Raw genomic sequence first — 122,066 nt, forward strand, 5'->3', positions numbered from 1 at the left:
ACTTAGATAACATTAATAAATTAATTAATTATATCAATTGTAACATAAGTACAAATACCAATTAAGAAATATAAACATGAGTCACAAAGATAATATCCGATATGGATACTTACCATATGCTTAGATTTTTTAAATAATGGATAATATATAATAAAAACAAACATAATAAATATGTGATCCCAAAATGGTTCATAAATTCTCTACGTAGAAAGAGATAAAGAATGTAATGAAACTAAAGTCATTGACAAATTTACATACCATGAAAACCATAATAATATAAAGTGTAATTCTCAGACTCCCACTAACCGAATACATCAAAAGACTTAACCACATCCATATGAGTTAAATGATTTTGAAAAACTCCAACAAATAAGCTTTTAGTTAGTGGGTCTGCTAACATATTTTTTGCAGCAGTATGCTCAATCCGAGTTTGATAATCCAATATTTTCTCTCTAACAAACAGAAATTTTATATTAAAATGCTTTGAGCGAGTAGAACTTCTATTGTTTTGAGATAAATGGACTGCAACAGTGTTGTCACAATATATCACAAGTGGCCTAGAAATACTTTCAATAATTTGAAAGTCAGAAATCAAATTTTTAAGCCACACAGCTTGACAAGTAGTTTCATAACAAACAACATATTATGCCTCCATAGTGGAAGTAGCTGTAAGAGTTTGTTTAACACTCTTTCAAGAAATGGCTCCTTCTGCCATCATAAAAATAAAGTGCCAAAGCCAGAAGTAGACTTTCGGTTGTCGGGACAACCAGCAAAATCAAAATCAGAATAACTAATGACATGGAGAAGTTGATCAGATTGTGTATTATAAAACTAGTAACTAGTTTAGTTTTGTTTATCCAAAAAATGAAAAAAATTAATATTTTAATTTCTCTCTAAAGTTTTAAAATGGTTGTCTATATTATTGTTAGTTTTAAAATTATTATCTACAAAATTAGATAATATATTAAACATATTCCGTTAAAACTTATCATAAAATAAATGTTTTTTAAGTTCCGAGTTCTTTGTTTTTAATTTTCTTTGCAAGTGAACCTTATTTCTCTGCATGTAAAATTTAACTTTAAAAAATGAAGTTGTGCAAGTTCATAATTTTGTTGATATGTTTGGTTTATAAATCAAGTCTTTTAAATAAATTAAAACTTTTTTAATTCCTTTCCATCTTCTAAAAGATATTTTGGTAAAATATAGTATTTAGAGGTACATGACTTTATTTTAAGCTACTTAATTTCATTTTAGTTTTACAAGAAATGTTGTGACAAATGTGAATTAAACTTTAGCTTAAATATCTGGATGTGTATAAAGAAAAATAAAATAATATATTATTTGAATATGTGTTGAAATGTTTGAGCGCTTAAACTATGAAATTATAATTATTTAAATTGATATGGGAAAGTGTGCTTTTCGAGTTGGGTCGAATGAGATTGAGAATGAAAAAAAGATTGTTTTGGTTGAGGAATTGCTTATTTTTATTTATCTTTAAGGTTGATTTTAAGATATATTTTTCGTATGTATTTGTGTTGATTGAATGGTTACTTATAGTAAAATATTTATTGGACAATAATTTGAAAGTTAAAATCTTATAAGTTTTCAATTCAATTAGATGTCACGAGTTGGTTTTAAGAAACTTTAGAAAATTGATATTTTAACAAATGGTGACAATCCTTTGTCCTTTTTCCAATTAAAGTGAAAAACTTAAAAAAACATAAAAATTAAAAATTAAAACTTCAGTATCTTAGTGTTAAAAAAAAAAAATCTTTCAAGTTTGTCCAAAATATTTTTATCAAACTATAATTTTTGTCCCTATAAATCATTTTCAACACTCTTATAACACAACTCTCTCTATACACATACATTAAGATTAAGGTAATGATGATTTATTTTGTTTACAATATATGTTAAAACGGTGTGTGTTGTAAAGTTTTTCGAGAAGAAGAGATATAAAGGAAAATTTGACATTAATAAATGGTGAATAAAAAATATTATGTAAAATCTAAAACTTAAAAAAATAGAATTATAAGATTATAAATAATTTTATTATATATTATTTATTTTACTTATTTCTAATAACTGTGAAATTTTTTACTAACCTTAAAATTTTATCACAAGTGTCAATGTTTGATCATATATTCGTAGTTTCTCTTTGTTATCTTAAAACAACAATTTTTACAATCATTTGTCTATGTTTTCCTCTCCCATAAAGATGACAAATTAACATACAAATTCCAAAATAAAATAAAGTAAAACCATTGGTAAGTTAATTTTTATTTAACTAATTCATCAAAATAATAATTCATTTGGTTTATTTTTTTAGTGAATATATAAGCGTATACACTAATACTATACTATGCTGTTAAAAAACACACTAATATTATTACGAATGTTAATGTCATAATTTAATAAAAAACTATTATTAATTCACATGTCTTTAACATTAATTATCTTAATAGTAATCATATAGAGAGAGATGGATGTGTGAGTACGTGTGTGTTTTTTGTATGAATTAAGTAATGGAGAATTTGAATTAGATTCCAAAAATATATTTTTGTCCTGTCCGAATGTTCCTATCATTTTTCCTTAGCCCATTTGAGCCCGAATAGAATATGTTTGAGGTATACGAAGGAGATTGCTGAGGGAAAAAGGCACAGTATATATATTTTCATTTATATTACCACAAAAAAAAAAGTCAATTTAGGATTTTTATAGAATGAATTAACAATTTGATAGCTTATATCTACAAATTATATTTATTCATTTTTATAACCCCATATGTAGGGGTGGTAAAATGGACTGGATCCAACCAGTCAGCCCGTTAACCCGTGTTAAAAAGGATTGGTTGGGTTAAAGATTTCAACCCGTCAGCCCGTTTTAGCTCGTCCCGTGTAGCCTGTCAACTTGACGGGCCAAAGTACGGGTCAGTCTTGTCCCGTTGGTGCATTTAAAAAAAATTATATAAAATAAAAGTAATTAAAAATATTAATTTTTTATATTATATTTTTAAATATGTAAATACATAATAGTATTATAATTTAAATCATTAACACCTACAAATTAAGTTTCAATTATTAGTTATAATTGAATAATTTAATATATAAATTTAATAATTATTTTAATTTATCTAATTAAAAACATTAACTAATCAATTAAGAAATTTAAATAGATTTTAATTGATTAAAAATCTTATTCTTTCTTTAATTTTTCTTAAAAAATACACAATCTAAAATTTTGAACAACTTTTAAAATTGGAAAATAAATTTTTGACAACTAAATTTTAAGATATTTCTTGTACAACTTGAGATGAGATCTTTTAAATAACTTTTCATTTTCCATTTCTTTATATTTAAAAGTCCCACTTTTATTAGAAATAAGACAATTTCATAATATATAATATGATGTAAATCTCACCTTACAAGTCAGTTTTGTAAGGTTGAATTAAGCTTCAAACTCAATTGTAACACTATATTTCAAAATTAATTAAAAGACATACCTTTGAGCTTGTAAATGGCATTTTTAACAACTCTCGCAACCACTGCAACACATCCTTACTTTTAGCTCAACGATTTGAAAAGAATAAGTATCTCACATGTCAATTTCAGTTTGCATCTCACTTCTTTCCTAACTATATTGCTCATACTTCATATTTTGATTCTTTCATAAACCTAAACTTCTCTAAAATTCAAGTAAATAAATGAATTTGAATAGCTATTTTTGTTAAGTAATTATGAGTTACAACTTTTAAAGCAAGGACATCAAAACATTATCGACAAGTTCAAGAAAAAAAAAAAACTGGTATAGGAACAAAATTCTGATGGTTATTTTCATATATTCTCACATACATTAATATGAAAAGTGACTTTTTTCATTCTTTTACTTCGTGTCTGACAAGATTATTTAATCTGTCGTTTAATAAATTATATTATTACTCTCTTTTTTTCTTTACCTTCAATTTTTTTAATCAAAAGGAGATGTTCATGTATGACATACATATCGCTTTCTCTCGTAAAGATTCATTTTTGCAACCAAACTCTTATTAAACTTAATAATATTGAACACCCAGATGCAAAAAAAAAACCTCAATTTCACTATTGTTTCATTATATTTATCCGATAACATCCTATGATCATGTCCAAAAAAAAAGAAAAATGATCGATGAGAAAGATCGAAACAACTAACATGAAACATCCTTTGGAAAAACAAAAAACAAAGTAATTAATGTTGAAAGTGAACCTGTAAGGAAAGTGATCTACCCTTCTTTGGCATGTTGAAGTTTTTGCAAACGTCTTTTTTGTGACGACGATGATGATGATGATGATGATCTTGAAGGTGGTGATAGATGAAAAAGCGATATATAAACGAAGAGATATCAAATCTAAAAGCTTTGTCTAGCAAGGAAGCCATGGTAGATAAAAGGAATAAAAGAAGAACAACTAAGGAAGAAAAACCAACAATGGTAGGAATATATTCCTTTTGGGCACTTACATGTCTTAAAACTCATAACGTCACATTATTCCCTAACTTTTCTAACTCTTAGTCACAAAAGCATGGGCATCAATATTTTGGGAGAGCCTTGTTGTCGTGACAACTCTTGATGCATTCAGTGTAGTTATCGCGTGAATTGTTTCGAATTTTTTTTCATAACATTATTGTAATTTTTTTACAAAAATATCAAAATTAACAAGATGTGTATGTATAACACAACTCCATTATGAAAAAAATTGTGTATATATGGTACGATTGCGACAACTTTAGACTTGTTAAAGTAAACTCGAACTAGTCCTACACTATTTTTATGTAAGAGAAGTTTTGTAAGTTAAATCTAACTTTGATTACACTTAATCTCATTTTATTATTATATAGGGATGATACGATTTTATTATATGAATGATAATGATATTTTGATCCACTTTTAACCCACCACTTCAATTACCCTTAGATCATCACATACAACATTAAAAAAAATAAAAATAAATAATTGAAGAGTTGATTAAAATGGAGTAATGAATTAAAAATTGGTCAAAATATCATTATCTTTAGACAAATCACATCATACTTATTATGAGATCATGCACAACTACAATCAAATCACATTACACTAAAGTTCGCTCAACTTTACACAATTTTAATTATAAAAAAAAAAGTAACAAAATGGAATGATGTATAACCAAAGTCATGTTTGACTCACATGAAAATAGTGTAGGATCACCGTGATTTTATTTTGAAGTTATGTTATGTATGCATGATTTTTTTCGTAAACAAATTATATCATTTAAACATGACTTACCTAAAACTTATCAATTTGAATTATGAAAAAAATTACACAAATATAATAAAGAAACTTTCTTTGGAATATGTTGACAAACTAATTATGTTATATTTATATGGCTACGGGACTTATATATGTGTAATATTTGGACTATTAATTATTGACTTTGGAGGAGTGATACTAAAAATATGTCCAGAAATGTTACGTTGTTTTTCAAAACTAAAATCGATATAATCTTTTTTGAAATCATCAGTCATAAGAAATAAGTCAATTGTTTTATGGAGTGAAAATAATATGATAACAAATACATTCATGCTGATATTCATTTCTGATCTTGCATTTTAGAGTGTTTAAAGAAATTTACACGCTATAATATTTTGTGTGTAGAACCTGTCCTAGTTGTATATTTTAAAAGTAACCAATTATTATATATCAAAATATAAGATATTGATAGTTTGACATCACATTTTTTTACTATCATTTGATATTATCCCTCACTACTATTCATTTTTTATTTCTAAAAATATAAAAATTATTTTTTGTTAAAAATGTTTTATCCTTATAAAACTTGTCAAGTAGTCATGTAGTGTTAAAAGAACCTTTTTTTCCTAAAATATAACCATGCAAAGATATATCCAAAACTCTATGAACTTATGATGGTATAATTTGTTTTGCAATTTTTGTACAATAACTTATTAATTACTTTTTAAATAAAATCATAAAATTCTAATTTTTATACGTTTGTTTAATCTGCTTATTTAAATAAACATTTTTTCTTTTTATTTTAAGAAATAAAACATATTTGCTTCTTAAATAATTATATTCAAGAATCCATATTTTTGGTTGTAAATCTTGTATATATATTGAATAAGAATTTATAATTTAAAATTTATACTTAACGAGATTTAACCTAACAATTAGTGGACCTAATTACTAGAAAAAAAATAACGAAAAGATGTTTTTGTTTTTTGTTTTTGGATTCGATGTTGTTGGTTAAGAACGTTTTCTTCTCTTCTTTATGTGTTATGCATACATACTCATTATAATGTACTTAGCGTGACGTGTCGCGACGCAAAGGGGCTACCATCATCAACGTATATAATTGTACCGCAAGAAATTTATGATCTAACGATTGCCACATAAGCATTTATCTAAACAAAAGAGTCTCTCTGGTTGTTTGGTGTTGTTTTTTTATTGAGTATTAAAAGTATACTGTGTTAGTATTTTAAATATTTTTAAAGATATTTTAAAATGTTAAAATTAATAATAATCAGTATATTATGAAGATACAATAAAGAAACATCACAAAAAATTCAGCAAAAATCTAAATTCAAATAAACCAGACAAGTTAATTCAATTCATTTATAATACTATTAATTCAATATTAGGGTGATTGATCGATAATTCTATTATTTAATTCATAGATGTGAACATTAAGTGGTTGATTTGAATTAATTGCTTGGAATCCATCTTGTATCTTGAATAAGTAATTAAAACCAGCTTTAACTAGTGTCTTATATATATATATATATATATATATATATATATATATATATATATATATATATATATATATATATATATATATATATATATATATATATATATATATATATATATATATATATATATATATATATATATATATATATATATATTCACTCCAACTTGAAAAATAATAATTCAAGTTAATTATGACAACTCAGCAGTTAAAGTTAAGTAAAAAAAATGGACGAATACTGTTAAAGACCATATTCTAAATTTTCAGAAATATTAATCCATCTTCATAATACTTAACAAATTTCGTGTACGTTTAAACTAAAAATAATTCACAAATGTAAATTAGTTTCCATTACATAAAAATAGGTGGGTGCTTAAGAAACATTTAGAATGAAAACCTTCAACTTTTATTACACACAAAATTTGATTATAAACTTTGAAAGATCTTTCCAAAATTTGACCAACAAATTTGACGTGAAATTTTGTCATTTAGTAACACTTTTTGGTGACCTACACTCTTGATGACTATATACATAGGTTGTTCAAAAACAAAATGTTGCTAAATCAATAGAAACTACACACATGGTGTTGCTCTCAAAAGCTTAAGTAACAGATGTCATTCAATTGCTCATTTCTCATTTCTAATTGGATCATTTTTTTTTTCTTATAGATTTGGTCATTCATTTATGAAAATAGGGACCACACACAACACATTTTCATAAGTGAAATATGGTTTTCAAAATAAAAATTTAATTCTATGATTTTTATATACTAAAAAAAGATAAAATTTGATAATTAAAAGTAAGAGATTTTTCATAATATATAATTATTCTGATATCAGGATATGGTCAATTATTCCTCATTTTTTATCTCTCATTTCTAGTCAAGATTTAAAGGTAATGAACAAGTTAACCATACATCTATGAATGAAAATAAAAAGAAATATTTAAATCATTTTAAACTTCGACTTCCAATTAATATAAAATGATTAAATATGATCGAACCAATAACAAATGAAACAACTGGAAAAGTATTGTATCAGCTCATTCAATGATATATTCATCAACTCAAAATGTTAACATTAATTTTTCCATACATTCCTACTTTTCTAAACTTTTAAACAGTACGTAACAAATTCAATAATTAAAATCTCAATTTATCATTGTCTTGCAATTGGATTTTTTAGATGGATATGACTATTATAATTCAATCCAGATGAATTGGAATGAAGGTATTTTACCTTTTCTCACCATAATAAAATTGTGTCATTTTTCAACTTGATTTCACTCGAACATACGTGAATCAAGTTGGTCCACTTTATTAAATCAATTTCAACGAGTAAAGTAGAAGTAAATGAAATATAGGATAATTACAAAAAGTACTAAGAAATTGTTTTGAAAAACATTTATCATCATGAGACAAAAGTTCATATGGTGTTAATGGAGGGAAATTAAAAGTTCAGAATAACTTTAAAAGGTTTAAATTCACTATTTTTATATAGTTTTATAACTATGCAATAATTATAATTAATAAGGTATATTTAAGAAACCCTATTTTGTTTTCCTTCTTACTTCACATATTCACTATCATTCTACTATAATTAATAAGGTACGTATATAATAATTGTTTTTAAGTTTGTAAATATAACTCGTCACCACTACTATGGATGGAAACATTAGATGCTTTTGGCTTAGACAGCTCTTTAGCTTTGGCAGAATGAATTGGTAACAAGAATAGTATATTTATGAAAGTGGTAATAATGTCAATAATTAACACTTGTTAGTTTGACAAATATATTAATATATTATGTTTAATTATATATTAATGGTAAATCACAATTATTTTATTTTAAAAAAATAAAAAACAAAATTCACAGTTAAAATTTGTGTGTAGCTAAAAAACTCACAATTACAAAGCTTTTATTTGAGAAACATTTGAGGACAAAGTTCCTCGAGATTGTATGAAAATAACAAAATTAATATAGTCAGGAATATAATTATTCATAATATACCACTAAAAATTATTATATTATATGAGATTATTTTTACAAATTTGTTAAAATAATTTACAAGAAAAAACATTTTTCTGTCATAAGAATCTTAATTGACAGGTAATTCTTTTTTGCATAATTATCTCCTAACAAATTATAAAATTTACAAGTATTTTTTACAAAATTTATTGAGAAAAATGTTTTATACAAAATATTTTGTAAAAGAATTGGTAACAATTTTTTACATATTTTATTTTATAACAATTTATAAGTAATTTTTACGAAAAAAAATTAAAATAAAATTGACAAAAAATATGAAGTTTTTTAGTAATGATATATGATAAAAAAAATAAAATTGGAGAAGAAATAGAAGAAAAATATATGTTATTTAAAAAAAAAATGAGTGAAATAAATAATAAATACATCATATTATAATATCCATGTGTCAATTTTTAGTTGCTTTTTACTCTATTGTTTAAAAAAAGTATTTATTACTTTTTTGGACGGTATATACTGTAGAAAATTATTTAATATTTTAAAATTTATTATTTACAAGTTCCCTCTCAAATCATGGCTAAAGTGATAATATAATATGATGAAACCCACAATTTTTTTTTTTTACTTTTTTGTTCTTTATTCTTCTTTAGTGAAATATTCTACATTATTCCCTCCTGATTTATTAAAATCAAATATGATGTAAGTGAAGGTATCTCCTTATAACAACGGAATTCCCTTATTCTACGTATTTTATATTTCTATTCTATTTGTAACTATATATAAATTATAAATAAATAAATAAAATTATCCAAATATTACAATTAGTTATACATATGCAAAACATATAATATATCACATAACACTTGCATATTTTAATAACACAAGATATAAATTACTCGCTATTTTTAATACAGGGCAGTCATTAATATTAATTTCGTTTCTTGAAAATTTATGAAAACACTAAATGTATCTTTTTCATTAGTTTGAAATAATAACAATATAGTCTTTTAAATAAGACTTTTGATACTATCAATTCACATTTTTTTTATTTAATTGTTGTGCTGTTTTATTTTTTATAGAGATTTTTTTTTTTTGTAGATTTTTCATATATTATAATTTCCTCATTTTTCTATCTAAGTTAATTGTGATTTTATTTCACTTGTGGTACAAAAGTTAGACGGGGATCCTCTTTCTCCTTTACATTTTTGTTTTGTTAAGAAGGCTTTAAGTAGGGGTATTTCAAAGTTTATATATAAAAAGTTTATGTTTTTCATGATTGATCTTCAGGATACATTTTTCTTCTAATACTTTTTTGTATTGTTGATATATTTGTTTTTTGTAAAGGAGATACTAGAACACTAGCATTTTGAAATATTTCTTGCAAGAGTACAACACATTCTCTTGTGAATGGGTGAGTCTTACTAAAAGTCACTTTTAAAATGTTGATATTTTTGCTTCTTTTGTTAGACATCTCAAAAACATTCTCTCTTGTAATAAATGATTTGTTCCTTTTAGATATTTGGGTGTGCCAATTTTTGTGGAGACTTCCAAGGTGCGTTTTTTTTCAAGGTTGATAATATCGGTAATAAGTTTGCTTTTTGGAGAGGAAAGTTGCTTAATATGATGGAAATAATTCAACTAGTAATTCAGTCATTGTTGGCTTATTGTCTTATACCTTCCAGGTTTACAAAATACATATTAAGCTCATGCTTGATGTGGAACAATGATTCGAAATTTTGTTTGAACTGTAAATAAACAAAAGCATAGACCTGTCACTGTTAAATGATTCATCTTGTGTGGTTCTAAGTTCAATGGTGGTTTGCAGGTTACTAATATTTAGTTGGAGAATAGAGCCTACATGCTCCAACTTTAGCTATTTGTTTGTCCCAAAGAAAAGCCTAAACAATTCTACATAATGGTTTCCAAAAATATAATCATGGTTGGCTTAATAACTCATAATTTCACACTCCTTGATTTAAACAAAAGGCTAAAGAGAATGCAATCACAATACTTACTTGAAAACCGAAGACAATTATTCAAGACACGAGTGTAATTCATATTCATAGCTAGAAAATCCATTGAGAGACTTTGTGTTGATCCCTAGCTTTGAATATGAAGTACACTTGTATCTTTTAATATGAGAGAGAGGAACTATGAGAGAGAGGAACTATTAGAGAGAACTATCATATAGAAGTTAGAGAACTTTAGAAAAGTGGTTTGTTGAGAAATTATGTGTTTTAAAATAATGAAACTCTTTTATAACGACTAGCGCGCATGTGTGTTCACATTTTTTAATTTTCATAGAAATTTGAGTTAATATCAATAAGAAATATATAATTAATTTTTAAAATAGTTGTTAAATGTAAAATTAGAAAAATAAATTATGTACACAAAATAAGTTTTTAAAATAATAGTTAAAGAGAAAAGAAGTTGTTAGAATAACGGTTAAAAATAAATTATTTATAAAATAATTAATTTTTGAAACAATTAAAGGTAAAACTGAAATAACAAATATAAACACAAAAGAGGTATCTCTTTATATATTGTTATACATTATATTTCTACTAAAACCTTTAAATATTAAAATAATAAAATCTTATTATTTTTAAACCATTATCACTATCACTTCTATCAAACCATTCTTTATGGTTTTACATTAAATGTTTTTATTTTAGTAGTATTATGCTATTACAATAAGATGTTATAATTCACATTAAGTTCATATGTTTAGAATAATCAATGATTAAATCTCTATGTTTATAGTTCAATTAGTTATTCTATCTTAATTTAGGTTTTAACAGCGTGTTTAATAACATAATACTTACAAATATACAATCAATCAATTATCAAGTAATTAAGAATGATAATAGAATAGAGTAATCGAAAATAAATATATCGAATAACAGAAAAGATTAATAATGAATGTTTTTAACCTTAAGAATTTATCTTCCTTTTTATTCTGTTCCGTCTCTTCAACAAAATTAATTTTAACATGTCGAAAGTCTTCTATTATAATTTTTTCAAAACGCGCAAAGCTTGTTAGGTTGATTTTGTATTTCAAGTAACTAACTCTGATAATAACTGTAACTAATTTTATTGATATATTATTTTATGTTCATCAAATTTTACTTATCTTGAAAATTATAAACCAAATATTATCTTTTTCATATTTATATTTATATATAAAATATTAATTTTTTAAACAGATAATAATAAAAAATTAAGTACTTATCTTTTATAAAATTATTTAATAAATATGTAATTATTTTAAAAGATACTAATAAAAATATTAATAGAAAACAAAAATAAACATAATAAAAAATATGATAATATCAATTATAAAAATATTATTATACCCACGAAATTAAGTTAAAGAATCCATGTCGTGAAAGAGTTATTATAAGTAGAATTTAACACTCACAATACTTGGTGATTCAATCCCATGCCACCTTTTATATATTCTTTAAAATAATTATTATACAAGTGAGTAAATTTGTTATACATATGAATTTGTAATTGAATACTAATGTAAAACTATTTAATACTGAATATAACAATAATTTATAATTTAAAACTATGTTCTTAATTTTAATTAAATTAATATTATAATTAAAAATGTATAATTTATAGTATAAAGTTACTGTTTCAAAAGATATACATGAAAGAAAGTATTGCTAGTTATTATGATGATTGGTTAGGCTTAGAGGTGACGGCAAAGACGGAAAGATACAAAAACCCCAAAATGTCCTTGGGCTATACTTTATACAAATTACGCACTATTGCAAGTTTACCCCAAAATAAAGTTGACCAAAAAAAAAAAAACTCAAAAGATAGGGAAAAAAAAAATTCATCTAGACATTAATGTAGAGGATACAGATTTATCTATGTTGCTTCCTTCATCGTCATCTTCCCCCATCTTGTTAGGGTTTGTAGAGTTTGCACTTTGTCTTCAAATTTTCTCGCTCATCGTTCTCACCTCCGGCCATCTATAGAACATCGATTTTTTACTTTTTTTTATCGATATTCCATTTTATTAACCCCAATTTTCCATGTATTGAACCGTACAATAGAAAATCGCAATTCCTCCAAGATTTCGTAAAGGTAACTCCTGATAGGATGTGGTCTTCTGTTTCCTGTAAGGATTAGAGCTAATCACTACAGAATCGCTTGATTATAGTAAAATTGACTAAGTTTTTATTTATTTATTATTAATTATTAATTATTAATTTTTGATTGGTGTCTATTTATTTAATATTTGTAAATAATATTATTGCAGTGAGTTTATAATGATGTTTGTTTTGTTCTGTTATGCATCTGTATTGTTAAGTTCAGGTAATGGCAGCCATATTTTGTGAGGTTCTTTTGAACATATTTTACAGGATCTTTTAGGTTATATCTGGGATCCTGTCAGTGATTACTGATTTTTATTTTTTTTAATTTATCTCATGATCTGGCTGTTGAAATGTAATGAACTAGGGATTTGGTTCTGAGAAAGAGTAAATATAAACATTAAAAGAGGGATAAGTGAGAAAGAGATCAAGAATGCTTGTTGTCACGTGCATTTAGATGATGAACACTCCTACAATAAGCTTGGTTCCTCATTTATCAATTATTATTTATTATTCGATTCAACAAGAATATTAACAAAAAAGAAAATATTGAAGTTTCAATATGCCTTTGGTTTCAGATCTACCATTCTGTTGGACGAATGCCAATAGCGTTATTGAAAATAGTTAGAGTTTTAGCCTGAGATGAGCGAGGATAACAATTTTTAATAAATAGAAAATAAAGTATTGAAAATGAAGATATGTTGCATGATGATTCCTTATCTGAGCTGACTCTATTTGTTTATTGTGACTTATTTCAGATTGATGTATTTTAACAATTTATGAAGTTACCGGCACCTTGAATCAGCTTCCGTTGATGTGATTTCCTGCTACTTTGCAGCGGAAGTTCAGAGAACCCACAAACTCTACGTCTTTCACTTCATAAGTACTATTCTTATCAAAGTAAGTTTAACAAAATCCAAAGTAGATTTTTTTTTGTGCTGGCGTGGGTGTGCAGATTATGGTTATATGCTGACTCCTTAGTTCGTGCAGGGAAGACAAACCAGGGACATTATTTCTTATTGCCTTTTGTGCATGAGGTTATGATGGGGACTGAGCTTATGAGAATATGTGTTAAAGAAGACAATGATGATTTTCCATCAGTTCCGCCAGGTTTTGAGTCATATACATCTTTCTCTCTGAAGAGGGTAGAAAACAATGGAAAACAAGATGATAAAAACATGATCAGTTGTTCAGCCTCTACAAGTGCTTCTGAATCACCATCAACTCTGGTGGAAAATGATGCTCAAGTTCGTGAAACTGCAAAGGTTCCTAGATCTCTTCGACGAAGACCATGGATTAATTATGGACAATACGAGAACCATTCAGAAGAAGACTCTGACTGTGAGCGGCTTGATCAAGTCAGTCCCAAATTGGTTCATTTTTTTGTCTAGATTTTGAATACAAAACACAACTTTTTTAAATTTCTTAGTGCACTGAATTCTGGTTGGTATCTTACATACGAATGTCAATGCAGACTTTGTCCTCTAGGGCCTGTCTTCCTCGGGGAGTCATCCGTGGATGTCCAGATTGCAGTAATTGCCAAAAGGTCTATATATAAAACATACATGATTTATTTCTGTCGGAAATTATTTTTGTCCTCATTATTGATGAATTGCTCTAGTTCGACTCCATTCTCATCTATTAATGTCGTTTGTTTTATTATTGTCATTATTTTAATAACTAAATATATACATACATCGATTTTTTGAAAGATGAATTTATTAAGAGAAAAGTAGTAATAATGGCGTTTGTATTGCCAAGTTTTATGAATTGGGGTGGTCCTTTACTGAATGTTAAAATAGAAATGGCTTGGTCTACCTGCTCATCATTGAGCTCAGCAATGAACTTGAGTTGGTAATTTATATATTATAGGAGTTAATTTATCATAAATTGGTGCTATTGGGCATCTCTCTTGCGTGATGAGTAATTGACAATTGAAGTTTCTGACAGGTTGTTGCCAGATGGCGACCTGAAGATGCTCGTAGGCCAAATATTGAGGATGCTCCTGTTTTCTACCCCACTGAAGAGGTCTTGTGCAGTTCCTGTGGCACATTTGAATTCACTTCTGTCCATTCGCCTGTTCTGTTTAGTTCTGTCAGTTTGCTTTATGAGGAAATCATACCTCTGACTTTTCATTTTTATCCAGGAGTTTCAAGATACTTTGAAATATATATCAAGCATTCGCTCCAGGGCTGAGCCATACGGAATTTGCCGCATTGTTCCACCTTCTTCTTGGAAACCCCCCTGTCCTCTCAAGGAAAAGAGTAAATGGGAGGCTTCTAAATTTTCTACACGTGTACAGCGGATTGACAAACTTCAGAATCGTGATTCAATGAGAAAAATGTCAAGGGTTCAAAGTAATATGAAGAGGAAAAGGAGAAGATGCACAAGAATGGGGGTGGATAATGGCACTAGAAGAGGACCCAATACAGGATTTTGTGAAGTGGAAAGGTTTGGGTTTGAACCTGGTCCAGAATTTACCTTGGAAACATTTCAGAGATATGCAGAAGATTTTAAGCTCCAATACTTCAGAAAAAATGAGAATGTATCTCATTTGGGTGCTAATACAACAATTTTAAATGGTACCTCAGAGCCTTCAGTGGAGAGCATTGAAGGTGAATATTGGCGGATGGTCGAGCGTCCCACCGAAGAAATTGAGGTCACATTCTGTAGAATCTTAATAATTTGCTTCTGTACGAAACTATTATCTATTTGTTGCCCTTATTATATGCTGCGCCATTTACATTTAATTTTCTATCACTTCCAGGTGCTTTATGGAGCTGATCTGGAAACTGGGATTTTTGGGAGTGGTTTCCCTAGTAAATCTAGTCAGCTAGGTTCTGCTTCACATGAACAATACATAAAGTCTGGCTGGAATTTAAATAACTTTGCAAGGCTTCCTGGATCTCTGCTCTCTTATGAGAGCAGTGATATATCTGGTGTTTTAGTACCATGGTTGTACATTGGAATGTGCTTTTCTTCCTTTTGTTGGGTAAGGACTGCATATTTTCCTTATTTTCTAGCATGTATTTCATTCAATTAATCACAATTTGTGTTTACAGTGCTTGAGACCAAAGAAAAAGATTGAAAAAAATACGTTATTTCTCATTGATTTAACTGTACAAAAGGATACGTGGATAATGGAATATATATACATATATGTGTGTCTGGACACTTATATAGAAACAAGAAGCTAAAAGTAAGAAAAGAATTGAGCTAAATCTAGGTATTTGATTCAATTTACATAATTGTTAGGGATCCATTGCACAGTATGGGAGTTGAGTTCCTCATTGGTAGTATCAGATTCTAGTGTGAGGTTCATAAGGCCTTGGGCTTCCCAGCTACCATAGATAGCTTTTATGGTGTGGTTTTCCCAAGGTTCTTATGAATTGGTATGAGAGTTTTCCACCGTGTTAGTTGCACAGGTTTGCCTTGGATTAGTAAAAGGGATAGTTCATAGACAGTCCTCATGGGAGCTTAGGCTGCGATGTGTGATGAGATGTTAGTTTCCAATTGTAAGGTATGGGACTTGAACCCACATTGGGACTTGAATCCCACATTGGATGTATGAGATTGTAGTGTGAGATTTATAAGGTCTCTGTCTCTCCAACTACTGCTCCTAGCTTTTTTTGGTGTGGTTCTTGTCAAAATAATGTACAGTAAATATCTCCAAAGTAGGCTCTTTACGTAATACAAATAAAGTCTGATATAAATAGAATTAAAGTCAACTAAATCAAATCTGTATCAAATATCCTGGAATGTATCTGTAATCTATGTAGTCTATTGACAATAGCTGTCAGTTACATACTTATGTGTTTTTTGTGTCTTTGAATGCTCTTTGAGGATGGAAAGGATGTGCATTTGTGTGAGAGTAAGGGGAAACATAGCATAGGTGACATCTTTTTGCTCTGATTTGTTTGTTAAACCACAATAACAGGACTATTTTTGTGTTGAGTGGCAATTTGTTGATGTTGTGTGAGTGTTTATGTGTGGCAGAGTGAGTCCTTAGTTGGCATAGGATCCGTAGTTTGTAACAACTTCATATTTTCTCTATGGTTTAATTGTGAATGCAGCATGTGGAAGACCACCATTTATATTCATTGAACTACATGCATTGGGGAGCTCCAAAATTGTGGTATGGAGTCCCTGGAAAAGATGCCTGCAAATTGGAAGAGGCTATGAGAAAGCATTTACCAGAACTTTTTGAAGAACAGCCCGACTTGCTTCATAAGCTGGTGCGTAAAAGTTTTGCTATTACTTGGCAAACGGCATTTGATCTTGTTTGTTTTATCTGCTTCAGAGGTGGCAAAAAAATCAAAATTATGTTGTCATTTGGTGGGGTTCCATATTTTACATCTTCATTTTACCCAGCTGTCCATATTTTTACTATTAGGCAGTAAATAATTATGTTGGATGATGTTGTTTATTTCTTTGGACGTATATTTATCTGCTCCTTGCATTTCTGACTTGTTGCAGGTCACTCAGCTTTCTCCTTCTATCCTTAAGTCTAAAGGAGTACCAGTTTATAGGTGTGTCCAAAACCCTGGGGACTTTGTTCTGACATTTCCTCGAGCCTACCACTCTGGGTTCAATTGCGGTTTCAACTGTGCTGAGGCTGTTAATGTAGCTCCTGTTGACTGGCTGCCCCATGGGCATATTGCTATAGAGTTGTACCAGGAACAGGGGCGCAAGACTTCTATATCACATGATAAGCTGTTACTTGGGGCTGCAAGGGAGGCAGTTCGAGCTCAATGGGAGCTTAATTTGCTAAAGAAGAATACTTTGGATAATCTACGATGGAAGGATGTCTGTGGAAAGGATGGCTTTTTGGCCAAAGCACTTAAGGTATATTATGCTTCTTCCTAGTAGGAGTGGATGATATTTATGATACTTTGTTGGCTACTCAATCAGTGCATGCACTCTATTTGGCTATTTCATTGATTAGTTTCCATTTTCTAAAATAGTGGTTTCACATATAAATGATACTTTTTTTGTATGATTCATGTGGTTAAGTCGTCTTATCAGTTTCAAGTTTAAAATTATTACATTGAGCATTGTAAATCACCAATATGATATGTTTGAAATTATTTTTACATTACATTTGAATCATGCCATTAGATACAAATTATGAATTACGATAAAAAATCAGCTTGACAATTCACAATTTGAGTTTTGATCTGAAAACCTCCTCACCATGAGTGCTTTTGGATTTTGTCTGTTCATCCCTTTCTCCTACCCCACCTTGGCTTTTTTTTTCTTCTGTATTATGTTAGTTGATTGTGGAGAGTCTGTAAACTGATAGCCTAAAGTGCTAGATTGAATTTAAATGTTTTTGATTAAGTTTATTTTTAGAGGTAGAAAGAGATTTCCATACAGATGAACAAGGATTGTTATCCAAAAATGCAATAAAAAGAAAAGGAAAAATCAAAATTCAATGATTCCTTTGTCATTAACTAGTTATCCTAGAAGTTTCGTTTATTTGAACATTCACTCTCATCGATGTTATGCACCCCTTTACTCAAGATGCTTTTAAACTTGAAGTCTAAATAATGCATAGGCCTTCTTTATTTTTTTGTGAGATTCAACTTTATTATAGAAAAATGGGGGTTGCCAAGGATCAAGCTCCTGAACACCTGAACTTTTGTTCTATTTGATTGACATTTTAGGATCTTGTTTTAATAGGAACGATTTTACGGTAGAGCAATTGTTATCTGTCAATTACAATTTCAAAAAGTAATTGAAATTCATTCTTCTAATTAATAAGTGTTCTCCTTCCCCTGTCCCCGCCCTGCCAAGAAAAAAACTAAAATATTAAAGATATTAATCAAAGTGAAATGCAAATTCTATAAAATTACATCACCACGAGTACCTTCTATTTAATTTTAATAATCTCTTTTCCTATGTTACTTGTGATCTAGATGCGTGTTGAGATGGAACGAGCAAGAAGAGAATTTCTCTGCAGTTCTTTACAGGCATTAAAAATGGAGAGTACCTTTGATGCTACTGATGAAAGGGAATGCAACATATGCTTTTTTGATTTACACCTATCTGCAGCTGGCTGTCGCTGTTCCCCAGATAGATATGCTTGCTTGGATCATGCAAAGCAGCTTTGTTCATGCTCTTGGGAATCCAGATTTTTCCTCTTTCGGTATGATGTTGGTGAACTAAATATTCTGGTGGAGGCATTGGAAGGAAAATTAAGTGCAATCTACAGATGGGCAAAATCAGATCTTGGGCTGGCGCTATCATCTTATGTTTCATCAGGCAAGGAAACAATACTTAAAGAATTGAAATCTCATTCATCCAGTTTGTCTCATTCTTCCAGGGCCACTTTGAATAAAGAGATGGCTTTGCATCCACCAAATAAATATATTGATGATTCTCAATTGGTTGACGTCCCAATAGAGAATCAAGCAAATAGCAAAGATCAGAGCTATTTTCAACAGAGAAAATCAGCTGAAGCTATTTCATTTTCATGTTCAACGAAGGACTTGCTAACATTTAACAGCTCAAAACCTACATCTGATATTCCTAATCATAAGATCTGTGTTAGTAAGGAAGAATCTGTTATTTGCAGCACAAAGATGAAAACACCTGGTTGTCAATTGTCTCAGGAGGATACATCGTATGCTTTATCTACTCTATCTCAACAAGGAGGTGAGAAAAGATCACTTTACAGGCATAACAACGTTATACTTCTTAGTGACGATGACGAAGACGAAAAGATGTCTGATTCAAATAGAAGGAAGGAACTTTCTTCTATGCTTGTAGGTCCTGGAGATAAGTCAAGCCCATTTAACAATATAGAAAGTACAAACTTGACCATTTCTGTGACAGATACTGCTGTGATGGGTGAAAGGGATGCTATTACATTACCCCATGAAAATATGAGTTCTAATTCAATTCAGTCTTTGCATGTGAAACAAGAGTGTCATGAATACACAGGAACAGTTCTAGCCTCTACCCCACTAGATCTCTCTTGTCATATTGGTCTTACAAGTGCACAATGTACTAAAAATATTTCAGCTCCTTCAAAAGTAGAAGCAAGTGATCATTGTTTGGAAAGTTTGGAGATTTCTCCTCTGAACCTACAACTTTCTGGCACTAAGGTTAAGACTGAAGATAATCACGAAAAGTTTGGAGGATGTTCCACTTCTAATGTAGCAGACAATGCGAGAGCTGTTAATGGGAACTTTTCTTGCGGTCCAAACAATTTCCGCCAGAAAGGTCCTCGGATAGCGAAGGTTGTCCGGCGCATCAACTGCAATGTTGAACCATTAGAATTTGGGGTTGTGCTTTCTGGAAAGTCTTGGTGTAGCAGTCAGGCTATATTTCCAAAGGGTATGTATGCTTGGTTGTAATGAATTGCAACTTCTATGCCACTGTTATATTGAGTCTGTAAGATGTGTATTTATGCAAACTAAATTGATGCAGGATTTAGAAGCCGAGTTAGATACATAAATGTCTCAGATCCATCCAGTATGTGTTACTATATTTCAGAAATACTTGATGCTGGACGTGGTTGGCCTCTATTTATGGTACTTTCACCTCTTTCTCAAATTGCTATCTTTTGTCATGCAATTTGACCATATATATATATATATATATATATATATATATATATATATATATATATATATATATATATATATATATAATTATGTCTAGGAAGGTATTTCACATATCTGATGTAAATTTGATGTACTTATAATTTAAATCCTTTGTTGCTAATATCTTGCTGAGTTTTACCCCTTATTAAGTTGGCAAAAGTTTGATGGAAGATTCCTAGATCCTTTGCACTTCTGGAATGTTGTAGCCTTTAGAGCCACGCATGTTTGTTTTTCGAAAGTTGCTCCTTTTAACGTGTAATGTTGTGAGAATTGATAGCCCTTTTATCCTATTAATTTGATTACCGATTATTCTGGCTTCTGGGCATCTAATTTTAAGAATGGAGTCATGAAAAAAAATGCAAACAAGGTGTTTGGCATTATGGGGTAATCTTTAATGGAAGCAATCATGTGTTTAACCTAATAAGCAACTTATTTCCTTATCAAGTTAGATCAAAATGCATATTTCAAAAACGTTTTAGGTGTTGGTTGGATTTCGTTAAAATTTTCGTTGGATATCGAAATAGGTTGGTATGAGTAATTAGTTGACTCTAACTGGGAAGAGCTGTTGTGTGAAATAACGAAAATCTTGTTTTACTCCTCAGGTTTCCTTGGAAAGTTGTCCAAGTGAGGTCTTCATCCATATGTCAGCTGCAAGATGCTGGGAGCTCGTCAGAGAGAAAGTGAATCAAGAAATTGCAAAGCAACATAAGCTGGGAAGAAAGGGCCTTCCTCCTTTACAGCCCCCTGGTAGCCTTGATGGCTTAGAAATGTTTGGGTTTTCTTCACCAGCAATAGTGCAGGTAATTTTACTGATAAAACACTTGAAAGAAAAAAAAAATAAAAAGGTTAAATGAATTGATCGTATCATAGAAGCATAAGCAAAAGTGAACTTATGCTTTTCAGCTTTTGGATAAGTTAAGTATGGCAGTTGATTTTTGCCTATTTATATGAGAAGCTCAAATATTTTATTATTTTATTTTCTTCTCGTATTAGTGTATATAATATTTTTTAATCCAAATAGGGCCTAAAACCCATATATGATTCCAAGGACTTCATTTATGTATAACATGAGCTGAAACTCGTCACCTTCCACAGACTAATATGTAAATTATGGGCATAACAAATTTTATAGCTTCTTTTAGATGGACATGATAGTGATTCAGGATTGAACTATATACATATGAAGTAGGCATTTATGTTAAAGAAATCACAAAAAGCGTTTTCATGAAAATGCAACTAAGCATTTTTCTAACAAGTTTCCTGATTTATTGATACGCAAACCTAGCACTCTCTTAGCTAGTCTCTTTACATTAGGGCTAATGGAACTCTTAACGAACATTTCATCTCCTTTGGTTACAGTAACAATCTTGTCACATGTTTTACATCTGGAATTTAAAAGTAGTCTTATTCTTAAAAGTCATGTTTTAGGGATATATTAAGCTTCTTTCTGGTTATCCATCCGTATAGTTATCATCTGTAATGCACATTTGATTTTGTTTTCCTTGGGCATAATTTTGAATTTGATAACTATAAGATAAAGATACCTACTTTCTTTGAACAGGCTATTGAGGCGCTGGATCGAAGTCGAGTGTGTAGTGAATATTGGGACTCACGGCCGTACTCACGTCCTTTAGGACAGATTTCACAACCATGCCAAAGCAGTGTTAGTGGTGGCATTGGTCAAGGTGTTCTTTTGAACAAAAACATTCCCGTTGAAGTTGTTGCAGTATTAAGGAGCCTATGTAAAAAGGCTAATGCAGAAGAATTGAACTCGTTGTACAGCATTCTTAGTGAAAGTAGGCCCCAGGCTGACAGGAGCCAAATTGCGCAATTTCTTAAAGAAGAGATTCAAAAATCACAACCACCCTAGGTAATTCATTATTTGGACGGAATTGTTCATACGCCTAACCTTCTCACGTGTATATTGTAGTTCCTCCCAGGTTGCACATGCAATTTCTTGCAACCTTAATCTTTTGATTTTTTTTCCCATCTGAATGGAGGTTATAGAGAAAGAGAAAGAAAAAAACGAAAATAAAATTAGAAAAAGTGTGGGTGGGGGAAGCCTATTTCCCTTCAAAATTTTGCTCTTGTGGCAGCTGGGAGATGTGGAAAGTTATCGAGTGCCACTGTGGCTGTCTCATCTGAAACTCTGAAGGGCCAGGCTACCAGGCCTCTATAATTGATTTTGATTCATATGTTGTACACGCAGTTTTAAACTACATGTAGGTTTCATGTTTAGATTTCATTAATTATTTTAGAAAATAGCTTTTTACTCGTATTAAGCTGTTTTCTCCAAAAAAGTACATATCTTATAAAAGGGCTTTTTTTTATTCCACAGTTCATAAAAGTTTATTATCGCCTAGAATGTAGATGATTTCAAAAGTTGAGAATGATAATTTCCTTAACAAAATTATTTTTTGCTTAGTTAATGTAATTTATTGAAGTAATATAATTAGCCAGATTGTCTTTAAATCGATTAAGAATTAGCACAAATGGAAAACATTAAAAAAATTATCTTCTAGTTACTTTGTAAAATAACCTTTACAGCTTATTCAAACAAATGGGCTTTATCTGTTTTTATTTATTTTAGGATTGGTTGCATTTTTTATTTCAATTTTTATGTAAATTTGTTATCTTTTTTGTTAAACAATTATTTAGTGTGTTTGGCTTCTACATTTTTTATTTACTTCAGTGATAACTAAGGTGAATAACAACCTGGGAGCTTATTATGGGTTTAAATTGAGTTGGGTTGAAAAAAATTTAATTTTTTTAAAAGTAGGATGAAGTAAATTTGGTTCACTTAATCTATGGGTTAAACAAATTTGAGTCGAGTTGAAGGTTGATTGATCCATTTAAACAACCAACTTTCTTTTACAATTTTTTATTTTTTTATAATTATTTATTACTTTTAATTATAATTTATTTTTTAAATATTAGAATGTTACTCAATAATATTTAAATAGTTTAAATTTGTTTGTCAAATTATATACGTTGATATTTTAGTATTTAATTATTATTTTTATAATAATATTTTAAAAACTAGACAAACATTTTGATTCTATTATTATAAAAGATAAATTAAGGCAATTCATTCTCATCCTGTTGTAATAAATATAATAAATTATAAAAAAAAAATTGTAAGTGAGTTCACCTATTAGTTCACCCGTTCATGGTAAATCGAACTAGGTTGAAAATTTTTTGACTCATCAAAAAATGAATCGAATTAAATTGATCTTTTTTTAGTTCAATTTATAGTGAACTAATTTGTAGAAGTCGGATCGACTCAATTTTACACCCCTATGATGTATCATGAACCAATTTTACAGATCGTTGATCAAATATAACCTGTGGCATAAGATTGATCTTATTATTCACATAATGTGGGGGTGTAAAAATTAAAAGCTGTGTTGACAACATAAAATATTTCCTTTGGGATAAGATTGATCTTGCTACTCAAATTTGTGATCACTGGTGTACAACTTGCAGTGATGCTCCATCGTAGTTTTCACCTCTCTTCACTTCATTTTTCAAAATCTAAAGATAAAACTTTTTAATTGTTTTGAAAGATACTTCTCATTTTAATGATTAATTTTCTTCAAATTTTGTAGTCTAATTGAGTAACTAATTTTCACCATTATAATTAGGAATGTCAAAATTCGTACCTACAGATACCTGTGGATAAAACTCATAATGGGTAAGAAATAATTATTATAAATAAATACCCTCAAATAATAAGTACGCGTATTTTTAATACCCGCATGTTAACAGGACGGGTATGAGTATTATAGTATCCGTACTCATGGATACATGTACTCGCATACTCTAATTTAAATTTAAAAAAATAAAAAAAACATGATTAAAATATTAACATATTGATTTTGAATGAGTTATTTTTTTATCAATTAATTTTTAAAAAAATCATTTTTTTTGTAAACTGTCATTCAACACTATCTAAATAAGTTATTTGGACTTTGTTTAAAATTTATGAATGTTATGTATTCTATTTTATTTGAATTTATAATTAAAATATGTTGTTAAATATTTTCTTTTATTTTTTTGTAAATACTCGTGGGTATATGTGGATATCCGTGAATATTAAAAAATTATATAAATACTTGTATAATGAAGATCTAATGAATATATGAGTACAAATACGAGATAAATATTTATCTAATAAATAAAATACGAGAAAGCTACTATTCGTTACATCCTAATTATAGCTCAACCCTTCTTTATTTAACGATATTTGCAACATGTACTCCAAAAATAGTTGCTGTAAATGTAGTAATAAATACAAAGGGGCTGGAATATTATGTGCGAATAAAAAAATTTCTCAGAAAGATATTATTGTAACTTCTTTCTTATTGTTATCAGTTTGACTCTAAGTCGGTAATATCAAAGCAACATGACGTTTACTCCTACAGTTGATTTGATATTTTATTAAGATGGAACAAGCATGTGTAATATGTTTTTATATAATTTCCTATCAAGTGGTCTATTAATAATAGAAGGGATATTGGAAAGAAAAAAATCAATGGAAGGGAAAATGAAGTATGAATGACTGGCTAATGTTTATTTTCATATTTTGAAATGAATACAAAATGAGAATTTAGAGATACACACAACAATTGCTAATAATAACTCTTTTATTATTACACCTTTAAATTAGTTCTCAACAAAATTAATTTACAAAGAAAGTATATTAAATTTTATAATTTTATTGCGATTTGACGTATTGGTCTTTATTAATAAAAGAATTGATGCATTCTATAAGGATTCTTTTACAAAGAATTATCATATTAGGAAATCAAACTGTAACTTTGAACTCATACCTATTATTATTGGATCGAATGTTTATAAGTACGCAAAAAATTTAAACTAATGGTTAATTCACAAATATTTCTACTTAAAAGTATACTAACTCAAACACTATTATTAAATTATGACATTACACAATTATGTTACACTATAGAACAATTGATACACTCTATATTCTATATTAGGTACTTAATAAATCAACAACCGATTAGTTTTTAGACCATTGTGATACAAAATTACAATTAAAAAAGCATTAATGCTTTAAAGGTGGATCTTTAGTTATTCAAGTCAGTTGTTTAATCAACATCACATGACACAAGATTAAGATCAAGAAACATTGATGTTTTAGAGGTGGATCTCCTCTCATTTAAGTCAATTGCTTAAACAACCTACAAAAATTCTTGAGAGAGAAAATGTTTTAGATGACACATGTTTAAAGTTAAGTTTATGTTGCATACTTCCATTAAGTTAAGATACCTTGGTATTTTCTTGACCACTAACCAATGAGAATCTAAGGATTATTTGCATACACTAATCAATATTGTTCATCACAAAATCAAGTTGTGATACGATATTGTAGAACATTGAAGTTTCCCAACTACAAAAATTTGTACAAAGTAGAATCAAACATAAGTTAAATCCTCCTTTACAATTATTCACCACAGTAGAAGAGATTGAACTACCTTTAGTCATATTAGTTTTCTATAGTAAGTCTTATGTATACATATTCTAAACAATAATAATATATTTGTTCAGAAGATGTTTGATTTTGATACCCATAAAATAATATAATAAATCAAGATGTTTGAGAGAAAAATTGATATTTAATTAATCAATAAGGGATTGCACCAATTGAGAAAAGCTCCCTATAACAATAATATCATCAACTTATGCATGTAAGTGGAGAATATGTTCCTTAGTTTTGTAATAAATAAAAAAATGGAAGGATCACATTTACTTGTTTTGAAGCCAAAGTTTACCACTCATGTAGAGCTTGTTTTAAAGCATGCAAAATTTGTTTTGTTTACACATTAAGGGTTTATCATTTTATTTTAAAAAAATGTGATTTTTGTATATATATGGTTTCATCAAGAATATCATTTAAGAATGTATTATTGATATTTAACAATAAAAGATTTCACTTATTGGTGATAGTATGTGTGAGTGGTTTTACATTAAAGTCAACCATGTTAGTGTTGAAAATCTTTTACTATCCATCTAGGTTTATATTTCTTCAAATATCTATTCACATTTTCTTTTTCTCTATAAACTCACTGCACCTAAGAAATATTCAAATTGTTTTATTCAAAACATTACATTCATCTTTCATAACAAAATACCATTTTAGATTAGTTTAGATTTCCTCTACATTCTTAGGATCATAATAAGATATAGATGGAGAAATTCTATGCTTACTAAAGATAAGTTTATATTTGATTTTCACAGTTTACATGTTTTGAGATAGAGAAACAAACTCAAAACCTAAATCAAAAGATGACATAGAGTTTCGAAAAGTAGATGACTTTAATATGATGGACCATTCTAATATCGAGAAAGAAGAAAAATGATTGATCTATTAAAGTTATGTATAGTGATTTGAGAATCATTAAAAGAATATGCGATGACTAAGGAATAAATAGTTCAGTAGTTGTTAAAAGAAAAATATTTATGTTTAAAGAATTGTAGATTCATTAAAAACATTTTTAAAGACATTTATAGAATTTCTCAAGATTAAAATAACATAAAAATGTACATTCATGATATTTAAGCTCATTTTGTACAACCATTCTAATGAAGGGTCATAAATAATGTCAAACAAGTAAAATAAAAGTTTGTGATTATCCAATAGAATAAGCAAATATACAATTTCTATTTCACATTCATCTTGAGCGAGAAATTATAGTGAAAATGAAGAATGTAACACCTAATGTCCAAATCCACGCACACAATCTAATCATTCATGATATATTTCCGCAACTACTTAAAATTCTGGATAAAACCAAATATAGGATAAAATCACGAAAAAAAAAAGATAAATACCAAAATAAAATTGATACAAATTTAGAAACCGAAAAAATAATTAACTTTTTATTTTCCAAGGTCGGGAGTTGCTAAACAGCATTATTACCCTTCCCTGTTCATTATATTTAACAGATTCATTCACTACATTAAACAAACTATTCACAAAAAAGCAAATAATCAATACACCATTCTTATTATATAGTCTTTCGAAATTCATTAATTAACCAAATCAATTACATTTTAATTACCATCAATGTACATTTAAAGAAACACAATAATTTACTTCAAAAAATAAAAAAGAGAGTGTAACCAGCATCTTTCATTAAGTAATTTTAAAAGCTTACTCCAACCATTCATTCATTGGTTGTCCAAAACTGGTCCAATCATTACCTAAATATATAAATATATATATACCTCTTAAACTTATTTGAGTGGTTGACATTATGAAATAAAATAATGAAACAATTAATAAATAATAATAATAATAATAATTAAGAAAATGATAATGTTTGTTTGTACTATGGCAGGTAGGGGCCCACGATAATCCCGGAAAGTGGTGTTGCGACCGCTTATCTGGTAATTCTTATCCACAACGAATCGGCCCGCAACGCAATTGAGTGAGCCCATATCTTTTTCTCTCTCTTTATTTTTCTCTCTTTCTCTCTCTGCCCCTTATTCTGGTGGGCACATTCACTCGTCCTTCAACCTCCATTTCCCACACCCAAACCCAAACCCTTCTATCCACTCACCATGCCTCTTCCAATTTTCCCCACACCCACTCTCATCATTCCCATAATCACCGACCTCGCCGTCTTTATCACTCCCCTCTGGATTGCAGTCATCGTCGGCGTTATCCTGGGCTGGGCCTGGAAGCCCAAATGGGCTTTCGACCCAAAACACGCTCTGCAAAAGCTTCGACCCCCTCGCTCCCCCAATCCCGCATTCACCTACCCCGCCACCACTACCACCGCCGCCGCCGGTGAGAAACGCGCCACCGGGAATGCGGTCGTGACGGAACACGATTTGCTGCACTTGTGGAAGTTGGTTGAGGAGAAAGACGGAGGCCCCGCGTGGAATCAGATGATGGACCGTTCTACCCCCACCATGAGCTACCAGGCGTGGCGTAGGGATCCTGAGGTACATAGGCCTTACCGTTTTGAACTTGTTAATTGATTGATTGATTGATTGATTCAACGGTGTGATGATTGAGGGTGCGTGTGTGGCAGAGTGGACCGCCGCAGTACCGGAGCAGGACGGTGTTCGAGGACGCGAGTCCCGAGTTGGTGAGGGATTTCTTTTGGGACGACGAGTTTCGGTTGAAGTGGGATGACATGCTTATACATGCTTCCACTATACAAGAGTGTGCTCTCACTGGAGCCATGATGGTGCATTGGGTGCGCAAGGTTAGCTTCTTCTACTCTCTCTCTCTCTCTTAGTAATGATACCGAGAGAAGTGCTTGCTGAAGTTGTTTGTTGATGATGTTGTGCAATTGTGGCTACAGTTTCCCTTTTTTTGCAGTGACAGAGAGTATATCATAGGGAGGCGAATTTGGGACGCTGGCCAAATTTACTACTGTGTCACTAAGGTTCCTTCCTATTATTATTATTAATTTCAAATTAAAATGCCTTTTTTTGTTCTAATTAATTGCGAATGAAATGCTTCTCATTAGTGTGCTTGGTAATTTTTCATAAGCCTCTTCCTTTCTAATATTTTTAAATATTTATTAGGGAAGAAAATAAAAATGAAGAAATAAATAAGTAAACTTCTCTCTAAACTAAAATTAAATTAAATTCTGGAACAGATTCACCTACTGGCTGTTTCGTAGAAGTTTTTGTTCTAATTTGTAGAAGCTCTTAGGGAATGTTTGATGAGTTTCTTCGTAAATACTTCTAGAAGAGGAAATAAGAAGAAAAAAGTGAAATTAGTTTCTCCCTTCCTGATTTGTTGTTCTCTAAATTTTTATTTCTATCTTGAGCTTAAGTTAGTTTTAGCCTATGGAGGAGTTCATTCCGTTCTTTTCGTATTAGTTTTTCACTCTAAAAGTGGTTATGGAGAATTTTGTCCAAACGATTATTCTAATGTATTGTGTATAAACCAATTTTATCCATTGAAGAACCTTTTTTCTTTTATGATAGTTTGTGAAGAAGTTTATCCAATTAGTGCTTACTTTTAGTGTTCGCTTATGTCCATTATGAAATTAAGGTTGTACTTAGATCATGTACGGATTCATTTGGCTTGTCTTTTTTTGTTGAGTCCGTCTTTGATGCTAATTTGTTTATTTGGTTTGGCTCGTGTGTGAAGAGTTATAGAGCTATGGTTGGTTTGTGTACAATGCATCGAGCTGTCTTGGACTTACTTGATTGAGTCTTTTTGGAAGTATTAATCAAATTTAGCTTATGGGAATTAAATAAGCTGTTTTCAATTTGAAACAGTGTTTGTTTGGTAATTATAATAGTTTTCAGTTTTTCAGGAACCATCTTTTTTCTGGTTTGTGATATTGACTTGTGGCTTGTTTTTCTTCTTCAGGGAGTACCTTGCCCCTCCATGCCAAAGCATAACAAACCTAAACGAGTTGATTTATATTATTCAAGCTGGTGTATTCGTCCAGGTAGCAGGCAGTTTAGAGCTTGATTCTTGAAAGTAGTCTTTATTTAACTGACATTTCACTTGTTTAGAAATTATTATCATTTCGTGTTTGTGCATATCAAAACTATAAGCTGTGATTTTAGGAAAGATTACAAATATGTAGTTTGGAGACTGGGAGTGGAAGTTTTTCCTTATCTATCTTAATATTTTTTATAACGAAATCTGTGAAGGCTTTCAGATATTTTATTTGGAATGGTTCTCGTCTTCAGAGAAGTAGTATAGTTCTACTTGTGAACCCTAATGCTCACTTTCAACCTTTGACACATGGTTTACCTTTTTCTATCTTGGTGATTTTGTCGACCGCTGAGCATTATTTCACCTTAACTTGATTACTCAATGTCATTGAACTCTGTTAAAAAAATTACAACATATGTGAAACCATTTAGAGCAAACATTATTTTAATTGTTTCTCAGTATTTTCTGAGGTCTTCCATTCCTTTTAATTGTGACCATTTTATTGCACTTTTCTCCATGGAGCCTCTTTTATGTCTTCTTTAATGACCAAAGTACCAAACCTCCTTAGGTTAGTTTGGCATCCTATAAACTTTCTCTCGTTTACACTCATATAATTTGATTTCTCTTGTATTTCATTCTTCTGGTTATGCAATCAGCATCCCATTCTCTGCTGCATATAGCATTTTTCTCTCTTGACACTTCACTCACTAAATTTTTCTACCATGCATCATGTTGGTCTTATAGATGTTTTAGCATTTTGCTATGTTAGTCTCAAACTATACTAAACGTAAATTGTGTTCCATGTTCTGTCTACTCCTGCTTGAACTCATTTTTTGAGTTTACTCCTTCCTCATAAAAATTCTCTTAGAATTTGAAATCCAACTGGGGTTGGATTGAACTGGTTTTGGTTCATAATAGGATGGAACATGACCATAATCTTTTTATTTTCCTTTAAGTAGATTTTTATCAACGGAATGCCAAAGAGATCTTTAACGGGTTTTTGTTCTATGTTTTGCTTATTGGTCTTAGTCTGAAAACATTAAATACACCCTATTAAAGGCTATAAATTACTTAAATAAATATCAAACGACTATTGGATTTTTTATGTAATAAATACTTTTCTTTGAGTAAGAAGTTTTTATTCTTGACTTCTCATCATGTGCCAATAGGAACATAACATCATACAAAAAAACCATGTATAAATTTTGTATTATGTTCATTAATAGTTGTTCTATAGACAATAGATACTTATGTTCATCTGTTGCTTATCTGGATCCAGTCAAATCAAGGAAAGATGGCCAGCTGACTTCATGTGAAATATTATTGTTTCATCACGAAGATATGGGCATACCCTGGGAAATCGCTAAGCTTGGAGTTCGACAGGGTATGTGGGGAGCTGTGAAGAAGTTTGATCCTGGACTACGAACATATGAGAAAGAAAGGGCTTCTGGTGTACCATTATCTCCCTGTGCTCGTGCTGCTAACATCAACACTAAAATCAGTATGGACTACCTTAGTTCTCTGGAAAACTCGACCACCGATTTGTTAGAGACTGAAAATGAAGATTCTTCTGACAAACCAGTTGGGAGGAACATACCTAAGCTTCTAATTGTTGGTGGAGCCATTGCTCTTGCCTGCACCCTTGATCAAGGACTACTAACTAAGGCAGTTATATTTGGAGTAGCCCGAAGGTTTGCGAAAATGGGAAGGAGGTTGTGACATATTATGCTTTTGTCTTTCAGAAATGGCCATCCAATTTCCTCTTGCAGTGGAATTAGAAGTTGAGATGTTACTTCTTGCGTTGGAGCTACTACTGTTTATTGTGGATCTAGTTGGCAGCCACGGTTCAAGAGGATGGTATTATTCTTTCTTCATTTGTTTGATCTTCGAGGCAGCTTTTAACTGGAAATACGAAATAGGAACATTGTATCTTTATATCATTAAAGATTCTGGAGCTGCAGGAATAACATCATATCCAGGTTTTTCTTCAGTTCATGTCCTTTTATTGTTTGCCTTGGCCGTATGATTGTATATCTCATCTTTTTCTAGCGCTTGGTTTTGAAAAATACAGTGATCAAGGTATGGTAGCTTTCAAAATTATATTGCATGAATGTTTATTCTGCCTGACAAGTCTCTGTAGATAAAACGAGAAAACCAGTTGATGAATTCAAGTAACACTTTGCTCCAAACATGGTTTACTCGTAATAATTAATAGACTTTTTTAATATTACATGCTATGTTAATAATGTGCTTGCATAATTTTACAAGAAATGAGAGTTAGGTAAATTTTTAAATTAACATCAAAATATCATATATGACTTGGATTATAAAATATTAAGTTTAATAAACAGTCACGTGCAAATTTTGTACGTGTTTTCTGTTTTGGAAAGTTGTTCTTGAATAAATAAAACTAAAACAATAAAGTTTAAATCAGTCTTCTATTATTGATTGTGATTAGATTTTTGCTTCTCCAAAATTGTGGATTACTAGTGACCCAACTGGTTCACAATTTTCAGTTTAATTGGCCGTTTTTATTTATGGTTAATATAAATTTAATCTCGAAGAAAGTTGAACTAGGTGGCGTTAGAGATGAAAATTTTCATATACATGATGTTATGCTCGAATTTTATGTTGTATCATTTCCTCAGGATATTGTTTGGTATAATTGAATTTGAGTTGTATTTTCATTTCCAACTATCATAATTGAAATTGATCCAAATTAATAAATCTTATGTTTGGGTTGTGTACAAAAATAGTGAAATTATAATTCTGAGTTGAATGGTTATCGGAGTTAAACTGTAAATTGAAAAGAGAGCTTAAAATATTATGTCGTTTGCTATAAATAATTGAAAAAAAAAAACATCTTAAAATGATTAAAATTTAGAGATGTTTATTAGATCGAAATTGTCATTTTACAATGATATTTCAATCGAAAGAAAATGACCAGAAATACAAGTACTTTGAATCCATTAAAAATGTTAAAGATGAAAATTTGAAAAAAAAAAAGAAAAGCGGAGGGATTAGTTGGTAGAGAAAGGTGGCATCTTAAATAATTATAAACCTAAAATACCATTCATCATATTCAATTTAATTCGACTCATGTAACATAGTGAAGATCAAAGTTCATTCACTCATAAATTAACTTATAAAAAGTCAGGATAATTATTTAATTTACTTTACTTTAATAAATATCTTTGCAGAACTTTCTATTGACTTCTTATGTCTAGTATTCACATGATTTGGAAAAGTTATTAAAATTTGACTTTTTTGTACATTTTTTTTTGGATAATTTTCTAAATAAGTTCTTATTATAAATTTTTAAATTTCAATTATGTTCACATTTTAAAATTTTATCAATTATTTGTCATCAATCAAATTTTAATAAAACAAAAAAATAATATAAGCATAGGGACAACACAAAATTTATAATAAAAAAATTACATTTTATGAAACATACAAATTATATCAAGATTTAATAAATATATGAGGTAAAACATTAAATACATATTATAAAAACTAAATTAACTAACTTATGCAATGAATTTTTTCACAAAAAAAGAGTTTTAATTACATTTACCGATAAAAATATAAACATTATTTACATAAATGCAAACATCGATTCATCTCATTTTAAGATTCCAATAAACTATTTATTGTTTTAAGAAACCATGTCAAGCCAAAGTCTAATTTTAACCAAAGTTTCAAAAAGTGTTTCTTTTCAATCGTATTTCAAAGCATAAATGTCCTTCATAAATTTAGTAGAAATAGAAGTTTGCATCCTTCAAAAAAGTTGGAAAAACTTCTATATATTTACCCTGACTTCCTTTACAAATATCAACGCATGTAGTTAAATCAAGACAACCCTTAATTATACCATCAATGTTTATCTTAAGTCAATTAGAAGATGAAACCTGTCATATTAGGTATGTAAATGAAACTACATTACCTTCTTTAGTTTGAATATTGACAAATTTCAATACCAAAAAATTATAAACAATATTACTCATGCTTCTTACATTTATTTTAAGGCATATGCATTAACTCCTTAATTTGAAAAACAGTAGAAGTAAAAGCAATTGAAACCCGAGATCTACTATGCATCCTTAATACTATGTTAAATTGACGGTGAGGTAAAAAACATTTATTTCTTATACTTAGACTTAAAAAATCGAATACGCTTCATTCTAGCCCAAGTCAATTTGTCATATGAAAACTCCAAAGCCTAAACATATAGGTTTTTATTTTCCAATTGAATATCAGTAACTTACAAAGTATCATTTATCCTAAAACTACACAAGATAGACCATTTAATGATGACCAATCATCATTTATGTGTCTCCCTAGTTCAAACAAAATATTGAATCCACTGTTCCAATTGAAGAAAAAACTTAATTGACCATTTATAAATTTGGAGGTTATAGAACAACAAACCAAAAATCACAAAAGAGAGAAGTATCTTAAAAAGTCTAACAAAAGAAAAAGAAACATCAATATTGTAAAATTTACTTTTAGCAATAGTTATTCATGAGTTGAGAATGTGTTATACTCATGCAAGAACGATGTCAAATTATACAAAAAAATGATTTATATCACCTTTGTATAGTTTATATTGTATTATGTGCATATCCAAATGTGTAACTGAAACATTATCATCCAATTATAAATAAAAAAATAAATCCAGAGTTAAGGCATTGAGATTTTATAACTTGATAGCTCTTTAACTTTCGGCCAAATTGTTTTTCATTTTTTTTCGGGGTTTAACATCTTCAAATTCTATATATATATATATATATATATATATATATATATATATATATATATAATCTAATTATTGATTTTTCATCTAATTATTTTTCAATAATATATACTTCAAAATATTAAGCTATAATTTTCTGAAAAAATGAGAACATTAACGTTTAGTTATTACACTTTTTTATTCTATACTTCTTCCATTCTATTTTATGGAGGTTTGATGGGTTAGGGAATGTTATGGATTTTTTGAATATACTCTTTATCTGTCTACTTAATTATTAATTAAAGATAATTCTGAAAAAAAAACATTAATACACTACTAAAGTAATAAAAATATAATTAATTTTTTTTTTCAAAAACGTATGGAATTGAGGAAGTGAATATTTAATTATAGGTATGTGTCCAAATGTGACTAAAAAATCTTATATTGGATATAGTAGACAAAGTTAAACACTTTCTATAAATATTCATAATATCATTGTTTAAGGTTTTTTTTCTAAAATTGATGTCAAATGCATAGAACTATAATTCATCCAATGACTTTTAATTGTATGATGAAATATATGAATAACCCACGTATAATGAAATATATGATACAATTTTTTTAAAATTAAATTAACAACATAAATCATCATGTATTATAATAATTAATAATTATTTTTTAATAATAACCCAAATTTATTAAAAGTATACAAAACATTTTAAATCACATGTCAATTCAAACAAATTTAGAATTAAATTAAGATCTGACGCCATTTGATTGTGTTCCCTCTTCTACCGTTCTTTTTGCTGAAAGAGTTGCACTAAAAGATAAAAGATATACTTGGACAATGACAAACTTGTTCTTAGTAACAATTATTTTTAATATGTAAGATTGGAATATTTGAATTTCAGTTTTACTGTACTAAGTTTTAGTTTTTATTTTTTTTAAATAACCACTTTTGATTTGTAATACTGTATAACACTAGATAATTAAGTATTAAAAAGATGTTAATTAACAATTGATACTTAAAAAGAAAAGACTCTTATGATTCATAAATTTTTTTAATTTATTTATCTTAAAATAAGTGTCAAAGATTATAAAATAGTGATTGAAAATTTTGAGAAATGAAAACAAAAAAAAATTATAAGGAATAAAATTAAAAATCTTATAAAGATGAAGAATAATAATTTTGAATTCTATAAAACTGAAAAATTAAAATTAGAAATAATAGACAGTGTACCTTAAGCGAATTTCAACGTTTAATATATCAATATCTGTGATATGAAGCCAGCTTTTTCATCTCATCAAGCTGAGACTAATTATAATAATCCATTTGTGTATTAATAATAGATATGGTTCCACTTAGAAGGCTAAAATAAAAATTCACTTATTTTATAAAGATTAAAATTAATCATTTGAAATTTTATAAAAATAAAAAACAAAAGAAACTTCATCTGTAAGGATTATATTTGGTAATAAAATTGAGTGAAAGCTTAAAATCATGACCAAAAAACTTTAGTGAAACTAACCCTTAGTTAAAAAGTTGTCAAATAATAAATATTAATTATTAAACTATATCGTAATATTAGGTAATTGCATTTTTTTATAACTTTAAATTGTTTTTTAAATTTTTTTCGTAATCCAAATTATTTATATAAATTAAAATTAAAATTATATTTATGTAAACAGATATTTTTTATTATAATTTAAATAATTATCATTTTCACTAATTAAAACTATAATGAACTATATAACACTGAATTGAATCAATAATTTAAAAAGGCGTAACAGTGAAATAAGGATTAAAAAACTAAATAAATATAAATAGACATTAAGGTTCTACTTTAACAGATAAAATAACAAATTTTAATTTTATTAAATAAATAATTTTAAAAAATAAATGAAATGCCACAGCTGGAGATTCTCTTCACTGCATGCTCTTCAGTTCTTATGATAAGTGGGCCTCTCAATCTTTTGTTTCATAGCCCATGAATCTCTATCACACTCTTGTTACTTTCTTTCTGCTCCCTTTTCGATTCCTTTTTCTGGCAGAAAAATCGAAATCCCATTTCACTTCCATTGCAATTATTATTAATGTATTTCCCAAACAGAAAATGAAAGCCGTTCCTTCATTCAACTAATAATAATTCAACACCCATTAGATATTCAAGCAACACGTTCTTCGCACGCTACACACCTGGCTCGTACGTGTCTCACCTTAATCAAATTTTCAGTCACAGTCACAAAATCCGCATTACCCAGACCTACGTTGAATTCAACTCTGGAAAAATATCTAAGTAAATAACATTTTCTTACCCTAAAATGCTATAATACTCGCACGTGCTTGACCCCACTTGCTACGATCTAGCGGTGCGTGAGCATGAAATTCACGCTGCATGCCACGTGTTGCCATGCTGCAGGCTCAGGAGAAGCTCCACGCTGCTACAAATAACGCTACTCACATCACCTTCCTTCAAGCCAAACACTCTCTCTATGCACTAACAACATTCACTCTCTCGTCACTGTTCTTCACAACTCTTCTGTAACCGGTGAGTCACTTTAACTTTCTCTATAACAATTCATGTTTCGTACTAATTTTCTCACACTACCACACATTTTGTTCAATTGTTTAGATCTTAAGCATTTTCTCTCAATACATGGGAAGGTATCGGTGTATTGTTGATGTATATCGGTTTGATCTGTTTGACTAGTTACTGTCATTGTTATCGTTTGTTGTTAGTGGTGAATTTTTGGTGTTGCATGCAGAAAGCACAAGCATGGCAACGGTGTCGATGGCATCCTACGCGGCGTCAAAAGGCGCGTGGAGTATGGAGACGGAGGTGAAATCATCGGTTCAGGTGAACCTGAATCGGCAGGATTTGAAATATGATGGGTTGAGATCTCTGGACAAAGTCCATGTGCGAAGCACGCATGCGAGCAAAAAGAGAAGCTCTTTGTATGCCAAAAGTGGGCGTGAGAAGGTTTCGGAGAAGATCGAGTGCGGGATGAACTTGATCTTCGTGGGAGCTGAGGTGGCACCTTGGAGTAAAACTGGAGGACTCGGTGATGTTCTGGGAGGTCTTCCACCAGCTTTGGCTGTAAGTGGATTAATTGATTGATTTATTTCTCTTAAGTGGTTTAATTGTTTTCTTATTAAACTGTCATTAAACCATGATTAAATTAAATCAACTATAAAAATTAATGTATAAGACTTTGTGGAGAAAATCTAAATTAGATATGTAGAAGGTGTTCCAATAAATGAGCTCAAAGGCCTAAAACTCTAATAATAGTTTTAGTAGTTAGAAAAAAGATGTACAAATCGAGGAATAGATTGCATAAAATAAAATAAAGAGTGCTTATTATATTATATTTATTATTATTTTTTATGATTTAATTATTTAGTTTTTTTCTTTTTTGTTTGTTCTTTCGTTCTTAGTATATTTTGATTTTAATTTGTAAAAATTAATAATTTAATATTTATTTTTCAAAAATTAATACAATTTAATTATTTAACTTGAGATAAATTATGGATTTTTTTATCAAATATAACATTAAAATTATAAATTATGTTAATTACATTATAAAAACAAACTATTATTATTAACAAAATCAATTTTTTATGAAAAATTCTTAATATTTTTTAATAAATTTAACAGAAAAGATGAGTCCTTGAGTTCATACAGAGAAACATAAAAATTCATATCAATATTCTTATTATTCTTCTTTTCTATTATATTACCTTATGTTAATGAGTTAAAATTTAATATTTATTTTAGTTGTAATTTTATATATTTATTTAAATATAAATATGTATTATTAATTTCTATAATCTATGTAATTTGAATAAAGTTGGTGTTAAAATAATATAATTCGAAGACTTGCATAAAAAAGAAAAGAAAAATTATGTTGCAGTGTGTATGTGATTATTTTAAGTGGATTAATAAATTATCTTTGCTATCTTTGGTACTATTGTTGTAGGGGTAACATAATAGTAGTTTTGTGGTTAAAAATATTAAAAATTTAAAATATAATTAAGGAAAAAAAAATAACATGAAATATAAAATATATTATATTTATAATTCATGATTTTAACCCAGTTTTGTACTATTTGATAAAGGGGCATGGACACCGTGTTATGACAGTGTCACCGCGCTACGACCAATATAAGGATGCATGGGACACTAGTGTGACGGTGGAGGTAACTTTCTTTTGTTCTCGTCATGTATCTGTACAAATCTAAGTAACTCTTGGTTCTTGATTGAACTGTTTCATTTTTATTTTTTCTTTTCGTAGGTCAAAGTTGCTGATAGAATAGAGACTGTTCGTTTCTTCCACTGCTACAAGCGAGGTGTTGATCGTGTTTTTGTGGACCACCCTTGTTTCCTTGCCAAGGTTATATACTTTTGTTGGCATGAATATTTATAAGATAGAATACACCGTAACACCTTCAAATTAAACTAAGCATTTCTCTTACATTTTGATTTTAAAAGGTGTGGGGCAAGACCGGTTCTAAACTCTACGGCCCTAGAGCTGGAGTGGATTATGAAGATAACCAACTTCGATTCAGCTTGTTATGCCAGGTAACTTCCCCTATAGTTTAACCTGCACAATTTTTTATTTATGATAGAGTACATAGCCTATAGCTCATAAGTAATGTTACCGCGGTAATTCGCTTCCCTTACGGCTAACACACGCAATTGTCTGAATCATATCTACACATGCTCCCTCTGTTTCAATTGATTTAATTTCTCAAAGAAAGGCCAACTTGTATTGAAACATGTAACATTGTCGACTATCTCAACGGCCATTTGCAGTGTTAATTCGTTATCCTGATTACATTTTGAGATCATGGATTTGAATTGACTCTGATATTTGTTGACTCTGGATATGACGTTATCAATGTGTTCAACAACTTTCAGGCTGCACTTGAGGCACCAAGGGTTTTGAACTTAAACAGCAACAAATATTTCTCGGGACCATATGGTATGGCTCTCTTGTTAATTCCCTGATCTTCGATATTCGGTTAAGAAAAACCTTTAAAGTTGGTTTACAAGCTTTCTCTGTCTTGGGGCAGGTGAAGATGTGATCTTTATTGCCAATGATTGGCACACTGCTCTTCTTCCATGCTACTTGAAATCAATGTATCAGAACAGGGGGATTTATAGACACGCAAAGGTGAGGATTTTATTTACTTTCTGCACGTTTGTCTTCATCAATCACCATTTAATCTTTCCAGGGAAAACTCACTTTCCTTGGTCCAATCATGGCAGGTTGCATTCTGTATTCATAACATAGCCTACCAGGGTAGGCATGCCTTTGAAGACTTCCCTCTTCTCAATTTACCAAATGAATACAGGAGCGCTTTTGACTTTACTGATGGGTAAGACACCGTTATCTGTTCCGAAAAAACTTACATGTCCTAAATTTAGTATTTTATTTATACACTTGACTTCTACACATCTAACATCGTTAATATACTCATGCTTCATTCTCAGACATCTTAAGCCTGTGAAGGGAAGGAAAATCAACTGGATGAAGGCTGCAATAATAGAATCGGACCTAGTGCTCACTGTAAGTCCATATTATGCCCAGGAACTTGTTTCCGGAGAGGATAGAGGTGTAGAATTGGACAATATAATTCGCAAAAATGGCATCTCTGGTATCGTGAATGGCATGGATAATCGGGAGTGGAGTCCAAAAACTGATAAATTCATAGATATGCACTTTGATACAACAACTGTAAGTGTTATCTTCCCTGTTATTAAACATGGTTTGCTCAATGATATGAAATTGTGGACCATATTTAGAAATTAGTAAGTCCTTATCAAATTGGCGTTCTTAGGTCATGGAAGCAAAATGCCTGCTGAAAGAGGCCCTTCAAGCAGAGGTTGGCTTACCTGTAGACAGGGATATCCCTCTGATAGGCTTTATTGGTAGGCTTGAAGAGCAGAAAGGTTCAGATATTCTTGTGGAAGCTATCCCAGAGTTCATTGACCAGGATGTTCAGATCATAATTCTTGTAAGTGCCTTGAATCGATCATTGCTGTGGTATTAATCCGTTTTACTAATACCGCTAAAAGATAAAAGTTATATATGCTCATGGTTCTAACTTCTATCCCTTTTCTTCTTCCCCAGGGAACTGGCAAAAAGAGCATGGAGAAGCAAATTGAGGAACTAGAGGAAATTTATCCGGACAAGGCCAGAGGGATAGCAAAATTCAACGGTCCCTTGGCTCACAAGATTATTGCTGGATCTGACTTCATAGTGATACCAAGTAGATTTGAACCCTGTGGTCTAGTTCAGTTGCATTCTATGCCATATGGAACGGTATAGACTATTGGCCTCTTTTTCTCTATTTCCTTCTCATCCACTACACAACATTTTCTGACCCTTTAAACAATAAATGTTTTCCCCAGGTGCCAATAGTTTCTTCCACCGGTGGACTCGTTGACACCGTTAAAGAAGGGTTCACTGGATTCCACATGGGTGCATTCCACGTAGACGTAAGTAAAGTAAAAAAATAGTCTTGTCTTGGTTTTTATCTGATAGATGAGCGAATCTGAAAGATTGTTACTGGGGTTTTTCTGTAGTGTGAAGCAGTTGATCCTGATGATGTGGAAAAGTTATCATCTACCGTAAAGAGAGCCCTTGAAACCTATGGTACCCCAGCCATGGAAAAGATTATCCGGAACTGCATGGCCCAAGACTTTTCATGGAAGGTAAGCATGTGTGAAAAAAAATAAAAATGGTACATCGCGTAAACGAAGGAGGCAAATTCTGTTTATCTTATATGATTGTGATGATTATGATACAGGGACCAGCCAAACAATGGGAAAAAGTGTTGTTGAGCCTAGACGTTGCTGGCAGTGAAGCTGGAATTGAAGGTGATGAGATTGCTCCTCTTGCAAAGGAAAACGTGGCCACTCCTTGAGCATCACCATTGAGATCCTTTTTCTTGATATGATCATGGACGAGAGTTATCTAATACATATATATATTTGTTCAACCATTTCAAACGAAGGGGCGAAACTTCAATTTCAAGCAAAGTATCAAGCTAACTATCGTAAAGGTTTTTCATAAGCAAGGTCTTGCCGTCAAGGAAATTTGAAGTACCTGAGTTTTGTAAGTTTAAATTGCAGTATAAGGTGAATAAATGTCAATGTACCTGAGTTTTTATTTTCTGATGTTATTGGCTTAGTCTCACTGCTCTTTATGTACATATTACAAATCAAATAATAGTACTATGTTTGCCATCAAGATTAACGTATTCACATGGATGTTGATTTCTTTGCAATGTATCTTTAGGATATCCCTAAGAATTTGATCATTAGTTTATAGGAATAATCATTCATTTTTTCAACTTTAAAAAAAAAAATTGGATTTAAGTTCTAATAACGAAAATATTACAAAGTACCTAAAACAATTTATTAAATATTTTTTAATGTTTGATGACTATTGTTCATTACATTCAATAAATCTTAGTTGCTTAGGAGTCGAATTACAATTTAAATACTTTGAAATGTCTTTTGAAGAGTAACCCGTAACAGAATCATGGTCCAAAACAAACAATATATTGAAAAGACACTCATCGTTCCTAACATAACAATGCTGCCGGAGCGACTAACATAACAATGCTGTCGGAAGACTTGGGTGGAATCGGAACAATTATACATGTAATAACCAAAATATTCCTAACATTTATAATATAATAACATAATTTCAATCAAATAATATATTGTTTACTTTGAGTATTTTTTTTATACTTCAACCTATACTTAAAAGGTCATATTAATACAAATAAATATTTATAAATATAAAGCAATTTTATATAAAGTACTGACTTAACTTTTATACTCGTTTATACACTCATAATTTCTTTTGTATCTATTGACTTGAAAACTGAAAAATCTTCTTGCCGATGATTTCTTCTTAAAATTCTTCAACAAACTCATCGAATCCCATAATTAAAATTTGAAGTGTCACAATTACTATCTTTTTACATATCTAATCTCTTTCAATGATAAAAAACAATGGCTAAAATGCATGTGAGACGAAGAAACGAATTATAAGGGATAACATAAGAAAACATAAGTGGATCTGTCTCTGTCTAGTTCTGAAGGCCATATACATTTGATATTGTATAATAAGACTAGAGTAATAATGGGAAAATGATGAATCATATTACAAAAACAACACTAACAAATATGATATTTTATTCTTCCTTTATTTTTTTTAATCGTCCGCTAATGCATCTTTCCCGGCCACTTTTTTATTTTTTAAAATTTTCTGATTCGTTTATTTCTTTTGAGCAATAGCAGACAAATAAGTTCAGGCTTTTTTGTTTTGTAACAATAAAAAGAAGAGTGTAGATTACGTCTCGTAGAATCGTGGCTGTAAAGCTATGCATCAAAAACAAAAGGCCTGAGTTTCCAGTTTCCTAGAGGTTGGGTTTGGGAAATGCTGATCACGAAAATGTGAAAGTGAAAATAAAGTTGTGAAGAAGGATTGCTTGGGTCCCTTCTACATTATCCAGAGTCATCGTCCTCATAAATCTATCACTCTCAGTTTATTGTGAATTTCTTCATTTCTATTAATGAATTTCATCATTAGTACACATGACTATGTTACTAACTCTTTTCTCACAAATATATAAAGTAAACGTAAAAAGTGAAATAGTCTCTATATATAAATATATATTACAACGGATACAAATTAAGTGAGTGGAAGTAGGAAAAGAGGTCGGTTAAAAATAAAATAATAACAAAAAAATATAGAAGATTGATAGGCTGAAAGAAAATATAGAAGAAAGTATAGGAGAAATAAGGTTAAAATGCGATTGGTAGATTGTTTGGGTAGAAAAAATTTTAAAAATGACTCAGTATTTTAAGTTACTGAATAATTTGTATATATAATTTAAGTAGTTTTACCAAAAAAAAAATCATTATAATCAATTATGAATAATTACAATATAAGCATAATTAATAAATTATGTTTACAGAATTAATTATTCATTGCTTATGTGTGTTTAAAGATGAATTTAAGAGAATGAATTTGAAGGAAAAAGAAGGTGAATACGTAGAATTCATAATATTTGTAGAATTCATAACTCGTCATCTTTTGTAATCATTTATTATCTTTATTATGTTTATATCATTGCATAAACAAACCTACACTTAAAATGCAAAATGTATTATATCTTAAATATAATTGATTATACCTACGACGTAATTAGTTAAGTGCTAAATGCTTCAACTTATCTTACATAACCTCATTTCACCCAATCAAAAACCTATGATTTAATTTAATTAGTTAGCTGGTGATAATTTATTGGTTTTATGCTTGTTACTGAGATTAATTTCTACCCTTTAAATCCAATTTTTTTAATCAAAAATATCACCATTTATCTCCCATCACGCGGTTCCGAACCATCAAATTGAATCACAAAATATTTTAATTAATCCATCCAATTTTATTTTATACTCTTTCCTCTTAAAAAATAAAACACTCATAAAAAACAGTCTTGATATTTTTAAAGTGCGTAGACGGAATGAACCTGGTAAATTTGGAATTGAATGACAAATAAACTTAATCCATTCAATGTTACTTTTATAACCGAACCAATTGGTTGAATTTAAATATGCATAATTAATGGCCAATAAATTAACAGATTGAAATGTCCATCCAGGTAGTTTTCTTCTTGACCTTGTTTTGTCTTTTTTTTTATACTACTATCAACAACAACAACAACAATAATAATAATAATAATAATAATAATAAAATAATAATAATAAGTTTTGTGTTGAGTATGAAGAAGGAAGCATATACATAGGTGAAGAGGAGGGTTCCATGAGAAAGCATCTTGTTCCTCTTCTTTCTAAATAAGCGAATTTGTTGTTCTTTCCGCGTGTCTCCCTTCCCATACTTTTCCAGGGAATCTTTTTCCTTTATCTGTCATCATTTTTATTTTTTTTATTTCCATTTTCTTACTAAATTAAAATATCTACCACCTCTTCGCTCACACTCTCTCTCTGTTATCTTCCCCGATCTATTCAACCCTCCTCACTCACACCAAAACACTCATTCTCTTCACATTCCTAATTTATTCAAACATCCATGGACGACCATTCTGCATTCCCTCGCTTCTTCTTCATCTTCCTCATTACCAGTAAGTTAATCAACTAACCAAATTTCTCAACCATTAATTTTCCTTTTTACTTTTTCATCGGAATGGAAATTCACAATGCTGTTGTAATGTAGCCGTAGCACTTCCTGCAACCACCGTCGTGTCGATTGGGATAAACTACGGTCAAATCGCCAACAATCTTCCCTCACCGGACGACGCGGTGGCGTTGGTGAAATGCGTGGGAGCAACCAAAGTGAAGCTCTACGACGCAGATCCGAGGGTTCTCAAAGCCTTCGCCAACACCGGAGTGGAAGTAATGGTGGGTCTGGGCAACGAGTACTTGTCCAGAATGAAAGATCCAAGCAAGGCGCAGGCATGGATCAAAAGCAACCTACAACCCTACCTCCCAGCCACTAAAATCACCTCAATCTTCGTCGGGAACGAGGTTCTCACCTTCAACGACACTTCCCTCACCTCCAACCTCCTCCCAGCCATGCAGAGCGTGCACACCGCGCTCGTCAACCTCGCCCTCGACAAACAAATAACCGTCACCACCACGCACTCCCTTGCCGTGCTCCAAACCTCGTATCCTCCTTCGGCCGGAGCATTCCGTTCGGACCTGGCTCCGTGCCTAGCTCCCATCCTGAGCTTCCAAGCGAAAACCGGATCTCCCTTCCTCATCAACGCCTACCCTTACTTCGCCTACAAGGCCAACCCGAAACAGGTTCCCTTGGACTTCGTCCTCTTCCAACCCAACCAAGGGATGGTGGACCCCTCCAGTAACCTCCACTACGATAACATGCTGTTCGCGCAGATCGACGCGGTGTATTCCGCGTTGGACTCTTTAGGCTACGGGAAGTTGCCGGTTCACATTTCGGAAACCGGTTGGCCTTCGAAGGGGGATGAAGACGAAGCCGGTGCGAACCTCGAGAACGCAAAGAAGTATAATGGGAATCTCATTAAGATGGCTATGAGTAGCAGCAAGAAGGGCACACCGTCCAGGCCCAACTCCGATTTGAACATTTACGTTTTCGCTCTGTTTAATGAGAACATGAAGCCCGGCCCAACTTCCGAACGCAACTATGGGCTTTTTAAGCCCGATGGGACCCCTGCCTACCCCCTCGGCTTCTCTCTGGCTTCTGCTCCTAACGACGCCGTCAGTAACAGTACCGGTGCTGGCACGCCGCCGCGGCCACCCACCTCCTCCACCGGATATTTGTCCATTTCCTCTGCTTCCTCTCTGGTTAGTTACACTAATTCCACTACTACTTTCTGCTTATTACAACTGTTGCTATTAAGCTAAAAGTTTCGTAATAGGTTGCCAATTTGATTCCTTATTTAAATTTATTTTAATCAATAATTTGCTTCTTATAGGTGGCAATTTTTTATTTTAGTTTTCGTACGTTTTAGTTTTTATTCCAACAGGTTTTGTTTTATGTTTCGGTCTACTCAGTTTTATGAGAATGAAAATATATTACATAAAAAATAAAATGCAAAATTGTATGTATAAAAATAAATTAAAAATGCAGAAATAAAAATAAAAGGTTAATTAATGTATTAAATCAAATGATTAGTTAAACTAAAAATTATGTAACCTAACTCTAGTTTTGGTGAGACAGAAAGTATTTTCGGGATTATCAATGAAACTGTCGATTTCGCGCAGACCAGAGTTTTCTTTTTTCCTGAATGTGATCGTGATATCTATTTTTTACTCGTTGAAAATATATACAAGTTAAATTTTCTACCCAACATTTATGAGATAATAGGGAGTGGAAAAAGTTTTATATCGATAATGAATAAAAAGTAATTTATGCAATAATTAAACTCTATAAAAATAAAAATTAAGCAGTTAGTTTATCGTATTTTTTAATTCAAACTTATCGTATGTTTGATTTGTGACTGGAAAGTAGAAGAATAATTATTCTGAAGTTATGTCCTCGATGTTTATAAATCCATAACTGGGTTCAGGTGTATACATTTTTAGATGAAGTTCCAAGTTTGCGTGGTTTTCTTTTTTTTCTTTATATGCCCACTTTTGAGAATATTTTAATAATTGTTAACGAGGGTTCTTTATTTTTGAACTTTTCAACTAACTAGTTAGTTTTTACTGACAATATAGCCGTTAGTACTGTAATAACGTGGATGTTTGGTTGGGTTTGGGACAGGAGAGATGTTGTCTAGTTGGAGCTTGGTTATGGTTTTTGGTGACGCTGCTGATTTTGAAGTTTTAAGGATAATTAAGCAGAATCCAAAGAAAGAGAGGGGGTCATGGCGAAGGGGGAGAAGAGCACAGGCAGAGTGAGAAGGGAGTAAAGGTAAACCCCACAACACAAGCTTACTTATTATTAATACATTTTTTTTATTTTTTATTTTTCACTTTACTTGTCCCTTACTGTTGGAATTATTGTCGCACTCCTTATAAAGAGATAAAGACCATTATGTCCATTCAAATTTTGAAATTGTGTTATTTTTGGATGCAGTACTGTACCTTTTGGTGGGAGTAAATTTTATTTTAAATAAAATTCACTTTCCTTAAAAATGAAGTAACTTGTTTTTTATTTTTTTTTTCATCTTGAATTATCTGTTTATGGAAATTTTAGTATAAATTTTCTACCTGATATAAACTTTAGTTTAATTTAGAGGAAAAAAAAACAATTTTACTTCACAATAGTCAGATATCTATATCTTTTACAATACAGACTATTTGCGAAAATTCTTTAAAAATACTGTGGTATACAAAGGTAAACACATAAATACAATCATTTGAGAAACTTGGAAAAACATTTAAAGAAATGTTGTAATTATAAAATTATGCAATATGAGAATGGTGTACTTTTTTACTATAGAGACATAATGTTGTAAGACAATTTTTGTAAGTTTGTGAGAGTATAGTATTATAAGTAGGTGGTGAGCGTAATGATGATTAAGATTGGATTAGGAGGGTTAAGTATTAATTTGTTGGCAACATAAGTATTATTGGGAGCGTTATGAGGGAAAGAATAGACGTGTGAAAAAGGTAGTAGTTAGGAAACAGACAGCATGAGTATGATCAGCATTAGGCACTTTTTTGTTGGCAGCATAAATAAAGAAAGTTAACCTTTTGTTGTGTCTGTTTCAATTTTGCAGGGAGTAGAGATGAGATGTTTAGGAAGGAAGGAAAGTTAGCTGTGGACTTCAGGAACCTTTTCTTGTCACTCCCCACCCCCGGGGACTAATTTATTTTTATTATTTTTTATAATTATTTTATATATTTATTATTACATTAAAGTAGGAATACATGCAATTTGATTGGTATTTTTATCGGACATTCTTTCATAATAAATATGTTTTGTAGTGTATTCAACTCTATTACTCATCCACCTCCTCCTCTCCCACTCTTATGCAAAATTTTTATTTTGGTACAATTATTTCAATTCCTTGAATAAGAATTATGCTCCACTTCATTGAAAAATAAATAAATAAAGAGAACGAAAAAAAATAACAAACAAATCAAAAAAGAGATTGTTTGATTGGAAAAAAGAAAGTAAAGCGTAAGATAAGTTCATTTGTTATAATTGTATGTATTATTATTTATTATTTTTAATATTCTTTTAAAATATTTATTGTGAAGAGTAAAAGAATAGACCAGATTATTATGAATATTTTCAGAACTTATTTTGTACATAAAAATACTTAAAAACACGGCATAAACTATTCTCACAAATCTTTCTAAATTAGCTCAAATAAACCACAATTATCCTATTTATTAACCTTCGTAATAGTCACAAACCCTAAGGTTGGAGTGAGGTAAACGTTCATAAGAGTTACGAAACCCTAAAGTTGGAGTGAGGCAACCCTCAAAAGGTGTCATACAGGGTTACTAACCTAGCACTAGGATGGAAAAATAAATATGAATCTAGATTTTACATGCTGGTATATATATATATATATATATATATATATATATATATATATATATATATATATATATATATATATATATATATATATATATATATATATATATATATATATATATATATATATATATACTAGCGTAAACACAGGTGCTATTGCGTTTGTGTATATAATTTTTAAATATATATGATATTATAGTAGTAGATGATAATATTGTAATGTTATTAAGTTAATATATAAACTAAAATTATATTTATTAAAAATAAAGTGAAATATATCAGAACAGATAAAAGAATAACTATTGATAAATACAGAAGAAGAAAAGAAGTGTTAGAATTATTACCTATACCTATTGTATCATTAACCCTATGTGTAGGGTGTTGAGTGTGGGAAACTACCTACTCCATATCTACTGTTGCATGTAATCATGCCTAGTATCTTAGAGTAGTTTTTTCATATCTTTTCATATGTACGTGCTTGCTTCATTATAAATAGAAGAGGAAGAGAGTGGTATTGTAGTCCACTACTCATATTTTAAAGTCTCAGTCTCAAGTTGGTATCAGAGCGGGTCGATCCCGCTCTGGTTTCTGTCTCAGCTGGTCCGTCACCGCTGTCCGCGGTTGATCGCCGTTAGTCACCGCCGCTGTCCGCGGCTGTCTAAGTTCGGTTAACCTCGTTTCTGAACTACCCAACACTGTCAAACAACTTCTCAACACTGTCCGCCACTGTCTGCGTCCTCCGCCGCTGTCCGCCACCGTCCGCCGCCGTCCGCCGCCGTCCGCCGCCGTCCACCGACGCAGTTCCGTCCGGAAACCACCGGATCTGAACCGCCTCTCCGCGCGACAGCCAACCCCGCCGGTGTCGCAGGCAGCGCCGTCGCCACGCGCCTCCACGCGCGTCTTGTCCGTTCGCTGCCGTCAGGCGCGTGCCGCTCACGCGCCGCCTTCCCGTCGCCAGTTCGTCGTCGCGCCACCTCCGTCGCCGTCGCCGGAGCCTCCTCTACCCGTTTTGACCATCAAATCTCTGTTCCGGTGAAGTTCAGTAGCACCTCTTGTGGAAATCGTCCCTTTCGAAGTCGAAAATCGTCACTGTTTCACTGTTTTCGTTACTGTTTTACTGTTTTCCGAGATCCTCTCTTTATCATGGCCACTGGAGGTCCTACCGGGAGTGCTATTTCATTCTCCGGAAGCCCCTGCATTACGTCCGAGAAACTAAATGGCCAAAATTACTTATCTTGGTCCGCTGCCGTCGAGATGTGGTTTCTCGGTCAAGGACACCACGAACACCTTGAGAAAGATGGCAGCCACATACCTTCTGAAAAAGCTGAACAGTGGAAACAAGCGGATTTCCAACTATGTGCTCTATTGTGGCAATCGGTGGAACCACGACTTTTGATGTCCCTACGGGCCTTCAAAACTTGCCACTCGTTTTGGAAGCGAACTCAGAATATCTATGCAAATGATATTCAACGCCTCTATGATTCGGCGAACAAGTTGGCATCTATGAAAATGACTAACCATGATATGATGTCATTCATGAATGACGCTCAAGCTGCTGTGGAAGAACTTCGAATGTTCTTGGAAGTCGACTCTCTAGATGAAATGAAGAAAAAGCTTGACAAGTACTATATGGTAATGATCCTCCGCGCTATACACCCAGACTTTAATCATATCCGAGATCAGTTTTTGACCTCTCATGAGGTTCCTTCCATGGAAACTTTGATCTCCCGCATGATACGTGTTCCAACTCTTCAAACTCCAGAAACTCTTGCTGTAATGGAACCATCTGTCATGGTTGCCACCCGAGGAAGAGGAGGTCGTGGAACTAGAGGAGGTGGACGTGGAGGTCGTGGGCGTCCTCAGTGTACGTATTGTAAAAGGATGGGTCATACCCAAGAAAACTGCTACACTTTACATGGATTTCCTGCCAAAACAGCCAATGTCTCCCAGGCAGAGACTACTGACTCCAAGTTCACTGAGGACGAGTATCAAGAGTACCTACGCCTCAAATCCAACAGCTTGGCACAGTCATCTCAAGCTCCAAGTACATCAACTGTTTGCATCTCTCAATCCATGGAAGGTCACAATTCATGGGTAATTGACTCTGGTGCTTCTGATCACATTTCTGGTAATACCTCTTTGTTCTCAACCATTTCATTCCAAGAAAAATCTCATTTTATAACCCTCGCAAATGGTTCTAAAACATCCTCAAAGGGAGTCGGTCAAGCCATCTTATCTCCGTCCTTAAATCTAAAATCTGTCCTTTTTGTCCCTAATTGTCCTTTCAATTTAATTTCCTTAAGTCAGTTAACCAAAACATTGAATTGCTCTGTAACCTTCGATGACAAATCTTTTGTTATACAGGAGCGTGGCTCGGGGAGACGGATTGGAGAAGGATATGAAGCGGGCGGATTATACCATTTTGGATCTCGTCCACGTGTGTCATGTGTTGCAGCCCCCAATCCTAAAATGTTACATGATCGGCTTGGTCACCCTCACCTGTCCAAGTTAAAGAAAATGTTTCCTGAACTTAGTCGTCTCCAGACTTTAGAATGTGAGTCATGTCAACTAGGAAAACATGTTAGATCTACCTTTTCTAAAAGATCTCAATCAAAGTGTACTTCTAGTTTTTCTGTCATCCATTCCGATATCTGGGGACCTAGTCGTGTCTCATCTTTTGGCTTTAGGTATTTTGTTACTTTCATTGATGAATATTCGAGATGTACTTGGGTTTATCTTATGAAAGATCGTTCTGAATTATTATCCCTCTTCACATCCTTTTTGAATGAAATCAAGAATCAATTTGGTCAAGTAATTAAAATCTTAAGAAGTGACAATGCCAAAGAGTATTTTTCGTCTGCTCTTTCTAATGTTTTGAGTTCCCATGGTATCCTGCACCAGTCTACTTGTCCTCATACGCCACAACAAAATGGTATAGCAGAAAGAAAAAATCGACACTTAGTTGAAACTGCTCGTACCCTTTTGCTTAGTGCCAACGTTCCTGTCCATCACTGGGGAGATGCCATCTTAACTGCAGGTTTTCTTATTAATCGGATGCCATCTTCCTCTCTCAATCATAAGGTCCCTTTCTCCATTCTGTTTCCAAACAATCCTCTCTTTCACACTTCTCCTAGAGTTTTTGGTTGTGTATGTTTTGTTCATGACATGTCTCCCGGGTTAGACAAGCTTTCTGCTCGCTCTCTCAAATGTGTTTTCTTGGGCTATTCACGACTTCAAAAAGGGTATCGATGTTACTCTCCTGAAACCAAGAAATATTACATGTCTGCCAATGTTACATTTTTTGAACAGACCCCTTACTTCTCTCCATCTGTTCAAGATGTCCATGTCATCCAGCAGGTCCTTCCTATTCCCGTGGTTGAGTACAATATTTCCAATGTCCCTGTCCCTCCAAGTCTCGACCAAAGTCCTCCTGAGCCATCATCTCCACCTATTGACTCTCTCCAACACAGGATGCCGATGAATAGTCCAGTTGTTCCAGAACATGGTGAATCCCCTACTTCAAATTCTTCTCCCTCGTCTCTTGATCCCACGACTCCTGGTGAAGGTGATTCAGGTTGGCCCATTGCTCTCAGAAAAGGTACTCGTTCCTCTCGAAATCCACATCCCATTTATAATTTTCTTAGCTATCACCGATTATCGCCTTCCTATTGTTCACTTTTATCCTCAGTGTCTTCTGTTGTTATTCCCAAAAATGTGAATGAAGCACTTGATCATCCTGGATGGCGACAAGCCATGATTGCAGAGATGCAGGCTCTTGAAAGCAATCATACTTGGGAGCTCGTGCCCCTCCCTTTGGGTAAGAAGGCTGTTGGTTGTCGATGGGTGTATGCAATTAAAGTTGGCCCTGATGGTCAGGTTGATCGACTCAAAGCCCGATTGGTTGCAAAAGGGTACACTCAGGTTTATGGCCTTGACTATTGTGACACCTTCTCTCCCGTGGCCAAGATGACTACTATTCGCCTCTTCTTTGCAATGGCAGCAATTCGTCACTGGCCTCTTCATCAATTGGATATCAAAAATGCCTTCCTTCATGGTGATCTTGAGGAGGAAGTGTACATGGAGCAACCTCCTGGGTTTGTTGCTCAGGGGGAGTCTGGCATGGTATGCAAATTGCATCGATCTTTATATGGCCTCAAACAATCACCACGAGCTTGGTTTGGAAAATTCAACTCCATTGTTCAGAAATTTGGGTTAAGACGCAGTGAGGCAGATCACTCAGTCTTTTACAAACATAACTCTCCTGGGAAATGTGTCTACCTAATAGTATATGTTGATGATATTGTTATTACAGGAAATGATACTACTGGAATATCTCAACTGAAGGAGCACTTGTGTAAACATTTTCAAACCAAGGATCTCGGAAGCCTCAAATACTTCTTGGGCATTGAAGTAGCTCAGTCAAAAGATGGAGTTGTAATCTCTCAAAGGAAATATGCTCTTGATATATTACAAGAAACAGGTATGATTGACTGCAGACCAGTTGAGAGTCCTATGGACCCGAATCAGAAGTTAACAACAGTAGAAGGCGAATTATTCTCCGATCCAGAGAGATATAGGAGGCTCATTGGAAAGTTAATTTATCTCACTATTACGAGGCCTGATCTATCTTTCGCAGTTGGAATTGTTAGCCAATTTATGCAGACTCCATGTCTTGGACATTGGAATGCCATCATCCGTATTTTAAGGTACCTCAAGAAGGCTCCAGGACAAGGGTTGCTATATGAAGATAAAGGAAATGTTCAAATCTCTGGGTACTGTGATGTTGATTGGGCAGGCTTTCCTATTGACAGACGCTCTACTACGGGATATTGTGTCCTCCTTGGAGGAAATGTTATCTCTTGGAAAAGTAAGAAGCAAAATGTAGTGGCTCGATCCACCGCTGAAGCTGAATATCGGGCAATGGCGTCTCTCACGTGTGAACTCATATGGGTAAAGCAATTTCTTCGAGAGCTTAACTTCTGTGAAATTCAGACCATGAAGATGTATTGTGACAACCAGGCTGCTCTCCACATTGCATCAAATCCAGTGTTTCATGAGAGAACTAAACACATAGAAATTGACTGCCACTTTGTTCGAGAAAAATTGATGACCAAGGAAATTTGTACTGAGTTCGTTGGGTCAAATGACCAACTTGCAGATGTGTTGACCAAGTCATTAAGGGGACCTCGGGTTGAGTTCATTTGTTCCAAGCTTGGTTCATACAATTTGTATGCTCCAGCTTGAGGGGGAGTGTTAGAATTATTACCTATACCTATTGTATCATTAACCCTATGTGTAGGGTGTTGAGTGTGGGAAACTACCTACTCCATATCTACTGTTGCATGTAATCATGCCTAGTATCTTAGAGTAATTTTTTCATATCTTTTCATATGTACGTGCTTGCTTCATTATAAATAGAAGAGGAAGAGAGTGGTATTGTAGTCCACTACTCATATTTTAAAGTCTCAGTCTCAAGTAGAAGCAAAGATAGTCGACTTTATAAAAAGTTGGAAAAAGTAATGGTGAATTTTAAAAATTTAATAAATTATTATATTTAAAGGGTAAAATTGGTATTTTGAAATGTGGACACAAAAAGAGGAATCCCCTTTATATTTTAAATATGTATGATATTATAGTAGTAGATGATTAATGTTATTAAGTTAATATATAAACTAAAATTATATTTATTAAAAATAAAGTGAAATATATCAGAACAGATGAAAGAATAACTATTAATAAATAAAGAAGAGAAGAAGTAGAGATAGTCGATTTTATAAAAAGTTGATAAAAGTAATGGTGAACTTTAAAAATTTAATAAATTATTATATTTAAAAGATAAAATTGGTATTTTGAAATGTGGACACAAAAAGAAAAATCTCCTATATATATATATATATATATATATATATATATATATATATATATATTACAATATAATTCCTTATTTATTTAAAGTATTATCAGATTTCTCTTTATAATTGGTATACTTACAATAAATCATTTATTTACTTCATACATGTCAAGATAGACAAACTAACAGACAAGTCTTAGGCGAGGTAATCCGCTCTCACCTATTTTTGAAACAAAATAAAAAGTTAAAAAGTCTGTAATCTCTAATTACTTTTCTTCACTTCATTAACCAAGGGCCCAAGGAAATACTTTTATCAATACAAGAACAAAATGAAACAAGATAAAACATATTTTACATTAAATAGTTTTTTATATTTATAAAATAAGTAAAATATAAGAAAAAATAAATTTACCATTCCATTCCTCAGTTTAAAATTATCAGTGGAGGCTGTTTATTAAAAATGGTTTGTCACAAACTCCTTTTCCAACTAAAATCTAGTACTGGTTGCAGAAACGGGACTTCATGTTGCCTAGAGGAGCGGCGTAGAAACAGACTTTTGTTTTGGAGAAACATATAAAAGCAATAAATGAGAATGGAGGCAAGCGACTATTAATAAATAAATAAATAAATATAATGAGGTGTTGTTCATCTCTTCCACGTGACACTGGGTACTAGAATCCTTTCACAAACACGAGGGAAAGAGGGCACCGTTGATTTCTTTCACAAACACGTGCGCCGCCCAAGGCACACGGTGCGAATGCATACAATACAACAGTCAAACAGCAATTATGATGAATTCAATATGATCATCTTTTTTAACCTCCGATGAAATGAAATAACAAATAGATCGTAGGCTGCCAAAATTTCCCTATCAAAAAATGATATCATTCATGTAGTGATTTGCACTGATACTACCAATGATATCAAATGTTCTGTCTCATCTAAAACATTGTTGTTCAATAGCTAGCTGTTATGCCACGGTAACATTTCACCTACCAGTTTTGCACTGCTAAGTAAAGTAACTATTGAGGACATGATCTCCGTTTCGTGCTAACTGCTATAAGCATACAAGCCAGGCATCAACCAACAAAATGGCCCATCATGGTCTACACTGATGTCTCTCCATCCATCTCGCCTTTAGTTCTAACTCTCTGATAGAATAACACGTATGCAGCAGAGGATTTAATTTCGGCTTCAGTAACAGGAGTGACATGACTATCATCGAAATGACACCATTTATTGTCTTCGATCAACTGTTAAAAATTGGAAGAACAATTGAACAATGGATTTAAAGGAAACGTCTCAAACGTCAGCAGAATGAATTCACAAATTTAGCAGGTGCTGTTATTAACATACCTTGCAATAAGCAGTGTAATGCCCACCACCTAGACCACCATAATGGTTACTGATTGCATAAAGGTCATACACATACGACTGTCCATCTTTGCTTTTCACATACTTGGTTAAATCAAGATTGTGAATGGGAAAATTCACGAAAGTGTCAAGTTTGTTTTTCAGGTATCTACTGTAGGAAAATCGTTTTAAGTGAAAAACAAGAATCTCGGGTAGCTTCCACAAGTCAAGCTTCTTTGTAGCTTGCCTGTGTTCCTTGCATCTAGGGCAGTACCTAATTAAGGGAAAAAAATTAAAGCGGCAATGTTCCTCAAAGCAAAGCTCACGGTAGTATAGTATGAATCCATTTCAAAAACAAAAAACCAAATCTTACCACATGTCATCTGGTCCCAGAGGTTCTTCCGTCAAGAATGCCTCCAAGCAAGAAAACAAAGAAATAGCTTCTTGCTTGGTTTTCTTCGAAGTGAATCCAGTTTTGTGAACTTCCGGGAGATCCTTCAGATAGTTAGAATCATACAATTCATTTTCTCTCTCAGTCCAATCAAGAAAAACTCTTATAAGTTTGCTGGGCTTTGTAAAAGAAGCCTTCCCAATGGGTTCAGAACTTTCGGTTGTTAAAACAAGTTGGAAAGACGACTCCCCGCATGATGTTCCCGCTTGTTCTTTGCTTCCAATTGTTAGACTCTGCGATTCGCTGTGAGTATCAGAGATGATCGGTTGCTCATCACTGCCAGCTGAGACGAAACCATTTTCCTTACCATCATGAGACTTGGTTGAAGAATATGCTTTTCTTAAAGGTGCCAACAATTGAAGTACAGAAGCCTCAATGTTGGCTCCAAATTGAGGATCTTCCGCCAAATAAGTAACCAAGGGGGTTCCGAAGGGCTTCCCTTCTCCACCCTTCATACTGTTCAATGAACATCAAGGTAATTAAAAAATCAAATCAAACAGTAATAAAGAAATTGAAATATTATTCATATTTGTCTATAAGCAATTGAGAAATCATGCTATGGTAGATTGCCTACGCTAAGCCACAAATGGTTATTTATACCATCCTAACTCCTATAAGATATTGGTAACTCCTGAGTAATAGTTACCAATTTGAATGGTACCTGCAAGACTCCATAGTACTTAAATCGCCCAATAATGGACAAAATAGAAAAAAAAAAAAAAAAAAAAAAAAAACACACACACACACACACAGAATTTATAGGAAATGAATGCATCCAGAGACAGTCTATTTAATCACCATTAAAAATCTATGGATTACTCATTTCCATCTCTGGAAGAGATCAACAGATAATGAAAACTGTGGTGTAACCAATCAATTACTTCCAAGGGGAAAAAATCTATTTACGCAATTTTTTTCCAAAATTGCAACAGAACGAACTACCAACAATATTACTTTCAGTCAAAGGGAATCCTAAGAATATATTGACCAAAAAGTTAGGAAATGTCTGGAAAGATGATTGCAAAAATTCTATCAAATTTGAAATGAATGGATGTATAGTTGCTTCAATTAAAGACTTTTAAATTTAAATACATTTTGTTTGAATAAAATAATTCAAATTCCTTGTATTTTATTCTTTGTCTGGATAAAGTTATATAATTCCCATCATATATAAAATTTCATTTTTAAATATTTATTTTTAAAAACCTGTAAAGGAGAAACGGAGAGGGAGGAGGGAAGTAGAAAGAGAGGTGTGGAGGAAAGAGAGTACAGATGTGCAGAAAAGGGGAGGGGGATACAGAGACAAGCAGAAAATATTATAGGAGAGTGAGGGAGAGGTGCAGAAAATATTATAGGAGAGTGAGGGAGAGGTGCAGAAAAGAAATGGACAGAGGCACCAAAAGAGGTAAACTTACTTATCCACCCATCGGTGTATTACTTCAAGTTTTGTTTCGCTAGCTCCCCTTTTAATTCGATACGCCACGATGTGTTCATCATCCTTTATTGAATTCAAGGATTCCACCGGATCTAGATATCGATAAATCCTATGATCATAAACCTAAGAGATAGACATAAACCATCAATCACTGAAATCAAAGCCAACAAAAAGCAACTTTTTATGAGAAGCACTTACTTCTGCAAGCAAAAGCATTTCATCACTCTTCAAGCAACATGAAGTGCCTAATGCTTGGCAAAGATCTCTACAGGAACCATGTTTCAGAACTGTCACGGTGTATGGCATTGGAAGACCACTCCCATCACAATAGAAGACAGTTACTACCATTGTGCGACTGACAGTGGAAGGTAGTGGCAATGATAAGTACATGAATGGATCGAAAGTGATTGAAATTTTTTCACATACTGGACAAACCAACGTTGACTTGTATTGACCCTGAGCATTTTATTGTAGAAAAATAAAAAATGCCACGCTTAGTACAATGAAATTAAAGTTGAGACTCCATATTGTCAAGCTTCTATAGAAAATTCAGTTAAAATTGATAGAAAGTAGAGAAGGCTTATTGAGAAGGGGAAAAAAATTGAGAACAAAACCAATTATAAACTAAAATTGAATAGAGTAAAACATATATAAATATAGTAAGTAATTCATGATTACTTCTCTTCACTTCTTGTGCCAAAACAGGGGAGGGAAGAAAAGTGAAAACAGGGCAGAAATTTAAACAGTTAACTAAGAAAAGAGACGACTAGTGGAGGATCAATTACAATGCAGTAAGTGCCTATGATAAAACATGGACATAAACTCACCTGGCATACATCAACGATCAATGAATCATTCCGAGCCATATGATTTCTCCAACACTCTGAAGCAACCTCCTCATCTGGCCTACCGTCCGAATCCTTCATTTCAATGTAAGGCTTTTGTTTCACACGATTCAAATCTTCATGCAGACCATCCAATAAAAAGGCAAGCAATTCCTAAAGAAAGAAATCCAATAATCAGAGAACATACAACAACCATTAAAAGGCTGAAGTTCAATTTTTGTGAACAATTTAAAATAACTAAAAGCTTTCACTGAACGAAATTCAAGCAATCATCAAATTTTCTTATGTGCAACTTTAAAGCTAAACCAGATTCTTCGGTAGGATTCTGCCAATGCACGTTATACAAAAGAAAAAGATGATAAGAAAACAAAAAATTAACTCAGTTACTCTCATCCCAACTCTCAACTGCGCCTGAAACAGATGACCAAAGATGTTGCATTTACCCATGGAAACAGTGAATGGTTGACAGAAGGGATTTCATGTTACAGAAAGGTTGGTGGAAGAATGCCTAAAGTTGTCTGAATGTTGCATAAGGAGACAGCATTCCAGTATTAAGTAATAACAGCCCTTGAGTTTATACCTGACAGTAATCACAAAAATAAGGAACTTAGACAATTTGCATAAACTAACCTGAGAATCATGCTGGTTGTAACCACTGAATTGTGGAGCAAATCGGGCCAATTTGCTCTTGAATGCACGGGGTGGAATGGCATTTCGCCCTGAAGACCAAAGTTTTCTCAACAAGTCACCAAATGCAAGTGCTAACTCACCCTGCATACCAGACACATGTAACAATTGCAGAATTAATTTAAATGTTGAAAGTGCCTTCAAAGCAAAGTCACCAATGATACATTATTTTTAGACTTAAAACATGTTTTTAGTTCCAGTAAAATGAACGAGTTTCAATTTTGGTCCCTAGAAAAATTTTTGTTTTAGTTCCTTTAAAATTGAAATAATTATTTATGAACCATACCTAGTACTATATTACACTCATTAACTGCTTATGTGTTGAACTAAATGACAAATAAGCATCCTAGGTATCACTCAATGGTGCATGTAACACAATGACAGCATACGACATTTGTAAAAATATTTATGATCCCTAAAATAATGATTTTTATCAAATTTTGAAAAGATGAAAATCAAAGAAAAATGTTTTACAGGACTATATTAAAAAAAACTCATTCATTTTGTAAGAACTAACAATATAGTTTTCAAATTTTAGAAAAATAAGAAACTTTTCATGAAGAACAAAATTAAAATTCACTTATTTTATAAGGACTAAAAATATATTTAAGCCCTATTTTTATAACTGTAGAACACTAGGAAAAAAAAACATATAAACAAATTAAAATGGTTGCTTACATGCATTCCTAATGGATTTTCCATGTTGATTTCATCACTGTAATCCTGTAAGAAATATTCAACAAGCGGTGGAGTGTGGACTAAACATTGAATAGCACTATTCATGAAGCAGGTGTTCCCCAAGTTCTGCAGTCCTGCCAAACCACCCCTTTCACCTTTATAGATATCATGTTTATCATCCATATTGGTCAATGACGAACTAACAGAAGTTCCCTGATACAAACTAAAACTAGATCCAGTTGAGTGACCATTTGACATGGTGGGTCCCCCAGCAATTGACACAGATGACCTTGAAGGTTCTAATGGTACCAAAGCTAGTTCATTTCCCATTGAATCCATGCCAGAATGAGAAGATTGATCTCCATCAGGTAATACTTCTAGAAGAATCTGTGAGCAAGAGATGAATCAGGAGCATCAAGCTTCTATAGAAGAATCAATACCAAGAAAAAAGTTAGGAGATCTTTGTATCTAAACATAAATTTAGAAGAATTCCATATTACAATTAAGTGTATGCTTGGTTTGGCGTAGGATCAAGTGAAATTGAAACGTGGATTTGTGATTCACATCCAAGCCCAAGTTACTTTCAGTAGATTCCATTTTTCACATCCAAAACATGAATCCAAGGCTCCAAACGTCAAACCAAACACACAGTAAAGATCTACATTACTTAAGGGCACTCACATCATGGTCCATCAACAAGTTAGCCTCCTCCAATGTCTGCTCTGAGACTGTCAGCAGTGAATGTTTTGTTGAATTGAAGTAATCCCAGATACAGGCCTAAAATAATTGACAACAAACAAAAAGGAAAAAGACAGGAGGAGAAATGTAAGATATTTATAACAAATGAAATAAATAAAAGCAAAACCATTAAGGGGAACAGCACCTTCTTTTGTTCTACGTGTTTGATTTTGCACACCAACTCATGAAGTTCACCTATAGTAGCCTAAAAAAATATATTACAGGAATAGAAAAAAATAAAAATCAGAATCATGGCTCATTCACATTCAATCATCAAATTATATCATGATACAACCAAATACAGTACCATCTAGACTAGAAGCATAATGTGTCAAGACACCAGTATAAACATGTACCTGTTATCGTTTAATTGTATGGTTTGCACTTACAACTATTAAATTCACTTTTAAATTTGTTGAAATAAGTAATAAGTAGAGCATTGGGAATCATTTATCTGCTGTAATCATGATTAGTACCTTGTCTTGTACCTAGGAGTCTAGTGCACTCTATGAGTTGTAGCTAATCTAGGGTAGTCTTTTGATCTTTCATCTTCCATTGTATCAGTTTCTATCATTATAAATAGAAGATCACAAGAGGGATCTCTCAAGCCCTCAATTTTATATTATCTTTTTATTCTCAACTAAATTTTATGAGCATTCTTCCACAAAAACAGAGAAACATGTGTGAAATTTCAATTTAATGACCTTCATTCATCATACAACAATTACAGAAAATAAAAATCAACTACTTCGAAATACAGTATGGTAACATTAAAATTTATAGAAAATAGCACAATCAGTTCTTGTAGTGATAATCAAAGACCAACATACAGAGCATATAAATAAATAAATAATCTAGCACCCTATTAAGCATTGGGATTAATACAAAGCTAACTAGAACAAAAGAGATTGTAATGAAATCAATCTGTACCTTTTTGCTTAATTTTACAATCAACAGGCTGTTGTCTCTCGCATCAGTAACCTTTAGACTAAGTGGGTAAACCTCAACACTGTATTGCTTATGTTCAATACCCTGAGAAATTAACTTCCTCGGTAATGCTGGTCCACCTTTGTACCTAGACAATAGTGAGACAGAAATCTATTTACACATTACACAAATCAAGCACTTTATTGCATCCAATGACATGTCGAATTAATTTCATGCATTTTTCCATCCCCAAATGTCAAGAGGTTTCCATAATCTGTAGATAGGTTAGCTTCAAATTTTCAATATTAAACCTGGTCATGTTAAGAGTTCAACCAAAAACATTGCTTACAAAGATTCAAGGGGGAAATTTTAAAATTAAACACGTTTTGGGCTCTTCTTTTATCATAATATTCCAAAACCAGTTCATATAAGCTATTAGGAAATTGCTTCCAATTTGTGCTACTAAATCTGTGTCCACAAATTAACCAATGCATGCTTAATCACATCTATTCGAGATTATTTTATCACTGTCTCTTCAAAGAATACAGGATTAATATAATTTATGCATATATGGATGGCCCTTCCTTCAAACTACAAACCACTAGATCATAAATTTTCTCCACATTAAAAAGAAAAAATATTATTTTGACAATTACCATTCCAACAGCCTTTCCCACACTTTTTCAGGGACTAGAACATAGTCTGTACCCTCTTCCAACATTCGACAAATATCTAAACTGCTGCTGTCAAAGTTGTCTCCCTTTGAAATAATATCAGAATTATCAATAGGCCCAGGTCTGTTGGCAATCTTTGTGTGTGTCATGTTGGCATGCCGCCCATCAGAAGATTGTTTGTCAATTGATAGCATACCAACACAAGGCCCAACATAACTCTGCCACCTTGAAAACCAGCTGCATGCAACAGAAAAGGAATTAAGCTTTACACAAAAACACTGTTACATATTTCTTTTATTGCTTTTTTCCGAAGCTACTCATTCTAGCATCCAAGAAAAGCATTGTGGGTAAGTCGGATCAAGTTTTTCTGTGATAAGTAATTACTTATCCCTCAAAAGGTCTCTTAAAAATTGGCCAAACTCCATAATAAGAGAAATCAAAGATGCAGAAACTTTTCTACAGCTTTTGGTTTTTTCTCAAGAAAAATGAAATATCTAATTATCTTAAAAAATAGACATTTTTAATTAAAAAAGTCTTTGAAAAAAAAGAAAACACAATAAATGAGCTCATAAAACCACAGCAGAAAACTGATTGTTGAAACTTTTGCAGGATTACAATGCAATACAAAAATACACAAACATGAACATTAAAATAGAACAAGCCATTCATAAATTGAGTACATGGAAAGATATCATGTACATTGTGAAGGTCGGTAGTTGTCAATCCCAGACAACACGGTGATTATAAATGCTAAAATTATAGCTAGCAGAATCTTTCAATCCAATCCAATTTTCCTATCTTCCAATTTGAATCATCAGATAAATCTTAGATGACTTTGTATCTTATGATACTCAAATGGATCTATGTAATTTTGTATCATCAATACGATTGATGCAATATTCAACAATTCATATGTTTTCATTTATTCACCAATTTTTCATGAAAAAGAAAAATTAAGTCATGTGAGCTTTAATTTTTAAATGAAAAATTAATTCAAAAGAGCACTTGTAAACTAACCCAATTTTTTTTTTCAACCTTCACTTGTCACTCACACACGCATGTGCTGTATTTAGCTATTTAATTGCCTTGTTTCCATTCTTCAAATAAAAAGGGCTTCACAAAGTTTTGTTTTAAATGACTTTGCTTAAATTGTTTACTTGAACCTTATGCATCATGTATATGATATATTTGAAGTTATTTTTCATTGCAATTCACAATTTAAAAATACCCTGCCAATTCATCTCAATCATAGAACCTTCATTCAAATATTAAAAAATTGCAAAAGTTTAAATGTCAACAACATCACTATTAATAAATAAGAGGCAAACTAGAATCACAATCAAACTATGGCAAAATTAACAATTCAATAACAAGATAAGGCTGAGGAGCTGCATTGGATGAGGTCCAACCTGCCATAGTGGATGCCCCCTAGGAAGAAGGCAAAAAGAAGAAGAGTTTTGTAGACGGTGATTCAAATTAAGAGCCAGCAAAAACAAGAGGACTCACGACTACATATGGTAGAAAAAGATCTGCCAGCATGAAACATTCCATGGAAGCTATGCGGCTTCAAGCACTAGAGAATCACAAGAGAATGGAGGAATTGCGTAAAGAGAACACCAACAGTTAGTCTAAGTTGTTTGACCTCCTTTCCAAAAATGTGGACAGGTTGTTAGGAACTTACAAAGAGCAAACGGTGAACCACAATCCAAAGAAATAAAAATTGTTGGAGCAAGGAACCAAGTCACTAAAGAAGACAACGGGTAGCAGTGGCAGGGACTTGAAGAAATTACAAGGTGACATACTTGATGAAGTTTTGCCAATTGGTAAGAAAGGTGGAACTACCCATGTTCAATGGGGAGGATCCAACAAGGTGGATAATCAAGGCAGAACTTTATTTTCAAGTGCAAGAGACCAACTATCAGGTCTGGGTCAACTTGGTTCTACTATCTATGGAAGGAGAATCCATACAGTTCTCCAATTCCTTGATGAACAGGGAAGACCATGGGAGCAATTCAAACAAGCCTCATTGGATAGATATGGTGGTTTAGCCAAAGGGAATGCTTACCAGCTCACTGCACTTCGACAAATTGGCAATGTTGAATAATATATTAAGGATTTTGAATTCTTGATTGCTCAAGTCCCTAAGATTCTTAAGCAACAATATTTTGCTCATTTCCTCCATGAATTGAACGAAGAGATCAAGAGGGTGCAAAGTTTACATGCTTTGAGATCATTGTCAAGATCACGCCTCATTAGTGTTACAAGGGCAATGGACAGGTTAGACAATACGCAGGGGAGAAATGACTCGTGTTTGGTCACATTGGACCATGAGGCCCAATTTGACTTTCCTTAACAAAGTTCAACAAAATGCTGATAGGGGTGTAAAAATTTATGGTCAGCAGGAGGTACAGATAGGCCAGGGCCCGATAAAAAAAATGTTAGAAAGGTCTACAAGTGGCCCAAGAGCTAAAGGGGTCCTATGGATACTTGTTAGACCAAAGGAATAAGAGCCTATGTTTCAAGTGTGGTGGTGTGTATACTCCACAACATGTGTACCTAGAAAAATAGTTAAAGCTTACATTATTTGATGAGATGGAGGATAAGACCACATACAAAAGAAAGGTGACGTGTCATAAGAGGAGGACTATGATGGAGTGTAGTGCCATCAGTTTGCAATCCCTATCGCATACACAAGGGGAACAGCCACAAATGTTAAAACTAGAAGGAAGGATTCATGGGCCTTGTGTGTGTGTGTGTTGGTGCATAGTGCAGTAACACAACTTTATCTCACGAAATATAATGGAGCCAATAAGGTGGAAGAAGAAGGATATGAAAAGCATGCGCATCTTGATGGGGGCACCAAGACGAGAGGTATATGTCGCAATCTTGTGATGGAGTTGGGTAGTTTGTGTTGTTGCATGCTTTTTTAATTGATCTAAAAGACATTGATATGGTGTTGGGGATAGCATCGTTTACTTCAATGAGAAAACGGTGGTGGGTTGGAAGTTACATACCATAAAAATAAACATGGGAGACACTTGGGTACAGCTACAAAACAGGGGGAATGTTGTGTAACTCAAACGACTTTGCAATGTTTGGTTGGAGGAAATTCAAAGAGGATAGAGGGACTTATGATGCCTATTGCTATTTGTGGTCCAAAGGAAGAAGAGAATCGATTCAGGCATCTTAATGAACAATAGCAGGAAGGATTAAAAGTGATTTTGAGTAAATTTGAGCAAACTTTCCAAGAGAAAAAGGGGTTTCCACCATATGAACCAAGTCTCATGGTATAAACTTGTTACACGGTTAGGGATTAATGAATGTATGCCCTTAATGCACATCACCAGAAGGATGAAACAGAGAGGCAGGTCAAAGAATTATGGGTTAATGGATTTATAAGGTACGACAACAACATGTACTCAATAGCAACTTATATCAGCTCTCATGTGCAGTAGGCCTACCCTTGCAGGTCCAATAGCAACTACATAACAATATTTTTAAAAGAGCTAGCCTGGCAATATTGTAGGGAGAGGAAAAACAAGAGAAAGGATACATCGGAGCAAACATTCTAGCATATGCATGTTTAGGCACTAGCACAACACACGATCCATTCACTCCATGATAGAGACATAAACTAATAGACTATATACACGAAACAGGTGCCAATAATCATAACTTTTCAATCGATAATATCCGAATCCATCACGCTCAACACAGTGTAGCATAAATTCGTCAAAATTAAAACAAAATAAAATATATAAGGTTAACACCTGTTAGAAACGACGTAATATAAGTTGCCTTCTTTCAAATTAAGTTCCGATTCCTTGATCAACTCCGATACGATCCGATTTTCCTCCTCCGGCGGAAGCTGTATGCAACTCGCCACATTATCCATAGGAAAAACTGAATCATCGGCGATTGTCATGGTGAATTCTTTGGAGGCAACGTACAACGGAGATCTCCAATAAAGCCCTAATTAGTCGGGATTAAGTAAGTGCTAAAGCTCCAACCAGCGCAAAATTGATCAAACAGAATAACAAGTGAAAAAGGAAAAGAAGAAGATGATTGCCACACGGCAAGTACCTGAATTGAACAGATCGAAGTAGATGAACAGTGACGGAGAAATCAAACAAAAAAGAAAAAGATTAAAGGCTAAGGCAAGATACAGAATATTCGACGAACCCTAGATAGCAGGGAGAGGAAGGACACGGAAGGTAATGTGCAACTCAATGAAATGAAACGATCTAACTCACTGCACAAACTTTTTTCAACTGCCTCTTCTCTCTCTTATATTTCCCCACCTTCAATACTCACCAATCTTGAAATTATGCTTATTTTTTCAAGAAAAATAAAACTTTTACTGAAATGATTTGTGGATTTGCTTTTAGGTAAATAAATAATGTTTTTTTTTCTGTGACGGTATCTCACAGTTCAATTAAGTTAATTAATTCTCGATATAATGTTCCATGTTTTTATTTTACATTATTAACCTGAAATAAATAACATTGAATTAACAAGCATAGAATCATGAATCTTTAATTGGTGATATTAATTAAATATAATTATAAAAGAAATGTAAACTTTTATCTTCTTTGGGGGTGAAAAAATGAGAAAAAAAAAGAAATAAGAGAAAAATATGGTAACTTTTGGGGATAAAATATACCAAACCATTACAACCAGAAAATATACTTCAGGTTAGGTGTATCTTATAACACGGGTAGAAGCCCCATTACATTACCGTAGAAAAATGATGAATATGATAAATAAGAAAGAATTTTACAAGAAAAAAAAAGTGTGATATATTTATATCTCTTGCCTAAATATTTTTCATCTGATGTAATGTTTAATATTTTATAATTAAAAAATTTATTTATTACATAATGATATCTTGAACAATAAATCTATTCGGTGTATTTGTTTTTATAATTTAAATGTTTTTTTTTTGTTTTTGGATATGTATAGGACCATAAATATATTGCATACATAGAAGATACCAATTGAATAATAAACAATAACATCGGAATAATTAAATAAAAAATATATATTAATAGAAAAATATAGTTTGACAAAAAAAAATTGACAAATTACCTTTTAGGTAAAAAAAATACTATTTTATTACTTCATTTTGGTTAAAAAATAACAAATTAATATATTTAATTAATTCTATTTATATAAACTTTGTCAAATTTATAAAAAAAAAAAACAAAGTTTGTCAAAAGATAATTTTCCATATTTATATCACTGTCATTGTGTAAAAAATAATATATTTTAGACATTTTAATCAAACAGTTTTGTCATTTATTAAATTAAAACAATCTCATCATTAAAAAAATACATAATCATAAAATCTTTTAATCAATTGCATAACTTCTTATTCAAAAAATAATGGCATAACACCTCAATTTATTATTAAAAACTATTTATATCTTATTTTTCTAATTTGCTTACATGTAAAAATGTGAGCACACGAGCCTATGTTCTTCCTAGTGTTTCATATATTGAAATATTGTAATTTATTTAATATAATAAAATATATTATTTTCTATAAAAAAAAAGTCATATTATTTTTATGCATATATATTTAAATTTTCAAATATTTAAATATAAAAAAAGTTTTTTATTATTTTATCTTGAACGATGAAATTTTAACACTGTTATATCATCACGTAATCACGTAATTACTTAATGTCAATTGGAAAATCATACCACACAATACCATAAGATTAAAGAGTACAAAAGGTTTAAAAGAGGTAGGGGGACTAAACACGTAAACTTAGAAGGAAAATAACGGAAACAAAATATGTCAAATAAGAAATAACATTTCTTTTGGCAGATAAGGAGAAACTCTCATTGTATTTAATTTTGGAAAAGATATTGAAACTATATTTAATAATGATGGACACCATATTTTATAATGATGATAATTGTAACATAGATACATAATTTTTATTAGTAAATTTATGCAAAATTGTCAAAGTTCCACATAAATTTTTATTGGCACTTATTTTCCACTATAAACTTTTCATTACCAGATTATCTATAGTTTATGAAATACTGAAAGTGTGGTAGACATCTTAAAGATACAAAAACAGACAAAATAATTACATTTAAAATGATGAAAGTGAGCTTAAGCCCCTAAAGACACTTGAACTTCAACTCATTAATCTTTTCTTTAGATCATGTGTATTCAGCCTTGTTGCTTGTTTTTAAATTAGGTTCATGTCTTTATTAATAAACAGAAAATAACAATAAATAATATATTTCCATTGGCTAATCATGAGAATCACTTCATTTTTTTTCTCTCATTTTTCCAAATTGTAACCTTTGTTATTATTTTTTTTTCTTCATTTGTCTTATTCTGTTTTCTTCTTTAGTTTTTCATGAATTTATGTTTCTCTTTTGTTTTTCCCAAAATTCATCAAACAATTCTTCTCCATTTTTATATCTCAGTTGCTGTTTTTTTCTTTCTTTCTTTCCTTCTCTTATGTTAGTAAGTGAATTTTAAACCTAACTCAATTTCATAAAACCGGCTTGTAAGATGAGGTTTGCACCACACTTATATATTATAAAATTAGCCTTATCTTTAGTTGATGTAGGACTTCCAACACATCCCTCACGCCGAGATATATACATCTCGTGCGTGGAACTAGAAATTGGTGGTCTGTTAATGACCCGATAGCAGGTGGAACAAAATGTCCAAAAAATCTCACTACTATAAGCTTTAACATGCACACTAAAGTCCATCCTCCTTCGTCCAAGCCCTTTGCTCGTGCTAATATGGTTGATATTGTCTCCTATACTGTCGATCTTCTTGTCAGGAAGGATGACAAAGCTTAAGCTCAATTGGTTACTTAGTTTCTCTAGAGAGCAGTATGAAGTTCTTCTCACCTTGATCCAACAGTCTCAAAATTATTCTTCTCCCACAATTGTTGTTCATCATTGTACTACCAAACCCACAGGTTTTGTTTTTTCCTTTTCTTCTTGGATTTTAGATAGTAATGCTATTGACCATATTTGTCATTTTAAATCTTTATTTCAAAATCTCAAACCTATTTCTTTTATTTATATACAATTACCCAACCAAAATCCTCTTATTGCTAAATTCTCGGGTACCATTGTCTTGTGCAATCTTACCATTCATAACACTCTTTTTGTTCCTGAATTTTCTGTTCAACTCATTTTTATTCCTAGTTGCTTAATTCTGTTAATTGTTTTATGGTTTTCTCTCAAAATACTTATCTTATTGAACAGACTGATACCTTTCAAACGATTGGAGCAGAGCTAAGAAACATCAAAGCCTATTTTATCTCTTAGATAATTCTTAATACAAACGTAACTTGAGTACATCTGACTCAAATATTTCCTTTCCATGTTTTGCTCTTATTAATAATGGTAGTCCTTGTAACTTGTGGCATATGAAACTTGGTCATCCACTTATAAGATTTTACTATTTCTTGCTTCTGATCATTTTGATATTTTTTTCTCCTTTTATTATTTCACGTGATATTTGTGTTTTTGCCAAACAAAAACATTTGAAATATTCTTCTAGCACTAGTAAATCTCTTCAATTTTTTGAATTTATCCATGTTGATGTTTGGGGCCCGATTTCAGTCTCTTTCATTAATGGATACAATTTTTTTTTTCCTTTGTTATATTTTTTCCTCTGTTATAGTATGGTCTCGATTACAGTAGCAGGATAACTAAATTGGATTCTCAAAGTTTAAAATGTGTTTTCCTTTGTTATAAATTTAGAACAAAGGGATATGTTTTGTATGATCTTCACTCCAATTTATTTTTGTGACGAGGAATGTGATATTTCATGAAAATATTTTTCCTTACTCATTCTCTTTGACATCTGATAACTTTATTGCTTCAATTGATAATTCTCATTATTGTGATACTTCAAATGTTTCACATGCCACTACCTTACTATGGACCATGCTACTAGTCTTGTTTTTAATAATGTTGAAGTTACTGATCCTGATATTAGAACTTGTCATAAAGTGAAAAACAGACTTCGATACTTAGATCATTATTATTGTGGTCATGCTTCTTCCACTTCATGCTCTACTTTTTTCACACCTTATCCAATGCATTCATTTGTTTCTTGTGATAATTGTTCTTCTGACCATAATGTTTTTTGTCGTAATATTTATGTCAAAGCTAAATCTTTCGCCTTTAAAGAAGTTGCTCAATATGACTGCTAGAAAGACTATGGATGCTAAGTTACATGATCTTGACAAAAACCAGACTTGGACTTTAGTTCCTCCTCCTTTTAGAATCAAGACAATTGGTTGCCACTGGTTTACAAACTCAAAAATATGCATAGTTAATAGATTTAAAGCACGATTGGTGGTTAAGGGTTTTACTAAAACTGAGGCTCTTGATTATTTCAACGCTTTCTATATTGTTGTCAAACTTACTACTGTTTGCATCCTTTTAGCCTTGGTCACTGCTAATGATTGGTTTATTCATCAGTGGGATGTTGACAATGCTTACCTCCATGGAGACTTACATGAAGAGATCTATATGAAGCCTCCAACTTTCTCTTCCCCAACCAAATCTTGTTTGTAAGCTTAAGAAATCTCTATATGGTTTAAAACAAGCCAGTCGTAATTCAAATCAAAAATTAACTTCAGAGCCACTTCTTCTTGGTTACATACAAAGCTCTGTTGACCACTTTCTCTTCGTGAAGAAATTTGCCTTTATTATTACTGTTTTATTAGTTTATGTTGATGATGTGGTTCTCATTGGTAATAACATCGTTGAAATTAATGTTATAAAAGCTCATCTTCATTATAGATCTCATATTAAAGATATTAGCCCTATTAAATATTTTATGGGCCTTAAAGTTTGTTGTTCTCTTGATGGATTAGTTTTGAATCAAAGAAAATATTGTTTGGACCTTATTTCAGAGGCATGGATGCTTGGATGTAAACCTGCAATAACGTCATATGATCCTTCTATCAAACTTTATGCCAACGAGGGAGCTTGTATACCAAATCATTCTTCCTTTCGACGTCTTATTAGATGATTACTTTACTTGACTAACATCAGGCTTGATATTAGTTTTGTTCTCCAACAACTCAGTCAATTTGTTTCTTCACCACGTGAATCACATATGCAGCAAACTTTACGGATCATTCCATACTTAAAACATATATTGTCTTTTGTATAAATCCAACACCTCTCTTAAAATTCAAGCATTTTCTTATTCTAATTGGGCAACATGTGCCACTACTGACACTCTGTTTTTGGATATTGTGTTTTCTTAGGCACCTCTTTGGTTGCTTGGAAGCCTAAGAAACAAATCACTATTTCACGGTCTTCTTTTGAGGTTGAGTATCACACTTTGGCATCCTTGACATGTGAACTACAATGGATTCAATACCTTCTTCAGGATTTGCATTTTTATGTTCCCACTCTTTACATTGCCTATTGTCACATTATTCGACAAAAGTTTGTTGATGGCCTTATCCACCTTCTCCATGTTCCTTCTACAAGTCAACTTGTTGATATATTTACTAAGTCATTGCATCCTTTTGCTTTCCGGGTTACTACTTCCAAGTTGGAACTTTACAATCTTAATGTCCACCTTGAGAGGGCTGATAAAGATACGATATATCTTCTACTTTTATTTACATTGATAGAAATATAATATATTTGATTCTCTTAATTGTTATCAAATATTTTGTTTTATTAGATTTTATTTTTTTCTTTATATGATAGAATATTGTACTCTATATTTATTGAACAGAAGGTTCTAATAAATCAGTAAGCAAGCTCTCTTTGAGTTATTAACCAAACACTTCTTGTGCGTTTTTGTATGCATGCTTCCTTTACTCATGGCTTCTACATACTAACATGAGGGATCATTAAATGGTGGACATGGAAGGGTGTCAAGGTGAAGAAACAGGGATGTGCGAGGTTTGTGAGATGATCAAAACATGGGTTAGGGTGCACATGATTTGTGGGAGAACTAAAGGATAACATAGTATCAACAAAAGAGGAGAAAATGTGAAAGGCGACTCAATCTTAAATTTGATATCATGTTAGTAAGTGGACTTTAAGCCTAACTCAACCCCACATAATCGACTTGTAAGGTGAGATTTGCACCCACTTATATACTATGAAATGACTTTATCTCTAATTAATGTGAGACTTCCAACGTCTCATAAAATATCTTTCAACTTCTTTTTTATATGTGAAACAAAATCATAACAATATTATATGCGGGGTATAACTACGTAGAGTAAAAATTTGTTAACTTTTGCTTATATTTCAAAATGAATTTTCTCGATTGTTTATAACATTGAAAATGTAATGTTTTTTCTGTCATGAATTAGAAAATGGAAAGAGTGTGGCTTTTGTTGGTTCAGCATCTCATATATATAGTAATCCAAACTTTTGTTCAAATATTATTCATTTATATAAATTATTTGCATTGTTGTAAAATTTTAGTTGGAGAATTTATTAATGGAAAACGTTATTATTTAATCCCTTAAGACGGTAAACCTGAAGTAATGGTGTATGGATATTAGAAAAACAAAAAGTATGAAAAATGTTTTATTTTTACGAGTAGTATTTGGCAAAATATTTGTATATGACAAGTATAAATATGATTTTTCTATTTAATGAACCATTAATCCGGATACTTCAAAATTTGTTGGGTCTTCGTGTAAAGTAGGTTTGGAATATTGTGAATCTCAACATACTTGGAGGATTGATAATGAAAGTTATAAATTTTTAAAATGACACTTCCTTTTTTAGTATTGTTTCTCCTTTTAGTTTAACAAGCATTGTTCTAACATGAACGAAGAGGGTTCTTTTATCTACATGATACTAAGATAGTTTTTCTATCCATTGGTATTCTACTTATCAATTGTATTTATTCTAGGATGTATTTACCTGGTGAACGGGAGGGAATATCCACAAAAAGTTTGTGAATGGGGAAATATCTATAAAAAGGTTATTTAATGTTTAAGTATGTATGCCAAAATGTGTTTAATGCTATAATAAAGAGTTATTAAACCTCTCAAATGTTAACCTAATTAATTATAACATTTTAAATGGGTATGGGTATAACAAACCTTCATTACTACTAAGATTATTTTGACCCAAACACTTCATTTTTTTATTGATCTTGAATTAGTTAATTAGTGGAATTCATATTATGTGTGTTGTTTGTGTTTTGTTGTCTGAGATGTTCTCAGTCGTCTTTAAACTGTTCTCCGATTTTTTCATGTCTTGGTCTTTTAATGTGTTTTGCATCACATTGTTTTCACTTGAATTATTTACTTTCAGCCTAATCCTTTATGTTGTGTTTATATTTTAAGATGAATTTGAGAGGAAAAATATGTAAACATGGGATTGTTTAGTAAAAGTGGAAGATAATTATTTTACCCCCTAAAAGTGATTTAAAATAAAATATAAATAATATAATTTATGTTAAAATGAAACGTGAGTTATTATCTTAAATAAAAAAAAGTAGATAATTAATTTAAATAAAATGGAATTAGATCAAAATAAGTTGAAATAAATTATAGGTGATTATAAATAAAAGGACATTGGTATAAATTGTGAATAATAATAATAATAATAATAATAATAATAATAATAATAATAGTAGTAGTAGTAGTAAAATTCATGACAATAATAATAATAATAATAATAATAATAATATAACAACTATTATAATAATAATAATAATAAAAACATAACAATAAAAATAAAAATAATAAAAACAACAACGATACTAATAATAATAGTCTTTTTTCCTATCGAGTTCCAATCTAACTCATAATCTTGGCTTAACACTAATTTTTGTCCCTAACCCATAACTGACCCAATTATCGATTTTTGCTCTAGCCTCTTCCCCATAATATCTGATGAGTCATTTTATATATACTAATTATCTTAATTACTTGTGGGTTGATGTAAAACTTCAAACACATCTTAACAATCACCAATGACACTTCAAACTCATTTTACTTATATACTATCCACACCAAAAACAATAATAATACTAATACTACAACTAATATTAATAATAAAAATGATTAATGTTAATTATAATGCTAATCGGTAACTAGAATACAAATAATAACATTAATATATAATAGTTAAAATAATAATAATAATAATGATAATATTAATAATAGTCATGTTGATATTATTAATGATAATAATAATAATAACACAAAAATAAAATTTATTATAATAATAATAAATAAAAAATATTATAAAAAAAATAAATAATAATATAATAATATAATAACACTTAAGACTATAATAATAATAATATAACATAAAAAATTATTGTTAAAATAATAATAATAATAATATAATGACAATAGCTATAATAATAATATAAAAAAACAACTATAATAATCATAATAATAACCACAACAACTCTATTAATATAATAACAGTTCAATGATATTCATATTAATCATTTTTCTCATTATTTTTTATGAGTTTTTTTTTCATGTATTAGTTATATTAATTACTTTCACTCCATACGCGACTTCAAATTTATATTGAATACTAACCACCTTCTTTTAAAATAATTTGATGTGTCGCTCTACTTGTTACTTATATATTAATTATCTTAATCCCTTTTATTCGATACGAGACTTCATATTGAGTATTAACAATCACTCTGAGTGGGATTTCAAACTCAAACAATCACCCTATATAGAACTTCAAACTCGTATTAACATTTTTTACTTATTTCAATAACAAAAACAATAATAATAATAATAATAATAATAATAATAATAATAATAATAATAATAATTGATATTATTATTATTATTATTATAAAAGCCCACTACACCGTTGTATCTTAAGTGTATAAGAGGCAACTCAGATAAACTTATTTTCCTCCAATAAGAAGAAAATCACCACCATAATCCCACAATCATTGTCACAAACCCGTATACCCAATAGAATCAATTTTCCCACATTTTATAACCAACAAAAGTGATTATCACCACAAATAGACATAGGAGAATCTATTATCCTCTTTCTATAATCGATCTCCCATTATTTGAAACAACGTACACTAACTTCTTCACCAATGTACACAACTCACCCTACACTGCATGCAATACGGTTAGAAATGACGTAGGATAATAATTTTGTACATGTTCATTTGTCTTCTTCCCAATTTCTCTTGTGACCTAAACTCACTTTTTTCCGTTTTTTACGCACATGCAAATATCTTCAAATCTATAAAGATAAACATATATGACATTCACTTCTCCTTGAACTTAAATAATAAACAACTAGAAACAATTACTTAAAATTAAAGATTTTTTTTTAATATATGACCAATGAAAATCTTCCAAATTTGTACAACTTATTTATTTTAGACTATAAACAAATTTTGAGTTATGATTCCTTATAATATGATTTTTTTTTTTATATTTTCTTCGATGTTGATCATGCTTTCAATAATAAGTACTTTATCTCATATATCCTTTTATCGAAGATGGTAGTAGTAAGAAGCAGAATCGAAAATGGTGGTAGTAAGAAGCATAGATATCATTGACGAAGCCATGTCAAAATTATCCAATCAAATTCACATAAATCTAAGATTCTACGAGAAAATTGGTTATAAATAAATTTAATTTATTTGTTATTAAATACATAAATATGGACAAGCTTTGTAATTACAATGGATTGATTAATTAAATTTCTTTTACCAGGCTTGGTATAATTTGTTATGTATAATACCATATGTTGAGATTTTCTCCTCTAACATTCACAACTTTTTCTTTTCAAAATGACTCTTCACTGCTCCTAATTTTCCTCTAATAATTTATTTAATCTATTTTTTAATATCTCAAACATCAAATACACACAGAAGACAAATTGAAATACAGTTTTTTAATTATGAATTTTAATAATGACATGTATATTTGAAAAAAAAGAGGTGTAATAGCATCTCTGTTTTTAATACCAAAACTTAACAATCAATGATATTCCACATATTTTTGGTTTGATAAACACGTATGTTTATACTCGTATTAATAGGAAGCAAATATTTAAAGAGAGATTCTTTTCTTTTAAATCAATAAAGTTTTGTTGTCATGATTTCATATTTTGTGTATCATAAGTGTTTTAAACATGATAATTAATTACTTTTGAATTCAATGGGATTTCCTTTATACATGATATCTAAGCATGGTTTTTTATTCAATTTCAAATAATAATTACTAATTCTTTAAGAGTATTTTTTCAACCCTGGGGAATGTTGTTTTTCATAACGGAGAACAGCATGGAATGGGATGGTGCATGGATGATAAACACGGGTCGGGCTAAATTGAATCCGATCCAAATACAAATATCACATACCAGAATACCCAGCCCCGAAAATCCCTTTCATTCTTTTTCTTCACCTTCGCCATCTCCATGTGTGTCCCCTGCTACCAGTTCCAGTGAGAGCGTAGATTCTTCCTTTCTCCTTTCATCTTCCGCACGCCGAATCAATTGCGATAACCTCGCCGGCTGAACTCGCTCCCCATTTCTGTGCCCTCAATCAGCGCGGGCAGAATGAAAGGGGGGCGATCGCATCGCCCTCAGAGCTCTGACCCACCGGATGAGTGGGTGGACGGGTCGTGGACGGTGGATTGCATCTGCGGCGTGACCTTCGATGACGGCGAGGAGATGGTGAAGTGCGACGAGTGCGGCGTGTGGGTCCACACGCGCTGCTCGAGGTACGTGAAGGGCGACGACACCTTCGCCTGCGACAAGTGCAAGGCCAGGCACAACAACAACCCGGAGGAGACCGAGGTGGCGCAGTTCCTCGTGGAACTCCCCACCAAAACCATCTCCATGGACAACAAAAAGGCCCTACCCTCTCGGCCCAGGCTCTGGACCGATAAGCCCATCCAGGAGCGGGTCCACGTCCAGGGCCCGGCCGAAGGGGACCCTTCCATCTTTTCCGCCACCTCCGTGTCCTCGATTTTCTCCCCTCACCTCTGGAAGGCCTGCGGGTACGTTCCCAAGAAGTTTAATTTTCAGTACAAGGAGTTTCCGTTCTGGAGCGATAACGACGAGGATAAGGATAACGCTAACGAGAGTTTACAAGCACAAACAGAAGCTCAACCACAGGCGCAAGATAATAACAAGAATGGGGCCGGGGCTCTTGTTTATTTGTCTAAAAACGGTGATAATAGTGGTGCTGCTCTTGTATTGGACCCTTCCTCTGTTGACGCGAGATCTGGTCACGCCAAGGAAACCGAAATGGGCAAGTTTGGGAGCGAGCATGTGCTGCCACGTGTCCACAGTGAGGTGAAGAAGGAGAGGACTCTGCTGAGACCTCCCGTTGTTCATAACAGTAAGCGCAGCAAAGGGGATTTTGGGTCATCAAATTCAAAAGACCGGAGCGGGAAGAAGCGAGTTAGGACTACTTCTGACAGAGAGGTGGATCCCAGGAGGAGAACTCTGCATTCTTCTAAATCAGGTTATTTCGTTTTCCCCTCTTTTAAAACTGTTCTTCTATTTGGTATGTCATTTTGGGGAATTGAAGGTTTTAAACTGCGCTCGTTGCGGTTTTGATGCTATTCTTTATGTTGTGGATTGATGCTACTGCGATTGTGGTAACAAAGTCCCTAAAAGCTGGTTGCAATTGTTGTGGTGGACTGAATTTTCAAAACATTTTGTATTGATTTTTACTCTCTTCGATATCTATATCTTCATCGGGATCTTGTGCTCATGATTCCTATTATTACCACTGTTGAATTACTTGTTACTAGGGACAAAGTTATCTCTATACTTGTTTCATTATGTTACCATGACAAGTATGGTTGTATTTTTGCATCTTCCCATCCTTCATCTGCGCTTGTTGACTCCATCTTTATCTTCTTGATTTTGGTTACTAGTATTTACAACCACTGGTGATGCAAAACAAGTGGACTTTTATGAGGACAGAGGACCAAAGATTTTAAAGGCTGACACTAGGAGCATAAAGAATAAAAATTTAAAAGAGTCAGTTGTTCAAGAATGTGTTTCTGATGATTATTTGGCTGCTGATACCATCATGGAGGAGCCAAATAATAACTTAACAACTACGGAGGACTCTTCGGAACCATTATATCCTGACACGACTAGACATGGTGTTTCTGTTGTAGATGTTCCAGCAGAAGAGAAGCCTAATCATAAACCTCCTACTGTGGTGGAGATGTCTTCTAAGACAGATGATGCTGTTACATCGGTTTTAAAGCAGAATAATGTTGGAAATGCTTCAACTAAAGAAAAGGTATGCATTACTTACACTGCCGTAATCAAGGACTGGCAAATAAAGTTTAGGTTTTGTGATTATCATGTGTTAATTAGTGATGCTCTGTTTTTGCCCATACCATGTTTAATATGGTTGCATCAATATTGTTAATGCTCTGCTAGGTGTATTACTGCATACTATTCCCTCCATTCCTTTATAATTGTCAGATTTTTATACAAAAAATTGTTCCTTTTTATCTATCATTTTTTCAATTTCAAGATATCATAGATAACAAAGAGAGACAATACAATAACATATAGACATTGAAGTAAGAAAACTGAAAGGGGTACAATAAGTAACTCACTTAAAAATTCTATTAAAAATAGAAAAATTAAATGCTTGAGTGAGAAAACATTAAACGGCTATTATAAAGGAATTTAGGGAATACTTGTTTCTTGGTTTAAGAAAATAAAACCTGAGAAAACTTATATCTCTTGACTTCAGTACTGGCTGAAAGTGTAGGCCTTTATTCTCTCTACCCGAAGAATATGATTTTCCTTGGACACATTTGCTTTTTTAAAACTCAGATCTTGTAATCTTACCAGAAAATGGGATACTTAAAACTTCAGCTTGGGATCCATTTGGTTATTTGCTTTTGTCACCCTTCAAAATATTTTTACTGGGTACATGCATAGTTTTATGGATGTTTTGTCGTGTCCTATATGCCTTTAGACTTGAAATCACATTGCATTTGGATGACAATTTCTTGCTTTTATAAACAAGGATGGGGATTGCTCAGTAGCTGATAATGCAGATGATAGTTTAGTAGTAAGAAGTGCTGCAAGTCCTCAAACTGAAGGTTATTGCGGTTCTGCACCAGAACTTGCGGATAACCAATTTTCTCAAGATCTTGACCGCAATAAGCGTACAAGCTCTACAAAATGCAAAGTTAAGATGAAGAGGGAAGACGACATTGATAATTTTAAGAAGCCCTCAATTTTTCATCCTTCACCCATCAGTGATCTTAAAAACAATGAAAAACTATCTGATCACAAATCTGATGTTGAAGTGAATGATGCACCAGTTCCTAGTTTACTATCATGTGAAAATAAGGTCGGCAGTGTGGACATTTCATCAGAAGTAATTCCTGCTGATTATATCAATAAGCCCAATGAATTATCTGGTGACTTTTGTCCTAGAAAGCAAGAACTGGAGGGTTATGAAGGTTCCTTGGAAACACAAAAGGTATTTTCTGAAACCAAAGATGGTTCAGATTCTGCTAAAGATCCTTCAAAATCTGAAGCACTTGGATGTCCAGCTAAAGTGCTAGCATGTGTTGGAAAGTCGTCTCCAACTTCGTCAACCATAAATTCCAAATCATTGGGTCATGATATCAAATCTGAAGATACTGAAACAGCTAATCCTTTTACGAAGCATGGAGCCATGACTGATTCTAGTGTTCAGATAAAGAATGAAAACTGTACAAATAATGTTGCCAGGGATGAAAATCCAAAGAAGTCTGTAAGAGAGCGACCAAAATCCTCCTTGAATTCCAATTCAAAGGGATTGCATTCAAGCAGGAGTGTGCATAATTCTGTGTCCAAGCAAGCAAATTCAGATGCGAGAGATTCTGTTCCAGTATCTTCTAAGTCTTTGATACATCAGACTGCAAGTATATCAGGCTCGAGTGAGTCCAATGCATCATTGCACAATCAGAAGGTTCTACAAGTGCAGAATAAGATTTTATCTTCAGCACCACAGAAAGTTGAAAAAGTTAACCAAACAAACATTGCCACCTCCTCTAAGTTGAACCAAGGTCATGTGCCATCAGTGAATCCTTCTCCAATATCAAATTCTTCAATGTTGAGTGATGAAGAGGTTGGAGCTGGGCTTCTACTTTTTTAATCAATATACAAATAAGTTTCTCTATAAAATATCCTTTTTTGTTTCATTTTCTCTATTAATTTGTCTTGTTTTTTTGTTGGCAGCTCGCTCTGCTACTGCACCAAGAACTGAATAGTTCACCCCGTGTACCTCGAGTACCACGAGCACGCCATGCGGGTAGCTTGCCCCAGCTTAGTTCTGCTAGTGCTACAAGCATGCTAATGAAGCGAACATCAGGTGGAGGAAAGGATCATTATTTGGTATAATTTGAAATAACTAAATTGATAAATATGTTTTCATGTATGAATTTTATTTCTAGAATTCACATGTTTTTCCATAAAGATGATTCCATTATAATTATAATTTCACAGGTATCTAGACGAAAACACAAGGATGCATCTCGAGATGGGTCTGGCAGTTCTCGTGAACTGGAAGATGAAGCTAAAAAGATAGAGAAGGAGAAGGGTCCAACCTCTTCTGAACAGAGGAAGCAAGATATGTCATATATGGAGGATGCTCCTGCAAGGGAAGAAGGCCCTGCTTCTATGACAGCAGCAAACTCCATTGCAAACAACATTGTTTCTTCCACTTCTGCAATTGCAAACAGTGATCCATCTTCCCCTCCAGAGGATCAGAATCTATCATCCATGCGTAACTCACCTAGGAATATCTCTGATGATGATACAGTGACTGCGGGAAGGCCAGCTCATCACACCTTACCTGGTAGCTTCCTGTCAGGGAATTATGAATGCTACTCCGTGTTTGTTTTGCTTTTTAAATCATGTCTTGTTTCTATGTTCTTTAATATCTGGCTATATATATATATATATATATATATATATATATATATATATATATATATATATATATATATATATATATAAGATGAAACATTTATGGTTCATAAAATGGTGGTTTTACAAATTTTGATTGCTTGCTTTAAAAACTCATCAAATTATCTAAACTTCAGTTTCAGTTTTCAAGTACGTTGACAAAGATTATTACCAGTGTCAATTCCAGATTTTCAACCACTAATTCATGTGAGTTTTGAGATATAAAAATTTCATAAGGGAAATAAATGACTAGCTATGTGCGTGATATTTATTTCTAGGGGAGGTGACTCTCAGAATTGTAAGAATGAATTTATTAGTGCTTATTCAAACAGTCTTTAGAAGTAATCACCACCACTATCAATAGAATCTCTTGGGATGAAAAGAATCACCCTAAATTGAAGAGTGGGTCATTTATCAAGTAGGAGAAATGTGAGAGGTCTCATGTGAGTGAGAGAATGTTTATCATTTCTAGAAACTTTTTAGTGTAAAATTCAGATTTGTAGGGTGATAGATGCTTTGGAGAGGGAATTTCAAATTTGAAAACATGTACCAATGTTTGATATAGTAAAATGTTTTTGAGACAATTTCGTGGCTGTAGGCGAGAAGTATTAAACCACATTAATTTGTGTTCTTCAGCTATTTCTCTTTGTGGTATGCTTTTGTGTTTTATGTCTTCTGATCCTTGTTTACAAAAACTGAGGGTTTTTTTTCCATCGGTGGTATGGTATCAACAATCATTACCATCACTATAAATTGAATATGAAGAATTGTCCCTAGTTGAAGGTGGGTCATATCTCCAAGTAATCCAAAAAGATGTGAGAGAGTCTCTCGTGAGTGAGATAATGTTCATTATTCCTTGTAATTTTTGAGTGAGATTTGGATTTGTTGGGTGATACGATACAGTACTTGGGATGGGTTTTTCAAGTTTTGTACAAAAAACTTGTAATCTTACTTTTGAGATGGTTCCATGGACGTGTGCAAAACATGTTGAACCACAATAGGGTGTTATTTTGCAATTTTACTTTGCAGTGTGCCTTTGTTTGCGTTTTATCCTTTGATCTTTTTGGTGTGTGCGGTGTGTTTTCCCCCAACTATGGTATCAAAAGTCATCACCACTATAAACAGAGATTCTTGAAATGAGAAAAACCATCCCATGTTGAAAAGGGGGCTGTTTAGAAGGGATGTGAGAAAGTCTCCTATGAGTTAGAGAATTGTTCTTATAACTTTTGAATGAGACTCAAATTTGTAGGGTGATAAAAGGGGAAGGTTTTTCAAGATTGTTAAAAAATTTGTAATCTTATGTGATGAGATAGTGAAACACTTTTCAGACAGTTTTGTTGACGAAGATAAGAGGTGTCTATCCATGTTAATTTGTGTTTTCTGCTATTTTGTATTTGTGGTGTGTTTGTGCGTGTTCTATCCTTTGATTCTGGTTTCTCCCAACAATGGTATCTTAGATGATGGCGTGACCATGTGACCAATTAGATGAGTATTAAAATGATGTTGGTGCTGGATCCATGTGAGAGTCCTTGTGTCAAAAGTCGTCTTTGTAGTTTGAAAGCCTAGTGGCATTTCCTATTGGTGGTAGCCAACTGCGGTGCAATTACAAGTGCCACCAACTGATTCTTGTAGAGGAATATTGAGATTAGAGGTATGATGGGTGGAAAATAAAATCTTATGCAACAGAAACTTTATTTGAAAACAAAAACACGGATAGGGTATGGCAAACTTCCCCCATGACAATGGGAGTGGGAAAGGCTAACGATATGATTTTGAAAATTTTAATTAAGAGAGGAATTGTTAGGAATATCAATTCAACATAATGATGATTAATTCAAGCAATTTTTAGATTTAATAATTGATAAGTGAAAGGTTGTAGCTCTTAGTTTGTGTGGTGTGATTTTTAGGGGCACAGCTCTTGGAATGTTTAGAAACAATTAATTAATGCTTATTCAAACTGTCTTTAGAAGTCATCGTCACCACTATAAATTGAGGTTCTTAGGATGAGAAGAGCCACCCCATATTGAAAAGGGGGCTGGTCACATATCCAAGTAGAAGTTTTGTAAGTCCTAGAGTTGCCAGAGTATTTATCATTCGTTGTAACTTTTGAGAGGAAGATTGAGATTTTAGGCAAAATATGTTATATAGGGAGAGTTTTCAACTTTTTTAGGAATTTATAATCTTGGAAATAATGAAACACTGAGGATTGTTTGTGGGCATTTGTAAGAGGTGTCAAATTGTTATAATTTGCGTTCTCCCGCTATTTCGATTTGTGGTGTCTTAGTGTGTGTTCTATATCCCCTTTTTCTTGTTGTGTATGCAGGCGGGGTTTCCCCAACAAATACCTGGGTTTTATTGGCAAAAATTACTCTTGCATAGTCAGTCATAAACTATATGTGCATGTAGGTCTAGGCATGGTCAGCCTTGTAATCTACGAAATATGCAGTTTTATGCAGCCAATTTGACACAACTAGTGTATAAAACGTAGGAAACCAAGAAACCACACACACACACACATACATATATATATATATATATATATATATATATATATATATATTTATATGTATATATTACCTTTTCTTATAAAAATTTGCCTCAAAAGGTATATTCAGTTGCTTAGACCAACTTTTAAGTTTTTTTCTATGATTATGAGCCTCAAAAGATTTGAGAGACATTATTCTAATATTTTAAACTGACTTTTCTACTAATAAAAAATTATTAGTTTTAATATTAATTTGTATGTCCATATGGAAGTGTCTACCCAAATCTCTAAATTATGCATGTGTCAGTTTTAGTGTCCAAGCTAACAAAATATTTTTTTTTTTTTAAAATCAAACACCTAATGAGAAGTTTCAAACACCCATCACTTACTTCAGCACATTTCAAACGGTGAAGGGATGCTTCATAGCTTGTAATTTGTAGGCATGGAAACACTGAATATTCTGAATTTAATATGGTCTATTGGGCAATCTGTTGATAGTTTCTTACTTAAATGCTCCAAATTCAGGTTTAATCAATGAAATTATTATGAGCAAAGGCAGGCGCATGACATATGAGGAACTCTGTAGTGCTGTGCTACCGGTAAGGTTCTTTCTTTATTAGTATTGCTTTTGTGGTACCTAATTTTCTTTATTGTCATGTGGTGAAAATGGGGTTGTACGTCAACATGTTTGTTTTTCTTGTGCTTTATCACAGCACTGGCATAACTTGAGGAAACACAATGGAGAGCGTTACGCATACTCAAGTCACTCCCAGGCTGTTCTTGATTGTTTGAGGAACCGGCAAGAGTGGGCAAGGTTGGTTGATCGTGGTCCAAAGGTATACGGATGTAATTGTCGTAACCATTCTTCAACTGTCTACATTGCTCATTGAATAATTATGAAGATTTAATTTCCAAAAACTGTCAACAGGGATTTAATTAATTTTGTGACTTAACAAATTATCCTATGATGTTTTATAAAAAATTCTCTTAAGTCAATTTGTGAATAATTGGAATCTTGGTTGCACTTGATTCTGTTACTTCTGCATAAAGATTTGACTTTGGGCAATATATGATATGATAGTTCTATTTGATCATATCGTGGCAATTTGTCCTCCATTTCCTTTCTGTTTGTTCCATGGACTTTAGTTAGGTTGTGATATATGTTAAGTCCTATAAATGTCTGGCATGTGTAACCTGCTCTGTGGTTCTGTATCAACCAATTTGAAGATATGAGACTTTGACATCCCAATGAGGATAACACCCGAAGACTCAACAATCATATACCATCACATGGAATACCATAAAAAAGAGCATAGGGGACCTTACCAAACCCATGCAAAAACAAAAATCTCCATAGAGAACAGGATTACCCAAACCTAAAGTCTGGGAGATTGTGTCTGTTGCAAAAGAATTTTATACTAAGCACATGAGGCAAAACAGCAAACAAAACAAAATCTTGTTTATTATCAATCCTTATGTTACTCAGACTATCATCACAACAATTGCCTTTATGATAGATGTGAGAAACTTTAAAGTCCATCTCCGTACATAACTAAAAGCACTTCAACCAACATAACTAAAAACACTTAAACCAACACCCACGAAGTATTTGAGGAACCATCTGACGATTATTAAAAGCTTGACAGAAAAAGATGGAATCACACTCAAACCACACGCTCCTAAAACCATGAGTTTTTTAGCAAGCTCAATAGCAAAAATAGCAGCCATAATCTGCACACTTATAGAGTTTCTGATGCCAACATAAGTAGAAAACCACCAATGTATTCCCCAACACTCCCTCTAAAAATGCCACCACTACTAACATGATCAGGACAACCTTTGGCTTCACCATCCATGTTCACTTTTACCCACCCAACACACGGCATGCACCAATTAACCTGTTCAATTTTTGAAGCTTTCCTAGGTCTAGCCTGACATAAAAAACTTCAAAATAGCAGAGTCAGTAATATCATTACTCATCTAGTTCTTTGAAGCAGTGCTTAAAGTATATTTTAATTCCAATTTATGTTGAAACCTAGCTTGATTCCCCATTCTTCAAAGCATTCAAATGATTATGTTACAGCAGCAGTATGAATGTCTTTAACCAGCAAACTCCATCATTAAGAAATTTAGAATATCTATAAGATATTAAGAAAGAACGAACCTGGAAAAATTTTCTGCAACCCAAAACTTGACACCCCGTGACAGTCATTAAAGATATGTTGAGGGCTTTCAGCTGCAAAGTACAAACACTACAGAGAGAACAAAGCTTAATAGATCTATATTGAAATTCATTATCAGTGGTTAATTTATTATGTAAGAGATTCCACAAAACCAGACATTTAGCTGGAGGAATAAAAATCTTCCGAATAAGGGAACGCCAAGCAAATGAGCTTATCAAAGAGTGACAAGTCCCGTGCAGCCTTTTGGGTAAGGTCCCTTGATTCCTCAAGAACCCAATTGGGAACATCCTGCAAGTCAGAAATAGAGATATAGTGTAGATTCTCAAGACCTGGGATCTGCTGTAAAGAAAAAGGCAGCATCCAATAATTGCCATCCCAACCATGAGCAACAGCAGATTTGAGCTTTTCTTCTCAGAACTAGGAACACCTGCATAATCAGAAATAGCAGAATTCAAGCACCATCTCTCATTTCAGAAATTGACCCTTTTCCCATTACTAATGGTACAGTGAGTGTTTCCCAAAAATAATCATACCAATCAGCAATGCCTGACCAAACTGAAGAGGATTTATTAAGAGCAATTTTGCAGTATATATTTTAAGGGAGGGAAGAGGAGGAATTATTTTATTTTACCTTTTTTGGTTTAGAAATTTGGAGGGAAAGGGAGGGGAGTTGAAGGATACATATTCCCTGCTGTCTTATTTTTTTCTCCCATTCATTAATGGAGGGAATTTGGATGGGAGGGAAAGTGATTTATTATTTGTTGACTGTGTATTCTAAATTGTTTCGGTATTTTATTTTACCTCTTATTTCATTACAGTATATTATTTCTATTTTTCCTCCTTTCTCTTTAGCCAAACTCGGGTCCCATTGCTTGAAACATAGTGATATAATGCTCAATTCACAAAGATCCTCTTTTACACCATTAGTAGCATAGCAAACTTAGCGGGTGCTAAAGGCTGAGATGGATTAGATGATTGAACTAGCTTCATTTCAGAAGTTACAAGCTTTTCACTTTTTTAAGCATGATGGCCAAGCCAATTCCTCCCTGCAGTCCAAGAATAGTTTCCGTTCCTCATGGAACAAACAGAAACATGTGAATCCACCCATTCTTCTCTGGTACTATATTTTTGCTGCACTACTTTTTGTCATGAAACAGTGTTTTGGAGCCTTTGAGTTATACTAAGAAGATCACATGACAATATTGCAAGCGGAAATACTGCACATTGTTGTGGCTGAGGATTATCTAGATCCTGCACGTCATTGTGCTTTTGTGGTAGGTTGATGGTACTACCTTGTCCAAAGGAGTTTTTGACCAGATGAACCGACCCTAAATGACCCCTAAAAATTTGCTACATTTGCAGGGCTAACACATTTAAACCAAATATTATTCATCTAGTTCATCTAGTCTTTCCTTGCAGTGACTTTTTTTTTTTTATTAGTTTACTTTCTATGACATTGCTGCTATATGTACTGTCTAGAAAACTTTCAATCTAAACATGAATCAACGTTTCAGACAAATTCTAATAGAAAAAGGCGTAAGCTGGAGGCTGAAGAATCTGATGATAATGGATATGGCAAGGGAAGAACTGCGAAAGAGTCTGAAGGGAAGAACTTTGAGTTGCAAAAGGAAGAGTTCCCCAAAGGCAAGCGTAAGGCTCGAAAACGCAGACGCCTTGCTCTTCAGGGAAGAGCAGTGAAGGATGTGAGGAGGAGACAAAAAACTGACTCACTAACGGATGAGGATGTTGGTCCATTCTCCAATTCTAGTGAAGAGAGCATGTTCAGTGAAGATGAAATTCAGGTTGGCAGAATATGCCCAACAGGAAGTACATCAGATGAGGCAGGTAGTGCCTAATATGTAGTGCCTTAATATCTCAGATTTGTTGTTGCAAGAATAAGAATTGTTGGCATGCAGTCTTTGAGAGCTTGTTTAGTCAGAGGGTGGATTGCTATTGCTTGATGCGATGTCACGCCGCTTCAGTTGTGTAAATACTCGTAGCAGTAGTTGTATCTTTCTTCATGCTTGAGGCAGAAGGTGGTGTAGTGTAGAATTTTGTAAGTGACTAGTATTTTAGATTGGGTTGAATAGGAAGCAAGAATGTACAATTTGATTAGGAAATACTAATTTGGAAACCACCCTTGGATGCTGGGAGCCTGATATATGATAATCTAATTTAATACTCTCGGTGGTCTCGAGTGATGGGTGGAAGGGTATAGAAGGAAGAGAGTAGATGTGGTAGCTTTGCAAGGGACAATGTATATGTATAGAATAGTTACTGATATACGGTTATTGATTTATTGTTGTAAAGTTCTTATTGTATAACATTTTTAGGCTTTGCATTTCTCTTTGTTGTGTTTCTTATTATTCTCTTGCATGAAAGCAGTGATCCCAAAGCGACTCAACGAAAATAATGAGCTTGAACTTTGGAAGATGTTTATATGAAATGATGTTATAATTACACTTTATTGATAATTACCATTCTGTCACGAGGGAAGGGCTGGAACGGAAGCAAAAGTCCATTATGCAGACCATCCGAGGAAAAGTTAATATTCTTTTATCAGAGATTCAAGGATGGTTGAAAGTAAATGCAGCTCCATTCTTTCTCTTTATGATGTGAAATTATATTTAATGTTTTTTTTAATTGTGTAATTATTTTAATTGTGTAAATAGTCTGTTCAATAGAAAATATTGACATGTTTCATTTTTAAAATAAATAAAAAAGAATTTCTGGTAATTATTTTTTTAATTTTGTTTGTTTTTCTTTTAATTTAAGATTAAGATAATTGAATACGTATTTACTATTTAATAATTGTAACATATACTTATTAAAGTAAAAATTAATGTTGATATGTAATTAAGTCTACTTACTCCCTTGTATCCTGGCTGAAACTTGTGAAAATATGAGATAGTTGCATGCCTTTTGTTAATACAAAATTTGAAAACAATAGTTGTAAAAAGTTAATTACATCTTAACGTTAATTTTTATTTTAATAAATACACATTATAATTATTAAATACTTAATTATTTTAATTATACCAAAATTCAAACTAATAGAATTAAAACATTTATATTAGGATTTTTTTATTACACTAAACAAAATATAATAATTGTTATTGTATTGAAACAAGTATATATCCTTTAACTTATTAAATGTAAATAAATTTTTTTAAATGATTTAATCTTGATTGATTAACATTTAATAAACATATTATATTTATTTTATAAAATATAATATATTGACTAAATGCCAATATATTATACTTATAGCAAAAAAATATTAAAAGACAGATACTAAATAATATGAAAATTTAAATATTTAATAAAAAAGTTTAATAAAAATTCAATTAAAAACATTAAATTTATAAGAACCTGAAATTTAATTAAATTTAAATTAAATTATCACTTATTCTAAATTATCCACAATTATATTAAAGCAAAAAATAAACCCTCTTAATGTTTTATACCTCCAGGATAAAGCAGCAGCTAAAACATTTGTTTTAGACCTATAAAAAAAATTTCAAATTTTTTTAGTATTAATATTATTTTATTAAATTAATTATAAATTATATTTAAGAAAAAGATTTTAATTTTTTTTAGTATTAATATAATTCTAATAAATTAATTATAAAATTATGTTTAAAATAAAAAAAATTGACCAGTTATACCTCTGTTGAATTAATTTTAAATTTATGTTTGAAAAATAAAATAAGATTCAATTCAATTATTATTAATGTGTGCTAATTTTTATTGATATTAAAACTGATATTTAATGAGTTATATTTTTTTTAATAAATAATTTTACATTAAAAATTCAAAAAAAAATACATTTTTGATAAAAAAACCTCATTCTTTATTTTGCTTTAAGTTTTCTAAATCCTTGAGACACATCTGATTTTACACTAACTCTATAAAATAAATTATTTGAATAAGGGCATTCTATATTTAGATTTTAAATTTATATTTAATGAATGATATCATTACTAAATAAAATATTTTATCATCAAAGTGCGTAACTCATGCTTCTTACCAAACATAGAACACCAACTCTTCTTCTCTACACTCTCTTTATACACTGAATACTTCATCAGCTACTCCTCCTCCATAATTCTCTCTTCCATCAGTCACAATTTCTTACTCTTGCATTCAGGTCCTGGAAGTGAAGCCCCCGTTGGACCCTCTGTGAATTTGCAACCTTCGTTTCCCTCTTCAGAGTGAGTTAAACCAACTACAGTTCTTTCTGATTTTCCCCACAGAATTCATCTTCAGTTTCTGGGTTAATTAGGTCTAACCCTTCTCTTACAACACTGTGTTGCATTTTCTTAGGTTGGATTGAGGTTCTGTGCTATCCCTATTGAGGTAGTATCTTGCCAAGTCCAAAAATCAAAAAAAGGTAAGGGAAACTAACCTTTCACTCTAATTTCACAGAGAAATTGTTGATTAGGGTTAGAATTGCATGAATTGGGTGTTGATTGATGAGTGTGAACAACTGTGTGTGGTGAATTTCAATTTTGGCATGAACTGTGTGGTTTGCATGTGAAAACAAATTGGAATTCTGATGGTTTCGCCCAGGCGAGCAGCTCTCGCCTGAGCAAAAATACCAGAAATTCACCCCTGATGCTACGCGAGGTCTCGCCTAGGCGAGTTGGTTTCGCTTGAGCGAGAGTCAACCTCGTATAGGCGAAACAGTTTAGCCTGAGCGAGAATTCGCTCAGATTTTGGGGTTGTTGGAGTCTCGCCCAAGCGAGAGTGACTCGCCTAAGCGAGACAACCCTCTAGCTCAGGCGAGATCCTCTAGCTTGAGCGAGATTCACTGCAGAATTGGATTGTCTTCTCTGTTTTAGATTAAATGAAGCTATGCTAAGTGGACTGATGTGATGATTGCCTGTTATGTATGTGAGTTTTATGATTAATAGTCTATTTGATGGAATTGTGTGAATTTGGTTTATTTGAGAATGTGATGGAGTTAGATTTCAAGGGAAATTCTAAGGATGATGGTTTTAGTGAATGTAAGGACATGAGGACTCATATTGGTGGTATCCTGACACTCCTATAACCATTAAGACTCATATAGAGTATAATGGATTATGTCGGGAGGAGTAACAGGAGGTCCTAGTCTATGGACCCGATCCGTCATAGATGTGAAGGGGACTTACCCTGGGAGTGGTTGGGTGAATACCCCTTGTGCCCAAAACTCTGCAGAGTTTGGGAACCGTCACAGATGGAAGCTACTAAGAGCTCCAATGTCACTTACATAATCTGGATATCGAGTCTAGAATCGTGATTGCGTGTTATGATTGTGGCAATTTGAACAATTCTGATAAATGTGATAAACCTTGATTTATGCTTAATTATTAAATTGCATGATTTCTCTTTATTTAAGTTAGCTTACCCCTTCTTGCATATGTTTGTTCTGTGTGTCTTTCTCTTTTGCAATGATCGCCATTAACGATTGGCGTGAGCAGCTAAAAATGCAAGTGAGAATACACCCCTCTTGGATAGGAGTGAGTAGTGACTGAGCGTTTCCAGCTGTAGCCTTCACTCTTTGTTTTGCTTAGATGGTTGAGTGTTTTGTAACCCTTTCTTAGTGTAGACTGTATGTATAGGCAGTACATGTATAGTTATTTTAAGGATGACTGTATACCGACCTATTACTATCATCTGTCTTTGAATTATCATAATATAATGTTTTGTTTGATAGCATAAAAACTATTAAAACGGGATGTTACACAAAGTATGAGTACAAATGACAAAGTCATATATATATATATATATATATATATATATATATATATATATATATATATATATATATTATTTGAAAAATTACACTTAGTGTGTATTTAATAGCATATTTTGGACCCTAAATGCTTTGAATTAACAAGATACGAGATATAAAATTGATTTTTTTTTCTTCTCCTCCTACATGCACATCGAAAATTTAAATATAGTTTTTTTAGTTTTATTTATGACTTAAACAAGATAGGTAAAATTGAAAAAAAAAATGAAATTTAGTGTAATCAACTTAAGCCTATTTTTGGATATCTTTTTTTAGTCTAACATATTTGATGGATAGTGTTTGCTTTATAGGTAGATTAAACATGCATTCAATGTTTATCGTAAGTTAAGGATATTTAAAACAAGTTAGTTCAATCTATATTTTGACCTATCCTATTAACAATATGTCAAGACCCGATTTGGGTGGATCTTGTCCAACTAATATTGAATTTGAAAATCTTAGCTTCCTCAGTAGCTCTTCTAAAAGAAAAAAAGTTGAATCTTTTATTTATTAACTTATTTAAATTAATAAAAAAAGTTAAAAAAGAACATTAATAATTTATGTTCATTTATGGGATTGGTGTGAGGATATTTACATGCACATTTCAAAATATGAAAAGTAAAAGATTTTGAATAGTTAACAGTAATTTCTGATTTAAATAGTCACATATAATTTTTATTTTATATTTTTAATTTCATCTGGTTTCTCCATGCATGTACAAGGAAATCCACAAGCTTCGTGAAAGTTTGAAGACACCATTCATGATAAAAATGACTATAAGTGTATTGTTTCTTCATAGGCTTTTACTTTCTGTACTCCCACAATTTCTTCGTGCAGTCCCTTAATTTTCGTAATCACCATTTTACTCTCCGCCGTGAAAGTGATATCCAAAATACATATATTTTTAAAACTTTTCAGACTATGACTTCTGAAACAAGATTTTCGAAACAATTTCCGAAATAAAAGTTTCAAAAATATGAAATGCATTCAGGAATAAGCTTTTCGTAACAAACTTTCCAATAAAACTTTCTAAAACACATGAAATACGCATTAGAAATAGCTTTTTGGAATGAGATTTTATCGCATTCTATATCTTCTTCTTCCTTAGCAACATTCTCCCCTGATCTTCTTCCCTTGCAGCAGCGATGGTAATGGAAGCAACAGCATAAGTGTAGGTAACAAAATTTGTTAAGAATAGTTCAAATGTGAGTTAAAAGTCTTATATTAGATAAAATAGACAAAGTTAATCACTATATAAAAATAAAGACCCATAACACCGTTGTCTTAAGATGTTGGAGTAAAAGTGGTGTCAAATATCTTATATGTGTAAGACTAATGTCACCATAGTGGTATTAGAACTGATGGTTTGGAGTGACTGACCGTATAAGCATAACAAAAAAAAGGTCACCGTACACATGAAGGGAAATATATTATATGAAAAACAAATACTATATAACCACAATCTCTCAATGACTATGACCATAAATCATATGAAAATATATATATATATATATATATATATATATATATATATATATATATATATATATATATATATATATATATATATATATATATATATATATATAAACCCATAAGTATTAAATACTAATTATAAGGACAAAAAAATAATCATATATTCTATAATCTATTAATTAATTTTTTTATCAAAATTTTTATAAACTCTTACAAATTTCATCCCCAAATTCACCAAATTTCACCTCAAAATCTCTTAGAAAACAAAAAAAGTTTACCCTCAAATCTATTTGCTCATTATAGGGTTGAAGAAGCAATAATCATATTCATTTAAAAAGGGAAACAAAAAAGAACACAGTGCAATATATTTGAATATAACTTTTATTGAAGTTTTTCTTCTCTTTGGTTTAGAACAGGTTGTGATCCAAACACCCAAACTTGTTAAATAGACACATTTGTTTGTTACAGGAAAAGATACAACAACACTTGAGTTGGCACAGGGAAACTTTAAGCAGAAATTTAATCTAGTAGTTACGACTGGTCGTAAGAGCATTGACACGACATGCAGCATAATTATATAATTATATATGTATATATATCCATCCATATATATTAATATTTATCTAGTTGTGGTTGGTGCTGTTCCAAATGTCTTCAAGCTCTCGAGCAAAGGCTTTCTGTCTTCCAACAACAATAGTTATGTGGTCTTTGTTGTCGATAACTCTCACTTTTGCACGTGGAATCCGTTTCTGAACCTCATAGCTGCATTCTACTGGTATCACTTCATCGTTTCTCCCATGGAAGATTGTCACTTTGCACTTTGGGTTTTCTCTCACAGCATCTAAATAGGTTCCAATTTTAGCAGCAGTTCCACATATGATGTTGTGTAGGGTATGCCACGCTGCATTGTGTGTGTGGCAGAAGAACCCTTCCAGCAAGAACGTCCTCACTCTGATTCAACAAGTTCACACTGAAACTAATTAATATGGTAGTTCATGGTAGATGAAGATGTTAAAGGGAAGGAAATAGAGAAAAAATCATGGATTCGACCTATCCCATAACAATTTGAAAATAATTATCTTTTTTAATACTATCTCTCGTTACTATTTACTTTCTTTTTCTTCGTAGATTCAATTTTCTACGCTAATCATCTTTTTATAAAAACTTTGTTGAAAATTAAAATAATATACTCTGATGAGTTAATAGGGGAGTTCATGTTAGATGAAGAGTCTCTCTCACCAACAACACACTTCAAATTAATCTCTTTTGGTTCATTCATGGCCATCAAACCTAGAATCATTAATAAATGCAACCATAAAATAAAATCTGATTCTTCTTCTGTCCTTACATTCTGACACGTTTGACTAGTGATCCCCAACTATGGGGTCTAGCTGTTAGATCTTACCATACCAAGTTATTAATTACCAACGTTGTACCCTAATAAGGTTTTTGTTTTCTTTTTTTAAATCAAACAAAAAATAAACAAGAGGATAAAAAGTCCAAAACATTAAGGATGCAAATTTATGTTTGGACGGTTGCTCTTGTTTTTCTTCAACTCCATATCCATCTCGCAATTATCAGATGGGTGTGTGATACCATTGATGCTAATGAGAAAAAAATCTGCGTTACTAAGTATAACGGTGCATTAATTAAGAAATCGGTGCATTTATTATGATTAGTATTTTGTTAAGAGAAAAAGAAAACCCATCATCATTCTTTATAAAATCTTCTTATCCAATTATATTTTCTTATTCAAGTTTAGGGCTATATCACTATAAGCATACTAATCATGAGAAATAAAAAAATATATATTTAAAAGCTATGCTTTCCGTCACAGCTATGTTTTCCTTTTCTTTTTTTGGAATAAATAAGAGCTTGTGTGCCTCAGAAATTAATGAAATAACTCCATGGTTGAAATATATCCCTTTCTACTTCTTAAAGGGAACATGACATGACACATGACTATTGCCCTAAAGTTTTTGCTCATTCATGGCTTAAAGTGTGACAGCAAGATAGTTTTTAGATTGAGGCTTAAAGTACAAATGTTTTTTTGGGAATTTTTGTTACTACACAATAGTTAATTAAGTAATGGTGTATTTTTTTAAAAAGTGCAATGTAATAAAATATTACAAAAAATACTTAATTATAAGATGATCGGTGTGTAATCTTACAATTTGCATGAGAACATGTGAATTTGTTGTGACTATAAAGATCCAATTTGTAACAATTTTAATGTGGTAATAACTTACTAGGGTGTCACTTTAATTTTTATCTACAATAAATGTTAATTTTAAAAGCAACCAAGAGAGAGAGAGAACAATAAACTCTCAACATAGATAATATATATAGCTTTCAAAACATTATTTCTTGTCGTAGTTTGGTTCTTGATTTATTATCCTAAGAGTCAGTGTCTACATTTATAAAACTTACTTTTCTGAAATTCGCTCACTACTTGTAATAAAAACTAACTTTATACAAGTATAATGCAAAACAATAAACATGAAAAGACTTATTTATTTATATTTTTAGTTTAAAATATAAAAGAAACTAATATATTTTACCTTCAAGTTTAAAAAAAAATAATATCTATAGTTAAAATACATATATTAAATCTTCAAAAATTAAATCTGTAAAACAATTTTTTTCAAAACCTTTTTTAATTTATAAATAAAAAATTTAAGAAAAAAAAATCATTTTTTGAAAAAAAAATTGAAGACCCTTAAATAAAAAAAAAAAAACACAAACAGTATAGAACTTTGAAAACTAAGATCTAAATTTAATTAACATAGAAATAAACCGCAATTGTAGTTGAATATACTAAGTACTATTTTGGTAGGTTAGGATTTTCTTAATTACTTCTAAGAAAAGAAAAGAGATCGTGAGAAGAAAAAAAAAAACAAGGGTCAAAAATAGGCCAACTAAATAGAGAATGATTAAAGTTGGAAGGAGAATGAAAATAGAAGAGGTGGGTTTACCTGTTTCGAGTGATGAGTTTGGCTAAAAATTCCCAAATACGGTGGTTTTTGCAGATAAGCAAACAAATCACTCTCGATATGTGTTCGTACCAGCACGCCAACGACGCGCCAAACGCCATGGGTGGCCACACGCGCCTCGGAGCAACTTTTCTCATCACGTATTGTGTGGCCTGCGCTTCACCTTTCGGCACCGGGTAGAATGGCTGCCCAATTAATTTCACAAATCAGTTTCACATAAATATATATAATAAGAAAATTTTGATTAATTCGTAATTAATTAGTGATTAATAAGTAATTACTGGAGCAAGCAGGGTGAGTGACTTGACGGAATGGGGGTGTTTGACAGCAAGTGCGAGTGCCAAAATGCAACCCAAGGAATGGGCCACAATGTGGAAGGATTTCACGTTATGGGCCTCCAAAACGGATCTCTCTATCATCTCTAAATGCTCCCTTAACGTGTACATTGACTCGCTCGGCTTTGGACTCCTCCCGAACCCAAGAAGATCAACCGCGAATAACCGGTAACTCGACTTAGCCGCGCTAGATAAGTTCGGGAACACCGTCTCACTCCAAAACAACGACGATGAAATGAACCCGTGTATGAACACCACGTCATCTCCTGCTTCACCATCTACATCACCACATTAAACGATTATGCCAAGTTCAGACAACATAGTATAGTGCTACAAAAATTTGGAACATCCTACGATTTACATCAGCAGAATTTGGTACCTGTGGTGGGGAAATGGGAGTTTACAAAGAGTGAGGCTTTGGCATTGGGGTTGTTGTGAGGAGAGGATGAGGAAGAGATCCAACTCGTGCAGTATTTGCAATCGCAGTCCGACCACCTAGGAATTTGGTGGGGATGGTGTCTCCCGAATTTGCCCTGGAGCATTTCGACAATGGTGGTGTTGACGGTGAATGTAGAACAACGTGAGTTTCCGTTTCCGTTTCCGTTTCCGTGTCCGTTTACTTTCTTGGAGTGTAGAACGGGATCCTCCAGCTTGAACCTCTTGAGCTCGTTGAGGGTTAGTTTTGAAACCTCGGAGACCAACGAGGGTCGAGAGTAAAGCGTGTCAGAGATATCCTCCAACCGAAGCTTGGAAGAGGTGAGGGACACGATCTTGGATTCCCCACCTTGCTCGGAAACCAAGATCTTTCCGCTGCTGGTGATTGCTTCCTTTGTGGAAGAGCAATAGCAGGGTCTGAAATCTGCTTCAATCCACAAGTCCACAGCTTTGAAAACAAAGCACAAGAGAAAATCGACGAGGTCGAGGACGCAGAACGCGACGAAACTCACTGCCTCATTCACAAGCCTTGCACTCATCACCAAAGCGGATCTAGCCTTGGCCGTCACAGCCATTTGCATGATGCAGGTTGCGGATGAGAGAGGAGAAGAAAATGGTGATGAGTGTGAGGGTGAAGAAGAAAAAGGTGTGTCTATTTATGTAACGTGAAGGGAGTGGAGAATGGCATCTGAAAAGTTGAGGCAGTGATGGTTTCTAAAGTTGCAGAGACAGCAGAATAAGATGTTGAAATCTTAAAGGGTGGGTTAATGGAAGGACGCAATGCAAGGCCAAGTACCCTTCTTATTTAGTTTTGTTATGTTTGGTTTGATGAAAGCGTGTGGGCTTCGCTCTCTTAAATTAAAACTTCTTCACACAGAACCAGAGAGAGAGAGAGAGAACTGATACAAAATTGATTGTTCATTAAACAGCATTTGTTGGCCAAGAAAAAAAAGTAGTTGGTTGTTGAACCCCTCACAGAAGAAGCAATTTCTCCTTCACCACCACCCTTCTTTAGATGAAGTGTAAACAAGGTATATATAACACCAAAAAAATTAAAAATCACCCTCGCCTAATGCTAAGAATTATAAATCACTTTTGCCCATACGAAATTATCGGCACCGTTTTTTTCCCACTTTTCTCACCCGTTTCAACTTCGCTCTGTTCCTTTATTTCACCACTACATTTCAACTCACACAGTTTTAATTAGAAAGCCATGGAATAATAAATAGTTTAATTCGGACCATAACCCCTTCTATTTAATGCAACCCATGCTATTAGGTACCCATTTAAAACCCTCCTCAATGATATCACTGGTCAATCAAAGTGATTTTTTTTAATCTGCAAGATTAAGTGTTTTCCTAAAGTTATACTTTTTTATGTAAACATACATTTAGTTTTAACAAGTTCGGTTATATACAATTCTAAAACGCATTAATTTGCCCTCTTATTGTTTGTTTCATCACTCCTATGCAAGAAATTTAAGTCTTTGGTGTCAAGAAGTTCCACTTTTGTATGTGTGTTCTTTCTCCTCCTCGTGTAATTACTATCACTATTAATTTGTGATTCTAATATTATGTCTTTGCGCCAAGTTAAATTAATTAGTTTTTCAACTGGAATAGTAAATTTTCGATTCCAGTTGGTGATCTTTGCCACCAACGACCTTCACTCAAAATATATATATATATATATATATATATATATATATATATATATATATATATATATAACAAAATTCTCGTAATATGTAAAATTTTAATATATTTATTTTATGTTGTTATAAACTTATTTTAAAACAATTTATAAAATTGTTATTTTTAAATCAACTATAAAAATTATTAATATATAATGTTATACAAATATTTAAAATATAACTTTATAAATCTATATAAATTTATATACAATTATTTAAAATATAAATACAAATAAAAACCAAAATAAAATTTGATGTAATAAAATATAAATTAACATAACTTGTTAAAAATATTTAATAAAAATATCAATTTTAATAAAAAATATTAGTATAACATTCATGTAAAAGTTACCAAATTGATATTTTGACAATGACTTGACATGTGGCATAACACTGACTTCACATATTTTAAAAATTAAAAAATAATCAACAAATTAAAAAAAATCATAAACGGATACATGACACATATTTGATGGTCGTAGTATAATACTAAGAGAAATAATTTAATTGTTACACATTTTAAAAAATAGAAACTCAATTGATACTAATTAAAATATGTGGAGCTAATTGAATTTTTGAAAGAACCAACATTAATTACCTCTGATGACTGTTTTACAACAACTATTTCTCAACAAGTGCATTGGTACGTAGTTTGTATGAAGTGTCGTATTCACAGGGATTTAACAATTAACAAGTATATTGATAGTTTTTTTTTTTTTTTTTGGTTTGTGATAAAGAGTGGAGTAAGGACTATGAATTGATTTCATCTCATCTTCTTCTACTACACCACTACCATCCCATCTTGTTAACTTATTATGCAAATAATTAAATGTCCTAGAAGTACCTCTTTATATGTAGATCAAGGTTCACCCCTGAACTAGAATCTAAGGACTTCAAACCCAGTGTGATTCCTCAAATCCTGGTAGAATGAATCTTTGCTTTAATATGCATGACTCTCTCCTCCAACATCCCCTCTTGCTACTTAAATAAGCACCATTACAGGTATGATGATGTGATTGGATCACAATTTGAGACCAATTTTCCAACTCAATCCAAACAAGTTTAATAGATGAATGATCAAGTCATTATTAAGCATAAATCAAACCACAAACAATTGAATGAAAGCAAAGATAAATATCCAAGAAGTAGAAGTGAATAGAATTAGAATTGATTACATCAAACTTGGACACGAGGGAGTTCAACTACTCATAGAATATTACAATGCAATTTAATTACAAAATAATATACTCAAATTTTATATATTTAATTATTATTACTAATATAACAAAACTATATATAATTTAGTAGTGAAATTTTTGTATGTTTTTCCTTACAAAAATTATAGTTTTGAAATTGTATTTGATATGAAACTCATTTTAAATTAGTTTTTCTAATTTCATCTCTTTCCCTGGATATTCCCATATTTGAACACATTTTCTTATAATATGTTCCAAAAACTTAATATGAAACATTCCACCTACAATTCAAAAGAATTAATATGAAACTTCCCACTTATAATTATTTGAGTTTTAAGAAATAGTTCTCTAATTCAACAATTGAATTCCTAGTATCATACTTGAAAATAGGTGAAGAAGTAAATTTGTATTGTTTTTATCTTGAAGGGTATCTTCCCTTTTATCACTTTACAAAAAAATGAATCTATTATTTTATTTTTCATCAATATACCTATTTAAAAATAAATAAAGACTAAAAAATAATTTATCAAAATTTGAGAGACGTAATTACTAAAAAAAATATAATAATCAAGTCACATTTAAGAAATAGTTATGAAAAAACATATATAGTACATAACTTTTCTTTTTATATTCATAAAAAAATAAATATACAAAAAAATCATAAGATGAAAAAAAAACTAAATATCAAACTAATATTTTCCTATCAAGAGAAGGAAGAGAGTTACCTTTTTTTTTATCTTAAAAGAGGACGGATGAGAACTAAGAATGAGAGAATGAATTTATATATAACTTTCTATTTCTTTTTAGAAACAAAAAAACAAAAGAAGATATGTAAGAGTAATAAATGAATACATGAAAAACTTAAGATGAGAGAGAATAAAAAAAATATCTCAATAAATTTTATTATTCTTTATTATGTTTAATTATTTATTTATTTATTAATATTAAAGTTTATATTTTATAAATAAAAATAAAAAGCAATTTAATAACTTTTTACACGAATTGAGGCATAAATTATAATTTCCTTTTCTAAATTAGGTATTTGTACACCACAATTACAAAATACATTGATGAATACAATAACTTGGGTGAAATAAAGGAATTAAAACAAACAATACTTCATTGAAAACACAAATATAGTATCTTATTTAAAAACAAATTAAACTAAGTGAAAGAAGTGATAGAATGTAGGAAAATATGATTAAAGAGAGGTTCTTTCACATGAGTAATATTGTTAGGAACCTAGAAGAAACAAAAGATGCATCCAACTCTCTCCTTTTGAACAATCTTTTAGGCGATATTTATTGAATTGAGTGAGAAACTCTAAATTTGGAAGTCTTGCATTTGGTCCGTGTCCTCAGTGAGAAAAATATGCATACGACAATGACTTTCAAGCCTAACTAAAACGGTCATCCACACCGGCGGAGGAAACAAGAGGCAAGGGCCCAAAACATTTTTTTTTTAAATTATATGTATTTTTTTTTAATTTTATGTATTTTTAAATTATTTAAATTATATAAATCTTTTTAAATTAGGTACTAATATATTGAAAATTAATGAAAATTAAATTAGGTATATTTTTATTTATTTTATTAAGTAAAACATTTAATGTTAATAAATAATAAAACATAAAATCAAATATAGTAAAGAAAAAAAAATTATTAAGATTTTTTTTTTCAATTGTCTTTTTAAGTTTATCACATGTTGTACTCATCTCTTACGATTATCTATTTTCTTTTGTTATGGAAGAAAAAACAATTAGACACTCTCATCTTTTCTGCCCTAATTTTTCATATATTCTCTTTCATTTTTAAAGGAAAATAGGTAACTCTCTATTGTTTCTGGTGGTGAAATATTTGTTTAATATTTAACACTATTTTTTATCTCATGACTTTTTTGTATATTCATTGTTTATAAGTATAGAAACAAAAAGTAATGTATTATGTGATTTATCATAGTCAGTTTTTGATTTGTGACTTGATTATCATAGATTTTTTTAGTAATTATGTCTCTCAATTTTTTATTAAATTATGATAAATTATTTTAGTCTTAACCTTCTTTTTAAATAGGTATATTCATGAAAAATAAAAAAATAAATTCATATTTTAAAAGTGATAAAAGAGAAACTATTGAGAAGGTGAAAATAAGACAATATGGTTAATCATTCGCATAACAATGAAATGAAAGCTTCTAAAGACTTTTGGATCAATCTATGCACATTAATAAAATGGAAGATAAATATTTTGTAGATAATATAATTATTTACATTGAAAATAGAAAAAATAGTTGAAAAATTTAATTATGATTTAATTATTTATAAGCTCAAGAATATTAAAAAAAATGAGCATTCCTTTATATATGTGTAATTTCTTTTAGATTTATAACTATATTAAATTTTGTATTTATTTTTATTGAAATAATATTAATAATTAAATATATAAATTTTAAACATACTATTTTAACCCCTTGAAAATTTTGATCAATATCTGTTGTCGCGGATCATCCTATACATTCTACACTTAACAATTTCAAAATTTTGGAATACAAAAATAGTCTGAAAGTCTTTGTTCAATGTAATTTCAATTTGCCACTGTCAATCAATTAAATGACTAACCAATTTAAATTTAGTGATCTAATCAAAATCTATGCTTATAAATTCTTTGATTATTTTATTTCAAGCTAACTCATTGATACCATATAATCAAATCATGCAAATTCAACAACTTAACACACTATATTAGATTTTGAAGCTTAGTAAAGAACCAAAATTGAAAATTCTAATTATAATAAATTAAGAAGGATAAAGAACAAAGTCATTTGTTTTCTGGCTTGATTGTTTCTAGAACCAAAGCAGTAAGAGTTGAATATGTCTCAGTTGTGAATCAAAATAGACATGTTACTATTTTTTACCTCGACCGGATATATCTCGGATCTTAAACTGAAGTCAAATGACAAAAATAATCACGACCAAAACTCTTTCCTATAGTAGTATAACTTAAAAAATGGTCATCACTGCTCATTTAACCTTTCATTTAACTTAAAAAATAGTCTGAAAGTCTTTGTTCAATGTAATTTAACCAAAGACTTTAAAAAACGTATTCCTACAAAATTTTTGTTGGAAATATTTTAATATAATTTAAAAAATAAATAATTAAAATAAAAAAAAAACTTACTGTTACTCATGTATTTATAGACCTTTAATTTATGGGTTAATATTTTTATGACTAACAACTATATTCTTATTACTATTTACTTCTTTGTCTCCATTTTCTACCTATAAATACCACCTAGATGCATGAGAAAAGAAACAACAGTACAATAACAGAGACAACAAACTCTAGAGTTTTTCTTAAAAATGTTCTTTTTTTCTTCTCTATATTATCTTTAATGGTGTTCATAAGGTTCGGAGATCCTTCGCTTATCGATCTGACGGGTTGTTGTATCTTGGGAGAGAAACGCATATGATTTGAAACACATATGATTGTGTATTTGTTTAGCCCTGTGCAGTAGGAGCATTTTCTCTCTAAAGATAACGCTATGCTTGCCTCAATACAAAATATTTTTACTCCTTTCCTTATTTATTTATTACTGTTATTATAATCGTTGATATCTAATTAATATTCATTATTTTATATATATGTCTTAGTATTATTATTGATTTAATAATTATTATTATATTATTTTATATTTTTATTATTATTAGTATTATTTGAGTAATCTTTTTCTAACAACTTTTACGAGGAAACTTTGTTTTAAAATTTCTAACTTGTGCATGGTTTAACCTAAATTTATGAAAAATTGTTTACGAATAGTAGTTGAACATCCACATTATAACAGTTTATACATTAATTTATAAAAAAAAAATAGTTAAAAAAAAAGAAATATATGGATGAAAATGAGTTAGAATATATCCATAGTAGAGATAAGGTACGTAGCATCGAAGATTTTGGTAACTGCTTTGGCTGGCAATACAACAGTGCTTGTCTCAACAACCAGAGTGTCGAAAACAAGGCAACATATATTTGTTCCAAAAACCAAACCTAAGTGGTAGTTCGGAGATTGTGATATGAAATAGTAGTACTAGATTTATTGGTCATTCCGTATTTGTAATGGTGGTGACACTTATCTGCTTTATGTGTTATGGCTGCCTCTGTTTCTTTCAGCTATGGAGGTTTTGTGTTTGCAGACTCTCATCAATTCTGGAAACAAAAACGACAACCGCTCATTAATCTTTTCAGAATCCGTTTCAACGCCATATCCATTTCTGATATATGCGTGATGTAAACCAAAACTTTGTTTCTTTTCTCTTCGCCGTAAGTTTTGATACTCGCATGGCGCCACGCATATTTCATCAATGGTGGGTGTTTTGTAGAGTCAAAGATATTGTTACAACTATGAGAATGGGAAGATGAATTAGTAGTGAATTTTGTTTCTCTCTATCATCTTTTCTCTATCTGTCAATCTCGTCATGAGGTAAAATTAACTTATTTACACTTTAACTTATATAACATTAATATACTAATACTTTTTATTCATAATAAAAACTATTTTAGATAATAGTAATTTTTATTTATAATTTATAATTTATAAATTAATGTTTAAATTACTTATTGTATTGATCAATTATTTTTTATTTTAAAATTGATTATTATTTATAAAAAAAATTGTAGGATACAATTAAGATGCCATGCCTTTAAAGCTGAAAAATTTCAACATAACTTACTAAAAATTAATACATAGGGTTTTCCGAAAAAAAAAAAAAAAAACTAAAATACGGAAGTGTACACATAAGTGATTTGAGAGAAATTTGATCAAAAAGTGTCCTTTGGGCGTAAGGGACAAAAAGTTTATGGACTTAACCTTCATCACTTCCATTATTATTGTTAAGTAGAAATTTCTTTATTTTCACTTATCATTTAAATAAATATTTGCTTAAGTAGTATTTCATTTTTTGAGTTTGCTTAAGTCAGTATTTTATTTTTTGAGTTTGAGAGTTTGATGCAAACTTAATTAAGATGTAAATTTATGAAATTTTAAAAGTCCTATTATAATATGAAATATGGGAATGTTAAAATTTTTTAGAGATTATAAAAATATGAAAATATAAAATATATGTTACAAGATGAATTTATTACATTTTGTTATATATATATATATATATATATATATATATATATATATTTTGTTACATTTCGTATCAACTAAAAACATATTTGATCAACTTTTTTTTATTATGATTAATATTAATATTAACACTATTATCATCATTTATAGTATTTATTTTGATGGGTGTTTTCATTGTTATTATTATAATTAAGTTTATTATTATTATTATTATTTAATTCACACCAAATACCCCACAACTTTATTTGTAAGAATAAAATAGGATAACTCTACCGAGAAGAATAATAAGATATATTTCTAAATATTGTTTCCATCGAAGTTGGCCTTGGCCTAATATGTAGGGTTGGAAATATGGATGTCAAAAAAATTCGTACTCATAGATATTTGCGGATAAAATCTACAACAGGTAAGAAATGAATATTGTAAATGGATACCCACGGGTAACGGGTACAGGTATTTTTTATACCCGCATGTTAACGGAGCGGGTATAGATATCATAGTATCCGTACCCGCTATACTCTAATTTAAATTATAAGAAAATCATTAAAGTATTAATATATTGATTTTGAATGAGTTATTTTTTTATCAATTAGTTTTTTAAAAATTTCATTTCTTTGTAAACTGACATTTAACACTATTTAAATGGATTATTTGGACTTTGTTTGAAATTTATGAATGTTATGTATTGTATTTTATTTAAATTTACGATTAAAATATGTTGTTAAATATTTATTTTTATTTTTTTGTAAATAACCGTGGATACGCGTGAATATTTGTGAATATTAAAATATTATGTAGGTATCCGTATAATAGATATCCGACAAATATGGATATAAATACAAGACGAATATTTATCCAGTAGATAGAATACAAAAGAGCTATTACTCATACCTTACCCACTCCATTAATGTCCTTAGTTGAAAACATCTACATGTGAGAGCAACTTACTCTCTAGATACTATTCATCATCGGTTCATTGTTTTAAAGGACAAACTTTACTTTAAAAACAATCATGATATTTAACTGAAATAAATTGAAAAGGAGAAGACTTCTAAAAAGGTCGTCAAATTTTTTTATAAAAAGGTTAAATAAAAGATTTATAAAATGCTTCCAAATTTTGTCGACATACCAGTTCATTATTGTAATAATTATTCTCACCAAAACCTTTAAACACGGTTAATAATTTGTCCAATCTATTATAAGAACCATATTTATTTTAAAAATCAATTTATTTATTTACTTCTTTTGACAAAGTGAGTTGTTGAAATGGGACATATCACAATAGTAAAAAGATACCATATTCCTCAGGTATCCAAAAATCAAGATTCCTCGTTAAGAACTATATCCTTCGCCACTCGTAATAAATACTGTACTCAAACAAGAAGAACAATCACATTTAGAGAATGTATACCATTTTTTTCTTTTTTTTCTTTTTTTCTTTCAGAGAATGTACACACAAACTCAACCACCTATTCATGAGACAACTACTTTTTTTAGTAAATTAATATATTGTAATACAAGTTATTAATTATGTGCATTCATAAGAAATAAGACATCAAGAAACCGACATTTAATAGGGATAGCAAATTAATATGAGAAGATATGTTTTCGCAGCAATACAAAAATATTCATTTAAGAAAATAAAAATAAAGAGGTTGTTGGTTCCATCTCCACAAGTTGAGTTACATAAGTTTTGACGAAGACAATTCAATTAGTTTTTTTTTTTTTTTTTATGAGGCACTTAAATATTACATAGATTAAAACTTTGAAAACATTAACATTATATTGAACTTCAATAAATCAAGTTTTCAGATCATATAAATCAAAGTTCGTTTAAAGAATACTTTGAAAAATAAGTTTTAGTTTAATAGGATTGAAATATAAGATAAAATATTGAATAGACAACTTTCACAAGACTTATATATTAAACATGACTTAACTCATTTTATTCACTCAATAAACTTTTGCTCAATAGGTTTGAGTAAAATTATTGTATAAATAATTGTAATATTGAACTTGTGTTCATCTATAAATAATTCAGACAACTTTCCAACCACTAATTAATGTGTTTATCTATTAAAAATTTGATTCTCAAACAAAATATTAAAAAGATGTGATATGCTTAATATCCCATCATGTCACTTCAAAATATTTAATCTCAAACAAAATGCATTAATACAATCAAAATTAACATATAACATTTAAATATTCATGTTTTAAATCATATACATATACATATACATATTTATAATAATTTTAACTCGTAGAATTAAAATCAAACACTTTAATGTAAACAATACATGTGAAATGAAATTGCTTGAGGGAATTTAATTACGAAATTATCTTAATCGTTACCAAGTTTAGATTTGCTAAACAAATCCTCATTGGGTGAATTTACCTAAATTGTTAAGCGAATTAAAATTTGATAAGCAAACCAAGTATAAAATTAACCGTGATTTATTGGATAAAGTTGTTGAATGAATTACACAGAACCAACAATTCTGCAGAATTTTTCAAAAATTGGCTTCAATTTCAAAATAACTCAATTATTCATTTTAAAAAGGTTAAAATTCACCAAACATTATATAAAGTATAGATTGCATGGTATAACTAATATTTCTGAATTTGAACATGTCAACTCCCAATTTCAAGTGCTAATATACAAATACAACTCATCAATTTAAAAATTCTCAAATAGAATAATCATAATCAACAATTATATTGATCAAGACTTTGAAATAATTTCCCTTACCTAAAACCTTCATAAAATCCAAGCAATAAACAAAAGAAAGTTAAACACTATCAATAATATACAGTGCCTACAGGTCTATCATTAAATCTACCAAAAGAAAATGTTAAAAGATGAATAAGTTCAGATAATCAAAATTCTCAACTAAGAGGATCAAAATTTAACAAATGTGAATTATTCACAAATAGAGTCAAAATATTGAGAATAAATAATTTATTGAATAAAATTAAGCTCACTCTAAGATAAATTACAATAGGGCACGAGTGATATATTTTGCTAGGTTACGTCTCTAGTATGATTTTGTGAATATCCAAAGAGTAAGCATTTTTAGACCTATTTCATCCTATAGATTTAATATATTTGTTCAATGAATTTCTACTAGAGAACAATAAGTTTTTTTTTTATTTAACTTTGTCAAACACAAAATTATATTTCGTCCAATATATTTGATTTCTTTAAATAATATGTTATATTCGAGATGCAAATTTTTGAATGTATAAAAGTAATAAATATTTAAATAGATATATAAAAATTCAAAAACTTTGATATATTCTTAACTTTACATTTTTTTTATATTTTAATATATCAAATTAATCGATATAGATAAATATACTAGACTTGAATTTTAAATTAATTAAAAAAACAAGATATATATAAGATTAAAAATTGGTAATTTATAATTGAGAGATTGAAATAACATCGAAAATAAAAAAGACCAAAACAATAAAAAAATAATTTAATTCTGACAAAGATTGCATCAACTTGCATATGTACACAATTTATTCTCTATTTGAATGTAATTGTTATTTATGTAATTTGATTCCTAAGAGTTATGTGTGTACATTTTCTCCACCATGTACATTTATTCTTACCTAACTTTTTTTTATCAGAAAATCTCAAACGTGAAACTACTGGTAGATGTTGATATGAAAGAATGATAGCACTGTGTATTTAATTATTTCTCCAAAATAAGGTTAGTTGTGATTCCCTCCCTTTCAATTTTTTTTTTAATTGACATATTGACTACAAATATTTAAGTAATATAAATGTAAAACAAAAATGTTTTCAAATATTCTTATAATAAATATTTCCTATCATCTTGAAGAACGTAGTTTAATTTGAAGAACTAAAATAAAAATACTCTTCTTTGTCTTAAAATTAAAAAAAAAAATGTAAGATTACAATACATTAGTTAAAAAATGAACTATACAAATTTTGAAAAAAAAAACTCCTAAAATTTTAATGATTTATATATATATATATATATATATATATATATATATATATATATATATATATATATATATATATATATATAAAATAATTATAAGAAATACACAGTTGCACGAAGAGTTTGTTGTGTTTCAACAATTAATTGGTTCTTCTATGTTCGTTCTTTCCTTTTATGTGAAGACACTCTTTTGTATAAGAAATTCCCATTCAAAATTGAACAATTAATCCAAACAAATACACACAGTATATATTTATCAGAGAAATGATTAATATAATTAATAGGTGAGTAATGTCAATATAAAATACACACTCATAAATACATTAATTAACATGCGACAATTCTCACTACTCTATCTCTCTCTTCTTATTTTTTTTTTTAATATGACGGAGTCGATAATTCCTAGGAACATAGAAAAAAAAGTTATTAAGTTTGGAAAATAGTATTAGATTATAATTTATATTATTTATAGTAAAATGTATCTTATTTTGATTGAAATAAAATGTAAACCGTTGTCATTGATATAGACATTTTGTTGCTTAGACTTGTACTATGAAATTTTGTATTAATTGAGAGATATATGCATCCATGATTACAGTATAGTTATTACTCTATCAAGTAATTATGAATGACACAATATTGTGTTATACCATCTAGATGTTTAAACTTCAAGCAATAAACAAAAGAAAATTAAAAATTCTTAAACAACATAGGTGCCTACATGTTTATAATTAAATCAATCAAAAGTGAATAAGTTAAGAAAATCAACTAATAAGAGCAGTACAAGCTTAAATTATTAACTAATGAAGTCCAAATACTAAGAATAAAGAGTTTATGGAAAAAAAAAAAACTTACTCTATGATAATTTATAACCAGATAAAATTTTTATTTTTTTGTTATATATATATATATATATATATATATATATATATATATTAGGCGGCTCCGTTTTTCTTTATAAAAAATATTAATATTAAAGTATTTGAGGTTATTTATCCATTTAAAAGAATATTTACAAAAGAAAAAAATTTAAGGAGAGAACAACAAAACAAAACATTTGAAATGTTCTTCTAATATAGTTTTTTAATATAGTTTTTATATCTTTTCATTTGTGGTCCTTTTTAATACAAATATCATATGTCTGGTTCCTTTCTTTGCATCCCTTAACATTTTGTTAGTATAACTTCATATTAATTGTCAACTGCAGCATGTTATTATATATTCATTTTAGCCTCAATCAGCAATAATCCACTTATCTATTTTGGTGCCTATTATCTTAAGAATTAAAATTGAGAAAGGTTGAATTGTCTCAAACACAATCCCTACAAGGTAGAAAAAACTTCTCTGCTATCTATAGAATAGATACCATGGGTTAACCACAAGAAGAGCAACAAACTTCACTCAGAGTGACTTTAAGCATTGAATTGAGCATTAGTATACCAATCACTGTATGAGAATATTATGCTAGGTAGTTTTTGTTTCATCAATGTCCATGTATGCATTTGTGCCATACAAAATATTTCCTTCCAGTCTACCTTTCCCTGCTTAAATAGTATCACATTTCTATGTTTCCAAATTTTCCAGACAATAATTGCCTGCATTCTTTTCCATATTTGATTTTGTTTGTTATTTAATTGCATGAGGTGAAAGTGTTGGAAGTTAATTATAAAATGATTATAATGCAATGCATTCACTCCCACCCACCCATGACACATTTCTCACATAGTTTGGACTACTTTACAAGAAAAAGAAAATATGTTTCACATGTTATCACTTCCTGTGCATAACTCACAAAGATTATTGTCTAATTGTGTCCTTGACTACTGATTTGTCCTTTGTTGCCACCTTATCCAACAATACTCTCCATTCTAGTATTAGTGTCTAATAACTAACCTTTATACTCCAAAATGATTTGAAGAAGCTAATATCCTTCGCACGTGGATCACCTTGTAATTTATTATATGTAGACCTAAATGTATAAGATCTTTCTTCTTCCTTCAACCAAACCCAAGAAACTTCACAATCCGGTTATTTTCCACACAAATTTTGTTCTTGTCCAAGTATTCCATACCCAAATGTTATGTTCCCATAACCCTATCTTCCTCTTATCTCACGTTTTATAATCCAAAGATTAAGGTTTAATTTTTTACCCATTTTACTTAATAGATGTGATAAATTTATTTAACTAATATTGAGTAGAAGTGAATGAATTATTTTTTTATTTAAATTTATCAAACGAATTATTTCACTAAATAAATCTGCTTTATTTTAAAATAATATATTATATTCAATATATATTTATATATATTTAGATCTGATAATATTTGAATATATATACATTTATTATAACTTTAATGCCATTTTTAAGTTTACATTTAGTTTATTGTATTTTAATAAATTAAATTTTTTCATACCAATATATTAGACTTATTTTAATTTGTTAAAATAAATAAAATCAAACGTATATAAAATCAAAAACCAATATTCTAAAATCAAGAGATTAAGATAACATGAAACATAAAAAAAATCAAAATATTAATAATTATACTAAATATTACATTGATGCTCATATGTACACAATTTGTTTTTCTGTGTCTGAATATAATTATTATTTGCGGAATTTGATTCCTCCACTTCAAGGCTACTTCATCCACCTAACATGCTTCTATCACTTGAATAACATCATAGAAACATGTTATTCAACGTTCATATGAAAAGAATGATATCACTGTCTGTCTTCAATTATTTATCCAAAATAAAGTTAGTTATGAATTCCTCCTTTCGATTTTTCTTACATTATGACAAATTAAAAACATTTAATTAATATGAATATAAAAAATTCAAAAGTATACAATATATATATATATATATATATATATATATATATATATATAATTACAAGATGAAAAAGTAAATATAACTGCACTCTTCTGGTGAAATTGTTACATACCTAATAAACATTTTATTCTTTCAATTCATGTGAAAGTACTCTGTCCAAAAGAAAGAAAAAAAATAAAAGAAAAAGAAACGTGATTATTATTAAAAAAATAAAGAGAAATTGGTCCAAACCATATTTTTAACGTGTAAATGATAAACTGCATAAATCACACCACACTTACAAATCTTACCAACTCTCATATATGTGACAGAAAATTATTAATATAATTAACCCGTGAATAATGTTAATACGAAATACACACTTACAAATACATTAATTCACATATAACACCTGAATAATGTTAATATGAAATACACGCTTACAAATACATTAATTCACATATGCATTTTTGTCTACCGTGAGACTATTTCTTTTACTATTTTTAATACGAAGTCGATAATTTCTAGGCGACTAGAGTTAGGAAATAATACTAATAAAATTTAAATTATTCATAGTAATCATGAAATAAAATTTAGGTTGAATTATTTGTTTGTATCTCTATTTATGAAATAATATAGTTTTGTTCTCAAGTTTTGTTTTAATTTAGTTTTTATTATTAATTTTGATTTGACAATATTAAAATCAATGTTACGTGTTAAATTTTTATTTTTATGAATTTTTTGTATTTTTTTCTAATTTTTTTTTTAATTTTAACCTAAAATTTATACTATTTTGATTAATAAATATTTGTTATTTATATTTGTAATGTGAAACATTTTACAGCAGAACATTCAGATCCACGTCCTGTCTAATTGATGGATTGAAAGATATATGCATTCATCGTCACAACTATTAATTTATCGAATAATTTTGTATAAAAATATTATATTTGGAGAGAGAAATATTTCTCATTTTGTATTTTTTATTTTATCGGAAATAATAAGCATAAAAATGTCATAAGATTGTTTTATGGCATATTGTTTACTATTTAAGATTATATTTTTAAAAATATTAAGAGGTGTTAATTTTATACATATTTTTTAGTTGTGCTATTTATATAAATTATTTGTTATAAACAATTTGATTACTAATAATTTTAAAAAATAAATTAATTTAATTTCATAAAATTGAAAATTGGTAAAAAATAAATGAGGAAATAGATCGTTTGGATGTACACCAAATTTCAATTCTTACGGGAATACGAGATAATATATATTAAAGTATTTTAATTAGTATGTTGGAATATGTTAAAAGTGATTTATGGAGAGACTACACGATTATATAAAATTTAAACCTTCACTTTGGACAAAATTTATATAGAATATTTAGATACTACGAATTTTTAGGTATTGTGAGTATTGTTCTCTGATCATATTCATAGTTTATTTGGATCTATAATTTATTAAAAGGATAAATATGTTTTTAGTTGTGAAACTTTCACGTGAAATTAAAATTCGTCTTTATTTAAATTTTAATATATTTTGTTTTCCAAACTTAAAAAATTAATAGATAAATAGTTTTCTTAAATCAATTATGTTATTTTTTTTACGTGTTAAACATATTTCGTATTAGCATTTGACTTGTTTACACCATTTGATATGTTTTCACTTGTCAGCTGAAAAAAAATACATTTGACACATAAAGAAATGTAATATAATTAAGTTAAAAGGACTATATCGATTATTTTTAAAGTTTGAAGACTAAGTATGTGTTTGATTTTGTGTCAATTTAATGTAAACAAATTTTCAATTTCACCCTAGAATGTGTTTGACATATAAACAAATTTAATATATTTAAATATTACAATTGCATATAATCCTAAACTTAAAAACTCAATTAAATATTTTGAATAAAATAAAATTTCCATATCTGTTTGAATGAGAAAATAGGAAAGAAGGTATTTAATTTTGAGAGAAGAAGACTGTGGCACACGTTGAACAGGGAAAAGAGTTAGTAGTATCTGAAGCAGGAGAGATAGGAGCATTAATTGAGAGGTGAAGGTTTTAAAGAAGCAAAGGTCAACAAGAGAGTGTCCATGGCAGCAACAACTGTTTTTGCAGGCTTTTAATTTCACTCGCCAAAGTCAAACCTCTCCCACACCATTTCAGTGATGTGACTTAATGCCTTATTTCAAAAAATTGGGTAAGACTCGTATGGGAATTTCTATGACACAAAATTCATCATCAATTTCCCTCCACCTAATTAATTTATCGACATTTTACCTTTTCAATGCTACCTCTCTCCTAGGAAGACACTACGAGGTTTCTTGTCTTCATTGGTGACTTCTTCTTCTTCTTCTTCTTGATGTTCCATAGTTGAGGAATGCATCAACCCATGGAGAGTTATTATGGCTCGCCAAATGTTGACTTTCATTACTACTTCCTTCCACAGTGCATATGGTCCATTCCTCAACCTTTTATTGTTATGAGCTGGAACCTCAAGAACTCTCAGTTACTATTTTAATTCAAACTTGGTCAATTTCAAACACCATGTGCTTGTTGCCTGCACGGCTTTTCATCATCACTCATCCATGTCTCCTGTTTCTGTTTTTCTGCATTTCCAATTCAAGACGTGTAAAATTAAAATTATATAATTTCATGTCTGAGATTAGAGATGGGTGATCGTTAGAATAGACTTTTTAAATAATGACTCTAACCTAACTTTAATATCATGGTAGTAGCAAAGTTTAAGTTAAATTACATTTTTGTTTTTCTATTTATCAATTAATATCAGTTTGGTCCTCAAGTTTTTTTTTTCTCAACTTGGTCCTCATTTTCTTAAAAATGATTCAATTTAGTCTTTGATGTTCATTTTGTAGAAATATTTTTAAACAAGCTTTTTTTTAGTTTTATTATTAAACAAATTTAAACCCCAAACTTAATTTCAATAATTACAATTAACAATTTTGTTATCATATATAAAGACATCAAGTGTATTATATTATACAAAGTTAGTGAAGATTAAAGATCAAATAACTTGTCACACATAAGTTTAGGAACTAAATTTCAAGTTTAAAACAAAACCAAAGTTTAATGTTTTGTATAGAATTTAAAGTTAATTTAAAATATTTCTAGAAATATTTAATAAAAACTTTAATTTTAGTAATAATATTATATCACCATGAGATTTATAGAAAAGTGAATTGAATGTCAATTGAAGTAGAGACAATATTACTTCATTTTTACAAAATTTTGGACTAAATTGAAATTAAAAACAAATATAGGAACCAAATTGAATCATGTTGACACGTGATACAAATGTGAGGTAACACGTGTAAAAAATTTCAAAAAATTAAAAAAAAAACAGAAATCGATACGTAGTGTTGACTTTAACACTGACGGTAATGACCAGATTGAATAATTTTTAAGAAAATAAGGACCAAATTGAGACAAAAAAAACTTGATGACCAAACTGATATTACTTGATAAATAAAAAGACCAAAAGAGTAATTTAATATAAAATTTAAGTCTAAATCAATTCTATAAAACTAACTTATATAAGGTGAGATGTGTATTCTACTTATATATATAATTTTTTTTTTCTATAGTCGATGCAGAATTTTCTAATATTTTCTACTATACCCTTTGATTTTGATTTTAGCCATAAAATTATATAAGAGGATACAACATGTATAAAACTCTTCCAAAACAAAACACTGAGAAAATGTAAAAGGAATTGTAATAAAATATATAAGGTTATGTGTTTATTAAAATTTATTAAGATTAAATGGCTTCAGATTTTGAATTGAAAATAAGAAAATTAAATGAAATTGTTTATTATATTTAAATATAGCATTGAATGTTTATCGGGTAATGTATATGTTTTTTTTTTTTTTTTAGGTTTTACCTTTTATAAAATATTTATATCAAATAATAAAATAATTAATTTATATTATACTTTTTATCTATAAGATTGAGTAGTTTTTTAATAAATGTGGAAGAAAGTTTAAATTATGAATATAATGAGATTGTTAAAAAAAAATACAGTATATTTCTGTATTTAACTTCTTTTAGTTATAAGATGTTTAATCATTTTCTCATGTTTTTTAACTTTAAAATATATTTAATAATTTAAAGGAATTAAAAAATAAAAAATCAAACCAGAAAATGTTAATTTAATTTAAATTTTATCTTATATTAAAACGGAATTGTTGTGAATTATGTTTTATTTATATGTTTAGTTAAAATCATTATTCAATAAAAAAATTCAACAGAATCACAAACACGTGTACACGCTCCATTTAGTGAGACATATAGATTCCTATGTAACAAACTAAAAGAAAAATAATATTTATGGCTCTGAGAATTACTTTCAAAATAAATTCCAGAATTCTCTTAATAGTTTTTTCAAGAATATTTACAATTGCTCTTTTTTTTATAAAATCAACCAATTAATCAGAAATTATAATTTTTATAACTTTTATTTTAATTATTGAACTATAAGCAAGAAAGACTCAACAGTTTGAGAGGTCTAAAACAAACTTAAAAAACGATATCTTTTATTTTAAATTTATTTTTTGAGTTTTTTTATGTAAAATTATTTATTAAATTGTCATAATTTATTTTATTTAACATTTATTTTTCAATATGTTTAATCTTTTTTGAGACATTGTTGGTTTTAAATAAGTTTTTATTATCTTTAACTTTGAGAAACTCCTTTTAGCTGAAACAACTTACACTAAAATTGTTAACATTATTCTATAAGTTATATATGCATTTGGAAAATTGTTTATTCTTTTTATATTATTAAAAATGTCAATTCATTTTCCAAACCTATAATTTCTCTTAAGATATTTAATTTTGAAATTAATTAAATCCATCGATATCCAACAAATTATCATGTTTTACAGATTTTTCAAGTTTTAAGCACTTTTCTTTCAAAATTGAAATATCTACAATACACAAGACATTTGTTCTTTTTTGTTCATAGCTCATTTTTGTTATGCAATTAAAGTCTCAATTCTTCTTTTCTTTTGAATTCTTTAATAGCCTGATTCAAATTTTCTAGTTTACATATCTATATATTTTTATATGAAATTAAAAAATGATAATATATAAAACACTACTAAAGATAAATATATAAAACGAATGAATTAAAACAATAAAATTTTGTTATGGTTATCAAGAAAATAAACTCGATAGTAGACTTTATCTTGAAGTCTCAAGTCTTTTTTTCGTTCTTAAGTCTCAAATTTTTCACAAACTTGCAAAGTTTTTTATTTTAAGATTAATCAATAATAAAAATAATTAAAAAAATATTTTCTTCTAATCTCGATAGTAAGTCTTTTTTTTTTCTAAACTTAAATTATCTTTCTACAAAAAACTCCACTTTGAATTATGTTTTAATTAATCTATTATCCACTGGAAGACTAAACCATAATGTAATTAATAGTTTTGTAAAAAAATTCAGTTTCTCCTTAAAATATATGCCAAAAAAAAAAACTCTGTAAATATAAAGGTACCAAAAAACAAAATTTGACAAAAGAAACACATGTCTAGTTCTAATACAAATTCAAAACAGAATAAAAATAACAACAACACAAATAGAAAGAAAAAACATATTAACAAAAAATGAATATGAAAAAATTGATACACACGAGCAGTATGAGATTGAAGAGATTTAAGGGATATAATCTGCCAATACCCTAAAAAAAGACTATTAGAAGAAAAATAAGGTAAGGAGAGGTGAGAGAAGTCATTGAGAGACAAAAGAAAAAAATAGAATCCAGATTGATTATAAAAGAATAAAGATAGATAATCATTATCTCTTGTAAACAAAATTATAATATACTAAAAATATGTTTTAACTCATTAATTATTATTTTTATTATTAATAAAAATTAACATACACTGATAATAATTTAATTAAATTTTATTTCCAAACAAAAACTTATAATTAATTTAATAGAGCTATATTAGTAATAAAATATTTTTTAGAAGCCTTTTTATCTTAAACATAATTCTATAATTAATTTAATAGAGATATATTAATTAGTAAAAAAAAGTTTTAAACTTTTTTTCTTAAACATAATTTAATAAAAAAATATTAGTAGTAAAAGAAAATTTTTTGAAATCTTATTATTCTTGAAACCTAAAGCGAATGTTTTATTTTACCCTTAAACCAAGCATGACTATAAGACATTATGACTATAAATTAGGATTAAACTTATTTATAATGTTAACGCATATATATAATTTCTTCTTATTTTATTTTATTAAAGAGTTTAATTCCTGTGTACTTCTTCAATAACAACTTTTATCCTATCAACCAATTAAAAGTTTTGTAAAGTATAACTTTTAAAATATTTTTTAATCAACTATCATTAATTTACGTAAAATAGTTTTGATTTAATAAGTGGTTCACTTGTCACTCTAATGGAAAAAATACTATAAGTTTATAACTAAATATTCCTAATTAAACACTAAACAAGTACATTAAATAAGCATAATTGGATTATTCTAGCTTACACACAAAATAACATACAGAAGAAAAAAAAAAAGGAGAAAAATATGTTTTTTCTTTTAAAATATTACGTAAAACTAAAAATAGTTCCAGGTCAAAATTTGTATACCATCTTATCCTATACTTTTACAAATATTTGTTTTGGTATCTAATTTCCCAGCAACATTAAAGTTCATTTTAAATGACTAATAACATGCCACATTTTATTTAATTTTTTATATAATAAAATCTTTATGTTAGCCTAGCCCACCTTACAATTAACTAAAAATAAATAAATAAAGTTAAAAGACACAACATATAAAGATAACAAATAGTGCATACGGAAGTACAGGAAAATGAACTAATTCAGCTCAAGCACAACCTTTCTACAATTATTATTATCGTTATTATTTTAATTATATACTATTATATAATTTTATTATTATATAATATTATTATTCTATTATTGACAATACTATTATTATTATTATATACTATATTATTACTATTATTATTATTATATACCATTATCAATATTAATGTTATTATTATTATTATTATATTAATACATATAATAGAATTAGTCACGTAAGATACATTTTAACATTGAAAAAATAAAAATTAAAATCAATATTTTAAAAAATCAAAGGGATAAAAATATATTTTTCTTTTTTTTAGCCATATAACTTAATTCAGAAAATGCCATTGTCATGGAATTGAACGATAAATTCATCCAAAATTAAATTTTATATTACAATTCTAATAACATATATCCAAAAGATAAACACTATATGTATTCAACATGATTTCTATTCTATATAATTTGTAGTTATACCATAATATATACGTAATATTTATCCAACCATCTTCACGTTAAAATCCACGAAAGACGTTGTTATCACACACCAATATGATTTGAATAAGTTTAATTTTTGAATAATTATATATATAATCATCATAATTAATCTTATAATAGATTATTAAAAATATGAAAATTTTGAAATTAGTATTAATGTATTAAACCATAGAAAATGGTTTTTACTCATAATTTTAAAATGATAAAAAAATTAAAGAAAAAATAATTGTTTATCATGTTTGTATGCATTAAACAAATTAATTATGTCATTGCTGGAATAAAGTTGTTCGAGGATTTTTTTTTTAATTAATGGATTAGGTGCTAAATAATCTTATACATAAAATAAGTAAAGAAAAAAAAAATTGTTTATCAACTTCATGCTCATAATTATTCTTTTGCCAATTAGAAACACATTTATGTGAAACGTAACATATTAAGTTAAATAATCAAAATAGAAACTTAAATATTCAATTCAAACAACCATTCAAATATGTCCATATTTATTATGTTATTTTCATTGTAAATCATTTTTTCAGGTATATATCATATCCTTTAATATCCATATATTGACCCAACCCACAATGACACAAAATTCTACAATTTATTGAGACAAGTGAGGACAAAATTATAAAAACTATATTCTTTATCAATTAATTTGGTTTAATGTTAGGTCATACTTTTGATAGAACAAGTGATTTTTATACCATTGGTGTTGTGTTCTTCTCTTTAGATTTTTATGAATAGTGTGTCACCTTTTAGATTATTAAATCAATTGATCCACAATAATAAGTTTTCTACATTTATTTGCATACATGAATCATGATACTTTTGATAATTAATTCAATAGTTAGGTCTATAGGTGTGTGGCATGTGATTTGAATATTTATATCTTATATGAATTATATCACCTAGGTCATATTTCAACCGTGATTTTGTGTCTTTATATTTATTGAGAACGTAACGTAACTTATTCGTGATAAAAAAAAAAAAAACAAAACCTACATTCCGTAAAATTTAAAAATATATATCGTGTTGAATAACTAGAACGAAAACGAGCGAATTAAAAGAATTTTAACACTTAATGTCTTAACATTGTAGTTTACCAAACAAAACCTAACACTTAAGTTTTGAAACGTGGATTTTCAACTAGTGTAAAAGAAATTCAAATTTACTTAAAACGTGTTTAATGAAAAAAAAGATAAAAATCAATGAGAAATAGAGTAAATAAAAATATTAAGGAATGAATAAATATATAATTTGCTTTGTAAAGTATAATTTTTATCATGTGTTTGGTATGATCTTTCATGTTTTTGTATTCTTTTATTTTATTTTTAAAAAAAATTTATATGATGACAAATAATTAATGAATTTTTAGATATCAACATATTTGTGATATCAATGTTTATAATGATATCCAAAATGATCTTATCTGAAATAAATATATAACATAATTATTTGGAATTATGTTATCAATTTTTAGTTAAAAAATTAAGTTCATTTCTATGTGATAGTTAAAACTAGTTAAAAAATATTATTTTTAAATAAATAACATAATTTATACATACTTTAATTTTAATTTTATACATGATATTTATCAACGTAAACAATTTCGTCACAAAATAATTTATAAATTAAATTTATCATTCCTTCGTAGTCACATTCTTTAGCATCATTGTCCATTTATTAGTTACATTTACTTATTTATTTTTCACATATTTGTTTTCTCTCATTCCTAATTTTTCTTCATATGTCCACGTACTTTTTAACAAACGTTTTTGAAAAACTAAATAAAAGTTTGTAGTAAGTAGTTATTCGGCTAAAATTAAGGAGTTTGATAAAAAAAAAATTATTAAAGCATATGGCAAATACAATTTGTACAACATTTTTGTATACATTTTAATGTTATTGTTTGAATAAAAATGTATTATTTGTGATTATAATTTTTATTTTTGGTTATCTTTTAACTTTAAAATTTATTAATTTTCAAAATATGTATTTTGTTATACGTTTATTTAGTTTCAATTCTCATATGTTTTATATTTGTATTTTAAAATCAAGTTTATATTAAAAATTAAAATACTCTCACCCGAAATTTGAAAATAAAATAAAAATCACATGCTTAAGTAGATACAAAAAATGATTAAGAAAGAAAGGAGCATTGGCGATTCTTGAGATGAAATTATTAATTAAAAAGTTATTGGTAATGTAAAAATCTGATATAAATTTATCCTTCTTCCTTTAAAACACATGTATATGTGGATTCATAAAATTTGTAAGACCTGAATTTTTAACCCATAAATTATGAGAAAAAGTTTGTAAATATATTATAGTAGTTTATTTTTTATTTTATAAGAATTTTATCTTTCTAAAAAAAATCTGTGTAGTATTTTTAATTTTTAATTTAAAAAATATTTATTTTCATAACATATTATATTCTTTTTAAGCAGAACAAGATTATCATTTTCAAAATTTGATAGTATGCGCGAAGAAATTATAAGCATCCAGGAAGTAGGGTCTTTCTTTTTGCACTTCCAAAATTTCTTTTACATCTTCAAAATTTTTTTAAATTTTTAAAAAATCCTTTGACCATTTAAGAAACCCTCAGACATCACACCCCCAAAATTATTTTCGAATGTCGACTTCCAAAGTTAAAATATATGACTTTCAGAAGTCAAAATGTATCACCGAAAGTTGACCTTCGGAAGTCAAAATGTATCACCGGAAGTTGATTTTCAGAAGTCAAAATGTTCACCGGAAGTCGACTTTCGGAAGTCAAAATATATCACCGGAAGTCGACTTTCGAAAATCAAAATGTATCACCGGAAGTCGACTTCAGGAAGTCAAAATGTTCACCGGAAGTCGACCTCCGGAAGTCAAAATATATCACCGGAAGTCGACTTACTGAAATCAAAATGTATCACCTTCCGGAAGAAGTCAAAATGTTCACCGGA

The 122,066-nt window shown here is 30.5% G+C and overlaps 8 protein-coding genes across 14 annotated transcripts; 6 read left to right on the forward strand and 2 right to left on the reverse strand.

The window, feature by feature from the left end:
* The first annotated feature begins 12,570 nt into the window (after positions 1–12,570).
* Positions 12,571–22,821, forward strand: LOC114190821 (putative lysine-specific demethylase JMJ16). 4 transcript variants are annotated; one of them, XM_028079871.1, is made up of 13 exons: positions 12,571–12,866; positions 13,633–13,774; positions 13,856–14,232; positions 14,349–14,420; positions 14,825–14,902; positions 15,021–15,533; positions 15,642–15,866; positions 16,948–17,109; positions 17,351–17,719; positions 18,793–20,215; positions 20,309–20,412; positions 21,087–21,284; positions 22,046–22,821. In XM_028079871.1, exons 3-13 carry the CDS (start codon positions 13,915–13,917, stop codon positions 22,352–22,354), a joined length of 3,771 nt encoding a protein of 1,256 aa, XP_027935672.1. In that variant the 5' UTR covers positions 12,571–12,866; positions 13,633–13,774; positions 13,856–13,914; the 3' UTR covers positions 22,355–22,821. The 4 variants fall into 4 exon arrangements, with proteins under 4 accessions (XP_027935672.1, XP_027935671.1, XP_027935674.1 ...); XM_028079870.1 differs by having other exon boundaries at positions 13,865–14,232; XM_028079873.1 differs by having other exon boundaries at positions 12,579–12,866; positions 13,713–13,774.
* A 5,253-nt stretch (positions 22,822–28,074) lies between these two features.
* On the forward strand, positions 28,075–32,050 carry LOC114191943. Its single transcript, XM_028081409.1, has 5 exons — positions 28,075–28,461; positions 28,551–28,727; positions 28,827–28,910; positions 29,852–29,933; positions 31,206–32,050. Exons 1-5 carry the CDS (start codon positions 28,075–28,077, stop codon positions 31,643–31,645), a joined length of 1,170 nt encoding a protein of 389 aa, XP_027937210.1. The 3' UTR covers positions 31,646–32,050.
* A 5,035-nt stretch (positions 32,051–37,085) lies between these two features.
* LOC114192393 (granule-bound starch synthase 1, chloroplastic/amyloplastic-like) lies at positions 37,086–41,930 on the forward strand. Its single transcript, XM_028082100.1, has 14 exons — positions 37,086–37,210; positions 37,428–37,759; positions 38,779–38,859; positions 38,955–39,053; positions 39,152–39,241; positions 39,581–39,644; positions 39,736–39,836; positions 39,932–40,041; positions 40,157–40,400; positions 40,504–40,680; positions 40,797–40,988; positions 41,078–41,164; positions 41,252–41,380; positions 41,476–41,930. The coding sequence occupies exons 2-14, from the start codon at positions 37,439–37,441 to the stop codon at positions 41,590–41,592; spliced, it is 1,812 nt and encodes a 603-aa protein (XP_027937901.1). The 5' UTR covers positions 37,086–37,210; positions 37,428–37,438; the 3' UTR covers positions 41,593–41,930.
* A 2,588-nt stretch (positions 41,931–44,518) lies between these two features.
* LOC114189560 (glucan endo-1,3-beta-glucosidase 11) lies at positions 44,519–48,132 on the forward strand. Of its 2 annotated transcripts, none has more exons than XM_028078159.1 (4): positions 44,519–44,826; positions 44,919–46,027; positions 46,953–47,099; positions 47,911–48,122. In XM_028078159.1, the coding sequence occupies exons 1-3, from the start codon at positions 44,775–44,777 to the stop codon at positions 47,013–47,015; spliced, it is 1,224 nt and encodes a 407-aa protein (XP_027933960.1). In that variant the 5' UTR covers positions 44,519–44,774; the 3' UTR covers positions 47,016–47,099; positions 47,911–48,122. The 2 variants fall into 2 exon arrangements, with proteins under 2 accessions (XP_027933960.1, XP_027933959.1); XM_028078158.1 differs by having other exon boundaries at positions 44,524–44,826; positions 46,950–47,099; positions 47,911–48,132.
* An 882-nt stretch (positions 48,133–49,014) lies between these two features.
* On the forward strand, positions 49,015–51,205 carry LOC114192577. The gene is made up of 2 exons (XM_028082337.1): positions 49,015–50,808; positions 51,045–51,205. Exons 1-2 carry the CDS (start codon positions 49,824–49,826, stop codon positions 51,080–51,082), a joined length of 1,023 nt encoding a protein of 340 aa, XP_027938138.1. The 5' UTR covers positions 49,015–49,823; the 3' UTR covers positions 51,083–51,205.
* A 4,008-nt stretch (positions 51,206–55,213) lies between these two features.
* On the reverse strand, positions 55,214–66,609 carry LOC114190854 (ubiquitin carboxyl-terminal hydrolase 9-like). Of its 2 annotated transcripts, none has more exons than XM_028079906.1 (14): positions 66,403–66,609; positions 66,090–66,291; positions 62,302–62,556; positions 61,649–61,793; positions 60,864–60,923; positions 60,662–60,757; positions 59,981–60,367; positions 59,246–59,386; positions 58,598–58,768; positions 57,969–58,226; positions 57,751–57,893; positions 56,258–56,791; positions 55,888–56,158; positions 55,214–55,784 (listed from the first exon to the last, which is right to left on the reverse strand). In XM_028079906.1, exons 2-14 carry the CDS (start codon positions 66,242–66,244, stop codon positions 55,638–55,640), a joined length of 2,763 nt encoding a protein of 920 aa, XP_027935707.1. In that variant the 5' UTR covers positions 66,245–66,291; positions 66,403–66,609; the 3' UTR covers positions 55,214–55,637. The 2 variants fall into 2 exon arrangements, with proteins under 2 accessions (XP_027935707.1, XP_027935708.1); XM_028079907.1 differs by having other exon boundaries at positions 66,502–66,607.
* Positions 66,610–76,651: 10,042 nt separating this feature from the next.
* On the forward strand, positions 76,652–88,277 carry LOC114192199. 2 transcript variants are annotated; one of them, XM_028081838.1, is made up of 8 exons: positions 76,675–77,791; positions 78,210–78,586; positions 79,331–80,425; positions 80,536–80,691; positions 80,803–81,154; positions 84,275–84,348; positions 84,463–84,585; positions 87,447–88,277. In XM_028081838.1, the coding sequence occupies exons 1-8, from the start codon at positions 76,879–76,881 to the stop codon at positions 87,786–87,788; spliced, it is 3,432 nt and encodes a 1,143-aa protein (XP_027937639.1). In that variant the 5' UTR covers positions 76,675–76,878; the 3' UTR covers positions 87,789–88,277. The 2 variants fall into 2 exon arrangements, with proteins under 2 accessions (XP_027937640.1, XP_027937639.1); XM_028081839.1 differs by lacking the exons at positions 84,463–84,585; positions 87,447–88,277 and adding an exon at positions 81,402–81,471 and having other exon boundaries at positions 76,652–77,791.
* Positions 88,278–93,608: 5,331 nt separating this feature from the next.
* On the reverse strand, positions 93,609–97,897 carry LOC114189634 (probable lysophospholipase BODYGUARD 3). Its single transcript, XM_028078259.1, has 4 exons — positions 96,895–97,897; positions 96,462–96,793; positions 96,163–96,365; positions 93,609–94,138 (listed from the first exon to the last, which is right to left on the reverse strand). Exons 1-4 carry the CDS (start codon positions 97,529–97,531, stop codon positions 93,811–93,813), a joined length of 1,500 nt encoding a protein of 499 aa, XP_027934060.1. The 5' UTR covers positions 97,532–97,897; the 3' UTR covers positions 93,609–93,810.
* Positions 97,898–122,066: the final 24,169 nt, after the last annotated feature.

This window comes from Vigna unguiculata, chromosome 7 (genome assembly GCF_004118075.2).
Source record: "Vigna unguiculata cultivar IT97K-499-35 chromosome 7, ASM411807v1, whole genome shotgun sequence".
NCBI lineage: Eukaryota > Viridiplantae > Streptophyta > Magnoliopsida > Fabales > Fabaceae > Vigna > Vigna unguiculata.

Coding starts and splice junctions, on each gene's coding strand:
- LOC114189634 (XM_028078259.1), bottom strand. CDS start 97,531: ATGCAAATGGCTGTGACGGCCAAGGCTAGATCCGCTTTGGTGATGAGT. Junction 96,794..96,894: donor CTCCCATTTCCCCACCACAG/GTACCAAATTCT, acceptor GTGGTGATGTAG/ATGGTGAAGCAGGAGATGAC. Junction 96,366..96,461: donor CACTCACCCTGCTTGCTCCA/GTAATTACTTAT, acceptor TTAATTGGGCAG/CCATTCTACCCGGTGCCGAA.
- LOC114192577 (XM_028082337.1), top strand. CDS start 49,824: ATGGCCACTGGAGGTCCTACCGGGAGTGCTATTTCATTCTCCGGAAGC. Junction 50,809..51,044: donor TGCTTCTGATCACATTTCTG/GTAATACCTCTT, acceptor TTTGTTATACAG/GAGCGTGGCTCGGGGAGACG.
- LOC114190854 (XM_028079906.1), bottom strand. CDS start 66,244: ATGACAATCGCCGATGATTCAGTTTTTCCTATGGATAATGTGGCGAGT. Junction 62,557..66,089: donor TATTACGTCGTTTCTAACAG/GTGTTAACCTTA, acceptor TGTTGCATGCAG/CTGGTTTTCAAGGTGGCAGA. Junction 56,159..56,257: donor CTGGGACCAGATGACATGTG/GTAAGATTTGGT, acceptor TCCCTTAATTAG/GTACTGCCCTAGATGCAAGG.
- LOC114191943 (XM_028081409.1), top strand. CDS start 28,075: ATGCCTCTTCCAATTTTCCCCACACCCACTCTCATCATTCCCATAATC. Junction 28,462..28,550: donor CGTGGCGTAGGGATCCTGAG/GTACATAGGCCT, acceptor CGTGTGTGGCAG/AGTGGACCGCCGCAGTACCG. Junction 29,934..31,205: donor AAGCTGGTGTATTCGTCCAG/GTAGCAGGCAGT, acceptor ATCTGGATCCAG/TCAAATCAAGGAAAGATGGC.
- LOC114190821 (XM_028079871.1), top strand. CDS start 13,915: ATGATGGGGACTGAGCTTATGAGAATATGTGTTAAAGAAGACAATGAT. Junction 14,903..15,020: donor TTTTCTACCCCACTGAAGAG/GTCTTGTGCAGT, acceptor ATTTTTATCCAG/GAGTTTCAAGATACTTTGAA. Junction 21,285..22,045: donor CTTCACCAGCAATAGTGCAG/GTAATTTTACTG, acceptor TTCTTTGAACAG/GCTATTGAGGCGCTGGATCG.
- LOC114192199 (XM_028081838.1), top strand. CDS start 76,879: ATGAAAGGGGGGCGATCGCATCGCCCTCAGAGCTCTGACCCACCGGAT. Junction 80,426..80,535: donor CAATGTTGAGTGATGAAGAG/GTTGGAGCTGGG, acceptor TTTTGTTGGCAG/CTCGCTCTGCTACTGCACCA. Junction 81,155..84,274: donor AGCTCATCACACCTTACCTG/GTAGCTTCCTGT, acceptor CTCCAAATTCAG/GTTTAATCAATGAAATTATT.
- LOC114192393 (XM_028082100.1), top strand. CDS start 37,439: ATGGCAACGGTGTCGATGGCATCCTACGCGGCGTCAAAAGGCGCGTGG. Junction 40,401..40,503: donor TGCACTTTGATACAACAACT/GTAAGTGTTATC, acceptor TGGCGTTCTTAG/GTCATGGAAGCAAAATGCCT. Junction 41,165..41,251: donor TGGGTGCATTCCACGTAGAC/GTAAGTAAAGTA, acceptor GTTTTTCTGTAG/TGTGAAGCAGTTGATCCTGA.
- LOC114189560 (XM_028078158.1), top strand. CDS start 44,775: ATGGACGACCATTCTGCATTCCCTCGCTTCTTCTTCATCTTCCTCATT. Junction 44,827..44,918: donor CTTCATCTTCCTCATTACCA/GTAAGTTAATCA, acceptor GTTGTAATGTAG/CCGTAGCACTTCCTGCAACC. Junction 46,028..46,949: donor TTTCCTCTGCTTCCTCTCTG/GTTAGTTACACT, acceptor GGTTTGGGACAG/GAGAGATGTTGTCTAGTTGG.